This window comes from Scyliorhinus torazame, chromosome 6 (genome assembly GCF_047496885.1).
Source record: "Scyliorhinus torazame isolate Kashiwa2021f chromosome 6, sScyTor2.1, whole genome shotgun sequence".
Taxonomy (NCBI): domain Eukaryota; kingdom Metazoa; phylum Chordata; class Chondrichthyes; order Carcharhiniformes; family Scyliorhinidae; genus Scyliorhinus; species Scyliorhinus torazame.
Genome location: NC_092712.1, coordinates 253066481 through 253210659, shown reverse-complemented (window position 1 = coordinate 253210659; position 144179 = coordinate 253066481). Strand labels below are relative to the sequence as shown.

The 144179-nt window shown below is 48.6% G+C and overlaps 1 protein-coding gene across 1 annotated transcript; it reads left to right on the top strand.

Moving 5' to 3' along the window:
- The first annotated feature begins 70036 nt into the window (after window positions 1-70036).
- LOC140425802 (phosphatase and actin regulator 1-like) lies at window positions 70037-123444 on the top strand. The gene is made up of 3 exons (XM_072510213.1): window positions 70037-70298; window positions 122326-122421; window positions 122559-123444. Exons 1-3 carry the CDS (start codon window positions 70187-70189, stop codon window positions 122576-122578), a joined length of 228 nt encoding a protein of 75 aa, XP_072366314.1. The 5' UTR covers window positions 70037-70186; the 3' UTR covers window positions 122579-123444.
- Window positions 123445-144179: the final 20735 nt, after the last annotated feature.

The following is a 144179-nucleotide window of genomic DNA, read 5'->3' as shown; positions in this document are numbered from 1 at the left end:
TTATGCGGGATTTCTGTCAAAGGCCTTCTGAAAGTCCAAATATACCACATCCACAGGCTCCCTCTGGTCAACTCTGCTAGTTACAGAATTCCTCGAAGAATTCCAGTAGATTGTCAAGCATCCATGCCAACTCTGTGCGATCCTGCCACTATTTTCTAAGTGCTCTGCTATAAAATCTTTGATAATGGATTCTAGAATTTTCCCCACTCCTGACGTCAGGCTTACTGGTCTATAATTCCCTGTTTTCTCTCTAACTCTCTTTTTAAATAGTAGAGTTACATTAGTTACGCTCTAATCTGTAGGAACTGTTCCAGAGTCTATAGATTCCTGGAAGATAACCACCAATACAACCACTATTTCTAAAGCCACTTCCGTACTCTGGGATGTCGATTATCTGGAATTGGGGATTTATCAGCCTTCAATCCCCTCAATTTCCCCAACACTATTTCTCTACTAATATTGATCTCCTTCAGTTTTTCCTTCTCAATAAACCCTGTGTTTCCCAACATTTCTGATATCTGATTTGTGTCCTTATCTGTGAAGATAGAACCAAAGTATGTGTTTAGTTGCTCAGCCATTTCTTTGTCCCCTATCACACATTCCACTGTTTCTGACTATACATGACCTACATTTGTCTTCACCAATCTTTTTCTCTTCATGTACCTATATAAACTTTTACAGTCAGTTTTTATGTTCCCTGCAAGTTTACTCAATTTCCCCCTTCTTAATCAATCCCATGGTCCTTCTTTGCTGAATTCTAAACTGCTCCCAATCCTCAGACCTGTTGTTTTTCTTGACTAATTTGCATGTTTCTTCCTTGGATCCAATACTATCTCTAAATTCCCTTGTAAGACATGGATTGGCCACCTTTCCCATTTTACTTTTGTGCCAGACAGGATTAAACAATTGTTGCAGTTTCCGCATGTGCTCCTTGAATGTTTGCCATTGCCTATTGACTGTCATCCCTTTCAGTAGCGTTTCCCAATCTATCATAGCCAACTTATGCCTCATACCATCATAGTTTCCTTTATTAAGATTCATGAACCTAGTTCCAGAATCAACTACTTCACTGTCTATCGTGATGAAAAATCTAAGATATTATGGTCGCTCATCCCCAAGGGATCTCACACAACTAGATTGCCAATGATTCCATTCCCATTACACAATACCCAGTCTAGATGGCTTGCTGTCTAGTTGGTTCCTAAACGTATTGGTCCAGAAGATTATCCTACATGCACTCCAGGAATTTCTCCTCTATGGTATTGTGGCTAATTTGATTTGCCCAATCTATATGCACATTAAAATCACCCATAATTACAGATGTTCCTTTATCGCATGCATCTCTAATTTCCTGTTTAATGCCATTCCCAACAATATGACTGCAATTTGGGGTCTATATATGATGCCAGTAACATTTTTGCCCCTTCGTGTTTCTCAGCCCTACCCATAGCGATTCCACATTGGCAGCTAATATCCTTCCACACTATTGCATTAATTTCCTCATTAACCAGCACTACCACTCCACCACCTTTTCCTTTTTATCTGTCCTTTCTAAACACTGAATACCCTGAACATTCAATTCCCATCCCTGGTCACCCTGCAGCCGTGTCTTCGTGATCAGAATTATATCATTATGTCTGTTTCATCTGCTTTATTGCAAAATGCTCTACGCATTAAGGCACAAAGTCTTTTTAACATTAATTGTCTCGCTCCCAATATTTTTCATTGTGACCCTGTTTGAATCTGGGCCTTGGTTTCTCTGCCTATCACTTTTCTTATTCCCCTTTCTGTCTTTTGTTTTTGTCCTCATTTCCTCCTCCTCTGACTCCTTGCATAGGCTCCCAACCCCTGCCATTTTAATTTAAACCCTACCCAACCACTCTAGCAAATACTCCCCCAAGGACATCAGTCCCAGTCCTGCCCAGATGTAACCCATCTAGTGTGCACTGGTCCCACCTCCCCTAGAACCGATCTCAATGCCCCAGGAATCTGAAACCCTCCCCCTCTTCAGCCATATATTCATCCGATATATCATTTTATTTCTACTCTGACTAGCACGTGGCACTGGTAGTAATCCTGAGATCACTACCTTTGAGGTCCGACTTCGTAATTTTCTTCCTAACTTCCTATATTCTGCTTTCGGGACCTCATCCCTTTTTCACCTATGTTGTTGGTACCGATGTGCACCACGACCACTGGCTGTTCACCCTCCCTCCTCCATAATGTCCTGTAACTGCTCTGAGACATCCTTGACCCTAGCACCAGGGAGGCAACATAAAATCCTGGAGTCTTATTTGCAGCCACGGAAATGGTGGTCTTATAATTATCCTTATAATTGTATCCCCTATAACTATTGCATTCACACACTTTTTACTCCTCCCTTCTGCGTCAGAACCAACCGTGGTGCAACATATTTGGTTATTGCTGCTTTCCCCTGAGAGGTCATTCCCCTCAACAGTATCCAAAGCAGTATATATGTTTTTTTTTAATAAATTTAGAGTACCCAATTTATTTTTCCAATTAATGGGCAATTTAGCGTGGCCAATCCACCTAGCTTGCACATCTTTGGGTTGTGCGGGCGAAACCCACGCAAACACGGGGAGAATGCGCAAACTCCACACGGACAGTGACCCAGAGCCGGGATCGAACCTGGGATCTCGGTGCCATGAGGCAGCAGGGCTAACAGTAATATCTGTTTTGCAAGACAATGGCCTCAGGAGATTCCTACACTGCCTGCTTAGCTCTCTTGCTCCAACATGTGGTCACCCATTCCCTTTCTGCCTGTGGAGTCTGAGCCAGCAGTGTGACCACCACTTTACACACGTTATCCACGATATTCTCCCCTCACGGGTACTCCAAAGTGTCCGCAGCCACCACTCCAGTTCTGAAACTCTGACTTCCAGGAGCTGTAGCTGGAGACACTTCCTGCACACATGCTGGCTCCAGGCATTGGAAATTATCCTGGCCTCCCACATGGAGCAAGAGGAGCAGACCAACACTTTTATCTGTCCTGCCACGATTTACCCCTTTAAATTAAGTATTTGGAAGATCATATGATCACAGAATTTATAGTGCAGAAAGAGGCCATTAGCCCATCGGGTCTGCACCGGCCCTTGGAAAGAACACCCTACTTAAGCCCACGCCTTCACCCGATCCCCATAACCCAGTAACTACACCTAACCTTTTTGGACACTAAGGGGCAATTTAGCACGGCCAATCCACCTAATCTGCACATCTTTGGACTGTGGGAGAAAACAGGAGCACCTGTAGGAAACTCACGCAGAGACGGGGAGAAAGTGCAAACTCCACACAGTCACCCGAGGCCTGAATTGAACTATGGGTCCCTGGAGCTGTAAGGCAGCAGTGCTAACCACTGTGCCACCATGCCGCCCATGATGCTTGATATTAGATTATATCTAATTCTCTGTGGTCCTTCTTTCCTTGCTACTCCCAAGTATAGCCCTTACAGATTATAAACTACAAAAAGTATTTTCAAACTCTAAGTGATAAAAGTTGTAAAGACTGGCTTTACCCACTACTTACCAATCAGCTCTCTCTCTTGTAGCCTCAGCTGCAGCAGGGCAAGACCCCTCTCTGAAGATTTAAATTACAAAGCAAGGACACAAAGTAAAGAGCACCTCTTCCCATTCTGCATCAAATTCCCACTCTGTTTTAAATTACAAAGCTCACTGTCTGTGCCTCACTCCGGATGTGGTCTCTCCTACTGTCAGTGCGCAATGCGCACTGTGCTTGCGTTTTGAAGCCCTTTCTAGAATTGCTAGAGCTGGGATGGTCTGAGATGACTCAATGACTCACACACCAGTTAAGCTTCAAAAGCAAGTAATCAACACCTCTTGATTTCTAATCAGGCTCCAGGTGATGAACAGATGGGGATAAACCTGCCTGGTGATTCTGGTTATTTGTTTCCAAAATTAAGGATTTAAACATAGGAATAAAGGTGCACATTATCTCTGTCTTGAGGTGAACAAAGCTACAGGTCAAAAATATTCAAATAAATGGCACTTTGAAGTCAAAAATTAATCAAAATGTCTACTTTAAATTTGCTGGTGGCATTGGCAACGTGATTGCTGCGTGTGGTTTTTGAAGGCCATATCCAGGGTAGGAATGGAAGAAATTGAATGCTGTATGCTTTATATTCAGTACACAATGTCAGTAATTACATGACTGTAATTATAAAATCAACTTACGTTTATACCACCTTTTCAAATGTACAACAGCAGTCCAAAGCTCTTTGAAAACATAATTGAAAAAAAAAATCAAAATCAAAGGAAATATTTGAATGCTTGACCAAAAGCAGGAAATAAAACAAATGAAAATCTAGTTGCATGTTTTTGAAAGGTTCAAGTGAGCCGCCCTTCCACAGAGAGGACACTTTCACAAAATCAAACCTTCAACATATCCAATATAAGACATTTTCTTCTGTTCCTACATAGTGAGAGCCATGATATGTTGCCTAAAATTAGAACACATTATACCTTTCTAATTTTTCCCCATGGTAACCAATACGTCGTCTATGCAAAAGAGTTTCAAGTTCTCTTATTGTACCATCAATAGATATCTTGCTTTTCCCTTCCAATTCATTTGATTCAGGACCAAATGAATCATGACCAGAAGTGATCTCCTTCCTGCCAGTACCAACACAAAGAGTTGATTGATAAAAGCCTGCAGCTCGTATCGTCTTCCATTTATAGAAGTAAAATATAAGAAAATGTTGAGGCGGTTATGAGAATAGTTGAACGCAGTGTTTAGGATTTGATATTTCCTACATGGAAAATAAATTTCTGATCATAAATGTCTTTCATTTTCCCATGTGTTTGAATTGTAACGCCAGTGCATTGTTCTCATTGCTGGATATCAGAACATCTTACAAACACTGGGACATTGGTTCAAAGTGGCGTTAAATATGGGACTCAATCAAATATAAATAGAACATGCAGAATCGACAAACCCAGACATTTATAATTTTTTGTGTATAACTATTTAATCTGGAAGAGTAAACATAGCTAACTTTAACCACAAGCACTAAAAAGTGTAAAATATAAATTTGTGCCTTGTTTTTCCATTTCTCCTGTTTCTCCAAGGCTTATCATAGAATTATCATAGAATTTACAGTGCAGACTTATTCTAGTCATTCCTGAAGTTATGAAAGATGAGGGGCGGGATTCTCCACTCCTGCGCCGAAGAGGCCGCGCCGTCGTGAACGCCGTCGAGGTTCACGACGGCGCGAAACGGCCCCAGTCCCGACCGATTCAGGCCCTGACAATGGCCCAGTATCGGGGCCGCGTCATCTACATGCGCCAGGCCTTGTCGCCTGCGTAAAGGGGGCGCCGCATAGATAACGCGGCCGGCACCGCATAACGGGCGTCATCCGCGCATGCACGGGTTGGCCGGCGCCAATCCGCGCATGCATGGTTGCCGTCCTCTCTAAGACCGCCCCGCAAGAAGATGGCGGACGGATCTTGTGGGGCCGCGGAAGGAAGGAGGTCCTCCTTCCGAGAGGACGGCCCGACGATTGGTGGGCACTGATCGCGGGCCACCCCACATTTGAGGTACCCCCCGGTGCAGGATCCCCTCTCGCCCCCCCGCAGGCCGACCCCCCAGCGTTCACACGCCGCTCACGACGGCAGCGACTAGGTGTGGACGGCGCTGGGGGGAACCCGCCGTTTTGGCCTGGCCGCTCGGCCCATCCGGGCCTGAGAATAGCGGGGGTGCCGGAGAATCGCCATCTTGGGTGTCTCCGGCGATTCTCCGGCCTGCAGCCCGCGAAACTCGACCGGGCCATTCCCGCCGCTTGGGAGAATCGCAGGAGGGCATCGGACCGGCGTCCCGGGAAATTTTGGAGGCCCAGGCGATTCTCCCAACCGGCGCGGGAGTGGAGAATCGCGCCTGAGGTGAATGGTTGTAGAAATTACTGACATCTATGATTAAAGTGTAAATTATATAATTTGAGGAGGATGTATTGATTTTGAAACAATCATTTTTGGCTTGCATTTGACACATTTTTATTTAAGCTTGAATATGGATATTTCAAATAATTTGTGCTGCAAGACATTGGGCAGACAGGGGGAGGGGGCGGGGGAGTGGGGGAGAGTGAGGAGGGGGATGGGGTGGGGGAGGGGGATGGGGAGGGGAGTGGGGAGGGGGAGGGGGGAGTGGGAGGGGGAGGGGGAGGGGAGAGTGGGGGGGAGGGGAATGGGGAGGGGGATGGGGAGGGGAGTGGGGAGGTGGGAGTGGGAGGGGGGAGGTGGAGGGGGGAGGGGGAGGGGAGAGTGGGGGAGGGGGCAGCGAAGGCATAGTGTCATCCCTGAAATGGACATTGTGCTGCACAGGATTTCAGTGGTGAATACGTACACTATTACCAAGTCTTTGACCCACAGTCACTCACTAGTCAACAACAGAAAGAAGGCATTTGCAAGTTGATGCTCACTCGTGTATTTTTTAATTGATGCTGCAGAGAGGAGACCTTCAGGAAGATGGAGGCTGGATTTATTGCTGCCTCCATAATCACATACAGGCAGGCTAGAAGGTGGAGAAGATTGCAATGGTGGCACCAGGTTGGCCAATTAGCTCAATTATAACAACAGGAAAGGGTATCACCTGGCCAATGTGTAGCTTGTCTGTCACGACAAGAAACAAATCCTGCAAGTCTTTACGTGATACCCAGGAAGGTGCCACAATGCATACATCTGGAGTAGGTTGCAGGTCTCAGACATCTTCAAGGGAGTACACAGTATCCAGGTTTGGTTCCGCTGTGACAAAGGGCATTGGAAAATGACGTGGCTAATGTCCCTGTGTGGCAGAAGATGCAGCTGAGAGATGGTACAATGATTCTCACGTCACTGCACGAACATTGGTAGACTATTGGAATCTTGAAGATTTGATTCTGATGCCTTGACAAATCTGGCAGACCACTCCAGTACACTTCCCAAAGGATCTCACAGATGATTATGGCTTGCCACACATGGCACAGCCTGGCATTACAAAGGGAGGAGGAATTCCCAGATGCCAACATGGAGGAGCTGCATTTCTCATCTGCTGAGGAGGACATCAGAAGGGATGAGAGCGATAAGGTCAAGGAAACCAAGCTTGAGGAAGAAGACGGCATAGCAGAGACCAGATAAGGCAGGTATGCACTTGTGGCCCTCATAGCTACCAGATTCCATGAGGAGCATGGCAAGTAGTACTGAGTTTCCTCTGCAACAAGTGCCGCTCATCATCGGCCCTCACGAATACCAACATTTCTCTCCCTCCCATTTCAACCATCCACTTTAATCTTAGAGTGAGTTGTTACACATTTAAGCTCATCATTGTCCTGATCCTCAAGAGCATCTGCTCTTGCTGAGAGGAGCTGAAATCTGGTGGAGGACATCCCAACATCAGTCATCAGAAGATGTTACCTCTTCAAGCATCTCTCCAGGATTCCAATCACAATGGCAGCCTACAAGAGGCCGGGATTATTCTACAGTACTCAGTGGGCTTGTAACAGTATGCCTTCAGCCTGACAAAGCAACTCACGGAGGCCCACTCCAGCAACAGAACTCATTGTATGTAATGTCAATGGTGATACTGATAGGTGACACATGTGCCAAGACATCCGAGAACGTTTGCAGGGGTTAATTCATTTTGAGATAATTCAGTCCTCTGTGTCACCTTCCTCTTCATCACATTAGTGAATCTGTATAGATACATACATAGAAGATAGGAGCAGGAGGAGGCCATTTGGCCCTTCAAGCCTGCTCCACCATTAATCACGATCATGGCTGATCATCCAACTCAATAGCCTAATCCTGCTTTCTCCCCATAGCCTTTGATCCCATTCTTCCCAAGTGCTATATCCAGCCGCCTCTTGAATATATTCAAAGTTTTAGCATCAACTACTTCCTGTGTTAATGAATTTCACAGACTCACCACTCTTTGTGTAAAGAAGTGTCTCCTTATCTCTGTCCGAAATGGTTTACCCTGAATCCTCAGGCTGTGACCCCTGGTTCTGGACACACCCATCATTGGTAACATCATCCCTGCATCTACCCTGACTAGCCGTGTTAGAATTTTATAAGTCTCTATGAGATCCCCCCTCATTCTTCTGAACTCCAGCGAGAACAATCCCAACCTAGTCAATCTCTCCTCATACGACAGTCCCACCATCCTCGGAATCAGTCTGGCAAACCTTTGCTGCACTCTCTCGAGAGCAAGAAAATCCTTCCTCAGAGAAGGAGACCTAGTGTCACACGGGAGGGTTTAAACTAGTATGGCGGGGGGTGGGTACCGGAGCAATAGGTCAGAAGGTAAAAACATTGAGGGAGAACTAGGAAATAGGGTCAGTATGGCTGTGAGGAATAGCAGACAGGGAGATGTTGCTGAAAACAGCGGGTCTGGTGGCCTGAAGTGCATATGTTTTAATGCAAGAAGTATAACGGGTAAGGCAGATTAACTTAGAGCTTGGATTAGTATTGGGACTATGATGTTGTTGCCATTACAGAGAAGGACAGGATTGGCAGCTAAACGTTCCAGGATTTAGATGTTTCAGGCGGGATAGAGGGGAATGTAAAAGGGATGTCGGAGTTGCACTGCTGGTGAGGGAGAATATCACAGCTGTACTACGGGAGGACACCTCGGAGGGCAGCGAGGCTATATGGGTAGAGATCAGGAATAAGAAGGGTGCAGTCACAATGTTGGGGGTTTACTACAGGCCTCCCAACAGCCAGCGTAAGATAGAGGAGCAGATAGGTAGACAGATTTTGGAAAGGAGTAAAAGCAACAGGGTTGTTGTGATGGGATTCTTCAACTTCCCCAATATTGACTAGGACTCACTTAGTGCTAGAGGCTTGGACCGGGCAGAGTTTGTAAGGAGCATCCGGGAGGGCTTCTAAAACAATATGTAGATAGTGCAGCTAGGGAAGGGGCTGTACTGGACCGGGTTTGGGGAATGAGCCCGGCCAGTGGTAGAAGTTTCAGTAGGGGAGCATTTCGGGAACAGTGACCACAATTCAGTAAGTTTTAAAATGCTGGTGGACAAGGATAAGATTGGTCCTCAGGTGAATGTGCTAAATTGGGGGAAGGCTAATTATAACAATACTAGGTGGGAACTGAAATACCTAGATTGGGGGTGGATGTTTGAGGGTAAATCAACATCTGACATGTGGGAGGCTTTCAAATGTCAGTTGAAAGGAATTCAGGACCGGCATGTTCCTGTGTGGAAGAAGGATAAATATGGCAAATTTTGGGAACCTTGGATAACGAGAGATATTGTAGGCCTCGTCAAAAAAGAAAAAGGAGGCATTTGTCAGGGCTAGAAGGCTGGGAACAGACGAAGCCTGTGTGGAATATAAGGAAAGTAGGAAGGAACTTAAGCAAGGAGTCAGGAGGGCCAGAAGGGGTCACGAAAAGTCATTGGCAAATAAGGTTAACGAAAATCCCAAGGCTTTTTACATGGACATAAAAAGCAAGAGGGTAGCCAGGGAAAGGGTTGGCCCACTGAAGGACAGGCAAGGGAATCTATGTGTGGAGTCAGAGGAAATGGGCGAAGTACTAAATGAATACTTGGCATCAGTATTCACCAAAGATAAGGAATTGGTGGATGTTGAGTCTGGAGAAGGATGTGTAGATAGCCTGGGTCACATTGAGATCCAAAAAGATGAGGTGTTGGACGTCTTGAAAAATATTAAGGTAGATAAGTCCCCAGGGCCTGATGGGATCTACCCCAGAATACTGAAGGAGGCGAGAGAGGAAATTGCTGAGGCCTTGACAGAAATCTTTGGATCCTCACTGTCTTCAGGTGATGTCCCGGAGGACTGGAGAATAGCCAATGGTTTTTCTTTGTTTAAGAAGGATAGCAAGGATAAGCCAGGGAACTACAGGCCGGTGAGCCTTACGTAAGTGGTAGGGAAATTACTGGAGGGAATTCTTCGAGACAGGATCTACTCCCATTTGGAAGCAAATGGACATATTAGCGAGAGGCAGCACGGTTTTGTGAAGGGGAGGTCGTTTCTCACTAACTTGATAGAGTTTTTCAAAGAGGTCACAAAGATAATTGATGCAAGTAGGGCAGTGCATGTTGCCTATATGGACTTCAGTAAGGCCTTTGACAAGGTCCCTCATGGCAGACTGGTACAAAAGGTGAAGTCACACAGGATCAGGGGTGCGCTGGCAAGATGGATACAGAACTGGCTAGATCATAGAAGGCAGAGAGTTGCAATGGTTGGAGGGCTGTGACTAGTGGTGTTCCACAGGGATCAGTGCTGGGACCTTTGCTGTTCGTACTATATATAAAGGATTTGGAGGAAAATGCCACTGGTCTGATTAGTAAGTTTGCAGACGACACAAAGGTTGGTGGAATTGCGGATAGTGATGAGGACTGTCAGAGGATACAGCAGGATTTAGATCGTTTGGCGCATTGGGTGGAGAGATGGCAGATGGAGCTTAATCCGGACAAATGTGAGGTAATGCATTTTGGAAGGTCTAATGCAGGTAGGGAATATACAGTGAATGGTAGAACCCTCAGGTGTATTGACAGTCAGAGAGATCTAGGTGTACAGGTCCATAGGTCACTGAAAGGGGCAACACAGGTGGAGAAGGTAGTCAAGAAGGCATACGGCATGCTTGCCTTCATTAGCCGGGCATTGAGTATAAGAATTGGCAAGTCATGTTGCAGCTGTATAGAATCTTAGTTAGGCCACACTTGGAGTATAGTGTTCAATTCTGGTCGCCACACTACCAGAAGGATGTGGAGGCTTTAGAGAGGGTGCAGAAGAGATTTACCAGGATGTTGCATGGTATGGAGGGCATTAGCTATGAGGAGCGGTAGAATAAACTTGGTTTGTTCTCACTGGAACGATGGAGGTTGAGGGGCGTCCTGATAGAGGTCTACAAAATTATGAGGCGCATAGACAGAGAGGATAGTCAGAGTCTTTTTCCCAGGGTAGAGGGGTCAATTACTAGGGGGCATAGGTTTAAGGTGCGAGGGGCAAGGTTTAGAGGAGATGTACGAGGCAAGTTTCTTACACAGAGGGTAGTGGGTGCCTGGAACTCGCTGCTGGAGGAGGTGGTGATGGGCTGACCTCCCATGGGACTGGGGTGATGTCCAGGCACGGACTGTCATTGCTGTGGCCTGCAAGCAACCACCTTGCTGCGCACTCCACAGATGACCCACCTTGGCCTCTGGTTCTGCACAGTGCCACCGGCCAAATGGGTGCCCCCACCCCAACACCCCCGCACCCCAGTCTCTGCCATACCATCCTGAACAACCGGACGCCACCTGCCAGCAGGGCAGCATGTGGCCTGCCCAATGGCAATGTCTACAGGAGCCTCTACTAGAGAGTCGCGGAGGTTACCACTGTCATGGGCAGCACCAACCGATGGTACAGAGGCCCCCAGGGGGCCAGGCACTGATGGGGCCAGGGGTGCGTGAATGGGAGGGTGGGGGGAATATACGGGGGCAGAGTCCGCAGTGTCAACCAGGGTCCCAAGTTCGATTCACGGCTTGGGTCACTGTCTGTGCAGAGTCTGCACGTTGTCCCTGTGTCTGCGTGAGTTTCCTCCGGGTGCTCCAGTTTATGCCCACAAGTCCCGAAAGACGTGCTGTTAGGTAATTTGGACATTCTGAATTCTCCCTCTGTGTACCCTGCGGCGACTAGGGGATTTTCACAGTAACTTTATTGCAGTTCTAATGTAAGCCTTCTTGTGACAAGAAAGATTATTATAAAGGAGGGTGTAAGGGTGGTGGTACGAGGGTGTGGATTGTGTGAGGGTGAGGATGGTGTGAGGGTGAGGATGGTGTGAGGGCGAGGGTGTGGATTGTGTGAGTGTGAAGGTGGTGTGAGGGTGTGGATGCTGTGAGGGTGAGGATGGAGTGAGGGTGAGGGTGGTGTGAGGGTGTGGATTGTGTGAGTGTGAGGGTGGTGTGAGGATGAGCGTGGTATGAGTGTGAGGGTGGAGTGAGGGTGAGCGTGGTGTGAGTGTGAGGATGGTGTGAGGGTGAGGGTGGTGTGAGGGTGTGGATTGTGTGAGTGTGAGGGTGAGCATGGTGTGAGTGTGAGGATGGTGTGAGGGTGAGTGTGGTGTGAAGGTGAGGGTGTGGATTGTGTGAGTGTGGTATTTTAATTATAGACACGTGGGTTTTTAAACACAAAACAATGTTTATTCCATGAACTCTACTTAACATCTTAAATAAACATTGGATCTCTTAACACCCCTTACTTCAAAGATAACTCAGAAAATATTGCAACAGTAAATAACTCCTTAAAATGTTCCTTCAAACGTCCAAGAGGCTTAACACCTTTAAACAGTATCACATCAGGTTACAGGATATTTTCTGTAGAATAGCAGAGATGTATTAGCTTGGGTGACTTCAGCTCCAGCACCTTGCTTTCTTCATGCAGCTCTCTGGAAACCCACAGACATACCCACGCTGCTTTCTCAAACCTGGCTTTCCCCCTTCAAGTAGATCACAGCAAACCAGAACTTCTCAAGCTGCTGTCTCAAACTCACTTTCTACTTTGAGACTGCTCTCAGCAAAACCAGCCAGGCACTTTTTAGCTGCTCTCAGCAAAACCAGCCAGCCATTTTTCAAACGGCAAAGCCAAACTGCAAAACGGCTGAACTGAGCGGAGCTCCAGTCACTCTCTGACATCACTGTTTTCTTACAGGTACATTGCTCACACATCCATTTATTAAAGGCACTCTTGCATGACACCTGCCCCCAAGAAAAAATAAATAAACCATCAACTTCAAGATGGTTTCATTTTTCACTTTTGCACCTAAGAAATGTGCACAGTAAATATACCTTTTCGTTTTTTAAACAAAACAACACATGCAAACAGGTATAATAATATAGTCCATTTTTCTTTGTTCTTCTTCCTCCAACCGGTTTTGTGAAGGGTAGGTCGTGCCTCACAAACCTTATTGAGTTCTTTGAGAAGGTGACCAAACAGGTGGTTGAGGGTAAATCAGTTGATGTGGTGTATATGGATTTCAGTAAAGCATTTGATAAGGTTCCCCACGGTAGGCTACTGCAGAAAATACGAAGGCATGGGATTCAGGGTGATTTAGCAGTTTGGATCAGAAATTGGCTAGCTGGAAGAAGACAAAGGGCGGTGGTTGATGGGAAGTGTTCAGACTGGAGTCCAGTTACTAGTGGTGTACCACAAGGATCTGTTTTGGGGCCACTACTGTTTGTCATTTTTATAAATGACCTGGAGGAGGGCGTAGAAGGATGGGTGAGTATATTTGCAGATGACACTAAAGTAGGTGAAGTTGTGGACAGTGCGGAAGGCTGTTACAAGTTACAGAGGGACATAGATAAGCTACAGCTCTGGGCTGAGAGGTGGCAAATGGAGTTTAATGCTGAAAAATGTGAGGTGATTCATTTTGGAAGGAATAACAGGAAGACAGAGTACTGGGCTAATGGTAAGATTCTTGGCAGTGTGGATGAGCAGAGATATCTCGGTGTCCATGTACATAGATCCCTGAAAGTTGCCACCCAGGTTGAGAGGGTTGTAAGAAGGCGTATGGTGTGTTGGCCTTTATTGGTAGAGGGATTGAGTTTCGGAGCCATGAGGTCATGTTGCAGCTGTACAAAACTCTGGTGTGGCCGCATTTGGAGTATTGCGTGCAATTCTGGTCGCCGCATTATCGGAAGGCTGTGAAAGCATTGGAAAGGGTGCAGAGGAGTTTTACCAAAATGTTGCCTGGTATGGAGGGAAGATCTTATGAGGAAAGGCTGAGGGACTTGAGGCTGTTTTCGTTAGAGAGAAGAAGGTTAGGAGGTGACTTAATTGAGGCATACAAGACGATCAGAGGATTGAATCGGGTGGACAGTGAGAGCCTTTTTCCTCGGATGGTGATGTCTAGCACGAGGGGACATAGCTTTAAATTGAGGGGAGATAGATGTAGGACAGATGTCAGAGGTAGGTTCTTTACTCAGAGAGTAGTAAGGGCGTGGAATTCCCTGCCTGCAACAGTAGTGGACTTGCCAACACTAAGGGCATTCATTGGATAGACATATGGACGATAAGGGAATAGCATTGATGGGCTTTAGAGTGGTTTTACAGGTCGGCGCAACATCGAGGGCCGAAGGGCCTGTACTGCGCTGTAATGTTCTATGTTCTATGTTCTATATCATTCAAAAAGACCTTAACGACATGACGCCGCGCCTGCAGCGCATTCTCCTTAAACTCAGACGGTACGACTTCAAACTCGTCTACACCCCGGATAAGGAGCTCATCATCGTCGATGCACTCTTATGATCTGTCACCACACCCTGCGACCCAGCGGGCTTCATGTGCCAAATTGATGCTCAGGTGGCATTCGCCGCATCCAATCTGCCCGCCACGGACGAACGACTCATCCAGATTTGTTGTGAGACGGCTAACGATCCCCTGCTCCAACGTGTCATGCACCACCTGACAGACGGGTGGCTCAAGGGCCAATGCCCTCAATTCTATAACATTAAAGATGACCTGGCAGTGGTAGATGGAATTCTACTAAAGCTGGACAGGATCGTCATTCCGCACAGCATGCGGAACCTCGTCCTTGAGCAGCTCCATGAGGGCCACCTGGGAGTGGAGGAATGCCGCCGATGGGCCCGTGAGGCAGTGTACTGGCCTGGAATCAATAAGGACATTGCCAACGCCGTTCTTAACTGCCCAACATGCCAGCGTTTCCAGCCTGCTCAGCCAAGGGAGACCTTGCAACCCATGAGTTGGTCACGTCCCCCTGGGCCAACGTGGGCATCGACCTGTCCCATGCACTTGGCCGGGACTACATCCTCCTAGTGGATTATGTCTCAAACTACCCGGATGTTGTTAGGCTACATGACCTCACCTCAACTGCGGTCATCCGTGCGTGCAAGGGAACCTTCGCTCGCCATGGCATCCGGCTCACGGTCATGCCCGACAATGGCCCGTGTTTTGCCAGTCAGGAGTGGCCCAATTTTGCCAAACGATACAACTTCACACATGTCACGTCCAGTCCCCATTATCCCCAATCCAATGACAAAGCTGAAAAGGTGGTGCACATTGTCAAACGACTCCTGTGCAAGGCGGCCGATGCAGGATCCGAATTTTACCTCGCCCTGCTTGCTTACAGATCAGCTCCATTGTCCACCGGCCTGTCACCGGCTCAATTGTTGGTGAATCGCACGCTGCGGACGACGGTGCTGACCATTCATGTCGCAGACTTGGTCAACCTTCCGGTCCTTCATTGAATGCAGTTGTCTCGGGCCCAACACAAAGCGGCATACGACGCCCACGCCACGGATCTCCCTGCTCTGGCTCCTGATGACGAGGTCCAAGTCCAACTTCCCGATGGTGGTTGGTTCGCCACCGCTGTGGTGCTCAGACAAGTGACCCCCAGGTCATTTTTGGTTCGTCTACAAGACGGCTCTCTTCTTCGCCGAAATAGGCGGGCACTACTCCTTCTTCGCTCACCACCAGATCATCATGTCCTGCCTCGCCGTCACGACGAACCCGTCACGGACTTTGCAGATCTCCCTTTCGCTCTGCCACCCTCTGAGTCTGACATAGTCCCGCCCATTCCAGAACAGGCGACCCCTGACCCACCCTTGAGGCGGTCAACCAGAATTCGTCGCCCACCTCAGAGACTGAATTTATGAACTGCCTGAATTCATGGACTCTTTGAACTCATGAACAGATTGTTTCGTTACCCTGTTTGATTAACTCACTGGTTTGTACATACTGTTGTTCGAGTTATATTTTGTGTTACATACTGTCCATCTGCACTAGACACCTTCCAATGTAATTATCTTAGAGTTTCTGTACATAGTCCTGTAAATATGCTCGCATGTGCCACACATAGTTAGGAACATTCGCATACTACATTATTTATTGCCACAAACACACATTTTTTTAGAAAAGGGGGGATGTCATAATATACATATCAGTATATGATGGTGCAGAGACACACACTGACTGACACACTGCAAGACCAATCAACACACACAACGCAGCAGCCAATCACCAGTTAGGGCATGGTCACTATAAAAACAGAGGGCACTAGTTTTCCGGCTCATTCGGGATGCAGCCTCTGAGACAGACAGAGCCCGCAGTCAGTAGCACAAACATCCACCATGTGCTAGCAGTATAGGCTGGTCAGGTTAGGCGTAGGTCTTCAGTCAATCTAACATAGTGTCAACCCACAGTGCAAGTATGTTTAACAGCTCTTAGTTAAATAAAATAGAGTTGTACTATTACAAGTGTTGGTAACCTGTCTATGTTACTGCTAAGGTAAATGCAGTCTCCACAAATCCAGAGTACCCAACATATCAAAGACAGAGAAGTGCATGGAAGGTTCATGCTGCATTGTGCTTCACAGGATTGCCAAGGCAACAGCACCAATGCACAGTTAGTAACCTGGCACCAGGAAGATGTTGCCAACTTCAACACCTCACGTGACAGGAAATGGCTGCCTCCCCACAAGCTGTAGAAGAAACCTCCTTTGATGGCCTGTCCTCATTGCAATTGTATTCCAATTTATCCTGTAAAGGGACAATTAAATAAGTGTAATGCTTAGAGTTGCAATAGGCATGTGAAAGAAGAGGTCAGGGATGTGGGGATGTGAGAGTTGGAGTGGGAGAGGGGCTGCTGTGCAAGACAGCTGTTGTGTGTTTGAGGAGCTCTATACTAGAATGCCAGATAGGGAGTTAAAATCACTGCAGCTGAGCAGAACCCATTGCACGAGGTTAGTTGTTAAAGTGGTATGCTGGGTGCCCAGAGTGGGCAAGGTAAAAGCACAGAGGTGTGCAATATGTTCTGCTCCCCGCCGTGCTGAGAATGTTAAAGTTCTTGCAGCACTCTTCTGCAGCCCTGTGATTTAGAGAGTTGACAGTCAGCGCCTCCCAAAAGGTTACATGACTGATAACTCTGATTGAGTTGATGGCACTCATCCAAAATAATCTATTTACCCTGCTTTTAGTGACAATCAAGAGGACTTGGAAGTTTAATGAGTGGAGTTGTATACTCTCCACTTCTAGATGTACCTTTAGGTACAGAAGGCACTTAAATATTTATAATGTTGTCCAAGTGTAATATAAATATTGACATATCATTCAGTGAAGTAATTTCATAGAGAAATTAAAGTGACATGTAATGTTGCTACATTTCCTTTTTGTCCCCAGTATTCTGTTAGATTCCACATGTTGCCCAATACAGTACATGCAAAAGGCTGCAGAAAGGGTTGGTGCTGGTTCCTCTGCTTGCATCTGTTTTCCATAGATTTTCTCCTTTGCTGGTATCAATCAACATGCTAATGAGCATCCCCTGGAATCCTTTGGAGATCAATATTAGACAGAACCATAAACTGATGTATCTTAGAAGCAGGTCATTTGGTCCTGCCTGTGCCAGCTTATTGATGAAGCTCACCAATTAATCCTATTCACCGAGGCAGCACAGTGGTTATCACTGCTGCCTCACAGCGCCAGGTTCTCGGGTTCGTTCCCAGCCCTGGGTCACTGTCCGTGTGGAGTTTGCAAATTCTCCCCGTGTCTGCGTGGGTCTCACCCCCTCAACCCAAAGATGTGCCGGGTAGGTGAATTGGCCACGCTAAATTGCCCGTCAATTTAAAAAAAAGAATTGGGTACTGTAAAAAAAAATTTTAAACTAGTCACCTTCTCTTTCCCCATAACCCTGTAATTTTGTTTTTTTTCTTCAAATGTTATCCAGTTCCCTTTTGAATTGTTACCATTAAATCTGCTTCCTTTTCACCTCTTCAGAAAAAAAATGAAGGCAATTGTTGACAAACAAAGTGGTACATTTGATCCTGGAAAATTGTTCACTATGACATTCCTGAAATTTAAACCGTGCCATACTCTGTCGCAATTTTCAATTTTGTGAAATTCTTGATTGCCTATTCAAAGGGCAAAGATTGCGATCAAATCTGACAAGCTTTGATGAGAGGTTCAATTCCCGGCTTGGGTCTCTGTCTGTGCAGAGTCTGCACGTTCTCCCTGTGTGTGCGTGGGTTTTCTCCGGGTGCTCCGGTTCCCTCCCACAGTCGAAAGATATGCGGGTTAGGTGGATTGGCCATGATAAATTGTTCTTAGTGTCCAAAATTGCCCTCAGTGTTGGGTGGGGTTACTGGGTAATGGGGATAGGTGAAGATCTGGGCTTGGGTCGGGTGCTCTTTCCAAGAGCCGGTGCTGACTCGATGGGCCGAATGGCCTCCTTCTGCACTGTAAATTCTATGTAAACTCTATGAGAGCACTAATGGAACTCACGAGCAGGCATCATAATTTCAAATCAGAACTTTTAACTCAGGAAATGGCCATTCAGTCTCTTCTGCAATAAATTGGATTTAAACCCAATTAAAAGGGATTTAAAAAAGGGATTCAAACCCTTCCCGAGTGTTGAATCAACAGAGTTTTGGTCTTATCAGCCATACTAATCTCATTTTTCTGTTGTTTGGAGGAAGAGGACAATATAGTATGTGGTGAAAAGGTGGCTAGATGGGATTATTTTTTTATTTTTGAAATATTTTCTATTAGCCCCTAAAAATAACAATGTTGTTAAGTAATTCACTAATTTTGTCAAACTTTCTTCCATTTGGTCATTTGAGAAACGAAAACAGTATAATAATGAACAAAATGCTATCACAAATGATTTAGAGTGGAGGAAACATTTTTCACTCATTCATAAACAAAATGGGGGGATCTCCGTTTTGTCACACCTCTGGGAGTGGGATTCTCCGTCCCGCAGCCGGCCAATGTAGTTTCCCATTGTGGGCAACCCCATACCATCGGGGAATCCGCAGGCGTGAGTACGCTGCTGACGAAACGGAGGATCCTGCAGCCCCATCAGTGTAAGACATGCATCAATACATTGATTCCGACTGCTAACAATTATCTGGCTGTGTCCGCCCGGCGGCCGGAAATTCCGCCCGAGGTCAGTGGATCTTTACATGGGCCGTGTCCTGCCCGTGGCAATCTTGCGGCGGGCGAGGCAAAAGAATCCAGCCCTAGGACACTCCAGTGGCATTGTCACAAAAAGTGAAGGGAGGTGAAGCTAATCATATATTTTACAAAATATAATGATTGGATGTGAAATTTCAGGGTATCAATCAAACCAATGAATGAAATGATGTTAGAAAAAGTGAAATGGGAAATCATTTTAAAATGATAATCATTTTCCCTGCCACGTTTGCTGATTATTATAGTGGTGGCACTGAGATTTCTACTGTGATAATGGAACCAGTCAGTCTGTGACCTTACAGTTCTATATAGGTGAGACTCATCACAGTAATAACAGATTATTGAGGTGAGTGCTTATATACATCTTGTGAATCATAACTTTAAACAAAGAATGATGAATAGGAAGATTTGCAGTATTTATGAATTTATTATTAGATATAGTCGATTGTGGTATCTAACCAGCCTGTGGCATATCATTCTAGATCATGTCAGGTGCAGATGTTGAGGTAACATTTGTTTTTATCGAAGTAATGGTCAACACTGGTGAAGGGAGCCCAGACATTTGAGGCAGTATGGTCGGCACGGGCTTGGAGGGCCGAAGGGCCTGTTCCTGTGCTGTACATTTCTTTGTTCTTTGTTCTTTGCTTTCACTGTCATTTATGTATCGGACAGTACAGCAACAGCCAGCTATAAAGCGAAATCTCCTTCACTCTGGCCCACAGTGACACATTGAGAAATCAATAAAGATACAGTGAAACACATCCTCCACTTAAATGCTAATGGAATATACCAAAGAATCATAGAATGATGAAATCACACAGCACAGAAGGAGACCATTCAACTAGTCATGCTTGTTCTATTTACGACAAGGATCTACCTATAATCCAGCTCCACTGCTCTTCCCCTCTGGCCTTGGAGATTATTTCTCTTAATATACTTATCCAAATGTTACTCCTGAAGCTGCCTTCACTACCCTTTCCAGCAGCATTCCTAATCAGTGGAAGAAAATGTTTCCTCATGTTGCCTTTGGTCCTTTTGTCAAACACCTTGAACTGATTCCCTAAGGCAGTTGTTGTCACAGCAGTTGGTGTCACAATAACAGGGCTTGTGTTATTTTAAAAGAGAAGCTTGCAGACTGCAAAGGTACAATAAACAAGGCTTTAATGGGAAAGGTGTTTTCACACAGGCCACCTGTGTAGACTGACTGTTAGCCCGCCGATGTCATCAACGTCACTTGATCAAACTCTTAGTGACCCTGATCCCATTGAATACACAACACTTTCCTCCCCCTTTACATAAGAGGTTCCTGCACTGAAACACAATATAACACTAGCAATCAAAATTTACAATGTATATATAAGTAAGAAGTCTTACAACACCAGGTTAAAGTCCAACAGGTTTGTTTTGAATCACTAGCTTTCGGAGCGCTGCTCCTTCCTCAGGTGAATGAAGAGGTGGGTTCCAGAACCATATCTATAGACAAAGACAAAGATGCAATACTTGCAATTTGAATGTGAATCTTTGCAGGTAATTATGTCTACAGGTCCAGACGGAGCAACTGGAGAGAGGGATAATCACAGGTTAAAGAGGTGTGAATTGTCTCAAGCCAGGACAGTTGGTAGGATTTCGCAAGCCCAGGCCAATTGTTAGGGGTGAATGTAATGCGACATGAATCCAAGGTCCCAGTTGAGGCCATACTCATGTATGTGGAACTTGGCTATAAGTTTCTGCTCGGCAATTTTGTGTTGTCGCGCGTCCTGAAGGCCGCCTTGGAGAACGCTTACTCGGAGATCAGAGGCTGAATGCCCTTGACTGCTGAAATGTTCCCCGACTGGAAGGGAACATTTCTGCCTGCCGATTGTCGCACGATGTCCGTTCATTTGTTGTCGCAGCGTCTGCATGGTCTCACCATTGTGCTACGCTTCGGGACATCCTTTCCTGCAGCGTATGAGGTAGACAACGTTGGCCGAGTCACACGCGTTATGTACCACGTACCTGGTGGGTGATGTTCTCACGTGTAATGGTGGTATCCATGTCAATGATCTGGCACGTCTTGCAGAGATTGCCATGGCAGTGTTGTGTGGTGTCGTGGTTGCTCTTCTGAAGGCTGGGTAGTTTGCTGCAAACAATGGTTTGTTTGAGGTTGCGCAGTTGTTTGAAGGCAAGTAGTGGGGGTGTGGGGATGACCTTGGCAAGATGTTCGTCTTCATCGATGACGTGTTGAAGGCTGCGAAGAAGTTGTAGTTTCTCCGCTCCGGGGAAGTCCTGGAAGACGAAGGGTATTCTGCCGGTTGTGTCCCGTGTTTGTCTTCTGAGGAGGTCGGTGCGTTTTTTTGCTGTGGCGCGTTGGAACTGTTGATCAATGAGTCGAGCTCCATATCCCGTTCGTACGAGGGCATCTTTCAGCGTCTGTAGATGTCTGTTATGCTCCTCCTCGTCTGAGCAGATCCTATGTTTAGGAGGGCTTGTCCATAGGGGATGGCTTCTTAAATGTGTTCAGGGTGGAATCTGGAGAATTGGAGCATCGTGAGGTTATCCGTGGGCTTGCGGTAAAGCAAAGTGCTGAGGTGACCGTCCTTGATGGAGATGAGTGTGTCCAAGAATGCAACCGATTCTTGAGAGTAGTCCATGGGGATTCTGATGGTGGGATGGAACGTATTGATGTCATCGTGTAGTCGTTTCAGTGATTCTTCACCGTGGGTCCAAAGGAAAAAAATGTCATCGATGTATCTGGTGTATAACGTCGGTTGAAGATCCTGTGCGATGAGGCGGACTCGTTCAAACTTGTGCATGAAGATCTTGGCATATTGAGGTGCGAATTTGGAACCCATGGCTGTTCTGTGTGTCTGGATGAAGAACTTGGTGTCGAAGGTGAAGATGTTGTGATCCAGAATGAAGCGGATGAGTTGCAGAATTGTGTCTGGAGATTGGCAGTTGTCGGTGTTGAGTACTAAGGCAGTTGCAGCAATGCCGTCGTCATGGGGGATGCTGGTGTAGAGTGCCGAGACATCCATTGTGACGAGGAATGTTCCTGGTTCAACTGGTCCATGTGTGCTGAGTTTCTGTAAGAAGTCTGTCGTATCGTAACAGAAGCTGGGCGTTCCTTGTACGATGGGTTTCAGAATGCTCTCGATGTAGCCAGAACGGTTCTCACACAGGGTCCCATTGCCTGATACAATAGGACGGCCTGGTGTGTTGGCCTTGTGTATTTTCAGGAGGCAGTAGAGATCTCCAACACGGGGAGTATGTGGGATGAGAGCACGTAGGGTGCTCTGAAGGTCTGGATCCAAGGTCTTGATCAGTCTGTTGAGTTGAGGAGCCTCAGCCCTTGACCTTGTCCAACAGGTATGAGGTACTTGCTCCCTGTGTGGATGAGGAAGAGGGCTGTAGGGAGGATGCGTTGACTGACCACTGCACCGTGGTAGAGGGGGGAGCAAAAAGACAAGTGGTAGTTGTAGGGGATTCTATAATTAGGGGGATTGATGGCACCCTTTGTAAACCAGATCGTGAGTCCTGCATGGTATGTTGCCTGCCCGGTGCCAGGGTGAGGGACATCTCTGATCGGCTTGAAAGGATTTTGGAGCGGGAGGGGGAAGACCAGTTGTTGTGGTCCTCGTTGGGACTAACAACAGAGGTAAGACTAGGAAAGAGGACCTGTTTGGGGATTATCAAACACTAGGGACTAAATTAAAGAACAGGTTATAATCTCTGGATTACTACCCGAGCCACGTGCCAATTGGCATAGGGTTGAGAAAATTAGGGAAGTTAACACGTGGCTAAAGGAGTGGTGCGGGAAAGAGGGATTCCATTTCATGGGGCATTGGCATAAGTACTGGGGCAGGAGGGACCTGTACCGTTATGAGACTGTGCTCTTAACTTTAAAGCAGTGATAAGAGAATCTACTGACTCCCCTTTCAGCTGCAGCCTTTTTCTGAACATGTAGCGCTCATCGGTCTCATTCACTTGCTTTTTCCAATGAGCATCGAATTTCTGTAGCATTATGTTATACTTCGTTTTATCCTCACCTTCAGCAAATTCAAAGGAGTTTTACAACTCTAATGCTTCCGTGCCAGCCAAATTAAGACGAAGCGCTACTTTTCTCTGATCTGCAGCATTTCCAAGTGCGGACGAAGATAGGAAAAGTTCAAACTGTTGTTTGAAAAAAGCCCAATTTTGACATAAATTTACCGTTTGTTCGGAAGTAGTCAGGTTTCTTCAGACTTTCCATCCTATGATCCGTCATCTTATTTTTTGATCGGTATAGCGGCATGATTGTTTTCTTCGATTTTCTTAAAGCTAACCTGTCTAATCTAATTGCTTATTACTTTTAGAAAAGACTCCTGGTACCATGTGGTATTCTTTGTAGTTCTAATCCGAGGACGGTTGGCCTAGTGTTCACAAAGATCACAACTAGCATTTATATTGAACAAAGCTAAAGATTTATTTACACTACTTAATTGGATTTGACAGTTACTCATTCACAAGATGTGGGTGCTTCTGGCTAGATTTACTGTCCATTCCTATTGGCCTTCAGAAGGTGCCTTCTTGAACTGCTGCAGACAAAAAGTGCCTCCTTCAACTCTGAGTTCAAAACATAACTAAAACTGGAAATATAGACTCACAGAGGAAGAAACAGTCCAGAGAAAATTCTGACCATTCATCACGATCCATTGATGAAGCTCAGCAACCTGAAAAAGTTTATTGGCTGACAGCCATGTCCATCAAGATATATCATCACTTCATATCCACATGTTCTGGTCATGCCTGAGGTTGAGGGGTTCTAGTAGGGGTTCTTGGACATGATGTCCAAGATTCTGGGTGTGGCGGTGGCCCCGGGTCCGAAGGTGGTGATATTCGGTGTGTTAGAAGATCTGGGAGTCCAGGTGGAGCAAGAGGCTGACATAGTGACCTTTGCCTCCCTGAAAGCTTGGAGACAGATCTTTTGTGCTGCCGGGACTCGGAGCCACCGAAGACGGGTATGGGTGAGTGACCTGATCGAATTCCTGCATTTGGAGAACGTCAGGTTCGCTTTGTGAGTGGGGCAACATAGTGGTGCAGTGGTTGGCACTACTGCCTCCGTGCCGAGGGTGTAGGTTCGGTTCGGCCCCGGTCATCGTCCATGTGGAATTTGCACATCCTCCCCGGGTCTGTGTGGGTCTCACCCCCATAACCCAAAGATGTGTGGGGTATGTGGATTGGGCACACTAAATTTCCCCTTGATTGGAAAAAAAGAATTGGGTACTCTAAATTTTAAAAAAAGGTTTGCTTTGCGGGGATCGGAGGAGGGGTTCACCCAGAGTGGAAATCGTTCATTGATTTCTTCAAGGTGGACTGAGGGCTCAGCAGGGCGTGTGTGTGGGGTCACTGGGGGGGGGGGGGGCGGCGGGGGACTGGGGGAGTGGGAGGGGGAAAGAGGCAAAATTTGGGAAGGCGGAATGTGGTGGGGTGCTGGTATCGGGGGAGGTTGGGGGCTGGTAGTTTCTGTTCATGTGGATGTTTGGAACAGGAGGACCCTAATATTTGGATCAGACTTGTAGGTGGTGGTGTTTCCGTGCATCTGGTGCCTTGTCCTTCTATGTGGTGGAGGCCATGGGTTTGGGAGGTGCTATCAAAGGAGCCTTAGTGTGTGCCTGCAGGCACCTTCTAGATGGTACACACTGCTGCTACTGTGCTTTAGTGGTGGAGGAGTGAAAGTTGAAGGTAGTGGATGGGTTCTCCATCTTCTCGGATCTGCTTGCTGATGAGTGTCCTCCTCCATGTCTTCTCTCTCACATTCTCTGGGAAATGGACATCAGGATAACCAAGGATCTGCATGGGAAAAGACTGTTGGTCACCAACAAGTGTGGAGCCTGCCATTAAGGTACCACAATGCAGCTTCTTAAAAATAGAATTTCAGCCATCTGTCTCTAAGCTCTGGAATTTCACCCTCAACCTCCTACCTAGGGCAGCACGGTAGCACAAGCAGATAGCACTGTGGCTTCACAGTGCCAGAGTCCCAGGTTCGATTCCCCACTGGGTCACTGTCTGTGCGGAGTGTGCACATTCTCCCTGTGTCGGCGTGGGTTTCCTCCAGGTGCTCCGTTTTCCTCCCACAGTCCAAAGATGTGCAGGTTAGGTGGATTGGCCATGCTAAATTACACTTACTGTCCAAAAAGGTTAGGAGGGGTTATTAGGTTATGGGGATAGGGTGGGAGTGAGGGCTTAAGTGCGTCAGTGCAGACTCGATCGGCCGAATGGCCTCCTTCTGCACTGTATGTTCTATGTTCTAACTCTGACATGACCTCCCTTCTTTTGTAATCTTTGCCTCGATTGATAAAGGCAAGTGTAACATATTCCTTTTTCACCACACTATTAACCTGCCCTTCTGTCTTCAGAGATCTATTTACAAACACGCCAAGGTCTCTTTGTTCCTCAGGACTTCCCAGTGTGGTGCCACTTATTGAATATTTCCTTGTCAAATTGCTCCTTCCAAAGTGTATCACCTCACACTTTTCAGGATTAAATTCCATCTACCACTTTTCTGCCCATTTGACCATCCCGTTTATATCTTCCTGTAAACCAAGATTCTCAGCATCACTGTTTTTTCTTCAGGAAACAATTTATTGAGGCATTTATAATTTTAACATTTTAACATATTAACAGTCTAAATAACAGAACGGTCCGACACATGCAAAAACCCCACAGTAACACACCCAACTTCCCCCCGCCCGAACTCCTAGCTACCCACATATTAGGTTCCCTGCCCTTATTCTCCACTTCCATGCCTCCCTTTCCCCCCCACCCCCATTCCCCCCCCCCCCCCCCTTCTGCTGATGGTCAGTTTTCCTTAAAGAAGTCGATGAACGGCTGCCACCTCCGAGCGAACCCCTGTATTGAACCCCTTGAGGCGAACTTAATCTTCTCCAGCCGGAGAAACTCCATGTCACTGACCCACACGCCCGACTTTGGAGGCTCCGAGTCCCTCCAACCCAGCAAAATCCGTCTCTGGGCCACCAGGGAGGCAAAGGCTCCCGGATCTTCCGACACTCCAAATATTGCCACCTCTGGACTCGGAGTCACCCTCCCTTCCAGGACCTCTGACATAACATCTGCGAACCCCTGCCAAAATCACCTCAGCTTCGGACACGCCAAAAACATATGTACATGATTCGCCGGACTTCCCCTGCACTTTCCACACCTGTCCTCCACCTCCTCAAAAAACCTACTCATCCGCACCACAGTCATAAGAGCCCTGTGGACCACTTTGAACTGGATCAGGCTAAGCCTGGCACACGACGAGGAGGCATTGATTCTTTTCAGGGCCTTCTGCCATAGCCCAACTTCCAACTCCCCCCCAACTCATCTTCCCACTTCCTCTTCGCCTCCCTGATTGGGACTCCTTCCCACTCCATCAATTCCTCATATATTTCCAAGGCCCTCCTCTCCCCAACCCCTATTTTTGACATCACTTTATCCTATAGTCCCCTTAGAGAGAGGCGAGGGAAGCTTGGATCCTGTCTCCGGACAAAGTCCCGGACCTGCGGGTACTGGAATCCATTCCCACCCGGTAACTCAAACTCCTCCTCTCGCTCCTCCAGGCTCAGGAAGCCCTCTTCAATGAAAAGGTCCCCAAATCTCTCAATCCCTGCCCGCTGCCACCCCCTGAAACCCCCATCCAGCCCACCCAGAGCGAACCGGTGATTGTCGAAGATCGGTGGCCATACCGATGCCCCCTCCAGTCTCATATGCTGCCTCCATTGCCCCTACACTCTCAGGGCTGCCACTAGCACTGGGCTTGTAGAGTACCGAGCTGGCGAGAATGGCAGAGGTGCCATTAACAGAGCCTCCAGACTCATGCCCTTACATGATGCCACCTCTGCCCGCTCCCACACCGACCCTTCCCCCAGTTCCTAATCATCGAAATATCAGCCGCCCAGTAGTAATTAATGAAGTTTGGAAGGGCCAAGCCTCCCTCCCCACGCCCCCGCTCAAGAAGGACCTTCTTCACCCTCGGGGCTTTCCCAGCCCATATAAAACCCGAGATCGCCGTGTACATTTTCCTAAAAAATGCTTTGGGTCTAAAGATTGGGAAACACTGAAATACAAACAGCAATCTTGGGGGGACTGTCCTTTTCACAGTCTGTACCCATACCCGCCAATAACAGCAGGAGCACATCCCACCTACGGAAGTCCCCTTTTTCATAGAATTTATAGTGCAGAAGGAGGCCATTCGGCCCATCGAGTCTGCACCGGCTCTTGGAAAGAGCACCCTACCCAAGGTCAACACCTCCACCCTATCCGCAAATCCCAGGAACCCCACCCAACACTAAGGGCAATTTTGGACACTAAGGGCAATTTAGCATGGCCAATCCACCTAACCTGCACATCTTTGGACTGTGGGAGGAAACCGGAGCATCCGGAGGAAACCCATGCACACACGGGGAGGATGTGCAGACTCCGCACAGACAGTGACCCAAGCCGGAATCGAACCTAGGACCCTGGAGCTGTGAAGCAATTGTGCTATCCACAAGGCTACCGTGCTGCCCCCTTTCATTTGCTCAATCACCCTGCCCAAATTTAGTTTATGAAGCTGATCCCAGTCCCTTGCCTCCTGAATCCCCAGATACCTAAAACTCCTTCCCACCACTTTGAACGGCATCTCCCTCAGTGTCCTTTCCTACCCACTTGCCTGGATCACAAAGACCTCGCTCTTGCTCATGTTTAGTTTGTAGCCTAAGAACCGGCTGAATTCCTCCAGTATTCCCATAATTCCTGCAATCCCCCCCAACGTTTCTGTTATATACAGGAGCAAATTGTCTGCATAGAGCGAGACCCTATGTTCCAGCCTCCCTCTCACTATCACCCGCCAAATATTCGATGCCCTCAGCGCCATTGCCAAAGGCTCTATGGCCAGGGCAAAGAGTAGTGGGGAGAGTGGGAACCCCTGCCTTGTCCCCCTTCACAAACTAAAATACTCTGGACGGACCCGGTTGGTCCTTACATTCGCCACTAATAAAGCAACCGGACCCAATCCACGAATCCCTGCCAACCCAAACCTTCCCAGGACATCCCACAGGCACCTCCACTCCACCCGATCAAAGGCCGTCTCTGCATCCATGGCCACCACCACCTCAACCTCGCGCCCCTCCGCAGGCATCATTATCACATTTCGGAGCCGCCTAATATTGGATGTCAGGTGTCGTCCCTTCACAAATCCCGTCTCGTCCTGCCCTATTATCTCCGGGACACAATCCTCTATGCGCATGGCCAAGATCTTTGCCAGCAATTTAGCATCCACATTCAACAGGGAGATCGGTCTAAAAGACCCACAACTCTTGGGATCCTTATCCCGCTTCAAAATAAGGGAGATCGATGCCTGCGATAACGTTGGGGGAGCACTCCCAGCTCCTTAGACCCATTAAAAGCCTTTACCAGGAGCAACCCGGAAAACTTTTTATAAAACTCAACCGGGTATCCATCAGGTCCTGGGGACTTACCCGATTGCATCGCCCCCAACCCGTCTATAACCTCCTCAAGCCCAATTCGGGTTCCCAAACTCTCCACCATCTATCCTCGGGAACTCCAGCCCTCCTCCAGGAATCGCTTCATACGCTGGGGGTTCCGATTTGTACAATCTACTGTCAAACCCCCGAAAAACATCATTCATCCCCGCCGGATCCAAAACCAACTTCCCCCTGTATCCTTTACTTTCCCGATCTCTCGCGCCGCCTCCTGTTTCCTCAGCTGGTGCGTCAACTTCCTGCTGGCTTTTTCCCCATATTCATACACCCTCCTCAGCTGCCCCTCTGCCTTACCAGTGGATAGGAGCCCAAATTCCAGCTGCTGTCTCTGACGCTCCTTCAGAAACCCGTCATCCGGAGACTCCGCATACCTCCTGTCCACCTGTAAAATTTCACCGACCAGCCTGTCCGAGTCTGCTCGAGCCTCATTGTTAACATCAGCCTATCTTTGTGTCATCCGCAGACATTACTGAGTCTACCCCCACCTAGTCATCTAAGTCATTTATATAAATAACGAATAATAGGGGACCCAGCACAGATCCCTGTGGCACGCCACTGGACACTGACTTCCAGCTACTAAAGCAGCCGTTTGTCATCACCACCTGTCTCCTACAGCTCAGCCAGCTTTGAATCCACCTTATCAAGTTCCCCTGTATCCCATTTGCATTTGCCTTCTTTGTAAGTCTCCCATGTGGGACCTTGTCAAATGCTTTGCTGAAATCCATGTAAACTGCATGAACTGCACTATCCTCATCTACACACTTAGTTACGCGCTCAGAAAATTCAATCAAATTTGTTAGGCATGACCTCCCTCTGACAAAGTCATGCTGACTATTCCTAATCAAACCTTGCCTCTCCAAGTGGAGACAGATTCTCTCCTTCAGAAATGTCTCCATTAGTTTCCCCACCACTGATGTGAGACTCACTGGTCTGTGGTTCATTGGTTTATCCCTACAGCCATTCTTAAATAGAGTAGGTGTGGTGTGCGTGGAAGGGGTGACACACATGCCATAGGGACATTGCAATTCGTTGGGGGCTCGCTTGCATTTCCGATGCCGACCTACACCTTTGGAACTGCCCACACTCCAACCCCGCTGACTAGATCCAACGTTCTATGCTCTGCGACGGTGAGGGGCCATAGGTCTGTTGGGCCCCCCACCGGTCTTCTCTCTCACCTGCGATTGTGAGCCACCTTCTCCTGGGTGACATGTAATGCACATAGTTAGACACTCGGGCGTGGGCAGTGCAGCGGGTCCACAGCCAGTGGCCTGTGCGTGCGGGTAACTGCCGATGGTGGTGGCATGGGTGTTCGCATGTGGTGCAGGGGGAGTTCCGATCACCCTCTAGGTGTATGGGGGGGGAGGTGAGTACTACGAGTGTGTGGGACTGAGGTTGGTGCCAGGGGCACTGTGGTGGTGGTTACTCACCCTGGCCGCCCTGAGGAGGTCACCATAGAATTTACAGTGCAGAAGGAGGCCATTCAGCCCATCGCCTCTGCACCGGCTCTTTGAAAGAGCCCCCTACCCAAGCCCACACCTCAATCCTATCCCCATAACCCAGTAACCCCACCCAACACTCAGGGCAATTTTGGACACTAAGGGCAATTTAGAATGGCAAATCCACCTAACCTGCACATCTTTGGACTGTGGGAGGAAACCGGAACACCCGGAGGAAACCCACGCACACACGGGAGAATGTGCAGACTCCGCATAGACAGTGAGCCAAGTCGGGAATCGAACCTGGGACCCTGGAGCTGTGAAACAATTGTGCTAACCACCATGCTACCGTGCAGCTTCTTCCTGACGGTGGGGCCCTCAGCGCTCACAGCCTCTGTCATTTACAGGTGGCAGTCATCTTCCAACTCCGGTGAACAGATTGTCCCGCCTCTCCTCCACAGAATCCAGCAGTGTCTTCAGCTCTGTGTCCGCGAATCTCGGGGGTGCTCTCCGAGGTGGCATCTTCATGGCTGGAATGAGAGTGTGTGGCGAGTGGCGTGCTTATATGCAGCTCCAGCTTGTCAGGCTCTCCAGTGCCAATCCCGACCACAGTGAATCTGATGCCGGCATCAGTTCGAATGGCACTAGTTCCACATGGCGCCGTTGCTGGCTCATTAGCATATCCTGAAATGCCCTGGACCGCTGCTACTATCGGGGTCGTAGAACACTTGCGAGTCAGCCCCAGCATCAGTATTTAGTCTCTGAAATAGAGAATCCAGCCCTATATCTCATTAACGAATGAATAGATATCAACAAACATTCCAAATATGTGCAGGTTAGGTTGATTGGCCATGTTAAATTGCCCCTTCGTATCCAAATAATGTTAGGTGGGGTTATAGAATCATAGAGTCATAAAATTACAGTGCAGGAGGCCTTTCGGCCCATCAAGTCTGCACCAGGTGCACCCAAGCCCACACCTCCACCCTATCCCTGTAATCCAGTAACTTAACCTAACCTTTTTGGACACTAAGGGCAATTTCGCGTGGTCAATCCACCTAACCTGCATATCTTTGGACTGTGGGAGGAAACTGGAGCACCCGGAGGAAACCTGCACGGGTTACGAGGATAGGGAAAGGGCATGTGCCTGGGGAGCGTGCTCTTTCGGGGGGTCATAGAGACTCGATGGGCTGAATGGCATCCCTGCACTGCAGGGATTCTAAGATCCTATTGATACGCAGTTAGAGTATGGCCCAAGGAAGAACTGATTCACTTTGGCAAAGATGATTTCGGATTTGGGATCCTGGAATTTTTCCAGGATACGTTAACATTGGAAGGTAGGGTGAATTGTCCTTTTAAGAATTAGTGGGTTGTTTTATTTACAATGTTGTCAGTTGTTTTAGAATGTTGTTGATTGTTTCAGCTGCTGTGGAAATCTGCTGCAACTGTCAAAATGTGAGAACATTTTCGGATCAGGTGTGGATTGGCCTGAAGCATCTTTGGTGAGTTTGATACCTTAACAAAAATCTTTCCTTTTCTATTTTTGTAAATAAAATGCATCAATGAAAGCCTCAAGGAAGTGCTGAGAAATTGTAATAACATTGTGATAACACAGAGTGGTAGAGGTAAGTGGTCTCTACTGAGTGTCCTGTCCACTTGTTTTAAATCTCAAATTGACAGATTTCGGTTTACCAGAGATATTGGGCACGATCTAACGGCTGCATTGGACCAGTTGTGAATCTGAGACAGCCGGTGAGATCGGGGGAGAGTCCTAAATCTGGAACCGCGCTGGCCACCGATAAGTTTCCTATCTAACCAGCCCCCTCCTGTTGCCGAGATCCGGATCCTGCCACGGTGTGCCAAGAAACCTAATCACCAATTAAGGGCAATCTTCATCCCATTAATGGGAAGGACTCCCTATCTAACGGCCTCCCGTGATTTAACCGGCTCCCCAGCGGTCACATGGGCGCACTTTAGCACACCTAGTTAATAAATGTGAAGCTGCTGTGGGGATCAGAGGAGATGAGTAGCCATCTTGGATATCTGGCAATCTCCGGGGCTGCTGCGCCAGCGCTCGGGGAGGGTGGGTACTCGGTGGGGAGGTGAGGTGAGATGAGCCCGGTCGGGGTGGCTGGCCGCCATTGGTAGGCAGGTCGCCTCTGGATTGCAGGGTGAGGACCTCAGAGCCTTGGGTCTAACATGCCACCGCCCAGATCATGTATACCCATAACAGAGGCAACTTCAGCTGCTGCCTGTCTGCCCCACCAGATGTAGTGTTATCTGTGTGGTCGATAACACGTGTTATTTAATCCTTGGCTGATGGTGAGGTCCTCTGAATCTTGTTGAAGAAGACTCGAACTCGTCCAGTAACAACATGGTTTATTGAGTAACTATAACTATTAATGCGTGAGTTCTTTACCTTAACATGGGAAATAGGAATTAGATAATGAGATTTAACAATTGTAACTAAATGTAACTCCACTAACTAACTATGTGATTCTGATGTTTCCCTGTTCACAGCACATCCGAGAGAGAGACAGAGACCCCGTGTGGCTGCCCTTTATACCCCTGTTGGTCCAGCCCTCTGGTGAGCATGTCGTGCTGCTATCTACCCATTAACCCCTTGTGTGCATGCACCCATAGAGATCACCACATCTCCCCCTTTTTAATGTGCTACAGGTTTTCTGTATGGTGTAACAAAAACTAAACAAACATAATGAATTAAGTCAACTGGGAACAGATAAAGCAAGTGACGCTGTGTTCAGAATGGGATGGTATTAATGACTGTACAAAGTCAATCAACGTTTAAAAAGTCCAATTCTAATGAAAAACTTTGTGAGTCCAGACTGTATGCGTTTGATCAGGTGGGTTGATCCTTTCGCCTGTCGTTGAGGTGGCAGTGTTGATGCCGCCATGCCGTTGTGACCGTCAGTGTTTATGTGTGTCCGTGAAGACTTCATGAGACATCGGAATGGTCGAAGTAAGTTGACGTTAGTAGCGGACTTTCTTTTGTTCTTGCAGTGTTGACCCCGTATGTCATCTTTTTTGCAAGCTGGGTTGGGTGATTGCTGCGGCGCAGACACAAAATCATGAGATCTGTTGTTGTTGTTGTGGTTTTGTTCACTGCTTTGATCAATAGTGGGTAGACATTTAATGTCTGCTGCTGGCTGTTCATACAAGGCAGATAGACCGTCATAGTCTTCCTCGTTCATGGCTGTCCCTCCGGAGTCGTCGCTTGTGGCCATTCTGGAGCCTGTCAACGAGCTCGCCATGGAGGCCGGTATCACTCCCTCAGTGGAGTCAATCTGTGCTCTCTGCGTGGCGTCGCCTTCTGCTAGGATATATGACATGTGGTTATCATCCATTTTGTCGAAGAGCTGCCATGTCGTCATGGTACTGGATTCTCCCACTATGAGACTCGTATGGGACTTGGCACCCATGTTGCTGCTGCAATGACCATCAGATCCGGAGAACTTATCCATGGCTGAGTGGCATTCATCAGCGAGCAAATCGTCGCTTCTTGTCAAGGATGTGTCATGGTGCTCTATTTGTCCAATGAGGAACTCATCCCCTGAGTAATCATCGTCAATGAACAAATCGTTTGCTATGGATTTGTCATTGTGCTCTTCTCTTTGGATGTTGCAAGCGGTATGTTTCAGGGTGATGCGGCAGTGATCTTTAAATGTAAGTGGAGGCTCGAGCTTCATTCTGTCGCTGGGGAAAATAATTTTTTGTTTTCAGACTTTAAACCCCTTTTTGTTCACTTTCGGGCATTTTGGATGAGGCGTGATGATGTAAGGTTCCTCCGCGACTGTGACCATGGCCACACCGTCGGAGTCATCATAGGCAAGATCTCATTTTCGGACAGGTAATCACTGAATATTGGTTGGCGGTCCATAGATGCCACGTTCCGAACGTCGCAGGGTCTTAGTTGTTGTCCCGTGGAAGTCATCTGTAGCACAGCTCGACATTTGAAGGCATAGTGATTGTACTTTCCACACCTCAGGCACTGTTTGCCATAAGCTGGATATTGCCCTTTTAAGTGGGCATGTCCCCAGTTATGACACGTCATGACGCCGTCCAGGCACGTTCGCGCATGCGCAGTAGTGTTCTCAGCCGGTTCCAGTCTCCTTGCGAACTATGCATGTGTGTGGGCCACTTGCAGATTCGCGAGAGCGGGATTGCCGGTGGAGGAGCGCCTTCGAGAAGCCTGGGCCACCATTTTGACTGCTCCAACCTCGTGGTGGAGGCCTTGGTCCCAGCGGGTCAGAGAATGGCCGTTGGCCGCCGTTGGCCGATGGCCGTTGGCCGCCGTGAATCCCGCCCCCGCCAGTTGCCGAAGTCTGCGGTACCGGATATTCAGCGGGGGCGGGAATCGGGCTGCGCCAGTTGGCGGGCCCCCCCGCTCGATTCTCCGGCCCGGGTGGGCCGAAGTCCCGCCGATAAATTGCCTGTCCCGCCGGCGTAAATTAAAGTACCTATTTACCGGCGGGACAAGGCGGCGTGGGCGGACTCCGTGGTCCTGAGGGGGGCGCGGGGCGATCTGACCCCGGGGGGTGCCCCCACGGTGGCCTGGCCCGCGATCGGGGCCCACCGATCCGCGGGCGGGCCTGTGCCGTGGGGGCACTCTTTCCCTTCCGCCTCCGCAACGGTCTCCACCATGGCGGAGGCGGAAGAGAGTATCCCCACTGCGCATGCGCGGGAAACTGTCAGCAGCCGCTGATGCTCCCGCGCATGCGCCGCCCCGACATGTCATTTCCGCGCCAGCTGGCGGGGCAACAAAGGCCGTTTCCGCCAGCTGGCGGGACGGAAATCCCTCCGGCCCCGGCCTAGCCCCTCAATGTTGTGGCTCGGCCCCCAAAGATGCGGAGCATTCCGCACCTTTGGGGCAGCGCGATGCCCGTCTGATTGGCGCCGTTTTGGGCGCCAGTCAGCGGACATCGCGCCGTTTGGGGAGAATTTCACCCCAGATTTTTGTGCTTAAGGAGAGATTTTCTGAGTCCCTCATCAGAAATGCCACTGACAATCTGGTCTCTGATGAGGGAGTTATGGAGGGTCTCATAATTACAGGATTGGGCCTGCAGCTTTAAGTCAGTGAGAAAGCTGCTGAATGATTCTCCTGGTCTTTGTATACGCCTGGTGAACTTGAAGCGTTCAAATGTTTCATTCACCTCCGATTTGCAGTGGGTATCGAATTTTTTTATAATTGTGTCCCACTTATTCTTGTCCTCCCCTTCGGCGCAGGTAAATGAGTTATATATCTCCCTGGCCGGTTTCCCTGCCGCAGCCAAGGGGTATGCAATTTTTAAAAAATCTGATGCAGCGGTCATATCCTTAATTTCCAGAAACAAATTAAATTGTTGCAGGAAAATCTTCTAATTTTACTGGAGATTACCAGAGGTTCTGAGGTGTTCTGGAAGTGATTCCATCTGACCGGTTTGTACCCGAGAGATCCGAGTGTAGCGATGCCTTCCTTGGTCGAATATCTTATCCGGGTTTTTTTCTTTTATTTTGTTTTCTCTTGTCTGTCGAACCTAATCTAGCTAGTTTCTGTTTTCGTTGTTAAGGCCAACACGCTCCGTGGTACCATGTAGTGTTACCTGTGTGGTCGATAACATGTGTTACTCAATCCTTGGCTGATGGTGAGGTCCTCTGAACCTTGTTGAAGAAGACTCGAACTCGTCCAGTAACAACAAAGATTTATTGAGTAACTATAACTATTAATGCGTGAGTTCTTTACCTTAAAATGGGAACTAGGAATTAGATAACAAGATTTAATAATTGTAACTAAATGTAACTCCACTAACTAACTATGTTATTCTGATGTTTCCCTGTTCACAGCACACCCGAGAGAGAGAGACAGAGACCACGTGTGTCTGCCCTTTATACCCCTGTTGGTCCAGCCCTCTGGTGATTATGTGGTGCTGCTATCTACCCATTAACCCCTTGTGTGCATGCACCTACAGAGTCACCACACCGGACACCTGCATTTTGACATGGTGAAGGTCACTTTAACTCCCACTGACTGTGGCAGCCTTTGGCCGCACAGCTGAGGGCTATCACTAACAAGGTTTTGGCAATGTTAGTAATGTGAGCACTTTACAGCTCCTGTGCGTAGATGTGCAATCTCGCAGACAAGTGTTACTGCCTGGCATCCCAATCAGACAATGAGGCCTGGACACTTTGCCTGAACACAGGAGGCATCAACTCCGCAGAGGCAGCAGCCAACAATCAAACACCCAAGAGCTGGGACTCAGCACTGGGTCACCTCCATGACCAGAAGATGGGTGTATGGATCAGGGGGCCATACTTGAGTCGAGTCCCAGTACTATTCCCGGTGGAGCTCTGGGATCTGGTGCCCAGGGTCCCTGCTGTGGCCGGGGATGCGTAAGCAGGCTCCCTCAGCACAATCGGTCGTTGGATGGCACCCTGAGAGATGGCATGGGAGATAAGGGTGGGGGAGGCTCAGGGGATTTGAGGGTACCGGGGTGGTTGCCTGGTTGTTGGTCTCTTACCCTCTCCAATTCTTTACAGATACCACATTATGGTATTGTTAACCCGGCGGCAGCTGCCCTGGCGGCGGTGGCAGTCCAGGCAGTCAGTGGCCTGGGAAGGCAGCGGCAGCAGTGTCGACAGAGTTTCAAGGCGGCAGCCCATGTCCAGGGGCCCATACAAAACCCTGAGGACCCGGTCGTCCATCAAGCTGGGGAGAGAGCCAGAGGGGGAGGCCAGAGACTGCCCAAGGTGCACAGGTGGCACTGGCCATTTGAAGAGATACCAGACAGGGTGCTGCAGGAGGCTCTGCCTCAACAAGGGGATGGTGCGACACCTGGAGATCATTGCAGACTTGTCACCACCTGGAGGAGGAGGGTACCTGTTCGCAATGGCCTTCAAGGTCACTGCAACCCTGAACGTTTACGTCTCGAGTTCATTCCAGATCTTGAGCAGGGACCTGTACGGCATTTCCCAATCAACAAGTGCATCTGAGAAGTCATATATGCCTTGTTTGCCCATGCAGCTGCTCATGTCAACTTTAACCTGGACCAAGCCCACCAAGATGCAAGGCAGCAGGATTCTCTGCCATCACGAGGATGCCCCAGGTCCAGGGAGTAATAGATGGCACACATGTCGCCTTGATCACACCAGACAATCCGGGAGTGCCCTTCATTAAAAGGAAGGGATTCCACTCCCTGAACGTACAGCCACCACCACCTCACGATCATGCAGTTGTGTGCACGCTTCCCAGGGGCTGTGCACGACAGCTACATCGTGGAGCAATCGGAGATCCCCAACGTCTTCGAGGGTCACCCAGGATGACTGGTTAGCTCTTGGGGGATGCTTACAACCTGGCTAATGACGCCAGTGCGGAGGCCGGTGACCGATGAGGAATACCAATATAACGCTCTGAATATGCGATGCTATGGACTGCTTAAAATGCGGTTCCGATATCTTGACGACTCTGCTGATGCACTGCAGTACAGCCCCCGGAAGGTGGTCTACTTTGTGGTGGGCTGTTGTGCCGTCCACAACCTTGCACAGCAGCGGGGTAACGTGCTGGAGGTGGAGGAAGAGGAGGAACATGTATCATTAGTGGGAAGAAGGACGAGGAGGAGCCAGACTAGGAGGGGCTGGAGGACAACCCCGGAGAGGATCCACAGGACCAGCCGGAGGATGGAGGACAGGCAGCGGCGGCAATGGTCCAGCGTGTCCGGAGGCCCTCATCTTTGCCCGCTTCTCATAGAACGTGGCTTCCCGTCAATCCACATCCTCGCCCCACCCCACCCATTGTGCCCCCTCACCCATCCCATCTTGTCTTGTTCCCCCCACCCGATCCGCATCTTTCTTCACCACCCCCCCCGCCCCCCCATTGCCGCCGCCCCTCCCCAACGGACAACGATTGAGGCCCGCAGTGTGGAATAATGTGAATAAAGTGACAGAAGCTTCACATGTCTCAGATGTAACATGTTTTAACAGTGTACAATCATGACCCTAACTGTCCCGAGGTACCACTGGTGCCATCCCCCTCTGCCCAGTGCACTCAATCCACCTGTCCCTCCAGTCCCAGGATGCACATCAGAGGTGAAGAGAGCCTGCTGCTTACCATGTCCAGTGACCTTTGATGCCCCTAGCGGGTGACCTCTGCAGGGCCCAGAGCCCCTGACATGCCAGTGGCACAGGTCTTGCCGTGCCACCCTGTTCCGCCCACTGACCTCAATATGTACCATTGTCAGGAGTGGTGGATGGGGGAGAGCTGGCGACTGCTGTTGTTTACCTGTAGGGAGGTTGCAGGTTGGCCTCCAACCCTCTCTCCTCCCGGGCGGTGCCAGAGACCATCCTGGAATGGAGTGACAAGTGGATTGAGCTCCAGAGACCACTGCATCGTCTGGCTCTGCCAGCCCCCGTCAGCACCTCATTGTCTGCACCATGGTGTCAATGCCCTCAGCGATGCCCCTCCATGACCGGGCCATGCTCTGCAGTGCCTGGCCAATGACTTCTCAAGGGAAAGCAGCAACAGCCAAATTTGTTGCACCACAGTTGGTTCTGCTGCTCAGCAGAGAAGTGAAAAGTGAGACAATGGCGGGTATTCAAGCAATGAATATGGGAACTCCAAAAGTTGTTTATTCCTATTTGGCACAAGAGTAGAAACGGAATTGTGACCAAACCATGGCTTACAAGGGAAATTAGAGATAGTATTAGATTCAAAGAAGAGGCATACAAATTAGCAAGAAAAAAAGCAATAGACCTGAGGATTAGGAACAAGTTTAAAATTCAGCAAAGGCAGACCAAGGGATTAATTAAGAAGGATAAAAAACAACTTGAAAGTAAACTAGCGAGGAACATAAAAACTGACTTTAAAAGTTTCTATAGGTGGGGCAGCACGGTGGCGCAGTGGGTTAGCCCTGCTGCCTCACAGCGCCGAGGTCCCAAGTTTGATCCCGGCTCTCGGTCACTGTCCGTGTGGAGTTTGCACATTCTCCCCGTGTTTGCGTGGGTTTTGCCCCCACAACCCAAAGATGTGCAGGGTAGGTGGATTGAACACGCTAAATTGCCCCTTAATTGGAAAAAATGAATTGGGTAGTCTAAATTTTTTTTTTTAAGTTTCTATAGGTATGTAAAGAGAAAAAGATAAATAAAACTAGTGTAGGCCCCTTACAGTCAGTATTGGGGGAATTCATAAAAGTGAATAAAGAATTGGCTGAGGAACTAAATTCGCACCTTGCTTCTATCTTCACAAAGGAAGACATGAATAATGTACCAGAAGTTCTGAGAAGCAAATGTTTAAGTGAGGAGCTAAAGAAAATTAGTATTAGTAAACAAATGGTTTGGGGAAAATTAATATAATTGAAGGTGGACAGGGTGTGATAATCTTCATCCCAAAGTACTTAAGGAAGTGGCCCTAGAAATAGTAGATCCATTGGTTGTCATTTTCCATAATTCTTTGGACTCTGGAATGGTTGCTACAGATTTGAGGGTAGCAAATGTAACCCCGCTATTCAAAAAGAGAGGTACAGAGAAAACAGGGAATTCTCGACCAGCGAGCCTAACATCGGTCGTAGGGAGTTGTTGGAGTAAATTGTCAAGGATTTCAGAGCACTGCATTTGGAAAGCAGTTGTGCAATCAGACAAACTCAGCATAGATTTACAAAAGGAATATCATGCTTGACCAGAATTTTCTGAAGATGTAATGAGTAGAGTTGATCAGGGAGAATCGGTGGATGTGATTTATTTCGACCTTCAGAAGGTTTTCAACAATGTCTCACATAGCAGATTACTATGTAAAGTTAAAGATCTTTGGACAATGGGTAATGTTTTGAAATTGGTAGAAAGCTGGTTTACAGACAGGAAGCAAAAAGTTGGAATAAATGGGTCTTTTTCTGATTGTGAGGCAGTGAATAGTGGGATACCGCAAGGATCTGTGCTTGGATGCCAACTGTTCACAGTATATATTAATGATTTGGACAAGGGAACTAAATGTATTATTTCCAGTTTTACAGATGACACAAAGTTGGGTGGGTGGGTGAGCTGTGAGGAGGATGCAGGGATGCTTCAGCAGGATTTGGGCAGGCTGAGTAGGCATTTGCATGGTAGATGATAATGTGGATAAATGTGAGGTTATCCGCTTCAGTATCAAAAATAGGACGGCAGATTATTATTTAAATGGGTGTAAATTGAGAGAGGTGAATACTCGCGAGACCTTGGTGTCCTCGTGCATTAGTCACTGGAAGTAAGCCCGCAGGTACAGCAGGCAGTAAAGAAAGCAAATGGTATGTTGGCCTTCATAGCGAGAGGATTTGAGTATTGGAACAGGGATGTTTTACTGCAATTGTATAAGGCATTGGTGAGGCTACACCTGACTATTATGTGCAGTTTTGGTGTCCTTATCTGAGGAATGATGTTCTTGGTATGGAGGAAGTGCAGCGAAGGTTTACCAGGTTGATTCCCTGGATGGCGGGCCTGTCATATGAGAAGAGATTAAATCGGTTAGGATTATACAGGTTGAGGCTGAAACAGTGTGTAATTTCAAGAAGGAATTGGATGTAGCTCTTGGGCTTAAAGGGATATGGGGGAAAGGCGGGATCAGGGTATTGAACTTGATGATCAGTCATGATCATAATGAATGGTGGAACAGGATCGAAGGGCTGAATGGCCTCCTCCTGCTTCTATTATCTATGTTTCTATTTTTCCACCTGCACCTGAGACATGATCCTCAGCACTGGGACATGCTCTGGAGACCTCAGCAATGACCACCTGAGAGTAGGGCACTGCCCTCAGCGACTGGGACATGCTCTGGATCACCTCGGCAATGCCTACCTGAGGCTGGGACATTTTCCGCAGCGCCTTGGCAAGGTCCGCCTGCATCTGGGACATATCACCCAGTGACTGAGGCATGCTGTCGAGGTCCTCAGCCGCATCACTGACTGAGCAACACCTTGGACACCACCACTCATGGTGCTGACGTCGTGAACCAGGCTCGCCACCACGGTCGCCAGGCTAGCAGTGTTGGCCTCGGTGTCACGCATTTCCAGCGCCATCTCCTGCGCCCATAACCGTTGGGATTTCTCCAATCGGCTATGGAACCACTGGAGCGTTGCTGACATTCCCTCTGAGGTGTGTGTCTCTGCGTTGGTGGAGGGCGGGGATGACAGTTGTGATGCTTGATGGTAGCATCCTCGGAGCTTTCCTCGGAGGTGTTCTCTTGGGAGGCAGATGTCATAGATGTTCACATAATGGAAACAGGCCCTTTGGCCCAGCTTGTCCATGCCGCCCAGTTTCTATCACTAAGCTAGTCCCACTTGCCCTCATTTGGCCCATATCCCTCTATACCCACCCTGCCCATGTTACTGTCTAACTGATTTTTAAAGGACAAAATTATACCCACCTTTGCCACTGCCTCTGGCAGCCCGTTCCAGATGCTCACCACCCTCTGTGTGAAGGAATTTCCCCTCTGGTTCTTTTGTATCTTGTAGCGCACAATGACTTACGAGAGACGAATAGAGATGAAGTCGATGAGGCTTTATTAAGCGTGACTTGTTCCCCGCAGTTCAGCAATAGACTGGAGCTGCGGGGAGAACTCCTGGTTCTTATACCCCGCCTTCAGGGCGGAGCTAGAGATCAACAGCCAACCAGGACCCGGGATCAGTCAGCCACTGGCATCACGGCTTCACAGTCCCACATGACCCCTAATGCATACTACCACATTCACCCTTTGTTAAAAATGAACCCGACGGGGTGGTGCTTCGCATGGTGGTAGGGGTTTACAAGGCTGGTCCTGGGAGGAAAACTTTTTGCATGTCATTACAGTGCCCTACACTTTGCCCTACACTGGGCTATGTACAGGGTTTGGGGCAGCACGGTAGCATAGCGGTTAGCGCAATTGCTTCACAGCTCCAGGGTCCCAGGTTCGATTCCTGGCTGGGTCACTGTCTGTGCGGAGTCTGCACGTTCTCCCCGTGTGTGCGTGGGTTTCCTCCGGGTGCTCCGGTTTCCTCCCACAGTCCAAAGATGTGCAGGTTAGGTGGATTGGCCATGCTAAATTGCCCTTAGTGTCCAAAATTGCCCTTAGTGTTGGTTGAGTGGGGTTACTGGGTTATGGGGATAGGGTGGTGTGTGCTTGGGTAGGGTGCTCTTTCCAAGAGCCGGTGCAGACTCGATGGGCCGAATGGCCTCCTTCTGCACTGTAAATTCTATGAAATCTATGAAATCTATGTTTGTGAACTATTTACAATATTCGTAAGAGGAACAGAACCTTCTCGTTATAGTCCCACAACATTCTTGTGTTACACCGATGCCACGAGTCGAGCAGGCGGTCTGGTCTTCCTTGTCGATCGCCTCAGCCCCGGTGGTGGTGCAGGTGCTTGTTCCTGCGTTGTCGTCTCCAGGAGCTTTACGGTGTCTGCTTCTGCTTCACTCCTGGTCGGACATGGGAGGAGGACCGATCCTCCCGGGAAGGGGGCAGTCGCGGGGTGCGCCGGGGGCAGGGAGGGGGTGATCGGTGTCGGGGGGGTGTGCGTGTTGCCGGCGGGCGCCAGGTCTCGCAGGGAACCGTGTCCTGTCGGCCGTCGGGGTACGCCACGTAGGCGCACTGCGGGTTCGCGTGGAGGAGGTGAACCCTCTTGACCAACGGGTCCGACTTGTGCGCCCGCACATGTTTCCGGAGCAAGATGGGGCCTGGAGCCGCCAGCCAGGTCGGCAGCGACGTTCTGGAGGAGGACTTTCTGGGGAAGACAAGGAGACGCTCATGAGGCGTTTGGTTAGTGGTGGTACACAGCAGCGACCGGATGGAGTGGAGAGCGTCCGGGAGGACCTCCTGCCACCGTGAAACTGGGAGATCCCTGGACCGTAGGGCCAGTAGGACTGTCTTCCAAACCGTGCCGTTCTCCCTCTCTACTTGCCCGTTCCCCCGGGGGTTGTAGCTGGTCGTCCTGCTCGAGGCTATACCCTTGCTGAGCAGGAACTGGCGCAGCTCATCACTCATGAAGGAGGACCCCCTGTCGCTATGGATATATGCGGGGCAACCGAACAGTGTGAATATGGTGCTAAGGGCTTCAATAACTGTGGCCGCTGTCATGTCGGGGCAGGGGATGGCGAAAGGGAAACGAGAGTACTCGTCCACCACGTTCAGGAAGTATGTGTTGCGGTCGGTGGAGGGGAGGGGCCCTTTGAAATCCAGACTGAGGCGTTCAAAGGGACGGGAAGCCTTGATCAGGTGCGCTCTATCCGGCCTGAAAAAGTGCGGTTTGCACTCTGCGCAGATGTGGCAGTTCCTGGTGACTGTACGGACCTCCTCCACGGAGTAGGGGAGGTTGCGGGACTTTATAAAATGGTAGAACTGAGTGACCCCCGGGTGGCAGAGGTCCTCGTGGAGGGTTTGGAGACGGTCTATTTGTGCGTTGGCACATGTGCCGCGGGATAGGGCATCGGACGGCTCGTTCAGCTTTCCGGGACGGTACAAGATCTCGTAGTTGAAGGTGGAGAGCTCGATCCTCCACCTTAAGATCTTGTCATTTTTAATTTTGCCCCGCTGTGCATTATCGAACATGAAAGCTACCGACCGTTGGTCAGTGAGGAGAGTGAATCTCCTGCCGGCCAGGCAATGCCTCCAATGTCGCACAGCTTCCACTATGGCTTGGGCTTCCTTTTCGACTGAGGAGTGGCGGATTTCTGAGGCGTGGAGGGTTCGGGAGAAAAAGGCCACGGGTCTGCCTCTTGGTTAAGGGTGGCCGCCAGAGCTACGTCGGAGGCGTCGCTCTCGACTTGGAAGGGGAGGGACTCGTCGATGGCGCGCATCGTGGCCTTTGCGATATCCGCTTTGATGCGGCTGAAGGCCTGGCGGGCCTCTGTCGACAGGGGGAAGGTAGTGGTCTGTATTAGGGGGCGGGCCTTGTCTGCGTACTGGGGGACCCACTGGGTGTAATATGAAAAGAACCCCAGGCAGCGTTTCAGGGCTTTGGAGCAATGGGGGAGGGGAAATTCCATGAGGGGGCGCATGCGTTCGGGGTCGGGGCCTATTATCCCATTGCGCACTACATATCCCAAGATGGCTAGCCGGTTTGTGCTAAACACGCACTTGTCCTCGTTGTATGTGAGGTTCAAGGCTTTAGCGGTCTGGAGGAATTTTTGGAGGTTGGCGTCGTGGTCCTGCTGATCGTGGCCGCAGATGGTTACATTGTCGAGATACGGGAACGTGGCCTGCAACCCGTGTTGATCAACCATTCGGTCCCTCTCCCGTTGGAAGACCGAGACCCCGTTTGTGACGCCAAATGGGACCCTTAGGAAGTGGTATAGTCGCCCGTCTGCCTCGAAGGCTGTGTACTTGCGGTCACTTGGGCGGATGGGGAGCTGGTGGTAGGCGGACTTGAGGTCCACGGTGGAGAAGACCTTATATTGGGCAATCCGATTGACCATGTCGGATTTGCGGGGGAGAGGGTACGCATCTAGCTGTGTGTACCTGTTGATGGTCTGGCTATAGTCTATGACCATCCTTTGCTTCTCCCCTGTCTTTACTACTACCACCTGTGCTCTCCAGGGACTATTGCTGGCCTGGATTATGCCTTCCTTCAGCAACCGCTGGACTTCGGACCAAATAAATGTCCGGTCCTGGGCGCTGTACAGTCTGCTCCTAGTGGCGACGGGTTTGCAATCCGGGGTGAGGTTTGCAAACAAGGATGGGGGTTCAACTTTGAGGGTTGCGAGGCCGCAGATAGTGAGTGGGGGTATTGGGCCGCCGAATTGGAATGTTAGGCTCTGCAGGTTGCACTGGAAGTCTAATCCCAGTAATGTGGGCGCGCAGAGTTGGGGAAGGACGTAGAGCCTGTAGTTTTTAAACTCCCTCCCTTGCACCGTTAGGGTCACTATGCAGAACCCTTTGATCTGTACGGAGTGGGATCCTGCAGCTAGGGAAATCTTTTGCATACTTGGGCGGATGGTCAAGAAACAGCGTCTTACCGTGTCGGGGTGGATGAAACTTTCGGTGCTCCCGGAGTCGATCAGGCATGGTGTCTCGTGTCAGTTGATCAGCACCGTTGTTGTCGTCGTCTGGAGCGTCCGGGGCCGTGCTTGGTCCAGCGTCACCGAGGCCAGATGTGGTCGCAGTGTCTCAGCGTCTTCTTCGAACCCCGTGGAGCTGTCGATGCTGGGGTCCTTTGTTGTCGTCCAAGATGGCGGTGGGGGTGGACAAAATGGCCGCCCCCATGCATCGCACATGGCTGGGGGGTCCCAAGATGGCGGCGGGGGTGGACAAAATGGCCGCCCCCATGCATCGCACATGGCTGGCGGTCACAAGATGGCGGCGCCCATCCTCCCCTCGTGGTGGCCGGGACCCAAAATGACGGCGCCTGCGGGTCGCACATGGGGCGCTGGGGGGGTTGGGGAGCGTTTGGGATGCGCTGGACTCTTTCTTCTCCGGGGACAGCGGCGACCCCCCGGGACCGGCACACAGCCGGGAAATGGCCCTTTTTGCCGCAGCTCTTGCAAATCGCTGCGCGGGCCGGGCAGCGCTGCCGGGTGTGTTTCGCCTGCCCGCAGAAATAGCAGCGGGCCCCCCCGGGATGACCTGGCGTCTGAACCGCGCAAGCCTCTGAGGGGGGTGGGGGTTTGTCGCGACGGGGGTCCATGGAGCCCAAGGGGCTGCCGCGCGGTCGGGGCCGTACGCGCGGGCATTTTGCGCGGCCACATCTAGGGAAGCTGCAAGGGCCCGTGCCTCTGTGAGTCCTAGCGACTCTTTTTCTAACAGTCTGTTGCTGAACTGCGGGGAACAAGTCACGCTTAATAAATTGTAGCGCACAATGACTTACGAGAGACGAATAGAGATGAAGTCGATGAGGCTTTATTAAGCGTGACTTGTTCCCCGCAGTTCAGCAACAGACTGGAGCTGCGGGGAGAATTCCTGGTTCTTATACCCCGCCTTCAGGGCGGAGCTAGCATCAACAGCCAACCAGGACCCGGGATCAGTCAGCCAATGGCATCACGGCTTCACAGTCCCACACGACCCCTAATGCATACTACCACATATCTCTCACCTTAAACCTATGCCCTCCAGTTCTAGACTCCCCTACCTTTGGGAAAAGATGTTGACTATCTAAATTATCTATGCCCCTCATTATTTTATAAACCTCTATAAGATCACCCCTAAGTCTCCTACGCTCCAGGGAAAAAGGTCCCAGCCTATCCAGCCTCTCCTTATACCTCAGACCATTAAGTGCTGGTAGCATCCTCATAAATCTGTTCTGCACTCTTTCTAGTTTAACAATATCCTTCCTTTAATAGACCAGACTGAGCACAGTATTCCATGTGTGGTCTGACTAATGTCTTGTCCAACTTCAACAAGACGTCTCAACTCCTGTATTCAATATTCTGACCAATAAAACCTAGCATGCTGAATGCCATATTCACCACCCTGTCCACCTGCGACTCCACCTTCCAGGAGCTATGAACCTGTACCCCTAGATCTCTCCCCAATTCCCTACCATTGACTGAGTAGGTCCTGCCCTGATTTCATCTACCAAAATGCATCACCTCACATTTATCCAAATTAAACTCCATCTGCCATTCATCGGCCCACTGGCCCAAGTGGTCACAATCCTGTTGCAATCTTATATAACCTTCTTCACTCTCCACTATGCCACCAATCTTGGTGTCATCTGCAAACTTACGAACCATGCCTCCTACATTCTCATCCAAATCATTAATATATATAACAAATAACAGTGGACCCAGCACCGATCCGCTGGTCACAGGCCTCCAGTTTGAAAAACAACCCTCCACAACCACCCTTTGGCTTCGGTTGTCAAGCCAATTTTGTATCCAATTGGCTACCTCACCCTGGATTCCGTGAGATTTAACCTTTTACAATAACCTACCATGCGGTACCTTGTCAAAGGCCTTGCTAAAGTCCATGTAGACAACGTCGACTGCACTGCCTTCATCTACCTTCTTGGTTACCCCTTCAAAAAACTCAATGAAATTGGTGAGACAAGGCTTTCCCCTTACAAAGCCATGCTGACTTTCCCTAATTAGCCCTTGCCTGTCTAAATGCCTGTAGATCCTGTCCCTCAGAATAACTTCTAACAATTTACCCACTACAGAAGTAAGGCTAACCGGTCTGCAGTTCCCAGGCTTATCCCAACAGCCCTTCTTAAACAAGGGCACAACATTTGCTACCCTCCAATCTTCAGTCCCCTCTCCTGTCACTGTCGATGATTCAAATATCTCAGCTAGGGAGCCGGCAATTTCCTCCCTAGCTTCCCACCACGTCCTGGTTACATTTCCTCAGGTCCCAGGGATTTATCTATCTTGATGCGCTTTAATACCTCCAGCACCTTCTTCTCTGTAATATGTACACTTCTTAAGACACCTTTTATTTTCCCAATTTCTGTAACATTCGTGCCTTTCTCAACAGTAAATACTGATGAGAAATATTCATTTTGGATCTCTTCCATCCCGTGTGGATCTGCACGTAGATGACCTTGTTTATCCTTAAGAGGCCTTACCCTCTCCCTAGCCACCCTTTTACCCTTTATGTATCTGTAAAAGCCATTTGGATTTTCCTTTGCCTTATCTGCCAAGACAATCTCATGTCCCCTCCTGATTTCTCTCTTAACTCTATTCCGACAAGCCCTATACTCTTCAAGGGATCCATTTGAACCCAGCTGCCTATGCATGTCATACACCTCCTTCTTCCTTTTGACAATGGCCTCAATATCCCAAGTCATCCAGGGTTCCCTCCTTCTACCAGCCTTACCCTTCACTCTAAGATGAATGTGCTCACCCTGAACCCTAGTTAACACCTTTTTGAAAGATTCCCACTTAACCGCTGTCCCCTTGCCTGCAAATAGTCACCCCCAATTAACTTTTGAAAGTTCCCGCCTAATACCCTCGAAATTGGCCTTGGCCCCAATTTAAAATTTTAACTTTTGGGCCAGAACTATCATTTTCCATAGCTATCTTAAAACTAATAGAATTATGGTCACTAATCCCAAAGAGATCCCTCACTAACACTTCCGTCACCTGCCCTTCCTTATTCCCCAAGTGGAGGCCAAGTTTCTCCCCTTCGCTGGTCGGGCCATCCACAAATTGGATAAACATATGGATGATAATGGCATAGTGTAGGTTAGATGGCTTTTGTTTCGGTGCAACATCGTGGGCCGAAGGGCCTGTACTGCACTGTATTGTTCTATGTTCTATAAATTGAATACACTCTTCCTGAATACACCCGACAAATTTCTCGCCATCCAAACCCCTAATGCTATGGCTGTCCCAGTTAATGTTGGGAAAGTTAAAGTCCCCAACTATTACCACCCTATTTTTCCAGCAGCTATCTGTAATCGCTTTACATATTTGCTCCTCAATATCCCGCTGATTATTTGGGGACCTACAGTACAGTCCTATCAAAGTGATCTCACCCTTCTTATTTTTCAGTTCCACCCATATAGACTATGGGCCGGTACCATCGGATGTAGATCCGACTGGATAGTGGACATGTGGTCATTGGGGGGGGGGGGGGGGAAGGATCATTATGCCAGCATGAACACACATGTGACGAGTTATATCGGTGGGGGTCAGTGGATACTCACCTTTGCGGTGCAGGCCAATCTCAATTCGGTGACCAAATGTCCTCCAGGGCCCATTCCTTGTAGGGGATGAGGACTCTGATATCCGGTCCCCACTGCAAAGCTAGGCCCTTTCCTGTCAATTGTGGGCCAACTTCTCCTGTGGGGACAAAGAGAGGGCATTGTGAGCCAGACACTTCATGCATCGCCGGGTAGGGGTTATGGCATGGGTCAGGCACGGGCACCACTGCTGGGTATGGGTGGGGTGTGCAGGTGGGTGCCAGGGTTTGCTGGGGCACAGGCATGGTATTGTGCTGAGAGGGTGGGGAGAGGTGGTGCAGTGCCAACCATAGCGCCTTTAAGGGGGTCAGGATGGCCAAAAGGTGACAGGTGGGACTTGTGCCAGGGGGCCAATGCCAACTCAACCATGTGGCCCTGTGGAGGTCATTAAGCTTCTTGCGGCACTGGGTGGCAGTTCTCTGGTGACACTCCCCACACTGACGGCCACTGCTGCTGCCTCCCAAATGGCATTAGCTACCCTGTGACTTGGGGGAACAGGGTATCCCGGCATCCAACAGTCGGGTCAAGTTAGCATCACCGAAACGTGAAGCTGGTCTGCATGGTGGCACGGCTGTGTGCTGTCTGGGTTTTATTCTGCGGGATCGGTTTAAGTGCTGCTCCCACTCATTAACGGGGAGATCCTGAGCACGGTCCAGGTGCATCAGCTGGCAGGTTAGTCATTTCTGACGTGAAACCCCTGGGGCATCATTAGCGTAAGATGCCGGCAGCCATCTCCTGGGCCGACCGGCGGGAAACACCCAGCAATTCCCGCTCGCTACCACACTTAGAAAATCTTCCATTAGATCACAGCCATTAAAAGATAAGTGGCAGGATTTTCTCATTGAAGTTGGGAACCAGGGGCGAAATTCTCCGGAAACGGCGCGATGTCCGCCGACTGGCGCCCAAAACGGCGCAAATCAGACGGGCATCACGCCGCCCCAAAGGTGCGGAATGCTCCACATCTTTGGGGGCCGAGCCCCAACCTTGAGGGGCTAGGTCGGCGTCGGATGAATTTCCGCCCTGCCAGCTGGCGGAAAAGGCCTTTGGTGCCCCGCCAGCTGGCGCGGAAATGACATCTCCGGGCGGTGCATGCGTGGGAGCGTCATCGGCCGCTGACAGCATTCCGCCCCGATCCCGGAGCCCGCCCGCGCCGCCTTGTCCCGCCGGTAAGGTAGGTGATTTAATTTACGCCGGCGGGACAGGCATTTTAACGGCGGGACTTCGGCCCATTCGGGCCGGAGAATCGAGCGGGGGGGCCCGCCAACCGCCGCGATTACCGCCCCCGCCGAATATCCGGTGCCGGAGACTTCGGCAACCGGCGGGGGCGGGATTCACGCCAGCCCCCGCCGATTCTCTGACCCGGCGGGGGGTCGGAGAATTTCGCCCCTGGAGGGGATTGGGCTACGTTCTGGGTTGTAAACCTGCCTCCCAGGCTAACCTGCTCGGAAGTGTGATTTTCATGGGGTCACGTTCTCAATGACCCTCGAGGCAAGTCTGTTGCCCAATTGGTGGACAGGCTGGTGGGAAAGATGGTTGGGCAGGAATGAAGGCAGGATACCAGGGAAGTGGGCCACACTCTAACTGAAATAAACAGCCATTGATATGGCTCCCATCTGAGAATTTTCCACTTCAAAGTGGCTATGACAAGTGGAGAGTGCTGGGAACTGGGCTAAAGTAGGAAAATGTTGGTATTGAAGATTCGTAGTTACTCATTTTTTTTTGATCTTGACTTCCACTTTTTTCCAAGACAAAGTTCTGCCAAGTCCTCGCTAGAAAATTGCCCTCTGCTGACACTCGGTGTTTTATCGACCCCTTTAATCGCATTCTGTTTGATGTTTTAGGTTTCCTTTGAGAGTCTGTTTACTTTGATGCAGTATGCCTTTAAGGGGCTGCTTTTTAATTTATTCCTCAATTTGTTGATTTAGTTTATTTGGATACCCCAGAGAAGCATCTGCAAAAGCTGCAGCTATTATGTCCAGGTTGAGTAAGAGAGTGTGAAACAACAGCAACCTGAGTGAGAATACCAAATTGCAAGCCCACCAAGCCTCTGTCCTCAGCATACTCGCTATAGTAATGAGACCTGGATAACATATGTTATGCAGGAGGAAAGGCTCAACATTTGCTGTCTCAGCTACATCCTTGGCAGCTTTCAGGACAATGTCACAAACTCAGAGGTCCTGGAATGTGCTCATTCCATCAGCATACACTCATTGCTAACCCAACAGCATCTGCATTGGCTCAGCCACATTCATCAGAGATAGCAACCATGGTGCAAACCATTATCTGATGTGACGGAAGGCTGAATAGGTGAAATTAAGAATTATTACAGACGCCGTGATGGGGGGAGAGGGGGTACGGAAAGTGTCCAACATCGCTATAGTATTCTGACAGTTGTGATGCTGCTCTGGGGACTCTGCCAGAGCTGGGGGCAGTAGCTGGATTTCGGCGGCAGCGGTGCGCAGGGGCCTTCTGGGAGGTGAGTAGGGTATTTAAAAACCTTACCTTTACAGGAGCAGCCCTTTGGATTTCGGCGGCAGCGGTGCGCAGGGGCCTTCTGGGAGGTGAGTAGTGAGTTTAAAACCACTTACCTTTACAGGAGCAGCCCTTTGGATTTCGGCGGCAGCGGTGCGCAGGGGCCTTCTGGGAGGTGAGTAGTGAGTTTAAAACCACTTACCTTTACAGGAGCAGCCCTTTGGATTTCGGCGGCAGCGGTGCGCAGGGGCCTTCTGGGAGGTGAGTAGTGAGTTTAAAACCACTTACCTTTACAGGAGCAGCCCTTTGGATTTCGGCGGCAGCGGTGCGCAGGGGCCTTCTTGGAGGTGAGTAGTGTATTTAAAAACCTTACCTTTACAGGAGCAGCCCTTTGGATTTCGGCGGCAGCGGTGCGCAGGGGCCTTCTGGGAGGTGAGTAGTGAGTTTAAAACCACTTACCTTTACAGGAGCAGCCCTTTGGATTTCGGCGGCAGCGGTGCGCAGGGGCCTTCTTGGAGGTGAGTAGTGAGTTTAAAACCACTCACCTTTACAGGAGCAGCCCTTTGGATTTCGGCGGCAGCGGTGCGCAGGGGCCTTCTGGGAGGTGAGTAGTCAGTTTAAAACCACTTCCCTTTACAGGAGCAGCCCTTTGGATTTCGGCGGCAGGGGCCTTCTGGGAGGTGAGTAGTGAGTTTAAAACCACTTACCTTTACAGGAGCAGCCCTTTGGATTTCGGCGGCAGCGGTGCGCAGGGGCCTTCTGGGAGGTGAGTAGTGTATTTAAAAACCTTACCTTTACAGGAGCAGCCCTTTGGATTTTGGATGAATGTGCTAAATTGGGGGAAGGCTAATTATAACAATATTAGGCGGGAACTGAAGAACATAGATTGGGGGCGGATGTTTGAGGGCAAATCAACATCTGACATGTGGGAGGCTTTCAAGTGTCAGTTGAAAGGAATACAGGACAGGCATGTTCCTGTGAGGAAGAAAGATAAATACGGCAATTTTCGGGAACCTTGGATGACGAGTGATATTGTAGGCCTCGTCAAAAAGAAAAAGGAGGCATTTGTCAGGGCTAAAAGGCTGGGAACAGACGAAGCCTGTGTGGCATATAAGGAAAGTAGGAAGGAACTTAAGCAAGGAGTCAGGAGGGCTAGAAGGGGTCATGAAAAGTCATTGGCAAATAGGGTTAAGGAAAATCCCAAGGCTTTTTACACTTACATAAAAAGCAAGAGGGTAGCCAGGGAAAGGGTTGGCCCACTGAAGGATAGGCAAGGGAATCTATGTGTGGAGCCAGAGGAAATGGGCGAGGTACTAAATGAATACTTTGCATCAGTATTCACCAAAGAGAAGGAATTGGTAGATGTTGAGTCTGGAGAAGGGGGTGTAGATAGCCTGGGTCACATTGTGATCCAAAAAGACGAGGTGTTGGGTGTCTTAAAAAATATTAAGGTAGATAAGTCCCCAGGGCCGGATGGGATCTACCCCAGAATACTGAAGGAGGCTGGAGAGGAAATTGCTGAGGCCTTGACAGAAATCTTTGGATCCTCGCTGTCTTCAGGGGATGTCCCGGAGGACTGGAGAATAGCCAATGTTGTTCCTCTGTTTAAGAAGGGTGGCAGGGATAATCCCGGGAACTACAGGCCGGTGAGCCTTACTTCAGTGGTAGGGAAATTACTGGAGAGAATTCTTCGAGACAGGATCTACTCCCATTTGGAAGCAAATGGACGTATTAGTGAGAGGCAGCACGGTTTTGTGAAGGGGAGGTCGTGTCTCACTAACTTGATAGAGTTTTTCGAGGAGGTCACTAAGATGATTGATGCAGGTAGGGCAGTAGATGTTGTCTATATGGACTCCAGTAAGGCCTTTGACAAGGTCCCTCATGGTAGACTAGTACAAAAGGTGAAGTCACACGGGATCAGGGGTGAACTGGCAAGGTGGATACAGAACTGGCTAGGCCATAGAAGGCAGAGGGTAGCAATGGAGGGATGCTTTTCTAATTGGAGGGCTGTGACCAGTGGTGTTCCACAGGGATCAGTGCTGGGACCTTTGCTCTTTGTAGTATATATAAATGATTTGGAGGAAAATGTAACTGGTCTGATTAGTAAGTTTGCAGACGACACAAAGGTTGGTGGAATTGCGGATAGCGATGAGGACTGTCTGAGGATACAGCAGGATTTAGCTTGTCTGGAGACTTGGGCGGAGAGATGGCAGATGGAGTTTAACCTGGACAAATGTGAGGTAATGCATTTTGGAAGGGCTAATGCAGGTAGGGAATATACAGTGAATGGTAGAACCCTCAAGAGTATTGAAAGTCAAAGAGATCTAGGAGTACAGGTCCACAGGTCATTGAAAGGGGCAACACAGGTGGAGAAGGTAGTCAAGAAGGCATACGGCATGCTTGCCTTCATTGGCCGGGGCATTGAGTATAAGAATTGGCAAGTCATGTTGCAGCTGTATAGAACCTTAGTTAGGCCACACTTGGAGTATAGTGTTCAATTCTGGTCGCCACACTACCAGAAGGATGTGGAGGCTTTAGAGAGGGTGCAGAAGAGATTTACCAGAATGTTGCCTGGTATGGAGGGCATAAGCTATGAGGAGCGATTGAATAAACTCGGTTTGTTCTCACTGGAACGAAGGAGGTTGAGGGGCGACCTGATAGAGGTATACAAAATTATGAGGGGCATAGACAGAGTGGATAGTCAGAGGCTTTTCCCCAGGGTAGAGGGGTCAATTACTAGGGGGCATAGGTTTAAGGTGAGAGGGGCAAAGTTTAGAGTAGATGTACGAGGCAAGTTTTTTACGCAGAGGGTAGTGGGTGCCTGGAACTCACTACCGGAGGAGGTAGTGGAGGCAGGGACGATAGGGACATTTAAGGGGCATCTTGACAAATATATGAATAGGATGGGAATAGAAGGATACGGACCCAGGAAGTGTAGAAGATTGTAGTTTAGTCGGGCAGTATGGTCGGCACGGGCTTGGAGGGCCGAAGGGCCTGTTCCTGTGCTGTACATTTCTTTGTTCTTGTTCTTTGCCAGGAGGTGGGCCGGGATGTACAGGCATGGAACACCATTGCCGCAGCCTGCATGGCAGACATGCAGCTGCACATGCTGCTGACTGCCCACGGTGAACCTAGCGCCATTGGTCATATGGGTGCCCTCCAGGCGACCCCACCTAGATACCCTCTGGCCCAAGCTGACCCATCAATGGGAGGGGTGCGCTCCAGCACAACCAGTGCCATCTTGTTGGCTGGGATGAGTGTGTGTGGGGAGTGGAGTGCTAATATGCAGCTGCAGCTAGTCAGCCTCTCGAGTGTCAATCCCGACCCCGGCGAATCTGACACCGTTTTCCATTGGAATCAATCGTGTTCCACATGGCACCAGTGCTAGCCCCACAACAAACGCTGAATCGGTCCAGGTGCAGCATCAGTTTTGCTGTTGTACTCCACAATCCTCCCCCAGCAACAACACTTAGACTCAGGAATGGAGAATCCGGCTGACTGTCTTTCAGATAAGACAGAATGACAGCATTATTTCAAGAACAGCAGAGGGTTATTTTGGTGCCATGTCCAACATCCTTCCTACAAAATTGAAATTCAGATTACCGAACAATAATGGCGACTCAAAAAATAGATTGAAACATCTTACAAACATAATATGATGCAAGCAAATGAAGGATAATTCCACTTTAGCTTTACTTTGCACTATGAGGTTCAGCTCTTCATCTTACTCCCTTAATTTATGTAGTTGATTCTGTGGGTTTTGGTCATTCTTTCAGGAATATAGGCCGCGATTCCCTGGTCCGGCGCCAGAGTGCCAACGAGGCGCCAAAACGGGAGTACTTTACTCCGGTGCCAGCGGCAGTTTCCGAGACCCGATTCTCGGGTCCTGGGGGGGCCAGCACGGCGCTGGACGCTGCTCCAGCTGCAGGTCCCGGCGTCGCGGGGTCCGCGCATGCGCAGTTGGTCCGGCGCCAGTTAGCGCATGCGCAGTGGCGAAGAAGAACCCCGCACCGGCCCCGACGCCAAATGGAGCAGGGATTCAGGAGCCGCCGCGGAGGAAAGGAGGACCCCCGACAGAGAGGCCGGCCTGCCGATTGGTGGGCCCCAATCGCGGACCACGCCACTACAGAGGCCCTCCCCGGGTTTGGACCCCCCCCCCCAACAGGCCTGGACATTTCAACCCCGAGGTCCTGTTGGCCCAGAGCATGTTAGAACGGTGCTGGTGGGACTCAGATTTTTTCGGACGGCCACTCGGGCCGGAGAATCGCGGTGCCGCCGAAGGAATGCCGCTACGGCCATTTGCGGCGATTCTCCGTGCAGCCTGGTGTCATGCGCGCCCGCCCGTTTTTTCACGGGCGGGAGAATGGCTTCCCAGCGTTGGGGCATCGTGGCGCGATTCGCGCGACCCCCCCCCCCCCCGCCGATTCTCCGGCCCGGCGGGGGGTCGGAGAATCGCTCCCATAAAGCCTGCATATTGTGAAGAATAACTGCATACTTTCATGGCAGTGGTCAAAATTTGTCAAAAATAAGGACGGATGAACATTTGCCTCCAGGCATTTTCTTGTCATATGCTTCCAGGAATACATTGAACTACTTTGCACCCCAAGTGTTACTTCTAGATTTACATGATATTGGACAGTACCCATCTGATTTATCTTTTGGAAGGCTGAAGTTTTCTGCTTCATTCTAATCCTGCATTTATTCTGGATTCAAACTTCAAGTGCATTGTTTTTCTTTTTGAAATGTATTTACAGTCTCCACTCGATCATCAGTAAAGTGATAGAAAGGGTCATCAACAGTGCTGTCAAGTGGCACTTACCTCACTCTGAGAAATTACTGTCCAATCTCAGCAGGTCTGACAGCATCTGTGGAGAGAAAAGAGAACTAAAAGGCTGGATTCTTCCGCCCCGCCCACCATGGGCAAGATGCAGACATTGGAAAACTCCATTGACCTCGGGTGGGATTCTCCGGTCGCCGGGCAGACATGGCCGGAGAATTCCGCCCACCGTTTCAGTCTGGATGACTCAAAACGTTTGACAATGCTTTGACAAAGATTCATCCAGATTTGAAATGTAAGCTGCCTTTTCTCTCCACAGATGCTGTCAGACTTGCTGAGATTGTCCAATATTTTCTGTTTTTCTCACTGACTGATGCTCAGTTTAGGTTCTGCCAGGGTCAATCAGCTCGTGACCTCGTGACAGTGTTGTTTTAAACATGGACAAAAGAGCTGAATATTAGAGGTGATGTGAGAGTGACTGCCCTTGATATCAAGGCAGCATTTGACCAGGTATGGCATAAAGGAGCCCTGGGTAAACTGTAATCAATGGGAACTGGGATGAAAACTCTCCACTGGTTGGCGCCTTCCCTCGCATAAAGGAAGATGGTTGTGGTGGTTGGAGATCAATCATCTCAGCTCAAGGATATTACTGTAAGATTTCCTCAGGTTAGTGTCCTAGGCCCAACCATCTTCAGCTGCTTCATCAATGTGCTTCCTTCCACCATAAAGTCAGAAGTGGGGATGTTCACTAATGACTACACAATGTTCAGTATCATTCGTGATTCTTCAGATACTGAAGCAATCAATGTCCAAATCAAGACCTGGACAATATCCACGCTTGGGCTGGCAAGTGGCAAGTTACATTTACTCCACAAAAGTGCCAGGCAATGACCATCTCCAACCATCGCTCTTTCACATTCAATGGCAGTACCATCACTGAATTTCCAACGATCAACATCCTGGGTGCTACCATTGCCAGACACTGAATTGGAAGAGCCATATAAATATTGTGGCCACAAGAAGCAGGTAAAAGGCTCAGAATCCTGCAACAATTAACTCACCTCCTGACTTCCCAAAGCCTGTCCACCAACTACAAGGCGCAGGTCAGCAGTGTAATGGAAGATTCTCCATCTGCCGGGATGGAACGTAGCTCCAACAACTCTCAAGACGTTTGATACCATCCAGGACAAAGCAGTCCTATTCATTGTTCCCCCTTCCACAAATATTCAATCCCTCCTCACCGTTAAACATTGGCAACCTTGTGTACCATCTACAAGATGCACTGCAGGAACTTGCAAGGTTGCTTAGGCAGCACCTTCCAAACCCACAACCACTGCCATGTAGAAAGACAAGAGCAGCAGATACCCGGGAACCCCACCACCTAGAATTTCCCCTCCAAAGCATTCACCATTCTGAATTGGAAATATATCGCCGTTCCTTCGCTGTTTGCTGGGTTAAAATTTGGGTACTCTCTCTAACAGCACGTGGTAGGTGTACCTACACCTCAGGGACTGCAGTAGTACAAAAAGGCAGATCACCACCACCTTCTCAAGGGCAACTAGACATGGGCAATAAATGCAGGTCTAACCAGCGATTCCACATCCCGTAAATAAAAAAAACATATTTTACTCAGATTCATTCCTAAATAAAAGGTGTCTCAACTATCAACTATATACAGCACATAAAAATGTAATATTAAAAATTATGTTGCAAGATTTTCCAAACAGAATTTTGACAGACATGCCATTTTTCTCACTTTTAATGGCTACGGACAAAAATGAGATCAGCTGTTTAGACCAAGATGATTTGTTAATTGTCTGTACACCCCTTGTTTGTTAAATGCGGTTTTCAAACCAGGTACTGCTAAGAGAATGGAAAATAGAAACATCCTTGAGAAGCAGTGGGCATGATTCAGCGACTGCATTGCATCTGGCGTGGAGTGGGGCACACCAGGTGAATAACATGGAGAGGGCAAAATTGAGATTCATGCCGGGCGCAAACAATTTTGCGATTCATCCGACTACGAGTTCCCGATCACGTGTAAAAATGGTGAGAATATCATTAATCTTCATTTGCATTCATTTCAATCTCATTAACGAGATTGAAGTCGAATGCAGCGGCCTCCTGGGAATTATCCGACTCTCCAGCGGCAAATCACGCAGGCATCAGTTAGAACTGCTTTTCAAAAACGTGAAGCTGGTGCAGTACCTACTGAGGGGAAGTCAGAAGGTGAGTAACCATTTCCTTTTCCTGGCATGCAGCTCAATGGCACCGTAGCTGCTGCCCCAGAGTTGTGGGGGTGGGGGCGGTGGCGTTGTATTGGGTTTGGTCAGAGTGGCTAAAGCATTCCAGGTCAGGGGTTGTACCGGGCCGCAGGATGAGGGGGCAGTGAGGGGCTTTGCGTGTGTGAGGCTTCTCAGAGTGCCCCGCCTCTCATCCACAGTGTCAAGAAACCTGGCCAGGTTGGCATCAACGAAGCGAGGAGCGGGTCTCCGCGCTGCCATGCTTATGTGTTGACTGATTTAGTGGTGAAGAAGCGTTTAGAAGCAGCGAAAGATTAATAGATTAAGTGAGACATTAGACTAAGTTAAATATGTCTGTGCTGTACTCTCCCGTGGCCCAGGAACTAACGGCCTCCCATGGGAGACTTTGCCAGGGTGCAATTTAGCACTGGTTTCCAGGCGTGGACCAGGCATAATAGCATCTTGGGGGTCTCCCACGTCATTAGAGGCCCCCGGGTGATCGAGCTCAATGCACAATGGTGCCAGGTTGGCAGTGCCAAGGTACCCAGGTGCCAGGTTACCCATGCCATGGGATCGGGCCCAAGGGTATCTTGCCCTTAAGAGGTGTGTGTGTGTGTGTGGGGGGGGGGGGGTGACAACCCTGGAAGAGGTAGGTTGGGTGCAGTGGGAGGGTTCTGGCAGCTGCGGTGGGATGGCTGAGGTGGGTCAACAGATCGGAGCGGCATTTAAAAATGGCACCCTGAACCGTAAATACTCTCCCTCCCAGTCTGTGCCGTGGGGCATTGGGGATCACCTTGGAAAACAGGGGCAGGTGGATTGAGCTCCAAAGGCCCCTGCGTCATTGGCTCAGCCAGCCCTGTCTGCTCCCCAATGTCTGCACAATGGTGTTGATGCCTTCAGTGATGCCCCTATATGACCAAGCTATGCTTTGCAGTGCCTCACCGATGTCCACCTGCGTCTGGGACATGTCCCGCAGTGCCCAGGCAATGCCCACCTGAGACCGGGACAAGGCCCCTGTAATGTTCTTGTCGGATGGCCTGATTTATATTACAAAAAAACAGTAAATGACGTTAAGTAGCAGTGTCATTCTCGCCACTACAGGTGCCAAGAAACACCCCGCGAAACGTGTCCAAAACAGGACTCTGTTTCTGTCCCATTAAATGGCGCCCAATGTGTATAGTGGTTTGTGACTGCAATGTTCTTGTCGGATGGCCTGATTTATGTTACAAGAGCACCTGTAGCTAATGCTACAAACAATTTATTAACATTTACTGAGGGTAAAAACAGTATGAACATACACAAACCACTATCTCTTGTGAATGACGATGTGGAGATGCCAGTGTTGGACTAGGGTGAGCACAGTAAGAAGTCTTACAACACCAGGTTAAAGTCCAACAGGTTTATTTCAAACACTAACTTTCGTAGCACTGCTCCTTCCACAGGTGAATGAAGAGGTATGTTTCAGAAACATATATATAGACAAAGTCAAAGATGCAAGACAATGCTTTGAATGCGAGCATTTGCAGGTAATTAAGTCTTTCCAGAACTCGGGATAAGGGTAACCCCAGGTTAAAGAGGTGTAAATTGTCTCAAGCCAGGACAGTTGGTAGGATTTCGCAAGCCCAGGCCAGATGGTGGGAGATGAATGTAATGAGACATGAATCCAAGGTCCCGGTTGAGGCCCTACTCATGTGTGCGGAACTTGGCTATAAATTTCTGCTCGGCGATTTTACGTTCTCGCGCGTCCTGAAGGCCGCCTTGGAGAACGCTTACCCAGAGATCAGAGGCTGATTGCCTTTGATTGCCGAAGTGTTCCCCAACTGGAAGGGAACATTCATGCCTGGCGATTGTCGCGCGATGTCCATTCATCCGTTGTCACAGCGTCTGCATGGTCTCACCAATGTACCATGCTTCGGGACATTCTTTCCTGCAGCGTATGAGGTGGACAACATTGGCCGAGTCACACGAGTATGTACCGCGTACCTGGTGGGTGGTGTTCTCACGTGTAATGGTGGCACCCATGTCGATGATGCCTCTGCTTCAATGGCTCTTGTATCTCGTTGGTGAATGGCAGTGCACTAAAATCAGTTTACACATCACTGAATTTGCTGATAATGTTCTCAAAATCATTGGAGCGTTGATCCAATCCTTTGTGGATGCGATATACCAACTGCACTAGATCTAATTCCTCACAGGCCTGATCACCTAATAATGAGTCCAAGCCCCTGGATACATAGAATCATAGAATTTACAGTTCAGAAGGAGGCCATTCGGCCCATCGAGTCTGCACCAGCCCTTGGAAAGAGCAGCCTATCCAAGACAATTTAGCATGGCCAATCCACCTAACCTGCACATCTTTGGACTGTGGGAGAAAACCGGTGCGCCCGGAGGAAACCCACGCACACATGGAGAGAACGTGCAGACTCCGCACAGACAGTGACCCAAGCCGGGAATCGAACCTTGGATCCTGGAGCTGTGAAACAACTGTGCTAACCACTGTGCTACCGTGCTGCCCTATACTGTATACAATACATAATAGAACAGAATAAACTGTGTTCTTCACCATCACACTCAGGTTACAAGCACCATAACATTTACTGCTTGAACCGTTATAACCTCAGAGATATTTTGCGATTTCTTCTATTTGGTTGAATTTTTAGATTTTTAAAATTAGTCATGCTGATTAAATTGGCTTTGGCACCAGTGTCAAACTTCAATTGGATCAATGTACTATTCACTTCAAGTGTTGGCAGCCAATTGTCCTCATCAACCACCTTTATTTTAAATGGAGCAACAGTTTGCATTTTTTAAATTGCTGGTGAATTTTTTGATGTCTCCCAAAAAATTCTTCTTTGTTATCACACCAACACGCAATAATGTTTCATCACTGGAGACTGTGTCTTCCACTGTGCTGACTGATCTGGGGTTGAGCTTAGAGCAGTGTTTTTCAAACCTTTTTTCCGGGGACCCATTTTTACCAACCAACCAACCTTCGGGACCCCCACCGGCCGACATTTGCGACCCACGCTGGCCGACCTTCGCGACACATGCCGGCCGACTTTCGGGACCCACCATTTTCTCTTACTTTTAGTGCGAGAGGTGAGCCTGCTTAGTCCTCATTTACTTGTTTAATGCTGACAAAATGGAGGAATCACAATTGTGCCCAAAGCACATGACGTCGACATTCAGGGGGAGTGACCGGCTCTCTGCCTCCCTTCAGGCAGGAAGATTACATTGAATATGCAAAACAACAGATGAATAACAGTATGAACATGCACAAGTCATTATCTCTCTCTCTGCTCCCTCGTTAGTTTGAGGTCACCTGACTCTACTTATGTACTTTTGAGACTCCTAGTGGGCATTTGGTGCATTACAACACAACCATGATATCACTGCAATAGCTAATTGTTAAATTATTTTCTTTTATAATTTAGAGCACACAATTCATTTTTTCCAATTAAGGTGCAAATTAGCGTGGCCAATCCATCTACTCTACACATCTTTGGATTGTGGGGGCAAAACCCACGGGGAGAAAGTGCAAACTCCACATGGACAGTGACCCAGAGCCGGGATTGAACCTGGGACCTCGGCGCAGTGAGGCTGCAGGGCTAACCCACTGCGCCACCGTGCTGCCCACTTATTGATAAATTAAGTTACAAGCCTCCAATTAAAGCATTCAGTGAAATGTAATACCTCTCAGAATACATGTGTATACAAATCAAAAAGTACGATACCTGTTGCCACATTATTATTTCACAAGATGTTGCAATATATTTACCATGACCTCAAAGTCATCAGCAGGAGATTTTTTCCATGGGGTAGATTCAGGATTTGACTCCGTGCCTTACTTGTCATTTGGATCTGCTTTTAGGCAGAGAATTTGTAAAAGGAACTGTGCTACACAAAAACATCTCAGAAGGTAAGTAGAATGAATAGAAAGGAACATTTTAAATATAGCTAAAACAAGCTACAAGTCAGGTTAACTTATCCGAATTATTTGAATCAATTATGCCATGAAAGTTTGTTTAGTGATATATTTCACAGCCATAACTAAAAGAACCATACTGTTCAAACCCCAGTGTATTGCGATTCTATGCAATGATATTTGTTAACTTAGATGGGGTTACTGGGTTTCTGGTTCCAGGATGGGGGCTTTCAGAGGGTCTGTGCAGACGATGGGCCAAATGGCCTCTTTCTGCACTGGAGGGATTCTATGATTGTATGATTATAATTTAGACAGCTATGTGTAATGATGGTTCTCAAAATATGCTGACTGTCCTCCAGGTTCAAAATGCAAATCACTGACCTGCAATGCCACTGCTGAGGATATTTGAGGGGACAGGCCAGAACCCTCATCCCCATCATATGACGGGACACAACCAGGTCTGCCCCATATGCATGACACGAGTCATCATAGCTCAAACAACAGCCATGTTGATATATAATATATATTAGGGCAACATTATTGTATATTAGAGCAGCACGGTAGCACAAGTGGATAGCACTGTGGCTTCACAGCTCCAGGGTTCCAGGTTCGATTCCCTGCTGGGTCACTGTCTGTGCGGAGTCTGCACATTCTACCCGTGTCTGCGTGGGTGTCCTCCGGATGCTCTGGTTTCCTCCCACAGTCCAAAGACGTGCAGGTTAGGTGGATTGACCATGTTAAATTACCCTTAGTGACCAAAAAGATTATGAAGGGTTATTGGGTTACGGGGATAGGGTGGAAGTGAGGGCTTCAGTGGGTGTGTGCAGACTCGATGGGCCGAATGGCCTCCTTCTGCACAGTGTGTTCTATAAAAAAGATTTATGCTATGGGAGACTTATAAAAAAGGCAAATGCACATGGGATACAGGGTAACTTTATAAAGTAGATTCAAAATTGGCTCAGCTGTAGGAGAGAGAGGGTGATGACAGACGGTTGCTTTAGTGACTGGAAGCCAGTGTCCAGTGGCGTACCACAGGGATTGGACAGAAAACTGGTTGGCAGAGAGGAAACAAAGAGTAGGAATTCATGGGTCTTTTTCAAATTGGCAGGCCATAGGAATCGGTGCTGGGACCCCAGCTATTCACAATATACATTAATGATTTGGAAGAAGGAACAAACAGTAACATCTCAAAGTTTGCAGATGATACCAGGTTCGGTGGGAGAGTGAACTGTGACGAGGATGCAGGGATCCTACAGCATGATCTGGACAGATTGGGCGAGTGGGCAAACCAATGGCAGATGCAGTATAAATTGGATAAGTGTGAGGTTATTCACTTTGGAAGCAAAAACAGGAAGGCAGATTACTACCGGAACGGTAAGTTGGGAGAAGGGAGTGCGCAGCGGGACCTGGGTGTCCATGTGCACCAATCACTGAAGGTAAGCATGCAGGTGCACCAGGCGGTAAAGAAGGCTAATGGTATGTTGGCCTTCATTACGAGAGGTTTCGAGTACAGGAGCAGGGATGTGGTGTTGCAATTGGTCTCCTTTTCTGAGGAAGGATGTTCTTGCTCTCGAGGGAGTCCAGCGAAGGTTTATCAGACTCATTCCAGTGATGGTTGGACTGTTATATGACCATAAGACATAGGAGCAGAATTAGGCCACTCGGCCCATCGAGTCTGCCCCGCCATTCAATCATGGCTGATATTATTCACATCCCCATTCACCTGCCTTCTCCCCATAATCCCTGATCCCTTTCTTGATCAAAAACCTATTTATCTTTGTCTCTGAGGAGAGATTGACTAGGTTAGGATTGTTATCACTGGAGTTTAGAAAAATGATAGGGGATCTCACAGAGACTTATAAAATTCTAACACGACTAGACAGAGTAGATGCAGAGAAGATAACAAAGAACAAAGAACAAAGAAATGTACAGCACAGGAACAGGCCCTTCGGCCCTCCAAGCCCGTGCCGACCATACTGCCCGACTAAACTACAATCTTCTACACTTCCTGGGTCCGTATCCTTCTATTCCCATCCTATTCATATATTTGTCAAGATGCCCCTTAAATGTCCCTATCGTCCCTGCCTCCACTACCTCCTCCGGTAGTGAGTTCCAGGCACCCACTACCCTCTGCGTAAAAAACTTGCCTCGTACATCTACTCTAAACTTTGCCCCTCTCACCTTAAACCTATGCCCCCTAGTAATTGACCCCTCGACCCTGGGGAAAAGCCTCTGACTATCCACTCTGTCTATGCCCCTCATAATTTTGTATACCTCTATCAGGTCGCCCCTCAACCTCCTTCGTTCCAGTGAGAACAAACCGAGTTTATTCAATCGCTCCTCATAGCTTATGCCCTCCATACCAGGCAACATTCTGGTAAATCTCTTCTGCACCCTCTCTAAAGCCTCCACATCCTTCTGGTAGTGTGGCGACCAGAATTGAACACTATACTCCAAGTGTGGCCTAACTAAGGTTCTATACAGCTGCAACATGACTTGCCAATTCTTATACTCAATGCCCCGGCCAATGAAGGCAAGCATGCCGTATGCCTTCTTGACTACCTTCTCCACCTGTGTAGCCCCTTTCAGTGATCTGTGGACCTGTACTCCTAGATCTCTTTGACTTTCAATACTCTTGAGGGTTCTACCATTCACTGTATATTCCCTACCTGCATTAGCCCTTCCAAAATGCATTACCTCACATTTGTCCAGGTTAAACTCCATCTGCCATCTCTCCGCCCAAGTCTCCAGACAATCTAAATCCTGCTGTATCCTCAGACAGTCCTCATCGCTATCCGCAATTCCACCAACCTTTGTGTCGTCTGCAAACTTACTAATCAGACCAGTTACATTTTCCTCCAAATCATTTATATATACTACAAAGAGCAAAGGTCCCAGCACTGATCCCTGTGGAACACCACTGGTCACAGCCCTCCAATTAGAAAAGCATCCCTCCATTGCTACCCTCTGCCTTCTATGGCCTAGCCAGTTCTGTATCCATCTTGCCAGTTCACCCCTGATCCCGTGTGACTTCACCTTTTGTACTAGTCTACCATGAGGGACCTTGTCAAAGGCCTTACTGAAGTCCATATAGACAACATCTACTGCCCTACCTGCATCAATCATCTTAGTGACCTCCTCGAAAAACTCTATCAAGTTAGTGAGACACGACCTCCCCTTCACAAAACCGTGCTGCCTCTCACTAATACGTCCATTTGCTTCCAAATGGGAGTAGATCCTGTCTCGAAGAATTCTCCCAGTAATTTCCCTACCACTGAAGTAAGGCTCACCGGCCTGTAGTTCCCGGGATTATCCCTGCCACCCTTCTTAAACAGAGGAACAACATTGGCTATTCTCCAGTCCTCCGGGACATCCCCTGAAGACAGCGAGGATCCAAAGATTTCTGTCAAGGCCTCAGCAATTTCCTCTCCAGCCTCCTTCAGTATTCTGGGGTAGATCCCATCCGGCCCTGGGGACTTATCTACCTTAATATTTTTTAAGACACCCAACACCTCGTCTTTTTGGATCACAATGTGACCCAGGCTATCTACACCCCCTTCTCCAGACTCAACATCTACCAATTCCTTCTCTTTGGTGAATACTGATGCAAAGTATTCATTTAGTACCTTGCCCATTTCCTCTGGCTCCACACATAGATTCCCTTGCCTATCCTTCAGTGGGCCAACCCTTTCCCTGGCTACCCTCTTGCTTTTTATGTAAGTGTAAAAAGCCTTGGGATTTTCCTTAACCCTATTTGCCAATGACATTTCATGACCCCTTCTAGCCCTCCTGACTCCCTGCTTAAGTTCCTTCCTACTTTCCTTATGGTGATGTTCCCGATGGTGGGTGTGTCCAAAACCTGAACAGTCTGAGGATTCAGGGTAAACCATTTTGGACAGAGATGAGGAGACATTTCTTCACCCAAAGGTGGTGAGCCTGTGGAATTCATTACCACAGGAAGTAGTTGATGCTAAAATTATAGGAATGATGTGATTGCACTGGAGGTGATGCAGAGGCGATTCGCCAGGCTGTTGCTTGGGATGGAACATTTAAGTTATGAAGATAGGTTGGATACGCTTGGGTTGTTGTCGCTGGAGCAGAGAAGACCGAGGGGTGACCTGATCGAGATGTACATGATTATGAGGGGCATGGAGAGGGTGGATAGGGAGAAGCTGTTCCCCTTAGTTGAAGGGTCAGTTATGAGGGGACACAAAGTCAAGGTCAGGGGTTTAGGGGGGATTTGAGGGAAAACTTTTTTTTATCCAGAGGGTGGTGACAGTCTGGGATGCCCGATCCTCCACCTCAAGATCTTATCGTTTTTGATCTTGCCCCGCTTTGTATTATTGAACTTGAAGGCAACCGACTGTTGGTCAATGAGGAGAGTGAATCTCCTCCGGCCAGGTAATGCCTCCAATGCCGCACAGCTTCCACCATGGCTTGGGCCTCCTTTTTGACAGAGGAGTGCTGAATTTCGGAGGGATGGAGGGTGCAGGAAAAGAATGCTACGAGCCTGCCCGCTTGGTTGAGGGTGGCAGCCAGAGCTACGTCCGATGCATTACTCTCAACCTAAAAGGGGAGGGAATCGTTGACCGCGTGCATCATGGCCTTGGCGATGTCTGCCTTGATGCGGTTAAAGGCCTGTCGGGCCTCAGCCATCAGGAGAAAGACTGTGGACTGAATGAGTGGGCGGGCCTTGTCTGCATAGTTAGGGACTCACTGGGCGTAATAGGAGAAGAACCTCAGTCATCGTTTCAGGGCCTTGGGGCTGTGGGGGAGGGAGAGTTCCATGAGTTGGAGCCCGGCCCTAGAACTCCATTTTCCACAACATAGCCAAGGATGACTAAGCGGTTGGTGCGGAACACGCATTTCTCCTTGTTGTACGTGAGATTGAGGAGTTTGACGGTGTGGAGAAATTTTAAAAGGTTAGCGTCGTGGTCCAGCTGATCGTGGTCGCAGATGGTGACGTTGTCTAGGTGCGGGAAGGTGGCCCGCAGTCCGTACCAGTGAACCATTCGGTCCATCTCACGTTGGAAGACCGAGACCCCATTAGTGATGCCGAAGGGAACCCTAAGGAAGTGATAGAGGCGGCCATCTGCTTCAAACGCAATGTATTGGTGGTCTTCCGTGCGGATGGGAAGCTGGTGGTAGGCGGACCTCAGGTCCACCGTGGAAAAGACCTGATACTGAGCAATCTGATTGACCATATCAGATATGCGTGGGAGGAGGTACGAGTCGAGCTGCGTGTACCGATTAATGGTCTGACTATAGTCAATGACTATCCTGTGTTTCTCCCCAGTCTTTACTACTATCATTTGGGCTCTCCAGGGGCTGTTGCTGGCCTCAATGAGGCCTTCCCGCAGAAGCCGCTGGACCTCCGACTTGATGACGGTCCTGTCCTGGGCACTGTACCGTCTGTTCCTGGTGGTGACGGGTTTGTAATCCGGGGTGAGGTTTGCAAACAAGGAAGGTGGATCGACTTTAAGGGTCGTGAGGCCGCATACGGTGAGGGGGGGGTAGGGGTCCGTCGAATTTTAAAGTTAAGCTTTGGAGATGGCACTGGAAGTCCAGGCCGAGTAACAGGGCAGCGCAGAGGTGGGGGAGGACGTAGAGCGGGAAGTTGCTGAACTCTACGCCTTGGACGGTGAGGGTCGCGATGCAGTATCCCCAGATTTCCACGGAATGGGATCTGGAGGCCAGGGAGAATTTCTGGGTAACGGGGTGTACCGCGAGGGAGCAGCGCCTTACAGTCGTGGTGTGGATGAAGCTTTCTGTGCTCCCAGAGTCAAAAAGGCAGGACACCTTGTGCCCATCGATTTTCACTGTTGTCATTGCGGTTGCGAGGTTGTGGGGCCGGGACTGGTCCAGGGTGATCAAGGCGAGCTGCAGCCGATGCTGGGAGGCCCCGGGCTGATCAGCGGTGGTGGCAGGCGATGAGCGGCCAGACGAGCTTCCCGACGAGCAGGGGTCCTGAGGCGGCGTCCAAAATGGACGCACATGGCGGGCAGCATTAAGGATGGCGGCACCCACGGGCCGCACGTGGCCTGCGGAGAAGAAGACCGCGGCGCCCACGGGCTGCATGTGGCATGCGGAGAAGAAGATGGCGGCGCCCACGGGCCGCACGTGGGGGGTGTAGGAACGCTGGGCCGAGAAACAGTGGCGACCGATTGCGCCTGGCACACAGCAGCAAAATGTCCCTTCTTTCCGCATCCATTGCAGGTTGCGCTCCGCGCCGGGCAGCGTTGCCGGGGGTGTTTGTTCTGCCCGCAGAAGTAGCATTTGGGCCCCCCGGGGTTGGCTGGTCGCATAGGCTTGAGGTGGGCTGGGGTCGGTAGTTGGTGGGACCCACGTGCCCGTGAGGGTGCCGTGCGGTGGGGGGAGTACGACTGGACGTTACGGGAGGCCACTGTTAACAAATTGGCGAGCTGCCTGGTTCCCGTAAGATCAAGCGTACCCCCTTCCAATAGGCGCTGACGGACATATGCCGACCCCATGCCCGTAATGAAGGCGTCTCAGATTAAAAGTTCTGTATGCTGGACTGCCGAAACTGCCCGGCAGTCACAGTTCCTCCCCAGGATGTGCAGGGCACGCCATAAATCATCTAGGGACACACCGGGGTGTTGCTGTCTCGTGGACAGGAGGTGCCTGGCGTATAGTTTGTTGACTGGACGAACGTAATGTCTGTTCAGGAGCTCCATTGCTTCAGAGTACGTGGGCGCATCCCGGATGAGAGGAAAAATGTCAGGGCTCACCCGTGAATAAAGGACCTGGAGCTTCTGTGCGTCCGAGAGTTCCTCAGTGGATGTTTGGAGGTAGCTTTCGAAGCAGGCTAGCCAGTGGTCAAAAGCGGACGTAGCGTTGGCTGCTTGAGGGCTCAGCTGTAGGCGATCAGGCTTGATGCGAAGTTCCATCGTTTTAAAATCTTTGCCCAACAAATTGATGCACTATCAATTACTACAAAGACGAGAGTAGTGAATAATCGAGGCTTTATTGAGCAAAGATGTGTTGCCTCCTGTAGCTGTTACCAGAATGGGAGCAGCACCGCCGAGCACACACATTTATACGCCGCCTACCGGGTGGAGCCAGCAGGCAGGGATTTACCCATGTACCTCTAGTACAGGAGCCTTACCGTACTACATCTGATACAGTTAGTGGTGACTACCACACCTGCGCTGTAGCCACAAAATTTATTTGGCTAGTCCAGTTCAGTTTCTGGTCAATGGTAACCCCCAGGGTGTTGATCGCTAGGGATTCGGCGATGGTATTGAATGTCAAGGGGTGATGGTTTGATCCTGTCATTGGAAATGATCATTGCCTGGCACATCATTTGGAGTGCCAATGTTACTTGCCACTTATCATCCCAAGCCTTGATACTGTCCAGATATTGCTGCATTAGTATGTGGGCTGCTTCAGTGTCTGAGGACTTGTGAATGGTGCTGAACATTGTGCAAGCATCAGCGAACATCCCCTGATAAGTAAATGTACATAGATTTAGTACATTTCCATTCATTCTGATGAGATTTCTGTGATGACAAGCAAAAGTGGTGGGATAGAAATGTAGGTGTTCAACCGGGTCTTTGGCCCAGCCTAAATGGTCTGTGGATGAAAAAGTTTGAGAACCACTGATTGGTGGATATTTATGGTTCTTTTGATAGATTAAGAATTTGAATATCTAAGATTGTTCTGCCAATTCCCATGACCACATTATTTCAGTATCAACGCTCTCGTTGAATGAAAACCAGTGAGCTTCATCCCGCTTCCCTGGATGAAGAAACAATGGCCATTTGATTTGTTATCGTGTTTACAGGAGTGTTGCAAGTGCTGTTACAAATTTGAGATAAGAAGTGTTGTTGCCAATTTATCTTCTCAGTTGTGATATGGCACTATTGAATATCTCAATCTTTTTAATAATTGGCACCTGAGTAAATTATTTTTAGTCCCGCGCTATTTGTTGAGGTGAAGTGATTTTCTGAATGTATCTATGTAATCCTGAGTGTTGGGAAAGACTGTGACAATTTGCTGTCCCTTTTCTGTGGTGGGTAGGCGGGCTTTTCATTGTTGGGTTGTGTGTGTGTGTGTGTGTGAGTGGGCTCATTGTGCATGGGGTGTGGGCGGGACCTCCTGCTCCACATTGGTCCCAGCTCTGCATCTGATTCCTTTTCATTGTCTTTTCTGCTGGTGTGCACAGAGCTGGTGAAAGGGGTTCGGGCTGCTCCAGGTTTGAGTGAGCGCTGCTCCTGCTGCTGCCGCCGCCGCCGCCGGCCGATCCTCTCATCGTGGCTGCTACATTAATGGCGGCCTCTTCAGGGGAACAAGCAGACCGCCGGCCCATTCGCAGAGTCAGGTCCAAGAGCGATACGCCCTATCTCACCGAGGCAAGAATATCCCTCAACGTGGAGACAGGTATTGACTGAAACAATGCAGCGAGAATAATGTTGGGCAATAAAGGGAATGATAATGAGGAGCAGCCTTTGTGCAGACAGAGATGAGAGAACATGGTGTCAAGCTCCTTATAGAAGCAGCCAAGAGTCACAGAGAATGAATTCTAAGCAATCAGTGCACTGGCGCAGTGTTGGAATGAGGTTTTTAATATTCTACTGTTGTCTTTAAATATTGTGACATTGCAGTTGCATGGCGGAAGAAGAGGAGTTGAATTTCACCCAGACTGGTTGTTTTCTCTCTTTTGAGTTGCACTAGAGGGGCTGCTGGCGCTGATGAAATGCGCGGCGATTATTATTATGATGTATTTCTTTGCTCCATTGTAAGAATCTGTAAGCTATTAGCCCGAAGTGATGAAGTTCGAGGAGCTGGACTAGCGGCTGTCCCAGTTGCAGTTGTGTTTTGTACACCTGCCTGCCCCGACACGCCTGCATCAGCATCCGGCAGCAGGCTTTGGGTATCTATCGCTGGTGCTCGGACAGTCCTGACCACTGCCACTCATTCTCACTCAGCAGGGATTGAGCTTGTTAGGCAAGGACGACTGTCAACCAAATGGCATTTTTTTTTTTGTGAGGGTCTCATTTAATTCCAAAGCATAATTTTATAACTGCACGTTTATGGAGTTGGAAGAAGGCAGGTGAAACTTGAGTTCCTGTAATTTTGGTGGGAGTTAGTCTGCTGGACAATAACAAGTACACAATATAACTTGTAATACTGTATCCAATTTTATCCTCATCTGCTGTGGTTCCCTATAAATATACAAATCAGAAACTGAAAGGAAAAAATATAATCACAATCCATTTTACATTGTTTTAATAAAGGCATTTGTGCCCATCTCTGCAAATTGTTTTTTTTTAAAAATGGTCTGTTGTCCTGTAAGGAAGCATGTCCATAGAGAAATATGGTTGTTATCATTTTAAATATCTTTTTTTAAATAAAATTGAGGTATTTTTTGGTATTATAACAACAGAATAAACAATGTACATGAAACTATAAACATAGCGCAAACGCCGTCTCCCTCCCTTACAAGTCCCACCTTTATTGACCCCCTATTCTAAACTAAACTAACCCCCCTCTTCTGCTGACAATTAATTTTCCGCGAAGAAGTCGACGAACGGTTGCCAACTGTGGGTGAACCCTAACAGTGACCCTCTCAAGGCGAACTTGATTTTCTCCAAACAGAAAGCTAGCCATGTCTGAAAGCCAGGTCTCCGACTTCGGGGAATGTGAGTCCCTCCAAGCTAATAGTATCCATCTCCGGGCTACCAGGGAAGCAAAGGCCAGAACGTCTGCCTCTTTCTCCTGGATTCCCGGGTCTTCCGACACCTCAAAAATCGCCACATCTGGATTCAACGCCACCCTTGTTTTTAACACCATGGACATGACATCTGCAAACCCCTGCCAAAATCCACTAAGCTTCGGGCATGTCCAGAACATATGAACATGGTTCGCTGGTCCTCCCGCACATTTTGCACACCTGTCTTCCACCCCAAAGAATCTGCTCATTCGGGCCACTGTCATGTGAGCCCGATTAATTACCTTAAATTGTACCAGGCTGAGCCTGGCACATGTTGCGGACGGGTTGATTCTACTCAACGCGTCCGCCCATAGACCATCCTCTATCTCTCCTCCCAGCTCCTTCTCCCACTTGCGCTTCATCTCCTCGGTCTGCGTCTCCTCTGACCCCATAAGTTCCTTGTAAATGTCCGAGACACTCCCTTCTCCCACGCAAACTCTGGAAATGACCATGTCCTGAATCCCCCTTAGCGGTAGAAGCGGGAAGGTTGACACCTGTTTAGATAGGAAGTCCCGCATCTGCAGATACCTGAATTTGTTTCCCCTCGCCAATCCAAACTTCTCCTCCAGCGCCTTAATACTCGGAAAGCTCCCCTCTGTAAACATATCACCCCATCCTCTCAATCCCTGCTCTCTGCCATATCCGGAACCCCCCCATCCATACTTCCCGGGGCAAACCAATGATTATTACAGATTGGGGACCAGACCGTTGCTCCCTCTGCTCCCACATGTCTTCCCCAGACTCTCAGAGCCGCCACCACCACGGGGCTGATGGAGTACCATGCTGGCGGGAATGGCAGAGGCGCCGTTACCAACGCCCCCAAACTGGTGCCCTTGCATGAAGCCGCCTCCATACGCTCCCATGCCGAACCCTCCCCCACCACCCACTTCCTGATCATGGCTATATTCGCCATCCAGTAATAATTACTAAAATTTGGCAGCGCCAGCCCGCCCTTTCCCAGACTCCGCTCAAGCATTACTTTCCTTACCCGCGGGGTCTTGCCCGCCCAAGCAAAGCCAGAGATCACTTTGTTGACCCATTTAAAAAAGGACCGCGGAATAAAGATGGGGAGACATTGAAACACGAACAGGAATCTCGGGAGGACCGTCATCTTCACCGTCCGCACACTCCCAGCTAATGACAACGGGAGCGCTTCCCATCTCCGAGAATCGTCCTTCATTTGGTCTACTAGCCGGGCCAGATTTAATTTATGCAGCCGGTCCCATTCCTGCACCACTTGAATGCCTAGTTACCTAAAGCTTCCCCCTACTAATCAAAACGGCAGCTCCCCCAATCGCCTCTCCTGTCCCCTCGCCTGGACCGCAAACATCTCACTTTTCCCCATATTTAGCTTATACCCCGAAAACTGGCGAGATTCCCCATGATTTCTTCCATCCCCTCTAATGCGTCCAATACATACAGAAGCAGGTCGTCTGCATAGAGGGAGACTCTGTGCTCTTTCCCCCCCCCCCCCCCGCCCACCTTGGACCAGCACTTTCCAGCCCCTTGAAGCTCTCAGAGCAATTGTCAATGGCTCTATAACTAGCGCGAACAACAGTGTGGAGAGGGGGCATCCCTGTCTCGTCGCCCGGTGCAGTCTAAAATAGCCCGATGTTGTCCTATTCGTCTGTACATCTGCCACAGGAGCCTGATACAGCAACCTGACCCAGTCAATAAAGCCCCGCCCAAATCCGAACCGACCCAGTACCTCCCACAGATAATCCCATTCTACCCGATCAAAAGCCTTTTCTGCAACCATATCATTTTTATTTCTACATGCTATAATTCAAATACCAGTAAAACCCCATTGTTCTCTGAATGTGCTGTGAACTGTGGTTGTGGTTATCCAGTTCTGCGTGTTGCTTCAATGGTAGTTTTGATGTATGATTTAGTTGAGCAACAAACTGGAATAATAAGTGCATAGATCATAGAATTTACAGTGCAGAAGGAGGCCATTCAGCCCATCGAGTCTGCACCGGCTCTTGGAAAGAGCACCCTACCCCAGGTCAACACCTCCACCCTATCCCCATAACCCCATAACCCAGTAACCCCACCCAACACTAAGGGTAATTTTGGACACTAAGGGCAATTTATCATGGTCAATCCACCTAACCTGCACATCTTTGGACTGTGGGAGGAAACCGGAGCACCCGGAGGAAACCCACGCACACACGGGGAGGATGTGCAGACTCCGCACAGACAGTGACCCAAGCCGGAATCGAACCTGGGACCCTGGAACTGTGAAGCAATTGTACTATCCACAATGCTACCGTGCTGCCCGTGCATAAAATGCTGAATGTGCTCTGATGTGAAATAGGATTAAGAAACCTTTTATAAGCATTGATCTTGATTCTTCAGTTGATATTTTGCATATTTCTTCAAATATCATTACACAGATTGTCCATGCTGCTCAGAATTAGTGTTGTATAATACTGCATATGGTTTGGATGAATGTGTTGAATTACTGTTTGCAATTTTTTATTTTTTTTGTTTAAATTTAGAGTACCCAATTCTTTTTTTCCAATTAAGGGACAATTTAGCATGGCCAATTCACCTACATCTTTTTGGGTTTACTGTTTCCGAATTATCTACGTTATAAAGGGTAGGAAAACTTACTAATCCAATTAAGGCTTGAAATTGTTTTGGGTGTGGGAGGTATCTTTTCATATCTGATATAATTGAATGTTGCATTTCGTTCTGTGATGATGGATTTGAGATGAGGTTTTCATTTCTCATACTTTTTAGTTTCATGCTGTCCAGAATTTCTCCAACAGATTAATTTACTTTTCTTTCACAAAAAGTTTTATTGTTCACAACAGAATCTTAAATTAGGGTGAAAGAAGGAGAGGAATTTCTAAAGTGAGTATTGATACCAGTGTGACCTGAAAATGGCAATGGGAGTGGAAAGTGCAAATGATGTGAGAGCTGGCAAAACTTGAGCATTGAGGCAGGATGGAAAGGAATTGATCCAAAAATATTTTTCTCAATCAATTTAATGAAATGGATATTTCTTTCAGCAACTTCAATCATTCACTTTTTAAAAAACTCCCAACTGATCAATTATTTTCCTTGGAAAGATCAGAATTTGTAATGAAGATTGCCAGCTGGTTGTAATGTTGTTCATTTGCTTGAGTAAAATTGAGAAATAACATAAACTATGTTGGTGTGTACAGATTAGGACTTGAGTTGATACTTTTGAGCAATATATGGAAACATATATAGAAAATAGAAGCAGGAGGAGGCCATTCGGCCCATTGAGCCTGCTCCGCCATTCATTATGATCATGGCTGATCAAGTTCAATATCCTGATCTTGCCTCCCCCAATCCCTTGATCCCATTAACCCGAAGAGCTATATCTAATTCCTTCTTGAAATAACACAATGTTTGCACCTCAACTACTTTCTGTGGTAGTGAAATCCACAGATACACCACTCTCTCGGTGAATAAATTTCTCCTCACCTCAGTCCTTAAAGGTTTACTCCTTATCCTCAAACTATGACCCCTCGTTCTGGACTCCCCACAATCGGGAACATTATTTCAGAATCCACCCTGTCTAATCCTGTTAGAATTTTATACGTTTCTATGAGATCCCCTCTCACTCTTCTAATCTCCAATTAATATCATCCTAACCAATTTAATCTCTTCTCTTTTAAAAAAAAAATATTTATTAAAGTTTTTCTCCCTTACAAACAATAACCCCCAGCCCTCGTAACAAAAAAAAAGAGAAATCGCGCAGAGCAAGATACATACATGGCATAATGATATATTTACACAGCTTTGTACACTGGCCCTCACCCGTACGTGCCAGTTTCCCCAACCCTTCATGTTATCTCTTGCTCATCCACCCTCCCAGGCAGTCCCCCCCCCCCCTCCCTTCCCCCCCCCCCCACCCCGCAAGGTTGCTGCTGCTGCTGACCGACCTTCCTCTAACGCGAGATATTCTAGGAACGGTTGCCACCACCTGTAGAACCCCTGCGCAGACCCTCTCAAGGCGAACTTAATCCTCTCTAACTTTATGAACCCAGCCATATCATTTATCCAGGCCTCCAAGCTGGGGGGCTTCACCTCCTTCCACATTAGTAAGATCCTTCGCCGGGCTACTTGGGACGCAAAGGCCAGAATGCCGGCCTCTTTCGCCTCCTGCACTCCCGGTTCGTCCACTACTCCAAATATTGCTAGCCCCCAGCTTGGCTTGACCCGGACTTTCACCACCTGAGATATTGCTCTCCCCACTCCTCTCCAGAACCCCTCCAGTGCCGGGCATGACCAAAACATATGGACATGGTTCGCCGGGCTCCCTGAGCACCTTCCACATCTGTCCTCTACCCCAAAGAACCTACTCAACCTCGCCCCCGTCAAGTGCGCTCTGTGGACCACCTTAAATTGTATTAGGCTGAGCCTGGCACACGAGGAGGAGGAATTAACCATACCTAGGGCATCAGCCCACAGACCTTCCTCGATCTCCTCCCCAGCTCCTCCTCCCATTTACTCTTCTACCAGCGTTTCCCCTCTTTCAACTCCTGGTGTATTTCCGACACCTTGCCCTCCCCGACCCATACACCCGAGATCACCCTATCTTGAACTTCTTGTGCCGGGAGCAACGGGAATTCCCTCACCTGTCGCCTCACAAAAGCCCTCACCTGCATATATCTAAAGGCATTTCCTGGGGGTAACTCGAACTTCTCCTCCAGTGCCCCTAGGCTCGCAAACGTCCCGTCGATGAACAGGTCCCCCATTCTTCCAATCCCCGCCCGATGTCAGCTCTGGAACCCCCCGTCCATCTTCCCCGGGACAAACCGGTGGTTATCCCTGATCGGGGACCACACTGATGCTCCCATTGCACCCCGGTGCCGTCTCCACTGGCCCCAAATCCTTAGCGTTGCCGCCACCACCGGGCTCGTGGTATACTTTGTCGGCGAGAGCGGCAGCGGTGCCGTCACCAACGCCCCCAGGCTCGTTCCTTTACAGGACGCCATCTCCACCCTCTTCCATGCCGCCCCCTCTCCCTCCATAACCCACTTGCGGATCATCGCCGCATTTGCTGCCCAGTAGTAGCTCCCCAGGTTTGGCAGCGCCAACCCTCCTCGGTCCCTACTGCGATCCAGGAACCCTCTCCTTACTCTCGGGGTCTTATTCGCCCACACAAACCCCATAATACTGCTGCCTACTCTCTTAAAAAAGGCCTTGGTGATCACGATGGGAAGGCACTGAAACACAAACAGAAGGACCACCATTTTGACCGACTGCACTCTACCCGCCAGCGAGAGCGGTAACATGTGTTTTCCGGGTCCTTAGGGGGGAGGGGGAGCAGCCCCAAGTCGTGGTCCACATTGGCACCAACGACATAGGTAGGAAAGGGGACAAGGATGTCAGGCAGGCTTTCAGGGAGCTAGGATGGAAGCTCAGAACTAGAACAAACAGAGTTGTTATCTCTGGGTTGTTGCCCGTGCCACGTGATAGTGAGATGAGGAATAGGGAGAGAGAGCATTTAAACACGTGGCTACAGGGATGGTGCAGGCGGGAGGGTTTCAGATTTTTGGATAACTGGGGCTCTTTCTGGGGAAGGTGGGACCTCTACAGACAGGATGGTCTACATCTGAACCTGAGGGGCACAAATATCCTGGGGGGGAGATTTGTTAGTGCTCTTTGGGGGGGTTTAAACTAATGCAGCAGGGGCATGGGAACCTGGATTGTAGTTTTAGGGTAAGGGAGAATGAGAGTATAGAGGTCAGGAGCACAGATTTGACGTCGCAGGAGGGGGCCAGTGTTCAGGTAGGTGGTTTGAAGTGTGTCTACTTCAATGCCAGGAGTATACGAAACAAGGTAGGGGAACTGGCAGCGTGGGTTGGTACCTGGGACTTCGATGTTGTGGCCATTTCGGAGACATGGATAGAGCAGGGACAGGAATGGATGTTGCAGGTTCCGGGGTTTAGGTGTTTTAGTAAGCTCAGAGAAGGAGATAAAAGAGGGGGAGGTGTGGCGCTGCTAGTCAAGAGCAGTATTACGGTGGCGGAGAGGATGCTAGATGGGGACTCTTCTTCCGAGGTAGTATTGGCTGAAGTTAGAAACAGGAAAGGAGAGGTCACCCTGTTGGGAGTTTTTTATAGGCCTCCTAATAGTTCTAGGGATGTAGAGGAAAGGATGGCGAAGATGATTCTGGATATGAGCGAAAGTAACAGGGTAGTTATTATGGGAGACTTTAACTTTCCAAATATTGAATGGAAAAGATATAGTTCGAGTACAATAGATGGGTCGTTTTTTGTACAGTGTGTGCAGGAGGGTTTCCTGAAACAATATGTTGACAGGCCAACAAGAGGCGAGGCCACGTTGGATTTGGTTTTGGGTAATGAACCAGGCCAGGTGTTGGATTTGGAGGTAGGAGAGCACTTTGGGGACAGTGACCACAATTCGGTGACGTTTACGTTAATGATGGAAAGGGATAAGTATACACCGCAGGGCAAGAGTTATAGCTGGGGGAAGGGCAATTATGATGCCATTAGACGTGACTTGGGGGGGATAAGGTGGAGAAGTAGGCTGCAAGTGTTGGGCACACTGGATAAGTGGGGCTTGTTCAAGGATCAGCTACTGCGTGTTCTTGATAAGTATGTACCGGTCAGACAGGGAGGAAGGCGTCGAGCGAGGGAACCGTGGTTTACCAGGGAAGTGGAATCTCTTGTTAAGAGGAAGAAGGAGGCCTATGTGAAGATGAAGTGTGAAGTTTCGGTTGGGGCGATGGATAGTTACAAGGTAGCGAGGAAGGATCTAAAGAGAGAGCTAAGACGAGCAAGGAGGGGACATGAGAAGTATTTGGCAGGAAGGATCAAGGAAAACCCAAAAGCTTTCTATAGGTATGTCAGGAATAAGCGAATGACTAGGGAAAGAGTAGGACCAGTCAAGGACAGGGATGGGAAATTGTGTGTGGAGTCTGAAGAGATAGGCGAGATACTAAATGAATATTTTTCGTCAGTATTCACTCAGGAAAAAGATAATGTTGTGGAGGAGAATGCTGAGTCCCAGGCTAATAGAATAGATGGCATTGAGGTACGTAGGGAAGAGGTGTTGGCAATTCTGGACAGGCTGAAAATAGATAAGTCCCCGGGACCTGATGGGATTTATCCTAGGATTCTCTGGGAGGCCAGGGAAGAGATTGCTGGACCTTTGGCTTTGATTTTTATGTCATCATTGGCTACAGGAATAGTGCCAGAGGACTGGAGGACAGCAAATGTGGTCCCTTTGTTCAAAAAGGGGAGCAGAGACAACCCCGGCAACTATAGACCGGTGAGCCTCACGTCTGTAGTGGGTAAAGTCTTGGAGGGGATTATAAGGGACAAGATTTATAATCATCTAGATAGGAATGATATGATCAGGGATAGTCAGCATGGATTTGTGAAGGGTAGGTCATGCCTCACAAACCTTATTGAGTTCTTTGAGAAGGTGACTGAACAGGTAGACGAGGGTAGAGCAGTTGATGTGGTGTATATGGATTTCAGCAAAGCGTTTGATAAGGTTCCCCACGGTAGGCTATTGCAAAAAATACGGAGGCTGGGGATTGAGGGTGATTTAGAGATGTGGATCAGAAATTGGCTAGCTGAAAGAAGACAGAGGGTGGTGGTTGATGGGAAATGTTCAGAATGGAGTACAGTCACAAGTGGAGTACCACAAGGATCTGTTCTGGGGCCGTTGCTGTTTGTCATTTTTATCAATGACCTAGAGGAAGGCACAGAAGGGTGGGTGAGTAAATTTGCAGATGATACTAAAGTCGGTGGTGTTGTCGATAGTGTGGAAGGATGTAGCAGGTTACAGAGGGATATAGATAAGCTGCAGAGCTGGGCTGAGAGGTGGCAAATGGAGTTTAATGTAGAGAAGTGTGAGGTGATTCACTTTGGAAGGAATAACAGGAATGCGGAATATTTGGCTAATGGTAAAGTTCTTGAAAGTGTGGCTGAGCAGAGGGATCTAGGTGTCCATGTACATAGATCCCTGAAAGTTGCCACCCAGGTTGATAGGGTTGTGAAGAAGGCCTATGGAGTGTTGGCCTTTATTGGTAGAGGGATTGAGTTCCGGAGTCGAGAGGTCATGTTGCAGCTGTACAGAACTCTGGTCCGGCCTCATTTGGAGTATTGCGTACAGTTCTGGTCACCGCATTATAGGAAGGACGTGGAGGCTTTGGAGCGGGTGCAGAGGAGATTTACCAGGATGTTGCCTGGTATGGAGGGAAAATCTTATGAGGAAAGGCTGACGGACTTGAGGTTGTTTTCGTTGGAGAGAAGAAGGTTAAGAGGAGACTTAATAGAGGCATACAAAATGATCAGGGGGTTGGATAGGGTGGACAGTGAGAGCCTTCTCCCGCGGATGGATATGGCTGGCACGAGGGGACATAACTTTAAACTGAGGGGTAATAGATATAGGACAGAGGTCAGAGGTAGGTTCTTTACGCAAAGAGTAGTGAGGCCGTGGAATGCCCTACCTGCTACAGTAGTGAACTCGCCAACATTGAGGGCATTTAAAAGTTTATTGGATAAACATATGGATGATAATGGCATAGTGTAGGTTGGATGGCTTTTGTTTCGGTGCAACATCGTGGGCCGAAGGGCCTGTACTGCGCTGTATTGTTCTATGTTCTATGTTCTATGTTCTATGTCCCATCTTTTGAAAGCCTCCTCCATTTGCTCCACCAACCTCGTCAGATTCAGTTTATTTAGGGTTCCCCAACTCCTGGCTATCTGGATCCCCAGATACCGAAAGCTCCCCTCTGCCCTCCTCAGCGGTAGGTCCCCTATCCCTCTTTCTTGGTGCCCCGCTGTAATACAAAGAGCTCACTCTTCCCTACATTGAGCTTATAGCCCGAAAACTCCCTTAGAGTCTGCATGACCTCCACCATCCCCTCCATTGGATCCACCACGTACAGCAGCAGGTCATCCGCATATAGCGACACCCGATGCTCTTCTGCCCCTCGGACCACCCCTCTCCATTTATTAGACTCCCTCAATGACATGGCCAATGGTTCGATCGCCAATGCGAACAACAGGGGGGACAGGGGGCACCCCTGCCTCGTCCCTCGGTACAGTCGAAAGTACTCCGACCTCCGCCGGTTCGTCACTACACTCGCCATCGGGGCTCTGTAAAGGAGCTTAACCCAATTGATAAACCCTACCCCGAACCTAAACCTACGCAGCACCTCCCAGTGGTACTCCCACTCTAATCGGTCAAAGGCCTTCTCCACGTCCATAGCTGCCACTATCTCCGCCTCTCCCTCCTCCGATGGCATCATTATCACGTTTAAGAGCCGCCGCACATTGGTGTTTAGTTGCCTGCCCTTTACAAATCCCGTCTGGTCCTCGTGGATTACCCCCGGGACACAGTCCTCGATCCTCGTGGCCAGCACTTTTGCCAGCAACTTTTGCATCCACATTGAGGAGCGAGATCGGCCTGTACGATCCACATTGCAGTGGGTCCTTGTCCCGCTTTAGGATCAAATAAATTGTCGCTTCCGACATTGCCGGGGGCAGGGTCCCCTCCTCTCTTGCCTCATGAAAGGTCCTCACCAGTAGCGGGGCCAACAGGTCTGCGTACTTCCTGCAGAACTCCACTGGGAATCCGTCCGGTCCCGGGGCGTTCCCCGCCTGCATGCTCCCCAAATACTTGCTCAGCTCCTCCAACCCAATTGGTGCCCCCAAACCAGCCACCTCTTGCTCCTCCACCCTCGGGAATCTCAGCTGATCCAGGAATCGTCTCATCCCCTCTTCCCCCGCTGGGGGCTGGGATCTGTACAGCTCTTCATAAAAGGCCTTGAATACCTCGTTTATTTTCATCGCACTCCAAACCGTGCCTCCCCTTCCCTCTTTGACTCCCACTATTTCCCTCGCTGCCATCCTCTTACGGAGCTGGTGTGCCAGCATCCGACTAGCCTTTTCCCCATACTCGTAGGTCGCCCCCTGCGCTTTCCTCCACTGTGCTTCCGCCTTCCCTGTGGTCAACAGGTCAAACTCCGTCTGGAGCCGTCGTCTTTCCCCAAGTAATCTTTCCTCCGGGGCCTCTGCGTATCTCCTGTCCACTCTCAAAATCTCCCCCACTAACCTCTCCCTTTCCATACCCTCTGTCTTCTCCCGATGAGCCCTAATGGAAATTAGCTCTCCCCGGATCACCGCCTTCAACGCCTCCCATACCACCCCCACCCGCACCTCCCCGTTGTCGTTGGCCTCCAAGTACCTTTCGATACACCCCATCACCTTCCCACATACCACCTCGTCCGCCAGCAGTCCCACATCCAGCCGCCACAACGGGCGTTGGTCCCTCTCCTCTCCCAGCACCAGTTCCACCCAGTGCGGGGCATGGTCCGAAACGACTATAGCCGAATACTCCGTCCCCTCCACCCTCTGGATGAGCGCCCTACCCAGAACAAAGAAATCTATCCGGGAGTAGGCTTTGTGTACATGGGAGAAGAAAGAAAATTCCCTGGCCTGCGGCCTTGCAAACCGCCATGGGTCCACTCCCCCCATCTGATCCATAAACCCCCTAAGTACCATGGCCGCCGCCAGCCTCTTTCCAGTCCTTGATTTGGAGCGGTCCAGTGCTGGATCCAACACTGTATTGAAGTCCCCTCCCATTATCAGGCCTCCTATCTCCAGGTCCGGAATGCGCCCCAACATGCGCTTCATGAATCCTGCATCATCCCAGTTTGGGGCGTATACGTTTACCAACACCACTTTCCTTGCAGCCTACCGCTCACCATTACATATCGCCCTCCATTGTCCGCTACAATAGTCTTGGCCTCAAATGACACCCGCTTTCCCACCAATATTGCCACCCCTCTATTCTTCGCGTCCAGTCCCGAGTGGAATACCTATCCTACCCATCCCTTTCTTAGCCTGACCTGGTCCGCCACCTTCAGGTGTGTCTCTTGGAGCATGGCCACGTCCGCCTTCAGTCCCTTTAAGTGCGCGAACACTCGAGCCCTCTCCACCGGCCCATTCAGGCCTCTCACATTCCACGTTATCAGCCGGATTGGAGGGGCTCTCACCCCCCCCACACCCCGCCGACTAGCCATCTCCTTTTCTGGGCCAGTCCCGTGTCCACGCCTCCCTCACCCTCCAGTTTCCCAGAGGGCGGACCCCCGTCCCGACCACCTCTTCTGTGTCCCATTCCCTTTCGGCCAGTGCAGCAGCAACCCTTTTTCTCCCCCCTCCTTCCCCTTCCCCCGCTAGACCCCTGTCTAGCATTTTTGCTCCCCCCATGTCACTCCCGTAAGTCAGCTGACGCCTGCTGACCGCGGCTTCCCCCGCCGTCCCATTGACCTCCCCGCGTGGGAGTCTCCCAATCCATATGCATTCCTTCGTTCCCCTTCCCGCCTTTCCAAAGCCCGCTCCGCCCCCTCTGGCGCAGCTCCTGTTGCGGCCTTGTCTCTCTCCCCCAGCCCATGTAACATTTCCTGTGCGTGATTGACCCCCTATATACAACAACCATCACACATCAAACCCCAAAACATCCCCCGCACCCTCACAAACCCTCAGTTAGAGTCCAACTTTTCGGCTTGTACAAAGATCCACGCCTCTTCAGGCGTTTCGAAGGAATAGTGTTGGCCCTTGTATGTGACCCACAGTTGCGCTGGCTGCAGCATTCCGAATTTCACTCCTTTGGCCCGGTTGAAACCCGCTCTCTGCTTTGCAACCTTCGTGCTCCAGTCCGGGTATATTCGGATCTCTGCATTGTCCCACTTACTGCTCCGCTCCTTCTTGGCCCATCTCAGGACCCACTCTCTGTCCGTGAACCGGTGGAACCGCACCACCATCGCCCTTGGCGGCTCATTTGCCTGGGGCTTCTTCTCCAGCACCCGATGTGCCCCGTCCAACTCCAGCAGCCTCGAAGGGGCCTTCGTGCCCATCATCGCCTCGAGCATCGTGCTCGCGTATGCCCCGGCATCAGCCCCCTCCACTCCCTCAGGGAGACCCAGGATTCGCAGATTCTTTCTCCTCGACCTGTTCTCCAGGTCTTCGAGTCTTCCCGCCCACCTCTTGTGTAGCGCCTCATTCTGCTCCACTCTCACCGCCAGGCCCACAAGCTCGTCCTCGTTCTGACTGACTCTTTTCTGTACCCCCTGGATCTTAGCTTCGTGGGCCTTCTGGGTGATCCCGAGTCCTTCAATTGCCGAAAGCATAGGCGCCAACATCTCCTTGTGCATCTCCTCACGCTGCTCCTCGTAGCAGCGCTTGATGACCTCCTGCAGCTCCCCTTTGTCCCTGGCCGCCGCCATTTTGTTTTCTTTCCCTCGCTTCTCCCGTTGCTCCAGTGCCGCTCCTTTGGCCGTTACACTTCTGGTCCGTTTCATAGAAGTTGGAGGGGTTTTCCTTTCCTTCCCCATGGGCTGCGTCAAAAAAAAAAAAAAATTCCGTTGGGGCTCCTCTAACGAGCCCGAAAGTCCGTGGTAGCGGGAGCTGCCGAATCGTGCGGCTAGCTCCGCAGAGCCGCAACCGGAAGTCGAGAGGGAATCCTTTTGGCAGTGTTCGTTCACCAGTCTGCCCCAAAAAGTCTATGGAAACTCCTGAAAAGGTCTGAGAGTCCGTTCCAGGCGGGAGCTGCCAAATGCGCGACCTACACCTCCATGGCCGCCACCGGAAGCCTCGTCCCTGCTTCTTCAATGGCCTTGGTAGATCTTTTCACAGTTGTTCCCTCTGCTGCTAGAATTCACCTTTGATAGAGTCAAGTCAGATTGCAGCTTTAAGCTTGCCCTTCCCCCGCCTGCATGCTGGAAGAGGCCTTTGTCTATTCCTGCAGCTCAAGCCAAATCTTTTACTGTTTCTGCCGGCTCTGGTAGCCAAAAGACATAACATTCCTGGGGGACACTGTCAGGGGAATGCTGCAGTCTTCTTCCCACACCGGGAAATGTCAAACAAATGCCGTGGGGGCCCTGTAAAAGAGCCCAAAAGTCCGTTCCAAGTGGGAGCTACAGAATATGCGACCTAGCTCTGCATAGCCGCACCCGGAAGTCAATTTAATCTCTTCTCATATGACAGTCCCGCCATCCCAGGAATCAGGCTGGTAAACCTTTGCTGCACTCTCTCCATAGCAAGAACGTTTAAAGTACTCTTGACAGTTTTTTGTATCTTATAGATGACAGGGGCTAAGTTAGTTCCTGTATGTGTTGTTACTTTCAGAATGTGCACGAAGAAATTGTAAGGACTTTTAAAGAAATTTTGAATTTAGTTATTAAAATAAAAATAAATGTTCCTATTACGTGCTTCCAGATTGGAACATATAAATTCCAGTGATATCCATTAGTTTTAAAAATTTACATTATTTTTCATGTACATTTTGGTTTTTCAGGTATGATCTTCATTTTAAAACGGACGAAACTTTAAAAAAAAAATTATTTTTAAAATAAATTTTGTGTACCCAATTCATTTTTTTCCAGTTAAGGGGCAATTTAATGTGTTCAATCCACCTAGCTTGCTCATCTTTGGGTTGTGGGGGCGAAACCCACACAAAAACGGGCAGAATGTGCAAACTCCACACAGACAGTGACCCAGAGCCGGGATCGAACCTGGGACCTCAGCACCGTGAGGCAACAGGGCTAACCACTGCGCCGCTGTGCTGCCCTAAAACAGATAAAACTTAATCTGGACTTCTAAAGCTACTGTCTCTTGAGAATCAGCAGATAAAATGTTGAAAAGAAGTTTCTTCTGTAGCTTCGCACAGAGTGGGGATCATATGCAATTTATTACTGAATTTTAAATAGGTGCTTAAACCAAAAAATGAAAAGAACATCAACACTTTGTTCATTACCTTTTTAACTTGACAACGTTTTTATTCAGATCTATCATCTGTTTTATGTGCTTTCTGTCCACCTTGCTCACTTTTTACCCATTCCATATCTCTTTACATTTTGTGAGAAATTATTCCTTACTTTAAAGCAGGATATTTTCTACTTATTAATTGTAGAACCAGCACAAAAATAAGTATCTATTATTGGAATTGTTTCTCCACTTCAGTCATTTCATCTATGAAGTGGTCTCCACCCAATACCGTTGCACTCCATTCTGGACAGTGTGGTATGCCTTTACTGCGTCTATTTATTTCTTGTCAATGAATGAAAAAGGCCTTTAGGCACATCATTTTAAATCATAGAACCCCACAGTGCAGAAGGAGGCCATTCGGCCCATTGGGGTCTGCACCGGCCCTCTGAAAGAGCAACCTACCTCAGCCCAATCTCCCTCCCTCTCCCCGTAACCCCACGTAGGAGCAATTTAGCATAGCCACTCCACCTAACCTGCACATGTTTGGACTGTGGGAGGAAATCGCAGCACCCGGAGAAAATCCATGCAGACACAGGGAAAACATGCAAACACCACACGGTCACCGGAGGTCGGAATCAAACCCAGGTCCCTGGTGCTGTGAGGCAGCAGTGCTAACCACTGTGCCACCCTGCTGCCCCATCAACCAAAGTATCCTAGTTTTTGATACATTTATTTGTGGGAGAAGAAGTGGCATCTCTAAAATTGCAGTTTACATTAGTAACTTTGTGCATTCTCAGTATTTGCTAGTCAAAATAATTGTCTGGTCATTATTCCCAGTTTTAGCTGCTGTTTGTACAGATACAAAGACTAGCCTAAAAAAAACCTTCAATAGACCATTATGATCTTCCAAATAATGCTGATCCTGAGTTTTGAGATGCCATCCAGATTTTACTACATGATGTAAATAATGGAATATATTATAGTTAATACTTTGAAGAGAACAACAATGAAAAGGAAAAAACCCTTTTAATTATCAAAGCTTGTGCTTGAACCAATCTGTGTATAATTAAAATATTTTAAAAAGTATTCACTTCCAGTGCATTTGTAACAATGCTTCGAATTTTGTATTAGGTCCCAGTGTTTATGCAGGTAATATAAATCGTTCTACAGTATGCTCTACTTTTTAATGGTTGCTTGTCCAATACATATGAACAATAAATACAATTTACTAGAAATTATAAAAAGAAAACTGGCTGTATGGTCCAATTTATATGTTGGTGTTCTCCACTTGAGCAATCATGCTAGTTCATGTGCTCATCCTGATCCCATAATCCCTTTACTCCTTTTTCCTTTAACCACCTTGCTCACATAATGTTCTAAAAAGTAGAGTTAATCTCTGTTTCAATTACTAACTCTAGAAATATATTTCATAGTCTCATAAACATCTGTTTAAAATAAATATCTGTTAAAAGTCTCCTGTCCAAATTTCTTGGATTTAATCTTGGCATCAAACTATTACAGAATCAAAGAATTCTGTGATTATTATTCCGGCATGGAAGGAGGCCTATCAAGTCCAAGCCGCCTCACTGCAAAACAATCCAATAAGCCCCATGATCCACCTATATCCCCATAGCCCTGTATCTATGTATCCATGTTCTAGACTCTTAAGCCACTGGACACAACCTGCTGCTATCTTTTCTGTCCCATCTTTGTGAACTTGAGAATCTTGGGCGAAATTCTCCGGAAACGGCGCGATGTCCGCCGACTGGCGCCCAAAATGGCGCAAATCAGTCGGGCATCGCGCCGCCCCAAAGGTGCGGAATGCTCCGCATCTTTGGGGGCCGAGCCCCAACCTTAAGGGGCTAGGCCTGTGTCGGACGAATTTCCGCCCCGCCAGCTGGCGGAAAAGGCCTTTGGTGTCCCGCCAGCTGGCGCGGAAATGACATCTCCGGGCGGCGCATGCGCGGGAGCGTCAGCGGCCACTGACGGCATTCCCGCGCATGCGCAGTGGAGGGAGTCTCTTCCGCCTCCACCATGGTGGAGACCGTGGCAGAGGCGGAAGGGAAAGAGTGCCCCCACGGCACAGGCCCGCCCGCGGATTGGTGGGCCCCGATCGCGGGCCAGGCCCCGCGCCCCCCCCAGGACCCCGGAGCCTGCCCGCCTTGTCCAGCTGGTAAGGTAGGTGGTTTAATCTACGCCGGATTCACGTCAGCCCCCGGCGATTCTCCGACCCGGCGGGGGGCCGGAGAATCTCGCCCCTCATCTCAAATGGTCCCATAATCTTCTGTTCCAATGATGCTAGATCCAATTTTTTTTGTATTTTCTTTTATGAGACAACCAAATAATTCTGCACTGTGTCCTCTCTGCATTGCTTCATTATTCACTCATTTTTGATTTTGTTTTCAAGAAACTACATTTGAACTGATTTCTCACAGTCGGCGTCAGGGTGTTCTGAATACATGGGACACCGCAAATCAGTCTAAACATGGAACTGAGGTTTGAATGCTGCATAATCAATAAGGCTGCAGTAATTTGCTTTACCACTCTGAGACCAGTAGCTGGAAAGTGCAAAGCATAGCTAACAAAATAAGTATTTTAGAACCATCTGCAAACTGCATTCTGCGCATTTGGAAAAAAGTTTACAAAGCCTGTAGGACGTTAATAGGATTTGTACATTGTTATCTGCAACAAACAAACATTTAAGTGTATCCAGGCAGATAGTTTGGACAGGCATAAAACAATTTTAATTTTTAATGTTATTAGTTGGCCACAAATGGATTTATGTGTTGGGGAGTATTAAAGCAAATTAAATCTCTTATGCATTATTTACAGTCTGGAACACTGGTACATCCTCCTTGTTCTACAATGGCTGGGCATGGTAACCTTTAACTGTTCATTATTGAAAACCAAATTGTCCATTTTCATGATCTCTGTCATTGAAGTTGCTGTGGCTTTGTGTGTGAGATGCATGATTGGTATCGTGCTTTGAAACAGATGGAAAAGAATCATACTGAAACCTATCTTTTTACTACCTTTCCTTTTTGTGAATATTTATGTTCAAATAGTTATGTTCATTTCTTGGCAGTGGGGCTCAAGAGGATATGGAGTCGGTGAGGATTTGTAGCATCAACTGAGGCTTGTCAAAGTATTCTGCCAATGTTAGCCCCACCTTGGAATTCCATTTTCCTGCCTCTTTTCAAATATCTTAAATACATTTTTGACCAAATTATTCTTGACTCTTTCTTAAGTGCTATGATTGATTCAACTTTGGTTATCACTTATGATAATCTGTTCCATATATTAATAACTCTGCTTCTTCTGAGATCATCCTTTATGTTTCGAATGCTAATTCTGTCTCTTTGTTACAAATTCACCAACCAGTTCAAATTTCTTTTAACTCTTCTATCCTCTCAAACCCACCTGAACATTTCAATACCTCAATTATTTTTCTGACTGGTATCTTTTTCTGTAAAACTGTGAATCTCTTCAGCTCTTTTTCTACCTAACTTGAAGTGCACCCCCATATCTCTGTTCCTGAACTCGCTGAAAATGTTATTGTTTAATTATGGGCACAAACGAACGGAAAGGTTTCCAAGTGTCACTTGTGGCTGGTTCTGCCGGCTTGTTCCCCACTGCTATCTTACTACACTTAGTCACTTTTGTGGGCCTTGGGGAGTTTCTCACCGGTTTAGCCCACACTGGGAGATGAGCTTGTTGGCCAGACTGACTCCTCAGAGATCGGGCTGTCATTTTGAAAGGGTGCCCCATCTTTAAGTGAGCTTCTGGGTCCCCCACATCCCCACCCGTAGCAATGTCATCTCCCACACATATGGGCATCACCCTCCCTCCCCCTCCCCCAAAGTGATGACACCCCACTATGGGGTCCCTGGGCACCCCCCATACACCCATTTACAGAAGGAAGCAGTCGCGTAGTGATATTGTCACTGGACTAGTAAACCAGAGAACCAGAGTAATGCTCTCGGGCGGCACGGTGACTTAGCACTGTGGGTTAGCACTGCCACCTCACAGTGCCGTGTTCAATTCCAGCCTCGGGTGACTGTCTGTGTGGAGTTTGTACATTCTCCCCGTATCTGCGTGGGTTTCCTTCGGGTGCTCCGGTTTCCTCCCATAGTCCAAAATGTGCAGGATAGGTGGATTGGTCATGCTGAATTGCCCATAGTGTCCAAAAGGTTAGTTGGGGCTATGGGGTCACAGGAATTGGGTGGGTGGTGAGCCTTGGTAGGGTGCTTGTTTAAGGAGTCGGTGTAGACTTGATGGGCCAAATGGCCTCCTTCTGCATTATAGGGATTCTATGATCTGACCACTTCCATCATTCTCTACTTGCTCTTACACTGCCCACTGGCTTCACCTTTTGCATTATCTTTGTACTTTCTCCATTGGCTGTAACTTCTAATCTGATGTACTTGGCAGGTTTTGATATTGACCATTCTATACCCATTTCCAACTCCATAATGTATATGGACACAAAAAGGTCCCAACATATACACTGTGCACTTCGGCAGCACAGTGGTTAACACTCAGTGCCAGGGACACAGGTTCGATTCCTGCCTTGGGTGACTGTGTGGAGTTTGTACATTCTCCCCATGTCTGCGTGGGTTTCTTCCCACAGGCCAAAGATGTGCAGTTTAGGTGGATTGGCCATGATAAATTGCCCCTCAGTATCCAGGGATGTGCAGGTTAGGTGGGGTTATGTGGATTGGGCGGGGGGTTGAACTTGGGTAGAGTTTATCGGAGGGTCAGTGCAAACCCAATGGGCCGAATGGCCTCCATCTGCACTGTATGATTCCTTGAACCTTTTGTCGTCAACTATGTCACGCCACTACATTTTTCTTTGTCTATACACGCTACTTTCTTCAAGAATTTGACTTGCATTGGACATATTCATTACAGATTTATGTTGATTGTCTCTGTTAAGCTTATGCTTTACTGAAAGACAGCATAATAAGGAACATATTCTGTGAGAAAATTGAATTCTGTTAGAATTTCTCGATGGGTTGGAGTACCCGAGGCTAGGGGAGGGGGGCAGGGCTACATTAGAAGGAGCAATAGTGGGGCAGGAGATAAAGGATGCGATTGGGAGGATGCAGTCGGGGAAGGTGGCAGTGCCGGATGGGTTTCCTGTGGAATATTATAAAAAAATGTAAGGATAAATGCCCCTGATTGTGGGGATGTTTGAGGAGGCGATAGGGAAGAGGGTGTTGCCGCAAACTTTGGGGCAGGCACCAATTTCCCTGTTACTAAAAAAAGATAAGGATCCGACGGAGTGTGGGTCGTATCGGCCCATATCACTTCTGAATGTGGACGTAAAAGTGTTGGCGAAGGTACTGGCGAGTAGGCTGGAGGAGTGCCTTCCGAAGGTAATAGGGGAGGATCAGACTGGGTTCGTGAAAGGGAGGCAGCTGTTTTCAAACATTAGGAGGGTTTTGAACGTTGTTATGGCACCGGCGGAAAGAAAGGAAACAGAGGTAGTTGTGGCATTGGACGCCGAGCAGGTGTTTGATCGGGTAGAATGGGGGTACCTGATGGCAGTGCTGGAACGGTTTGGGATTGGACCAAGGTTTGTGAACTGGGTAAAACTATTATATAAGGAACCGAAGGCGAGTGTCCGCACAAATACTATCAGTTTGAGATATTTCTCTCTCCACCGTGGGACGAGACAGGGATGTCCTATGTCCCCCCTGCTGTTTGCATTTGCGATTGAGCCGTTGGCCATCGCATTGAGAAGTTTGGGAGCATGGAAAGGAATAGTGCGGGGGGGTGGGGGGATAGAGCATAGGGTGTCCTTGTATGCCGACGACTTGCTGCTGTATGTGTCGGAGCCAAGTGCGTCGATAGGAGGAATATTGGAGCTACTGCGGGTATTTGGGTCTTTCTCTGGGTACAAGTTGAACCTGGACAAGAGTGAGTACTTTGTGGTGTCTCGGCCGGGGGTGGGGGCAGGGGTGGGGGGGCTGCCATTCCGTAGAGCAGGGACTCATTTTAGGTATCTGGGGGTGCAGGTGGCCCGGGAGTGGGGGAGGCTTCGCAGGTACAACATCACTAGTTTGGTGGGGAGAGTGAAAGCCGATCTGGCAAGGTGGGACGGCCTTCCTCTGTCACTGGCAGGCCGGGTACAGGCGGTTAAAATGAATGTGTTGCCGCGATTCCTGTTTATTTTTCAATGCCTACCGATTTTCCTGCCAAAGTCTTTTTTCAGGGAGATTGAGGGAAGGATTACCTCATTCATATGGGGAGGGAAGGTGGCCAGAGTGAGAAAGGTGCTGCTACAGAGGGGAAGGCAGGCAGGGGGTTTGGGTCTCCCAAACCTGTTGTACTACTACTGGGCGGCGAATGTGGAGAAAGTGCGGAGCTGGGTCAGAGGGGTGGATTCTTAGCGGGTCAGAATGGAGGAGAGTTTGTGCAGGGGGTCGGGGCTGAAGGCAACAGCGCTGCTCCCGATAGCTCAGGGGAAATATTCAGGGAGTCCGGTAATAATAGCTTCATTGAAAATTTGGAGGCAGTTTCGCCAACACTTTGGGTTGGGTTTAGGGTCAAGGGAAATGCCGATTCGGGAGAACCACAGATTTGAGCCAGGGAGGTGGGATGGAAGTTTTCGGAAATGGGAAGAGAAGGGGATTAAGACGCTAAAAGATTTGTTTCTTCGGGGTCGGTTTGCAGGATTGAGGGAGCTGGAAGCGAAGTATGGGCTAGAGCAGGGAGAAGGGTTTAGGTACACGCAGGTTCGGGATTTTGCCAGGAAGGAGATACAGAGCTTCCCAGAGGAACCGGCCTCCACATTGCTGGAGGAGGTGTTGACGACAAGGGGACTGGAGAAGGGGGCAGTGTCAGCGGTGTACGGGGTTATTCTGGAAGATGATAAGACACCACTGGAAGGGATCAAAGCAAAGTGGGAGGAAGAGCTGGGAGAGGTTATAGAGGAGGGGGTCTGGTGTGAGGTGCTCTGGAGAGTGAATGCCTCCACCTCATGTGCGAGGTCGGGGCTGATACAGCTGAAGGTGGTATATAGAGCGCATCTCACGAGGGCGAGGATGAGCCGATTGTTTGAATGAGTAGAGGATGTGTGTGAGCGTTGCGGGGGGGGGGGGGGGGGGGGGGGGGGCGGGGGGCGCGAATCACGTTCATATGTTTTAGTCCTGTCCAAAGCTAGGGGAGTACTGGAAGGAGGTGTTTAGGGTAATTTCCAAGGTGGTGCGTGTGAAACTGGACCCGGGTCCCCAGGAGGCCATATTCGGGGTGTCGGACCAGCCAGGGTTGGAAACTGGAGCGGAGGCAGATATCATAGCCTTCGCCTCGTTGATCGCCTGAAGGCGGATCCTGCTGGGATGGAGAGCAGCCTCTCCACCCAGTGCCCTGGCGTGGCAGGGGGACCTGTTGGAATACTTGACCCTTGAGAAGGTTAAGTTCGAACTGAGGGGAAGTTTGGAGGGGTTCTACAAGTCATGGGCACTATTTATTATGCACTTTCAAGAACTGGATAACATCGAACATTAGTTGGGGGTGGGTGGGTTGGGGGGGGAGGGGTGGGGGGTGGGGGGAGGGGGGCTGTGTCGATTAAGGGTGACTCTGGGTAATCCCTGATTCCTTTTTGTCATTTGTTTATGTAAACATGTGGGCTGAAGTTTGGGTGTTGGTGGGCGGATGGGATCGTTGTTATTATGGGGACTGACATATCTTGCTGATTATTGTTTATTGTTGATGGGTGTAAATGTAGGAGAAAATGTGAAAAAGGAGGAGAATTAAAAAAAAAAAAACCAATGAGTTTGACCAGCAAGTTCACATCAGCTGTGGGCGATAATTGCATGGCTTAGTCCTTTCTCCTTTTTTAAATACAGGATGTAATGAGGAAGTTTCTGTTTTTATTTGTGTCATCAGTAATTCAGTCGCCTTGTATTTCCAATCTGGAGTTGATTATTTGAAGTATACCCCTACTGTCCTTCCTGCCTTTAAATATAGTTGGGTGTATGTTGTGCTGCTCAGTAACTGCTTCTGAGGGAGAAGCTTGATAGTTATAATGATTTTTTAAGCTTGGATGATCTCAACTCAATAAAATTAATAAGCATCACATACCTTTTGGAGGCGAGGGGCAAATGAGAGGAATTAATGAGATTCCAGGTGAGAATGGAAGCCAAGTGTTAAATTTGCTCTTCAATATAATCGTGGAGCAGTGTATGATCTTAGCAGAGGAATATGGAACTCCACTATGTGCCAGTCTGTGCCATTTGGACTTGAAATAGAGGCCAAATAGAGGCCAAATGGAGGGAAATGGCCAAAGTGGGAGAGCAGTTGATCAGGGAAAGGTATCAAAATTAAGTGTTGAACAACTTGACAGCTGGTATGAAGAAGCCCCAAAGGGCTTGAGAGTTTGAAAGTGAATTGTTGGGGGGGCAAGTTTATTTGTAGGGATGAAACATAAAAAATTGGTAATTCGCCCCTCCTCTGCCATTCAACATGATCCATGACCAATCTTCGATCCGAATGCCATACACCTGTTTTCTCCACATACCCCTTGATGCATTCAGAGTCGAAATCTATCTATTTGCTTCTTAAATATATTCAGTGACCTTCTGTGGCAGCGAATTCCACAGGTTCACCACCCTCTGAGTGAAGAGGTTTCTCCCCATCTCAGTTATAAATGTCCAATCCTAAATCCTGAGACTATAACCCCTTGTAGTAGACCCCTCCCCCACCAGAGCAAACCACATCCCTGCATCCACTCTGTCCAGGCCTGTCAAATATTTATACCTATTCCAATGAATGCAGGCCTGGTCGATCCAATCTGTCCTTATACGGCAATCTCGGTATCCCAGGAATCAGTCAGGTGAACCTTTGCTGCATTCCCCCCTTGGCAAATATATCCTTTCTTAGGTAAGGAGACCAAAACTACACACAATACTCGAGATGTGGCCTTACCAAGGCCCTGTAAAGCTGAAGTGAGACATCTTTGCTCTTGTACTCCAGTCCTCTTGCAATGAAAACCAACACACCATTTTCCTTCCTAACTGCATGCTTGCTCTCCGTGACTGGTGTACAAGGCCACCCAGGTCCTTCTGTCTTTCAACATTCTCCAGTCTATCACCATTTAAGAGGGCGGTGTTTCTCTGCCAAAAGTGGATAACTTCACACTTATCCATGTTATACTGCATCTGCCATGTATTTTGCCACTAACTCGACTTGTCTAAATCACATTGAAGCCTCTTAACATCCTCTTCACCACTCACATGCTCACAAGGTTTTGTGTCATCAGCAATCTTGGAAATATTACATCTGTTTCCCTCATCCAAATCATTGATATATATTGTGAATAGCTGGACCCTTAGCACTGAACCCTGTGGGACCCCACTCGTCACAGCATGCCACTCTGAAAAATACCCATTTTTTCCTACTCTCTGTTTTCTGTCTGTTCACAAATTCTCAGCACATGCCAATACATTACCCCCAATCCCATGTGCTTTAATTTTGCATACTAACCTCTAATATGGGACTTTATCAAAAGCTTTCTGAAAATCTAAATTCACCTCATCCACTGGTTATCCCTTGTCTCTGCTGCTAGTGACATCCTCAAAAAATCTAGTCAGTTTTTTAAACATGATTTCCCTTTCAATAAATCCATATTGACTTTGTCTAGTCCCTTTTGACATTTTCAAAGTGTCCTGTTAGGTAGCACAGTGGTTAGCGCTGTTGCTTCGCAGCGCCTGGGATCCGGGCTCGATTCCCGGCTTGGGTCATTGTCTGTGCGGAGTCTGCATGTTCTCCCCGTGTCTCCATGGGTTTCCTCTGGGTGCTCCGGTTTCCTCCCACAAGTCCTGAAAGGCGTGCTTGTTAGGTGAATTGGACATTCTGAATTCTCCCCCTGTGTACCCGAACAGGCGCCGGAGTGTGGCGACAAGGGGACTTTCACAGTAACTTCATTGCAGTGTTAATGTAAGCCTACTTGTGACACTAATAAAGATTATTATTATTGTAGCACATTCTTTATATTAGACTCCAGAATTTCCCTACGACTAATGAGGCTAACCGGTCTGTAATTCCCTGTTTCCACCCTCCTTTCCATAAATAGCAGGGTTACATTTGCCACACTCCAATCTGCCAGGACTGTTCCAGAATCTACAGAAATTTGGAAGATGACAACCAACGCATCCACATTTTATTTTAGTACCCTGAGGATTTATTGGCTTTCAGCCCCATTAATTTCTCCAACACTATTTTTTTAGTAATACTAATTTCCTTCAATTCCTCCTTACTAGACCCTTGTTTCCCTAGCCTTTTTAGGAAGTTATTTGTGTCTTCCTTCGTGAAGACAGAAATAAAATTGTTGTTTAATTGCTTTGCCATTTCATTGTTCTCAATTATATGTTCTCCTGTTTTGGACTGTAAGGCACCTATGTTTGTCTTCACTAATCTTTTTCTTTTTACCTACTTATAGAAGCTTTTACAGTTCTCTTTTATGTTACTTGCAGGTATACTCTCAAACTCTATTTTTCTCCTCTTAATTAATCTCTTGGACTTCCTTTGCTGAATTCTAAACTGCCTCCAAATCCTCAGACTTGCTACTTTTTCTATCAACTTTGTATGACCCGTCTTTGGATCTAATTGAATCCTTAATTTATTTTGTTAGCCATGGTTGGGCTCTGTTTCTTACTGTGTTATTGTGCCATAAAGGAATGTATAACTATCCCAATGAATACATTCTTACCTTGAACATTCGTCATTACCTATTCACAGTCATGTCCTTTAATGAAGTTCTCCAATCTAAACCAACACACGCTTCGTACCTTTTGTAGTTTCCTTTGTTTAGATTTGGGACCCGAGTTTAAGATTGGATTCTTCTATCATGTTATGGTCACTGTTTCCTAAAGGACCCCACACAACAAGGCTATTGTTTAACACCCTTACCATTGCATAATACCAAATCAAGGATAACATGTTCCCTAGTTGGTTCCTTGAACTAATAATAATAATAATCGCTTATTGTCACAAGTAGGCTTCAATGAAGTTACTCTGAAACTGCCCTAGTCGCCACATTCCGGCCACTGTTCGGGGAGGCCTGGAATTGAACCCGCGCTGCTGCCTTGTTCTGCATTACAAGACAGCTGTTAAGACCACTGCTGGACCAGCCTCTACTGGTCTGAAACAAAATCTCATAGGAATTAATCAGCCACAGCGGATGTTGGGAGTGAGAGAGTAACTGTGGCATTATTCAACAAACAATAGGAGCCCAAAGTCCAGTGATTGGGATAAGATGTTGAAGTTTGGAGACAGGTGCCACACAGGAGGTTAGTCAGAGTGCAGGTAATTCTAGAAATATACTTGCATGGATTGAGAATTGGCTAACAGACAGAAAACGGAGAAGGAATAAATGGATGGCAGGCATATTGCTAATTGGGTATCATAAGGATCATCAGTGCTGGGTTGCAGCTGTTCACTATCTATATAAATGATTTGGATGTGGGAATCAATTATAATATTTCCAAATTTGCTGATGACACCATGATGGAAATGTAAGTTGTGAGGAGGATGTAAGGAGGCTTCAAGAGGATTTGGACAGGCTAAGTGAATGGCTAGAACATGGCAGGGGGAATATAATGAGTGTGAAATTATTCACTTTGGTAAAAACAAAACCGAAAGACGGGGATCCTCCATTTTGCTGGCAGCGCACTCACACCCACGATTTCACTACGGCATGGGGGTGCCCACAATGGGAAACACCATTGGCCCGGCTGCTGGGACGGGGGATCCCGCTGCGGGCGGGGGTGCGCCAGCACCAGAAAACTGGTGCGGTGGACAGAGGAACCTGCCCAGGATATTTCTTAAATGGTGAGAGGTTGGGAAATGCGGTTGTCCAAAGGGAATTGGGTATCCTTTTGCAGGCTAGTGACATCAGGGGGTATGGCGATAGTCTGAGGAAAGTGTCATTGAGGTAGATGATCAGCCATTATCTAAATGAATGGCAGATCAGGCTCTCGATACCTGTTCCAAATACTTGTGTGATCATTAGCATACATTCCCAATTCTGATAGAGGGAAGGTTATTAATGAAACAACTGAAGATGTCTGGACCTAGGACATTGCCCTGATGAACTCCTGCAGAACTGCCCTGTGGTTGAGAGGATGGCTTTTAAACAACCACAACCACTTTCCTTTGTGGGGATATGACTCCTGCTTGTCGAGAGTCTTTCTGAAAGCCTCCACCCCCACCTTGATTCCCACTGTCTTCAATTTTGCTGGAGCTCTTTATAGCCAGATTCCATTAAATACTGCCTTATATCCAGGAGACAGTCACTCTCCTTTGCCTCTGGAATTCAGCTCTTTTGCCCATGTTTGGACCAAGGCTATAATGAAGTCTGGAGACACGTGGCACTTAATGGATCCCAAACTGAGTATGGGTGAGTCCGTGTCACTGTTTAACAAATGTCATTGACACATTCCATCAATTTGCTTATGATTGAGAGTAGATTGATGGAGATTAATGAAGTGGTGAATGGCCACATTAGATATGTTCTGCTTTCCTTGGACCGGACATAACTGGACAGTTTTCCACATTGGCAATTAGTTATCAATATTGTAGTTTTATTGGCATGGCTTCGTGAGTGGTGTGCCAAGTTCTGGAATACGAATCGTCAGAATTACAGCCAGGATGCTATTTGAGGCCTTGGCTTTGGTGTATCTAGTGCACTCAGTCATTTCTTGACACCACGTGGAGTAAATTGAAATTAGCTGAAGATGGCATTTATGATGGTGGGGAGAAAGTTGAGATGGATCTTCTGGCTGAAGATAGTTGCACTTTAGCTTTGTCTTTTGCAATCAAGTGCTAGGCTCCGTCATTGTTGAGGATGGGGACGTTCATGTGAACCATGACCATGAAAGATCATTCGAGAGAAAGGAGGGTAACAATTAGATTAAGTATAAATAGGTGAGAGTTAGTTGATAATCAAGTATAAACCTACAGGCCAACATGATGAGTGCATGGGCCAACTTTGGGGAGAATTGGTTTGAGAGGGTTGGATGAGGAGATATTTATTGTAGACCCATATATTCTTTATGAATATATAATAACAATAATACATAAGTTGATTACATCGCTAGAGGTAACAATGGGACAGGAATGGAATGTCAAATACACAAAAGTACAAAGGAATGCAGCTGGGAAACTAGTGCTGGTTTCCATGGAGAGGCATTACAACATGCCTTTGTCAGAAACTAGTCTTTGTCTAGTACTGTTTTGCCCATCGAGGCAATATGCATTCCTGGCTGTCTAATTCTTAGAATCATAGAATCCCTACAGTGCAGAAAGAGGCCATTTGAGTCTGCACCTTGCCCATGCCCACTCCCCACCCCATCCTTGTAACCCCAGCTAATCACATCTTTGGACACTAAGGAGCAATTTAGTATGGCAGTCCATTTAAACTGCACATCTTTGGACTGTGGGAGGAAACCCGAGCACCCAAAGGGAAGCCACGCAGCCAAGGGGAGAACATGCAAACTCCATACAGACAATAAACTGCGTCACTGGTGCTGTAAGGCAGCAGTGCTAACCACTGTGCCACCGTGCTTCCACAGTGTGGAAGGAAACAAGTGGGGCTGGATTCTCCGTTGGCGGGATCCTCCATTTCGCCGGCAGCTCACTGACGTCTGTGGATTTCCGGAAGGCATGGGGGTGCCCACAATGGGAAACCCCATTGGTCGGCTGCCAGGTTGGAGGATCCCGCTGCTGGTGGGGGTGTGCCGCACCAGAAAACAGGTGCAGCGGGCCAGAGAATCCTGCCCATGGAGTTTGCATGACAAAGTTATGACAACAGTGGATATTATCGAAGGTTTGTTTCTCTCTGAATATTAGAATATGGCAATTTTGAGTATTCGTGGTAGACTATCAAATATTGAGGAACAGATAATTGGGACAATTCAAGGTAATGGAAAGACCATGGGTGGGACTCTCCGTTTCAGAGACTAATTATTGATGCTGGGACAGAATGACTAATTTTTCATGTACGACAAAAAAATTGTCGCCTGTCCCGGAGCAATTCATCAACCGTTAATGGGCTAGCCCCGGTGCCACCTGGAACTTGATCGATTCCAATGAAAAATGGTGTTTGATTCGCTGGGGTGGGGATTGCCACTCGAGAGGCTGACAAGCTGCAGCCGCATATTAGCACTCCACTCCCCACACACACACATCCCAGCCAACAAGACGGCAGTACGGAGAATGGCACCCTGGTTTGTGGACGCAGAGACCCTGCTGGATGCCGTGGAGGAGAGGCAGGCCACCGTGTTCCCCAGGGTGGGAAGGAGGCTGCCACCTGCTGCTGTACAGCGGGCCTGGACGCAGGTGGCAGAGGCTGTGAGTGCCATGGGACCCACCACCAGGACCAGACAGCAGTGCCAGAAAAAGCTACACAACCTCCTCAGGGCGACCAAGATGAGTAAGCAGCATTGTGCCCCTAGCAGCAACTCCTGTCCCCAACACTCCTATTTCTCCCCCCGCTTCCCCCTCCCCCACCCAGAGAGCGACTGAGCCCCACCCACTGACAGTGACCACACTCCCCACCCTGCATCACATACCAGCAACCACCCATACCGGTTGCCATGGCCAGGTGTCCTGGTCACGAATATCACCAGCTGCCCACACCCTGTGCTGACAGTATAATACTTTCTGATCCCTCACCCACAAACCAGGAAAAGGCGGCGCATAACTGAAGAGAGAGAGAGAGAGAGAGAGAGAGAGAAAACCAGAGGGGACCACTGGACCTGTGGCCCCTTACCACCGCAGAGTGCCGGGCATTGGACCTGGTCAGTGGGTCCGGTGAGAGGACAATCGCCAAGGCAGAGGTCGGCATCAGGCAGCCAAATGAGACCCTGCTGCATTGCGGTTTCCCATGGCATGTGAGGCATGTCCAAGGCCTGGGGCACTCTGTGCGGGCAGTGGCCGGGGCACCGGGCAGGGCTGCCCTGTCACAGACCGCTATGTACCAGGGCCACCTGGACATTGCAGCGCCGCTCCAGAGCTTGGTCCAGTCACAATGGGTTATGGCTGAGGGCTTAGTTCGCATTGCCTGGGCGCTGGCTGACCAGAGCCAGTCCTGGAGGGAGGTGACACAAACACCTGAGGAGGTGGCCCAGTCCCTGTGCTCCATTGCCCCGAGCATGGCGAACCTGGTCGAGATGAGAGCGGACATGCTGGACAAAGTTACCGGTGGGGGGGCTTCAAGCACCTGAGGGAGGCGACGGTGATGGGGCCCTTGCCAGTTAGCAACCCCCCCCCCCCTGCCCGACGCATCTTATGAGCTGTGGGCAGAACAGGGTGGCACCATTCCTCCTGGGACACCGAGCGACTGTCGGGCCCATCCAGGCCCGGACGCCGCCGAAAGGGACCCATGTCTCAGGGTGGGATACACAGCAGGCCACCTCCATACCTGATATACTGCATGGAGATCCACCTAGATGTAGCGTTCGGGACAATAAAGCCAGAAAAATAGACCAGTTAAGTTGGCACGAATGCAGCACCTCGGAGAGCGTTAAGGGCTAGGCCACAAGCCTTTACAGTGATGTTCACATGTTATTTGCAAAATAAACACCTGTGCACAAAGGTTCCAACCTGGCTTGGTGCTCTGTTGGGAGGGTGTGAGGGATGGGTTGGGCTGGGATGGCTGCAGAGGGGGCGCTGGGAGAGATGACGATAGAGGTGGTGACGGGCCGGGTCCCCAGGTTGAACGGCACATGCCGCCCTGGTATCGCGCCCCATCCCTACCTCTGCCTCCCCAAGGATTATGGTGGGACCGTGTGACAGAATGGCCAGCTCGCATGCAGGGCTCACCCAGGTGGACAGTGGAAAGAGCTCCCGTGGGCAGGAATCGGACGTCAAAAGAAGCAAAGCACCAGAGGTCATCATGAGCGGGTTGTCACTATCCTCCATCCCATGGACCAGGCCCACTGATACTGCCAACAAAGGGGCCGCACCCACAGGTACATATCACGGAGGGGGTTGCAGGGCATGTGGATAGTGTAGGATGGGAGGGCCGCGGGGGGGCGGGTGGGGGATGTGGGGGCAGGGTGTGATGTTCGTGCCGTCACCAAAGCCCCCAAGTTGGTGAACCTGGAGGTGATCAGGGTGTCCCGTGCACCCTGGTCCTGGTGCACACGTTGTGTGGCCTCCTTTGCAGCCCAGGCCCCATGCCCAACACATCCTGGTCATCATTCACATACTTCTCGTCAGACGAGGCCTGGCGTCCATCCCTCTCCTCTAGCACTTCGCCTCTCTGCTGTGCGATGTTTTGGAGGGCGCAGCAGGCCACCACGATGTGGGAGACTCTCCTAGTGCTATACTAGAGGGCCCCTCCACAGCAGTCCATGCACCAGAACTCCATCTTCAGGATGCCGAAGTACCGCTTGATCACGCTCCTGGTCACGGAATGCTCGTCATTGTAGCAGGTCTCCGTATCGTTCTTTGGCCTCCGGATAGGCATCAACAGCCAGCGGATAACCCTTCGTCACCCAAAAGCCAACCCCTCACCCATTGTGTGTGCCAGGATGAAGGAGTCGTGCACACTGCCCAGGTATCGGGCGCAGATGTGCAGCTTATGGTCACACACCAGCTGCACGTTCATCCAGTGGAACCCCTTTTGGTTTGTCAAGACCGGCCCGTCATGGGCCTGTGCTCATGTAGGGACATGCATCCGTTGATCACACCCTGTACCTGGGGCATCCCGGAGATGGTGGTGAACCCCACTGCCCGGGCAGATGCACCTGTGCACCGAGGTCTGCGAGATACCAGTCAGGTCCCTACTCAGCCCCTGAAAGGACCCCGTTGCGTAAAGGTTCAGGGCGACCGTCACCTTAATGGCCATTGGGAGTGGGTGTCATAGATCATAGAATCCCTACAGTGCAGAAGGAGGTCATTCAGCCCATCGGGTCGGCACCAGCCCTTGGAAAGAGCACCCTAATTAAGCCCACACCTACACACTATCCCCATAACCCAGTAACCCCACCTAACCTTTGGACATTAAGGGGCAATTTAGCATGGCCAATCCACCTAACCTGCACATCTTTGGACTGTGGGAAGAAACGGGAGCACCCAGAGGAAACCCACACCATGTGTCCTCTCCTGTACTTCTGTGGTTCCAGGTGCGCCATGACCCGGCAGAAATGTTGCACTGGCCCCCTGCTCAGCTGTTGTCTTTGGTGACATGCCCGGTCAGGCAGGTTCTCAAGCACTGCCAGTACACACACAGTCTGATGCTTCACTTTTTTCCACCTCCTCCTCTGCCATTTGGGCGGCCGGCTCTCCATCCTCACCGGCTGGCCCCTGTTCCTCTGGGGCATGTTCCACTGCTGCAGGGTCCTCCCTGCTCACACAGCCTCAGTGCATCCTGGCAGCAGGGGGTGAAAGGCAGACATGTTAGCCTGGTGTGTACGCCAGTGCCCAACCAGGTTCACCAGGGTACACAGCAGTTCCGGCCTGCACTGGAGGAGGGGGAGACCTGTCAGTGGCAGGTCTGGCAGCCCACGGTCACGCACTGGGAACATGTCCTACCTCCTTTCTCTCCTTCAGCAGCCACGGCACCTGTTTTCTGTTTTTTAAAACCACAAGTGAACCTCGCTGTCGGTAATTTCTCCTGGTGGAGGCAGAGCGTTGCAGAGGCCCCGGAGAATACTGGGTCAGGCCCAAAGAACAAGAAAAAAGAACAAAGAAAAGTACAGCACTGGAACAGGCCCTTCGGCCCTCCAAGCCTGCGCCGACCGTGCTGCCCGTCTAAACTAAAATCTTCCACATTTCTGGGGTCCGTATCCCTCTATTCCCATCCTATTCATGTATTTGTCAAGATGCCACTTAAACATCCCCATCGTCCCTGCTTCCACCACCTCCTCCGGCAGTGAGTTCCAGGCACCCACTACCACCTGTGTAAAAAAAACTTGCCTCGTATATCTTCTCTAAACCTTGCCCCTCGCACCTTAAACCTATGCCCCCTAGTAATTGACCCCTCTACACTGGGAAATAGCCCCTGACTATCCACCCTGTCCATGCCCCTCATAATTTTGTAGACCCCTATCAGGTCACCCCTCAATCACCTTCGTTCCAGTGAGAACAAACCGAGTTTATTCAACCGCTCCTCATAGCTAATGCCCTCCATACCAGGCAACATCCTAGTAAATCTCTTCTGCAACCTCTCTAAAGCCTCCACATCCTTCTGATAGTGTGGCGACCAGAATTCAACACGAGACTCCAAATGTGGCCTAACTAAGGTTCTATACAGCTGCAACATGACTTGGCAATTTTTATACTCAATGACCCGGCCAATGAAGGCAAGCATGCCGTATGACTTCTTGACTACCTTCTCCACCTGTGTTGCCCCTTTCAGTGACCTGTGGTCCTGTACACCTAGATATTTCAGACTGTCAATACTCTTGAGGGTTCTACCATTCACTGTATATTCTCTACCTGCATTAGACCTTCCAAAATGCATTATAGAATCACAGATCCTGTAAAGATTTAATCACCTGCTAATGCTCGCATTCCAAGCATTGTTTGGCATCTTTGAATTTGTCTATATATGTGTTTCTGGAACAGACCTCTTCATTCACCTGAGGAAGGAGCAGCGCTCCGAAAGCTAGTGACATCGAAACAAACCTGTTGGACTTTAACCTGGTGTTGTAAGACTTCGTACTGGTGGGTACTGGTGGGTACGAGAGCAATAGGTCAGAAGGTGAGAGCATTGAGGGAGAACTAGGGAATAGGGACAGTGTGGCTCTGAGGCAGAGCAGACGGGGAAAAGTTGCTGAACACAGCGGGTCTGGTGGCCTGAAGTGCATATGTTTTAATGCAAGGAGCATTACGGGTAAGGCAGATGAACTTAGAGCTTGGATTACTACTTGGAACTATGATGTTATTGCCATTACAGAGACCTGGTTGAGGGAAGGGCAGGATTGGCAGCTAAACGTTCCAGGATTTAGATGTTTCAGGCGGGATAGAGGGGGATGTAAAAGGGGAGGCGGAGTTGCGCTACTTGTTCGGGAGAATATCACAGCTATATTGCGAGAGGACACCTCAGAGGGCAGTGAGGCTATATGGGTAGAGATCAGGAATAAGAAGGGTGCAGTCACAATGTTGGGGGTATACTACAGGCCTCCCAACAGCCAGCGGGAGATAGAGGAGCAGATAGGTAGACAGATTTTGGAAAAGAGTAAAAACAACAGGGTTGTGGTGATGGGAGACTTCAACTTCCCCAATATTGACTGGGACTCACTTAGTGCCAGGGGCTTAGACGGGACGGAGTTTGTAAGGAGCATCCAGGAGGGCTTCTTAAAACAATATGTAAACAGTCCAACTAGGGAAGGGGCAGTACTGGACCTGGTATTGGGGAATGAGCCCGGCCAGGTGGTAGATGTTTCAGTAGGGGAGCATTTCGGTAACAGTGACCACAATTCAGTAAGTTTTAAAGTACTGGTGGACAAGGATAAGAGTGGTCCGAGGATGAATGTGCTAAATTGGGGGAAGGCTAATTATGACAATATTAGGCGGGAACTGAAGAACATAGATTGGGGGCGGATGTTTGAGGGCAAATCAACATCTGACATGTGGGAGGCTTTCAAGTGTCAGTTGAAAGGAATACAGGACAGGCATGTTCCTGTGAGGAAGAAAGATAAATACGGCAATTTTCGGGAACCTTGGATGACGAGTGATATTGTAGGCCTCGTCAAAAAGAAAAAGGAGGCATTTGTCAGGGCTAAAAGGCTGGGAACAGACGAAGCCTGTGTGGCATATAAGGAAAGTAGGAAGGAACTTAAGCAAGGAGTCAGGAGGGCTAGAAGGGGTCATGAAAAGTCATTGGCAAATAGGGTTAAGGAAAATCCCAAGGCTTTTTACACGTACATAAAAAGCAAGAGGGTAGCCAGGGAAAGGGTTGGCCCACTGAAGGATAGGCAAGGGAATCTATGTGTGGAGCCAGAGGAAATGGGCGAGGTACTAAATGAATACTTTGCATCAGTATTCACCAAAGAGAAGGAATTGGTAGATGTTGAGTCTGGAGAAGGGGGTGTAGATAGCCTGGGTCACATTGTCATCCAAAAAGACGAGGTGTTGGGTGTCTTAAAAAATATTAAGGTAGATAAGTCCCCAGGGCCTGATGGGATCTACCCCAGAATACTGAAGGAGGCTGGAGAGGAAATTGCTGAGGCCTTGACAGAAATCTTTGGATCCTCGCTGTCTTCAGGGGATGTCCCGGAGGACTGGAGAATAGCCAATGTTGTTCCTCTGTTTAAGAAGGGTAGCAAGGATAATCCCGGGAACTACAGGCCGGTGAGCCTTACTTCAGTGGTAGGGAAATTACTGGAGAGAATTCTTCGAGACAGGATCTACTCCCATTTGGAAGCAAATGGACGTATTAGTGAGAGGCAGCACGGTTTTGTGAAGGGGAGGTCGTGTCTCACTAACTTGATAGAGTTTTTCGAGGAGGTCACTAAGATGATTGATGCAGGTAGGGCAGTAGATGTTGTCTATATGGACTTCAGTAAGGCCTTTGACAAGGTCCCTCATGGTAGACTAGTACAAAAGGTGAAGTCACACGGGATCAGGGGTGAACTGGCAAGGTGGATACAGAACTGGCTAGGCCATAGAAGGCAGAGGGTAGCAATGGAGGGATGCTTTTCTAATTGGAGGGCTGTGACCAGTGGTGTTCCACAGGGATCAGTGCTGGGACCTTTGCTCTTTGTAGTATATATAAATGATTTGGAGGAAAATGTAACTGGTCTGATTAGTAAGTTTGCAGACGACACAAAGGTTGGTGGAATTGCGGATAGCGATGAGGACTGTCTGAGGATACAGCAGGATTTAGATTGTCTGGAGACTTGGGCGGAGAGATGGCAGATGGAGTTTAATCCGGACAAATGTGAGGTAATGCATTTTGGAAGGGCGAATGCAGGTAGGGAATATAGAGTGAATGGTAGAACCCTCGAGTATTGAAAGTCAAAGAGATCTAGGAGTACAGGTCCACAGGTCATTGAAAGGGGCAACACAGGTGGAGAAGGTAGTCAAGAAGGCATACGGCATGCTTGCCTTCATTGGCCGGGGCATTGAGTATAAGAATTGGCAAGTCATGTTGCAGCTGTATAGAACCTTAGTTAGGCCACACTTGGAGTATAGTGTTCAATTCTGGTCGCCACACTACCAGAAGGATGTGGAGGCTTGAGAGAGGGTGCAGAGGAGATTTACCAGAATGTTGCCTGGTATGGAGGGCATAAGCTATGAGGAGCGGTTGAATAAACTCGGTTTGTTCTCACTGGAACGAAGGAGGTTGAGGGGCGACCTGATAGAGGTATACAAAATTATGAGGGGCATAGACAGAGTGGATAGTCAGAGGCTTTTCCCCAGGGTAGAGGGGTCAATTACTAGGGGACATAGGTTTAAGGTGAGAGGGGCAAGGTTTAGAGCAGATGTACGAGGCAAGTTTTTTACGCAGAGGGTAGTGGGTGCCTGGAACTCACTACCGGAGGAGGTAGTGGAAGCAGGGACGATAGGGACATTTAAGGGGCATCTTGACAAATATATGAATAGGATGGGAATAGAAGGATACGGACCCAGGAAGTGTAGAAGATTGTAGTTTAGTCGGGCAGTATGGTCGGCACGGGCTTGGAGGGCCGAAGGGCCTGTTGCTGTGCTGTACATTTCTTTGTTCTTTGTTTGTTTGTTATCTATGCCCCTCATTATTTTATAGACCTCTATAAGATCACCCCTAAGCCTCCTACGCTCCAGGGAAAAAAGTCCCAGTCTACCCAGCCTCTCCTTATAACTCAAACAATCAAGTCCCAGCAACATCCTAGTAAATCTTTTCTGCACTCTTTCTAGTTTAATAATATCCTTTCTATAATAGGGTGACCAGAACTGTACACAGTATTCCAAGTGTGGCCGTACCAATGTCTTGTACAACTTCAACAAGACGTCCCAACTCCTGTATTCAATGTTCTGACCAATGAAACCAAGCATGTCGAATGCCTTCTTCACCACCCTGTCCATCTGCGACTCCACCTTCAAGGAGCTATGAAACTGTACTCCTAGATCTCTTTGTTCTATAACTCTCCCCAACGCCATACCATTAACTGAGTAGGTCCTGGCCTGATTCGATCTGCCAAAATGCATCGCCTCACATTTATCTAAATTAAACTCCATCTGCCATTCGTCGGCACACTGGCCTAATTGATCAAGATCCCGTTGCAATCCTAGATAACCTTCTTCACTATCCACTGTGCCACCAATCTTGGTGTCATCTGCAAACTTACTAACCATGCCTCCTAAATTCTCATCCAAATCATTAATATAAAACACAAATAACAGTGGACCCAGCACCGATCCCTGAGGCACACCACTGGTCACAGGCCTCCAGTTTGAAAAACAACCCTCTACAACCACCCTCTGCCTTCTGTCGTCCAGCCAATTTTGAATCCAATTGGCAACCTCACCCTGGATCCCGTGAGCTTTAACCTTCTGCAACAAACTACCATGCGGTACCTTGTCAAAGGCTTTGCTAAAGTCCACGTAGGCAACGTCTACTGCACTGCCCTCATCTACCTTCTTGGTCACCCCCTCAAAAAACTCAATCAAATTTGTGAGACATGATTTTCCACGCACAAAGCCATGCTGACTGCCCCGAATCAGTCCTTGCCTCTCTCAATGCTTGTAGATCCTGTCTCTCAGAATACCTTCTAGCAACTTACCTACTACAGACGTTAGGCTCACCGGTCTGTAGTTCCCAGGCTTTTCCCTGCTGCCCTTCTTAAACAAGGGCACAACATTCGCCACTCTCCAATCTTCAGGCACCTCACCTGTGGCTGCCGATGATTCAAATATCTCTGTTAGGGGACCCGCAATTTCCTCCCTAGCCTCCCACAGCATCCTGGGATACATTTCATCAGGTCCCGGGGATTTATCTACCTTGATGCGCTTTAAGACTTCCAGCACCTCCTCCTCTGTAATATGCACACTTCTCAAGACATTACTATTTATTTCCCTTAGTTTCCTAACATCCATGCCTTTCTCCACCGTGAATACCGACGAGAAATATTCATTCAGGATCTCAACCAACTCTTGTGGCTCTGCACATAGATGTCCTTGTTGATCCTTAAGAGGCCCTACTCTGTCCCTAGTTACTCTTTTCCCCTTTATGTATCTGTAGAATCTCTTTGGATTCTCCCTTGCATTATTTGCCAAAGCAATTTCATGTCCCCTTTTTGCCCTCCTGATTTCCCTCTTAACTCTATTTCGACAATCTCTATACTCTTCAAGGGATCCACTTGATCCCAGTTGCCTATGCACGTCATATGCCTCCTTCTTCCTTTTGACCAGAGTCTCAATATCTCGAGTCATCCAGGGTTCCCTACTTCTACCAGCCTTGCCCTTCACTCTAAAGGGAATGTGCTTACCCTGAACCCTGGTTAACACATTTTTAAAAGCCTCCCATTTACCAGCCGTCCCTTTGCCTGCCAACAGTCTCCCCCAATCTACCTCTGCAAGTTCCTGTCTGATACCATCAAAATTGGCCTTGCCTCAATTAAGAACTTTAACTCTTGGGCCAGACCTATCATTCTCCATAGCTATCTTAAAACTAATGGAGTTATGGTCACTTGTCCCAAAGTGATCCCTCACTTCTGTCACTTGCCCTTCCTTATTTCCCAAGACGAGGTCAAGTTTTGCCCCCTCTCTAGTCGGTCCATCCACATACTGAATGAGAAATTCCTCCTGAATACACTCAACAAATTTCCCTCCATCCAAATCCCTAATGCTATGGCTGTCCCAGTCAATGTTGGGAAAGTTAAAGTCCCCTACTACTACCACCCTATTATTCTTGCAGCTATCTGTAATCTCCTTACATATTTGCTCCTCAATTTCCCGCTGACTATTTGGGGGCCTGTAGTACAGTCCTACCAAGGTGATCTCTCCCTTCTTATTTTTCAGTTCCACCCATATAGACTCAGGGGGCGAACCCTCGGATATATCCCCTCTAAGTACTGCCATGATGTTCTCCCTAATCAAAAACGCCACTCCCCCTCCTCTCTTACCTCCTGTTCTATCCTTTCTATAGCATCTGTACCCCGGAACATTGAGCTGCCAGTCCTGCCCCTCCCTTAGCCATGTTTCAGTCATAGCTACAATATCCCAGTCCCATGTGCCCGTCCATGCCCTGAGTTCATCCACTTTGCCCGTCAGGCCCCTTGCATTGAAATAAATGCAGTTTAATGTAGACTTTCCTTGCTCTCTGCCCTGCTTTCTCTGGTCATGCTTTACACACTCTCCCTTCCTGCCTTTTGTTTCTGTCCCCACTGACTTCCTACATCGGTTCCCATCCCCATGCCCCATTAGTTTAAACCCTCCCCAACTGCACTAGCAAACACACCCCCGAGAACATTGGTTCCGGTCCCACCCAGATGCAGACCGTCCGATTTGTACAGGTCCCACCTCCCCCAGAACCGGTGCCAATGTCCCAGGAATTTGAAACCCTCCCTCTTGCACCATCTCTTAAGCCACGTATTCATCCTAGCTATCCTGTCATTCCTACTCTGACTATCACGTGGCACTGGTAGCAATCCTGACATTACTACCTTTGAAGTCCTACTTTTTAGTTTAACTCCTAACTCCCTAAATTCAGCTTGTAGGACCTCATCCCGTTTTTTACCTATATCGTTGGTGCCTATATGCACCACGACAGCTGGCTGTTCACCCTCCCCCTCCAGAATGCCCTGCAGCCGCTCCGAGACATCCTTGACCCTTGCACCAGGGAGGCAACATACCAACCTGGATTCTCGTTTGCGTCCGCAGAAACGCCTGTCTATTCCCCTTACAATTGAATCCCCTATCACTATAGCTCTGCCACTCTTTTTCCCGCCCTTCTGTGCAGCAGAGCCAACCACGGTGCCATGAACCTGGCTGCTGCCACCTTCCCCTGGTGAGCCATCTCCCCCAACAGTTTCCAAAACGGTAAATCTGTTTTGGAGAGAGATGACCGCAGGGGATCCCTGCACTGCCTTCCTACTCTTCCTCTGTCTGTTGGTCACCCATTCCCTATCTGCCTCAGTAATTTTAATCTGCGGTGTGACCAACTCACTGAATGTGCTATCCACAACTTCCTCAGCATCGCGGATGCTCCAAAGTGAGTCCATCCGCAGCTCCAGAGCTGTCAAGCGGTCTAACAGGAGCTGCAGTTGGACACACTTCTTGCAGATGAAGGAGTCAGGGACACCAGAAGGGTCCCTGACTTGCCACATCTCACAAGAGGAGCATGACACGGGTCTGAGCTCTCCTGCCATGACTTAAACCTGAAGTTAAATTTGAACTACACTACACAGCTAAGAGAAAGTCAAAGAGAGAGAAATCACTTGCCAGTCACAAGCCAATCACTTACCTTCTGGCTGTGATGTAATTGCTCCCGAGACTCCCTCACAGGTCTGCTTCTCTGCACCTCCTTAAGATGAGCACCAAATTCCCTTAACTAGTTAATTAATTTACTTAATTAATTGGATTTTTTATTTTTTTTTTGGGAACTCAACCCCAAACACCAAACTCCAAAAAAACACAGCCCTCACTCACCTCTTACCCGAACTCAGCCTTACCCAAACTCAGATACACTCTGTTTGCCTCCAGCACTCTGTTTCTATAGGCACTTCAGCCACACCCTTTGTATCCTTCCTGATTTACAGTCAGCCAATAGGCCTGCTCCCGAAACTGATCTCCCGAAACTAACAGCTGACCTGGAAGGTAAGGAAGTTGTTAAGCAGTACTTACCTCACCCACGCCGCGACCTTACCTCACATTTGTCCGGATTAAACTCCATCTGCCATCTCTCCGCCCAAGTCTCCAAACGATCTAAATCCTGTTGTATCCTCTGACAGTCTTCATCGCTATCCGCAATTCCACCAATCTTTGTGTCGTCCGCAAACTTACTAATGAGACCAGTTACATTTTCCTCCAAATCATTTATATATACTACGAACAGCAAAAGTCCCAGCACTGATCCCTGCAGAACACCACTAGTCACAGCCCTCCAATCAGAAAAGCACCCTTCCATTGCTACTCTCTGCCTTGTATGACCTAGCCAGTTCTGTATCCATCTTGTGGAGATGCCGGCGTTGGACTGGGTTGAGCACAGTACGAAGTCTTACAACACCAGGTTAAAGTCCAACAGGTTTGTTTTGATGTCACTAGCTTTCGGAGCGCTGCTCCTTCCTCAGGTGAATGAAGAGGTATCCATCTTGGCAGCTCACCTCTGATCCCGTGTGACTTCACCTTTTGTACCCGTCTGCCATGAGGGACCTTGTCAAAGGTCTTACTGAAGTCCATATAGACAACATCCACTGCCCAACCTGAATCAATCATCTTTGTGACCTCCTCGAAAAACTGTGCTGCCTCTCACTAATCCGTCCACTTGCTTCCAAATGGGAGTAGATCCTGTCTCGAAGAATTCTCTGCAGTAATTTCCCTACCACTGACGTAAGGCTCACTGGCCTGTAGTTCCTTGGATTATCCTTGCTACCCTTCTTAAACAAAGAAACAACATTGGCAATTCTCCAGTCCTCCGGGACATCACCGGAAGACAGTGAGGATCCAAAGATTTCTGTCAAGCCCTCAGCAATTTCCTCTCTAGCCTCCTTCAGTATTCTGGGGTAGATCCCATCAGGCCCTGGGGACTTATCTACCTTAATATTTTTCAAGATGCCCAACACCTCGTCTTTTTGAATCTCAATGTGACCCAGGCTATCTAAACACCCTTCCCTAGACTCAACATCCACCAATTCCTTCTCTTTGGTGAATACTGATGCAATGTATTAATTTAGTACCTCGCCCATTTCCTCAGGCTCCACACATAGATTACCTCCCCTGTCCTTCAGTGGGCCAACCCTTTCCCTGGCTACCCTCTTGCTTTTTATGTACGTGTAAAAAGCCTTGGGATTTTCCTTAACCCTATTTGCCAATGACTTTTCGTGACCCCTTCTAGCCCTCCTGACTACTTGCTTAAGTTCCTTCCTACTTTCCTTATATTCCACACAGGCTTCGTCTGTTCCCAGCCTTCTAGCCCTGACAAATGCCTCCTTTTCCTTTTTGACAAGGCCTACAATATGTCTCGTTCTCCAAGGTTCCCAAAATTTGCCGTATTTATCCTTCTTCCACACAGGAACATGCCGGTCCTGAATTCCCTTCAACTGACAACTGCCCGTTAATGATATGCCAACAGTGTTTACTGTTCATGCGGAGTAGAATGCATTGACACTGTTGTCGAGGTACTGGAGCATGGTATTCCGTCAGGCACCTGGCGCCGGCCACGATTTCCGCCTCGTGCAATGCTCCGCCCAATTGTGTTTCACGATTCCGGCATCACTGGACGGCGAATCCCGCCCCATGTTACTGTAACTAGCTGGAGGGAACCATGGGTTAGGCTAGCTGTGTGTAAGAATGAAGAGGGTTTATTATATTCCTTCAGGACTCTTTTATAAATTCTCACTTTCCAAGTTCAGGAAGAAAGATGCAGTAACAGACCAGAGTCCAAAATAGACAATGTTTAGCAATATATTTGAGCTAGTGATGATATCAACCATACATGTTGCAATCTGAATAGAAAATAGGATAATGGAGTTGGACTGGAAAAGGGCACATTTTGAGGTACAAAATGGGTTCAACCCAGATAAAGAAGATAGATTAACCCGGAGATCATCAGATAAATATTTTGGTAGAATATGAAGGAATTTTGCGCAAAAATAATGGGTGGATTAATGCGGGAGCACCCCAGCCCAAGGCCTCTCCCCCCGCACCCCCCCCCCCCCCCCCCCCCCCCACCGCAACACACACACACACACTTACTCATCAAAACAAAGACTGCATGGGCCGACATATTCCATGCATGTGGAAATGAAAAATGAAATGAAAATCGCTTATTGTCACAAGTAGGCTTCAAATGAAGTTCACATTCCGCCGCCTGTTCGGGGAGGCTGGTACGGGAACACGCTGTGGGGTGAATTATCGAGGGCCAAGTGCTCTGCCAGCCAATTATATTGTCCTGCAGCTCCATTGGTCCCCAGAAGTGCCAGGAGGGCACCAGTAGCCAGTGCTGGGACTGCAGCAGAAGAAGGCCAAGACACAGGGACCCTTGGAGCAAATCTGAGGTCTTGGTCTGGAAAGGTTTAGAAGGCGAGGGTGCGGGACAGCATCAAGGGGCTACATCACAGCCCGATATGGCAGATGCTCGGCCCAAGACTATTAGAAGCGACAGAGAGTCGTGAACACAGCCCAATCCATCACGTGAAGCCGCCTCCCCTCCATTGACTCTGTCTACACCTCACACTGCCTTGGGGAAAGTGGCCAGCATAATCAAAGACCCCTCCCACCCGGCTTACTCTCACAATTTCTTCCATTGGGCAGGAGATACAAAAGTCGGGGAACACGCACTAACAGATTCAAAAAAACAACTTCTTCCCTCCTGCTACCAGAGTCCTGAATGACTATTATGGACTGAACTGATATCTTCACACATCTTCTCTACTGTGTAGCATTACACTCTGTATGCTTAACCCAATGTCTATGTCTATGTATTTACATTGTGTATCTATTGTATGTCCTCTGTTTTTCATGGTCACTATTACCAAGACTAACTTTCTTTCATTCTAGATTTATTAACCGAATATAAATTACACCAACTGCCTTTGGGCTTTGAACCTGTATCCCCAAAGCAGTAGCTTGGCCCTCTGGATTCCTAGTCTGGTGAAATAACCAGTACTCCGCTGTGCTTAATAACTCGCCTACTCTTAGAAAGCCCCTTCAGAATATTGTATTTTTCAATGAGATCATCTCTTGTTCTTCTACACTCCAGATAAAATAGACACAATTTAATAATAATCGCTTATTGTCGCAAGTAGGCTTCAATGGAATTACTGTGAAAAGCCCCTAGTCGTCATATTCCAGTGCCTACTCGGGGAGGCCCATACGGGAATTGAACCCCTGCTGCTGGCCTTGTTCTGCATTACAAGCCAGCTGTTCAGCCCACTGTGCTAAACCAGCCACTTAGCCTTTCATCACAGGAACCAGTTTAGGGATCCTTTGCTGTACCATCTAGAATGCAAGTGAGACCAAAACTGCACACACTACGCCACAGACGTATTTTGGACACAGAAGGGCTCAAATGAGCATCATGACTTCGTGCCATGTAACCATAGACCCATGAAATCCCTACAGTGCAGAAGGAGGCCATTCAACCTATTGAATCTGCACAGACTCTCTGAGAGGGCACTTTACCTAGGCCCAGGCTCCCACCCTATCCCCGTAACCCCACATAACCTAAGGAGCAATTTTATCATGGCCAATCCACCTAACCTTTGGACTGTGGGAGGAAACCGGAGCACCCAGAGGAAACCCACGGAGACATGGTGAGAACGTGCAAACTCCACACAATCACCCAAGGCTGTAATTGAACCCGAGCCCCTGGCACTGAGACAGCAGTGCTAACCACTGTGCCGCCTCTGCCATTTCACAGCCTTTTCTCAGAACCTTTTCCCAGTATCCATGCATTCTTTCTATTCAAATAATTATCTAATGCCCTCTTGAATGCTTTGAATGAACCTGCCTCCACCACACTTCCAGACCTGAACCAGTCATTGTGTGTTGATGTTTTTTCTCGTATCACCTTTGCTTCTTTTGCAAATTATTTTAAATCTGTGTCCTCTCGTTTTTGATCCTTTTACTAGCGGGATCAGTTTCTCCCTATCTACTCTGTCTATCCCCCTCATGAGTTGGTAACATCTCTATCAAATCTCCTGTTCATCTTCTTCTCTCCCAACCTCTCCAATCTATCCTCAAAACTGAGGTTTCTCATCCCTCGAATCAATCTTGTAAACCTATTTTGCAGTCTCTCCCCAATGTGTTCACATCTTTCCTCACCTGATGAAGGACTACGCTCCAAAAGCTAGTGATTCCAAATAAACCTGTTGGACTTTAACCTGTTGTTGTAAAACTTCTTACTGTGCCCACCCCAGTCCAACGCCGGCATTTCTACATCATTTCTCATCACTATAGTTTGGTGCCCAGAACTGTACACCATATCGGCCATCTATTTGTCCTCTCCACAAACTTGTCTGTGTCTATGTCCTTTTTACACGGTCCTCATTCAGTTTACAAAACTTCCATATGACTTGGACTTGGTTGCAAAATGCAATTTCAAAATTTGCAGAGTGGGCAAAACTTTCAGTATAGTGGGCATAATACAGGCAGCTGCCATACATCTTCCCAGAAACATGTCTTGACTCTACACCCCAGAAGGATACCAACATAACGTTTCTGCTCCCCACATAAGCAAATTTCAGGATTAGCAATAAATTTCCGGCTGGGACTAGACAAACTCATTTCATGTCACCTTTCAGTTGACAGACAAGAGAAGACATTCATCTTTTTATTCTGGTTTTAACTGAGATCTCAGAAGTGACAAAGTAAAATGTTAAACCACAGGGCAACTTTACACCTGGTGTTCGCCGCGAGCGTAAACAGCGACCCATGTGCAAAACCTTGTCATAGCCAAGAAACGAAACACTTGCCGGCGAGATATCATTTTCCGATTTTTGTTTTTTTCCACCCTGTCGCTCACCAGTAACATAACGAGGCTCCGAACCTCATTTAATTACATTTTGATGGATTTTGATATTGTTAAAGGGCCTCCTCACCACATAAACCCTTCCCTCACAGAATATACAAACCTTGCTGGTGTGATGTCATGTCTGCGAGTTGTAGAACAGCTTTATAAAGACAGAAAAAGGGGATGCCAGTGGGGATGCCAAGGTAAGTATAGCCTTGGGAGGGAAATGGACATTCCCAAAGCACTGTCCCCTAGCATTGCTCCGTGGCATGGTTTGGCACTACCAGGACATTACAATGTTGGCACAGGTTGGAACTAGAAGTCTGACAGTACCAACCTGGCATGCCAACGTGTAACAGTGCAAATGGAAGCTGCGGCCCTCTTGGGAGCCCTGTTGCAGGCATTCTAGTTATGTGTGGTCGTGGGGTGGGGAGCGGGTTGGTGGGGTGGTGTTAGGAAGGGCCCATGCCTTTGAAGGGGAGCCTTGGCAGTCAGGGTGGGCAACCAGACCGTGAGAAGGGTGGGGTGGGTTCAAGGGGACTGCCCGATACAGCAGCGGTGGTTGGGGGGGGGGGGGGGTGGATGGGTGTTATCGCGAGCTCCCGATACTGTCGGTGGGGGGTGGGGGGGATGCGAGTGCCACCTTTTTAAGATGGCACCCCGATCTCTGTGGAGCCAGCCTTCAGGTCTTCAGGTCCTGCCCTTCCAGACTGCCGATGTAAACCATACCCCCCGATTATTATTTTTTTGTCAGAGGGCTGGAGATCTGGGGCAGGATGCTCCGTGTCAGAGAGGCTGGGCTGAATCGCGTGAGTTCTACGGCCCCAAAAGTGGCGACGGTCCCAGAGCGATTCAGGACATCCTAATGGGCTAGCACATGGAACTAGTGCCAATTCCAACGAATGCTGGCCTGTGATTTGCTGGGATCGGGATTGGCACCAGAGAGCCTGATGAGCAGGAGCTCAATATAGGCACTCCACTCCTCACACACCCTCATCCCAGCCAAAAAGATGGAACTGGTTGCGTTGGAGCATGCCCATCCCGTTGATGAGTCGCCTGGGGCCAGAGAGTACCTCCAGGGTGGCCTGGGGAGGCACCATTCAACCGGTGGAGCGAAGTTCACAGTTGGCAGTCAGCGGCATGTGCAGCCACATGGCTGCCTTACAGGCTGCGGCAATGGCGTTCTGTACCCGTCCACACAAACCTACTGGTCCAGCTCCTGGCCCCCCACCACTACTCGCTCCCAGCCCTGGCAGAAGCCCCCTTGCCAGCTGCACAACTGTCAGCACACTGTAGCGATGTTGGACACTTTCCGCACCCCCTCTCTCTCCCTCAGCGGCCATGGCGCCTGTTTCCCGATTTTAAAGACCGCAAGTGAACTCTGCCGTCAGTAATTCCTCCCGGCGGAGGTAGAGCATCGTGGAAGGCCTGGAGATTGCCCTTAATGATATGCCAACGGTGTTTACTGCACTATTTGCACACCCACACCGGCGTGCGATGTTGAACACATTCACGCCGCTTTCAAAGTACCGGAGCATGGCATTCCATCAGGCGCCCGACGCCAGCCTCTATTTTCGGCTGACACGCAATTCTCGATCATTGGCAGGATTCTCCAGTCTCTGATGCCGAAATCGCCTTCGGCGATCAGCCAGAGAATCAATTTGGTGCCGAAATCAAGCGCCGCTTTTGCGATGCTCCACCCCCTCCACTATCAGAGTACGCCAGACGCCATATGGATGGCCACAGGATGTTACCTAATGCTCTGCCCCCGATGGGCCAAGTTCCCGATGGCATCGGTCACTCATGGTATTTATTTTTGGGAACTCGGTTGTAGACTAAGTCCAGCGGGGATGGGGTAGCCGCCATGCGGGGACAGGGGGGCACTGGTGGGAGGTGGTCCGGTGGTGGCAAGCCTGGCCAAAGGGGGACCCTATTTGGCAGGCCGGGACCGTGCGCAGGCCGCTGCCATGCGCATACGTGGCAGTTCCCCGGCCGTATCCATTTGCAGCTAGAGCTGGGTGCTCTATTTTGCGTGCCTGCTAGCCCCCCACCAGACAGAGGGTCGCTGGTCGTTTTGTGCCTTTTTTTTTTGTCGTAAAATGCCACCGTTCCTACGCCGGCGTTAGCACTTAGTCTCAGAATCGGAGAATCCAGCTCCGCTTTTCCCGATTTCGGCGTCGCTGGACGGAGAATTCATTCCCTGGTCTAAAAACTCTGCAGTGCATCTGAGCGTGTTATATATTCAAGTGTTGCAGTCTGCTAGGGAATGTCACGTGATTTGTCGTGACGTCAGCAGGGTGTTTGCGCGGGCTTTCAGTTCACCACCCTGCACTGTAAGAGCAGCGTCTCCAAATAAACCCTGACGAACAGAGTGTGGCTCCTTTACTTTTCTCTTTGTGGCTAACTGGGGAAATATAATCGAGATACACACGCTGGTTTTCAGTCAGGGCTTGACACTGACAAATTAGGGGAAAGTTTCACCCATAATATCATTCACTCTCCTACAAACTCCAGTCAGCTGGTTGCATTGTAGTTGTACAGGTGCTGCATCATGAAATGTGGAGCAGGTATCAGGCACATATAGAACATAGAACAATACAGCGCAGTACAGGCCCTTCGGCCCACGATGTTGCACCGAAACAAAAGCCATCTAACCTACACTATGCCATTATCATCCATATGTTTATCCAATAAACTTTTAAATGCCCTCAATGTTGGCGAGTTCACTACTGTAGCAGGTAGGGCATTCCACGGCCTCACTACTCTTTGCGTAAAGAACCTACCTCTGACCTCTGTCCTATATCTATTACCCCTCAGTTTAAAGTTATGTCCCCTCGTGCCAGCCATTTCCATCCGCGGGAGAAGGCTCTCACTGTCCACCCTATCCAACCCCTAATCATTTTGTATGCCTCTATTAAGTCTCCTCTTAACCTTCTTCTCTCCAACGAAAACAACCTCAAGTCCATCAGCCTTTCCTCATAAGATTTTCCCTCCATACCAGGCAACATCCTGGTAAATCTCCTCTGCACCCGCTCCAAAGCCTCCACGTCCTTCCTATAATGCGGTGACCAGAACTGTACGCAATACTCCAAATGCGGCCGTACCAGAGTTCTGTACAGCTGCAACATGACCTCCCGACTCCGGAACTCAATCCCTCTACCAATAAAGGCCAACACTCCATAGGCCTTCTTCACAACCCTATCAACCTGGGTGGCAACTTTCAGGGATCTATGTACATGGACACCTAGATCCCTCTGCTCATCCACACTTTCAAGAACTTTACCATTAGCCAAATATTCCGCATTCCTGTTATTCCTTCCAAAGTGAATCACCTCACACTTCTCTACATTAAACTCCATTTGCCACCTCTCAGCCCAGCTCTGCAACTTATCTATATCCCTCTGTAACCTGCTACATCCTTCCACACTATCGACAACACCACCGACTTTAGTATCGTCTGCAAATTTACTCACCCACCCTTCTGCGCCTTCCTCTAGGTCATTGATATAAATGACAAACAGCAACGGCCCCAGAACAGATCCTTGTGGTACTCCACTTGTGACTTTACTCCATTCTGAACATTTCCCATCAACCACCACCCTCTGTCTTCTTTCAGCTAGCCAATTTCTGATCCACATCTCTAAATCACCCTCAATCCCCAGCCTCCGTATTTTTTGCAATAGCCTACCGTGGGGAACCTTATCAAACGCTTTGCTGAAATCCATATACAACACATCAACTGCTCTACCCTCGTCTACCTGTTCAGTCACCTTCTCAAATAACTCAATAAGGTTTGTGAGGCATGACCTACCCTTCACAAAGCCATGCTGACTATCCCTGATCATATTATTCCTATCTAGATGATTATAAATCTTGTCTCTTATAATCCCCTCCAAGACTTTACCCACTACAGACGTGAGGCTCACCGGTCTATAGTTGCCGGGGTTGTCTCTGCTCCCCTTTTTGAACAAAGGGACCACATTTGCTGTCCTCCAGTCCTCTGGCACTATTCCTGTAGCCAATCATGACATAAAAATCAAAGCCAAAAGTCCAGCAATCTCTTCCCTGGCCTCCCAGAGAATCCTAGGATAAATCCCATCAGGTCCCGGGGACTTATCTATTTTCAGCCTGTCCAGAATTGCCAACACCTCTTCCCTACGTACCTCAATGCCATCTATTCCAGTAGCCTGGGGCTCAGCATTCTCCTCCACAACATTATCTTTTTCCTGAGTGAATACTGACGAAAAATATTCATTTAGTATCTCGCCTAGGTCATTGATAAAATGTGTTGTTTAATTTTGGTTCTCAGTGGCACCTGAAAGATCCAAACACTGCACTCCATGGCTCGCCTATCTCTTCAGACTCCCCACACAATTTCCCATCCCTGTCCTTGACTGGTCCTACTCTTTCCCTAGTCATTCGCTTACTCTTCACTGGTAAAGTCTTTAATGTTTCAGATGTTTTTTGAACTTGAAACCATGTTGATTCTTGCTGGTTTTATTGTTGTTCCCATGTGTTGCTTTGAGCTAAGACAGCCTTGTGATTCCATTACAACATTGCCTGTGGGAGAAGCCTAACACACGGAGGAATTTTTTCCCAAATGGTTTGGTTTGCCACCTGCTGTTAGTTTTTTTTTCATAAAACAAGTCCCATCTTGTATTTTCTACCAATGTCTGCATTTGTAACCTTTTGAGCAAAATGCAGGTGAAACAAGCAACTTGCACCAGATTACCTCCTCAGGATATTGCAAAGTGCTCACATTCAATCTGTTAATATTTCCTGAATATTAACTGTCACCACTGTTTTGTTTGGGAAAATGCAGCGTACAGATTATTTGCAGCAGAATTCCACCACCGAAATTAATATAATCAGTAAGATGGTTTTATTAGTGTTGAAGTGACACATTTCCAGAATCTTACTTGGAGCAAATAAACAATCGTTTTTGTGGTTAACCTGGAGATCCTGGCTTAATGTTTCAACTGAAAGACTGTCTACAAACTGCACTGCAGTGGTGGCCTCGACAATATGCGCAAACAAGGGTGGGCTTTGAATTGTGAACTAAAATGTTATCAGCTGGATGAAACAAACCCTTTATTCATCTTGCCCATTGTAATAACACTGACTGACATTTATGCGAGCTTTGCCTGCGGTGATGCCAATTAGGGCCAATAGGTGCTTAGATTTGTGGTTCAGGCTCGCTTCCTACAGATGGATGCATTGTGTCATTGACCAGATATACATGACCATCAAACCACCCATACATCACTCAGAAATGTTTCTCAATCATAAAGACTTCCACTCCATTAATGTGCCCAATAAGCGAGGAAGTTCTGGACTTAATTTTAGGAAATTAAGTTGGGCACGTGGAAGGGGTATTATTTTGGAAGCACTTTGGTGGAAGTGACCATAATTAATTTAGAGTAGTTATGGAAAAGGACAAAGATAGACCGGGAATAAAAGTCCTCAATTGGGGTAAAGTTAATTTTACCAAGCTGCAATGTGAATTCGCTAATGTGGACAGGAAACGGCTACTTGAAGATAAACCAGTGCCAGATCTGTGGGAGAAATTGGGCGAAATTTCCAGAATGGAGATCAAGTGCGGTGGCAGGTGGTGATTCCTGCTGGGAGGTGGGTCAGATTCATCCGTGTGATCTTCTGATTTTCAGCAATTAATTATGCATCAGCAAGGAGCTCATCAAATTCTGTGGGTGGACGGGAAGGGTTCACACAGCTGACCATTACCTCCTGGGGTGGAAGTCCTCGTGCTATACTTTACAGCATCAGCACATAATCACTCACTGCAGGCCTGGTGTGTTGTTTAATTTTGGTTCTCAGTGGCACCTAAAAGATCCAAACCCTGCACAACATGGCTCAGCGAGGCCTCCCAGGGAATTCTCCTCCAGGCTGTCTCAGAAAGCTGGGAGGTCTTTCTTAGAGATGGGAGCCAGAAGTCCTGCCTGATCATGCAGGTCTGGGAGGAGGTTGCCAGTGAGGTCAGTGCCCATGGTAAACAGGAAATGACTGGCCTACAGTGCAGGAAGAAGATGAATGATCTGATGTGCTCTGCCAGGATAAGTCAAACATCTGCACATTCCAATCTCTCTCTCTCTCTCTCTCTCTCTCTCTCAGACAGTCTGAGGGTTAGAGACCACAGGGATGACGCACACCACCAGCAGATGGGACATCATCATTGAATGTTCTGCCAGCTGCTATAAGCTCAACATCTCACATAAATTCTTGCACAAATGGCATTTTAATCCCTTACTGGGAAGGACTCCACACACATAACAGGCATGCATGCATCTGAATTGCTCTTTCAACCATTGTGCTCACAGTCCTCCATTTGATTTTCTGCAGGACGTGATCACCTACAACAGAAGGGAGAGCCGAAAGAACAGAGGGGCACCCAAGAGTTGAGGGCACTCATCACCCATGAGAAGCAGGCACTGGAAGGTGAGATTAACCTCCCTCATCATGCCGATCAGGGTCCATCCAGTACACATTGGCCACATGTGGACAATGACCGCAAGTAACCAAGGATATTAGAGCATGTATGGTCAATCACTGATTATCTCTCCTTTCTGTTCCAGCTACGAGCAAGAAAAGGTGAAGACCATCTTCAAGCAAGTGCCCCAGCCCCCAGACCAGCTCAGATGAGGATTCTGCTCATCTATCTGATGAAAATGCATCACTGCATTCACCTCCACCCTCCACCAGCGCAGACACATGCACCTTGGTGGGACCTACTTCTGTAGTAGGCTTGGGTTCACAATCTGGTAATCACCTCACAGACACGTGTCCAGAGAAGGTGGAGGCAGCGACAGCTGAGATCTCTGATGGTCAGAAGACTGCTGAATCTGACTCTGCAATTGGCCCTGAGAGAAATATTGGAGATGCAGAGGCAGGCAGGGGAACATCTGGCAGAGTTTGCAGTGGCTATAACCAGACTGAAACAAAGGATGGAGGATCCGTCTCTATTTTGTCTGATTGTGTCTCTCCAGCAAGAGAGTGCATTGAAGTCTCCATTGGAAGGCTTGGAGACTCAGGTCCAGCAGTTTCTGGCTATGTGCTTGGACCTTGAGGCACGATCAATTGGACAAAAACGATAGTTGAATCCAACTGAGGCTTTATTGCTATCAGATGTGTGGCCACCCACAGCAGCTAGCGAAATGGCTCCTGGCTGGAGGACATGCATATTTATACCCTGCCTCCTGGGCGGAGCCAGCAGGCAGAGACTACCGGCGAACCTGTAGTACAGGTCCTACCGTACATCACCTAATACAGGTGAAATAGAGGTTTACCACATTCACCCCCTGTTAAAAATTGAGTCCGGCGGGAGTGGTGGAAACTATATACAACAATGAGTTAATATTTACAAGATTTGAGCAAACAAATGTCCTTTGATGTCCAGTGGACCGGTCAGAGGTTTAGCCGGTCCGGGGCCTTGAGATGTTCCACTGGGGGCAACGCAGTGGTGTCGGCGATGTTGGTGCTGATCAGGTCGATGGTGACTCTGGGAGCATGCCAAAATCCTCTTCATCGTTGGGCGTGGGCACGGGGGGGGGGGGGGGGAACGGATGGTCCTGGGGGTGGCGGGGGTGTGTGCTGTTGGGAGCGACGGGGGAGGGGAGGGTGGCGCCGGGGGCGGAGAGGGTGTGGGGGTGGAACCTGCTGGTGCCAGGTCCCTGAGGGAGACAGTATCCTGGCGGCCGTCGAGGAACACCACGTAGGCGTACTGGGGGTTTGCGTGGAGCAAGTGCACCCTCTCCACCAACAGGTCCACCTTGTGGAGTCGGACGTGCTTACGGAGAAGCACGGTTCCCGGAGCTGCGAGCCAAGTCGGGACTGACCCCCCGGATGTGGACTTCCTGGGGAAGGCAAAAAGACGTTCATGGGGTGTATTGTTAGTGGCAGTGCAGAGTATGAGCGAATGGAGTGGAGTGCATCAGGGAGGACCTTCTGCCAGCAGGAGGCCGGGAGGTTTCTGGACCGTAGGACCAGCTGAATGGCCCTCCATACCGTCCCATTCTCCCTTTCTCCCTGTCCGTTTCCCTGGGGGTTATAGCTTGTCATTCTGCTGGAGGCGATACCCCTGCTGAGCAGGAACTGACGCAGTTCATCACTCATGAATGAGGATCCCCTGTCACTATGGATGTAGGCGGGGAAACAGAACAGAGTGAAGATTGTGTTGAGAGCTTTAATGACGGTGGCAGACGTCATGTCAGGGCATGGGATGGCAAAGGGGAATCTGGAGTATTCGTCGATCACACTGAGAAAATATGTGTGACGGTCGGTGGAGAGGAGGGGGCCTTTGAAGTCCACGCTGAGGTGTTCAAAGGGGCGGGAGGCCTTCACCAGGCACGCGCGGTCCGGCCGGTAGAAGTGTGGCTTGCACTCCGCAGTCCCTGGTGATTGTCCTTACTTCCTCGACGGAGTAGGGCAGATTTCATGCCTTAATGAAGTGGTACAACCGTGTGACTCCTGGGTGACAAATGCTGTCGTGCAGGGCCCAGAGTCAGTCTACCTGTGCGCTGGCACATGTACCTCGTGATAGGGTGTCTGGAGGCTCGTTGAGTTTGCCGGGGCGATACATAATCTCATAATTATAGGTGGAGAGCCCGATTCTCCACCGCAAGATTTTATCATTTTTGATCTTGCCCCGCTGTGTGTTGTTCATCATGAAGTCTACCGACCGTTGGTCAGTGAGGAGAGTGAATCTCCTGCCGGCCAGGTAATGTCTCCAATGCTGCACAGCTTCAACGATAGCTTGGGACTCCTTTTCGACAAGTGAGTTCCGAATTTCTGAGGCATGAAGGGTGCGGGAAAAGAATGCCACGGGTCTGCCTGCCTGATTGAGTGTGGCGGCTAGAGCGATGTCTGATGCGTTGCTTTCTACTTGGAAGGGCAGTGTCTCTACAGCGTGCATTGTGGCCTTGGCAATATCGGCTCTGATCCGGGCGAAGGCCTGTTGGGCCTCGGCCGTCAGGGGAAACTGGGTGGACAGTATGAGTGGGTGGGCCTTGTACGCATAGTTTGGGACCCACTGAGTGTAGTACGAAAAGAACCCCAGGCAGCGTTTGAGGGCCTTGGGGGAGGGGGAGCTCCATGAGGGGGCGCATGCAGTCGGGATCGGGCCCCAGAACTCCGTTCTGGACCACATAGCCGAGGATGGCTAAGCGTGCCTAGTACTCCAGGTGTGGTCTTGTCTATTTGGACACTGATCCCATGCTGGCTAATACTGCAAAAAGAGACATTTAAAAAAGACACGACACCATTACGTAAATCAGAATTCATTGAACTTGTGAACTCAGCAACTCGTGCAGGAGTTCAGTTTTGATGACACCATGCCTACGCAAATAGATGATATTGCCATGTGATCCCCTCTAGGTCCAGCTCTCGTGAACCTCTTTGATGGGTTTATTGACACCCTTGCATATTTCCGATATGTGGATGATCTGTTGCTATATTTCAGTCAGGAGTTGTATGTAATAATTTCCTTACATGTCTTCATGGGCTCCATCCTGTACTCAAATTCACCTTTGAAATGGCATAGTCAAATGAACTCTTCTTCCTTAATATACCGGTTGAGACATCTGCCAGGGGGTTCTTTACCAACCTCCACCACAAGCCTACCTTCACAAGTCAAGATACCCATTGGGATTCTCAAATTTTCACACGCTGTACAATTGATCTTGTCAGCATCCTTGTAACTAGGACCCAAGCGATTTGTTCACCATATAAACTTGATGCTGATTTAGGACACATCAAAGACATCCTGCAGGATAACGACTCCCCTGATCAGATCGTTTCACGCTGTATTTCAAACAAACTCACAAAAAGCTTAAGGCCCTTTGGCCCTGAAAAGTGCCCAGTCTACCTCCGGTTACCCTGCAAGGGTAAGGTATCTCAAAAATTTGAGCAACAGGTGAAGCTAGCTGTTTCATGCTGCCACTATGCACTACACGAGTGGTATTCATCACTAACAAGATGCTAGCATCAAACCAAAAAGACTTTCTGTCTATCGCACCAATGAGTAATGTGGAAATGAATTTAAGTGCCAGTGTGATGTTGGGTTTGAAGGCCACACGTCGCAGAGACGAGAGGATCCCAGAGACTGGAGCTTGTCTCAGCTGCTGTTTGCAATGGGCAATGGAGAGACCATGCCCAACCAGCTAGTGCTTGCAAAACTCAAAAACGCAAAGTTCAATATTAGATGTAATTCCACGATTGGACAATATTTTCTAAATAATCCTCTGTGCTAAGAATTGCACTGCAACCAATTTAACATTGTCAGTTGGGCTTGCAGTGTGGTGCATTTACATATGCTAGAAATACGTCTATTAATACACAAGGCCCTGTTCTTTGCAGACAGAAAGAACAGAAACACACATTGCATCTATTTCGGCCCAACAAAATAAGTGACAGCCATTTGATGATTCATTCCCTAAGGCAATGCCTTGACCAATCAGGGTCAAGTTGCCTGGTTCAAATTTCAAACCAGGCTTGCCAGTTATTTGCTAGTTACCATCTTCTGGTGCATTCTCCATGGCAATTCTGCTACCAATCAGAGTCTACTTGTCAACCAATTGGCATTCTCTTGTCATACATTATAAATAGTTGCTTTCCCCTTGTTCTATTGTTCGTGTGAACTGTCCTGATGATCAGTGCAAAATGAATGATAATCGATTAAGTACTTTTGAAATGTAGTCACTGTTGTGATGAAGGAACCGAAGCAACCAATTTTCACGCATCAAACTCCCACAAAAAGCAAAAGATGAGGTACCTGAATTTCTAATCACTGCCTGGCAGGATCAGATGTCAAGATATCGAGCTCATTTTACCGGACGAGTTCCGCCAGAATCGGGACAGGATGTGGCCGTTAGATCCCGAGAGGCTTCTTCCTGGATTCCCAATGGTTGTTACACCTCAAAATCTAATGAGATCTCGTGAGATGTCACTATCTTGATCCTCCCAAGCGATCGGAGGCTCCTTCCCAAGTGATCGGAGGCTCCAGGGAGGTTGGTATCTGGGCAGGGTGGCACTCTGGCACTGATTCCACCTGGACATCTTGGCGCTGGTACCCTGATAATGCCACCTGGGTGACATGCACTTCCAGTTGTCCAGGTGGCACTGCCAGGCTGACGGGCACTGCCAGGGTGCAGTTGGCAGTGCCAAGTTGTCCAAATGACATTTTTCCCATGCCTAGGGTTGGGCACAGCATTGCCCAGCCCATACAAGGTGGGGTGCAGGGGGCTTGAAAACCCCCCAACAGGTGTGTTGGGGCATTGGGAGGTTACGGGGTCGCATCAGGGGTCAGAAAATGGCACCCCGATCTCTCCCAGCAGAGCTCCTCAGTGTAGGAAATGTGACTGAGTGAACGCCTCGGTGGGGCGTTCCTTGTTGAAGCCCAAAAAAACAGTTGGCGGCCTCATTCTCGTCACTACAAGTGTCGGGCACGACCCCTCTAATCCTGCGCTGAATGGACTTCTTATTTGGTTAGATCGCACCCTTCATGTTTAAATTTTTTTTTTACTGTAACAACCAAGCTGAAAGCAACATAAAACAATGGACACCTTATACTTTAAACTACAAGAAAGTTTTCACCATTTAACTTTTAAAATGGCCAAACTCTCTCCACAGTAATAGTTTAAGTGGAGATTTCATTTTGCAGAACCAGTCCAAAGCTCTTCTCAGCACCCAATGGGTTGTTTCATTTTCCCTATCCAGTGGGACAATCCCTTTCACAGTGATGGTTATCCTCTAGTCAAGCGTGGCAGATGTTCTATCCCTGTTTAAATCCTCATGAATTTACTCTCTTCAGCCCAAGCATGTGCTCCGACCGACATTCTGCACGGTGAACAGAGACTGGCTAAATCTATCTGCTCGCTATCAAATTCTTGCAGACTGACATTGTCAGTGAGATTCAGGGAAAAATTAAGAAAACTCTGTTAGCTCATGTACAATAACTTGCTATGGCCTATTCCCCTCTCAGTGTCAGTTGCTGTGGATAAATGATTCACATGGGCCTTCTATCCAGGCAGAAAAGCTAATTAGTTATCCTCTAGACTCCCAAGTCTATTTAATATTGGAATGGAATGGAGTATTACCATATATCAACCCTGCCATTCCTAACACCTCACTGTGTTTTGGAGAATATTAGTCTATGCACTGTTATCACAGATGCCCTTGCCATTATTCACAGATGTGAACATCTTGTCCAGTAAAATAAACTTGCTCGCCTTTCAGCAGGCAAGCTTGTTATTGGGCAGAATTCAGAATGAATTAGTTCCTCCGTTTTTCCCTAAATTAAAGAGACAGTCCCAAAACATATATTTTAAAGGGAAACGGAATGAAATGGAGGTGACTTTGAGCAGCAGATCAGATGGCGGCAGTTTAAAAGAGGGCTCCACGGGAACACAGAAATAAAGTCTCTGGAATAACGATTGGTCATGCACGAGATGTCTGGTTCAATGTGCCTATACCAGTTGTAAACCGGGGAGTCCAGTGCTTGGGCCCCTCCCTTGCTTCTAAAGATCAGTTCTTCAGTTGGCACCAATCCTGTGACTATGTGGTTTGGGGGATGAACGATGAGCTTGGGACATGTTGCCACTTAACAGGGATTTTGGGTGCAGAGTACCTGTGTCCAAGGGCTGCCCAGCATGAAGTTTCCTCAGCTTGGATCTCTCCGGAGCAGAGGAATAGCAGGATATCAAGGTTACCCATACATTCTACCTTTCAGCTGTGATATTGACTCTGAGCTGTAGGGACATAGGGAGTGGCATTGCTAAAGTAATTCTGTTTTTATGTTCAGTTATGTACGCAATTGTACCTGCAGCAAATTTCTGTTAGGGCAATGAAAGTGTATTGATTATTGATTGACTAAGATTGTTAACAAACAGGATACCAGGCTGTGGGATCCATGGCAAAATCATATATTGGATCCAAAATTGGCTCAAGGGCAGGAAGAAACATGTAATGGTCAATGGATATAATGGAGTGAGATTCTTCAGGGTTTAGCATGAAATCCCTTGCTTTTTGACATATTTGACAAAGATTTGGACTTGAATGCAGGGGGTATGATTCAGAGGTTTGCAGACGATCCACAATTAGAACATAGAACATAGAACGATATAGCGCAGTACAGGCCCTTCGGCCCACGATGTTGCACCGAAACAAAAGCCATCTAACCTACACTATGCCATTATCATCCATATGTTTATCCAATAAACTTTTAAATGCCCTCAATGTTGGCGAGTTCACTACTGTAGCAGGTAGGGCATTCCACGGCCTCACTACTCTTTGCGTAAAGAACCTACCTCTGACCTCTGTCCTATATCTATTACCCCTCAGTTTAAAGCTATGTCCCCTCGTGCCAGCCATTTCCATCCGTGGGAGAAGGCTCTCACTGTCACCCTATCCAACCCCCTGATCATTTTGTATGCCTCTATTAAGTCTCCTCTTAACCTTCTTCTCTCCAACGAAAACAACCTCAAGTCCATCAGCCTTTCCTCATAAGATTTTCCCTCCATACCAGGCAACATCCTGGTAAATCTCCTCTGCACCCGCTCCAAAGCCTCCACATCCTTCCTATAATGCGGTGACCAGAACTGTACGCAATACTCCAAATGCGGCCGTACCAGAGTTCTGTACAGCTGCAACATGACCTCCTGACTCCGTGTAGTTGGCCGTGTAGTTGATGATAAGGAAGGAAGCTGTGGATTGCAGGAAGATTATTCGGGTGCGTGGAACGGTGTCATATAATCCTGAGGGACTTGATATGGTGGATATCTGGAGGATGTTTCCATACTAAAACTCGGGGACATAGGGTGGGATTCTCCCTCCCGTGCGGTGCGCCCCCGCTGATGGTGGGATTCTCCATCCCGTCAACTGGCCAATGTGATTTCCCATTGTGAGCAGCGGGTGTGAGTGCGCTGCCGGCACAACAGAGAATCCCGACAGTGGAGAATCCAGCCCATAGTTTTTCTCATCTCTTATTTTAAAATATTTCTCCCAAGGGGAGAATAAGTGTTGTAGAATTCTAATAAGTGTTTCAGAATTCTCTTCTCCAGAATGTAGTGGAGGGCGGAGGGAAAGTCTGAATTTATTCAAGGCAAAATTAGACTGATTTGGTTCAGCATGGCTTACTCCTGTTCCTAAATGGAGTCCAGTCCAGAGAAATGTGTGCTGATAGATTTGTGAAGGCTACTAAGGCAAGGGAATACACAATGAAAGGTAGTGTATGGAGAAATGTAGAGGATTGGGGCCTTGGAGCGCCTGTATATAGATTCTCAAAGGTAGCTGGGCAGGTTTTTCAGGTGGTGAAGAAAGCAGATGGATTACCTCCTTTTCATTAGCCAAGGCAGGGAGATTAGTTCAGTGGCAGCTGCAGTGCTGCGTACTGTCCTGACCACTACACTATGATGCAATCACATCTTTCCTGGAGGGAGTACAGAGAAGATTACAAAGAACATAGCACAGTACAGGCCCTTCAGCTCACGATGTTGTTTATCCTAATCTAACGATTTATCCTAATCTAAGATCAACCTAACCTACACCCCTTCAATTTACTGCTGTCCGTGTGTCTGTCTAAGAGTCGCTTAAATGCCCCGAATGACTCTGACTCCACCACCTCCGCTGGCAGTGCATTCCACACACCCACCACGCTCTGTGGAAAGAACCTACCTCTGACATTTCATTTATACCTTCCTCCAATCGCCTTAAAATTATGTCCCCTCGTGACAGCCTTTTCCACCCTGGGGAAAAGTCTCTGGCTATCCACTCTATCCATGCCTCTCATCACCTTGTACACCTCTATCAAATCACCTCTCTGCCTCCTTCGCTCCAGTGAGAAAAGCCCTAGCTCCCTCAACCTTTCTTCATAAGACATGCCCTCCAGTCCAGGCAGCATCCTGGTAAATCTCCTCTGTACCCTCTCCAAAGCATCCACATCCTTCCTATAATGAAGCGACCAGAACTGGACACAGTATTTGGGTCTATCTAGAGTTTTATAAAGCTCCCCCTGTTAATGAAAGCCAACACACCATACGCCGCCTTAACAACCCCATCAACCTGGGTGGCAACTTTGCGGGATCTATGTACGTGGACCCAAAGACCCAAAGCCCTTAATGTTGGGTGGGGTTACTGGGTAATGGGAATAGGGTGGAGGTGTGGGCTTGGGTGGGGTGCTCTTTCCAAGAGCCAGTGCAGACTTGATGGGCTGAATGGCCTCCTTCTGCACAGTAAATTCTATGATCTATGATACTTCCAAGAATCCTGCCATTAACCCTGTATTCAGCATTCAAATTCGACCTTCCAAAATGAATCACTTCACATTCATCAAGGTTGAACTCCATTGCCACTTCTCAGCCCAGCTCTGCATCCTGTCAATGTCTTGTTGTAACCTGCAACAACCCTCAACACTATCTACAACTCCCCCAACCTTCGTGTCATCGGCTAACTTAATAAAGAGCAGAGGTCCCAGAACAGATCCTTGTGGGACACCACTGGTCACCGACCTCAAGGCGGAATACTTTCCATACTACCACTCGCTGTCTTCTTTCGGCCAGCCAATTCTGTATCCAGACAGCAAAACTTCCTTGTATCCCATGCCCCCTAACTTTCTGAATGAACCTACCATGGGGAACCTTATCAAATGCCTTACTGAAATCCATGTACACCACATCCACTGCCAGACCTTCATCAATGTGTCTCGTCACATCCTCAAAGAATTCAATGAGACTTGTGAGGCATGACCTGCCCCTCACAAAGCCATGCTGACTATCTTTAATCAAACTATGTTTTTCTAAATAATCATAAATCCCAGAATCCTTTCCAGTATTTTGCTCACCACAGACGTAAGACTGATGGGTCTGTAATTCCCAGGGATTTCCCTATTCCCTTTCTTGAACAGGGGAACAACATTCGCCTCCCTCCAATCATCCGGTACTACTCCAGTGGAGAGTGAGGTCGCAAAGATCACCGCCAACGGCGCAGCAATCTCCTACCTCGCTTCCCGTAGAAACCTTGGGTATATCCCATCAGGCCCAGGGGACTTATCTATCCTGCTGCTTTTCAAAATTTCCAGCACATCCTCCTTCTTAATATCAACCTGATCGAGTCTATTAACCTGGTTCACACTGCTCTCATGAGCAACAAGGTCCCTCTCTCTAGTGAATACTGAAGCAAAGTAGTCATTTAGGGCCTCCTCCATCTCCTCAGACTCTAGGCACAAGTTCCCTCCACTATGCCTGATCGGCCCTACTCTCACTCTGATTAGCACAGGGCTAAATAGCTGGCTTTGAAAGCAGACCAAGGCAGGCCAGCAGCACGGTTCAATTCCCGTAACAGCCTCCCCGAACAGGCGCCGGAATGTGGCGACTAGGGGCTTTTCACAGTAACTTCATTGAAGCCTACTTGTGACAGTAAGCGATTTTCATTCATTTCATTTTTCATCATCCTCTTATTTCTCATATAAGTGTAGAACACCTTGGGGTTTTCCCTAATCCTACCCGCCAGGGCTTTTTCATGCCCCCTTCTAGCTCTCCTCAGTCCATTGATAAGGATGTTGCCTGGACGTGAGAATTTTAGCTGTGGAGAAAGATTAGATAAGTCAGATTTGTTTTCTTTGGACAAAGGAGGCTGTTCAGTGACCTAATAGAATTGTATAAAATTGAAGGGTCGACATGAAGGCCCTTTTTTTTGATTGAGAGTTACAAAACCATATTTAGGACAAGAGGTAGGAGACCTGCAGGGGATTCAAGGGAATTATATTTTTACTACATAGCCTACTTGGACTTCAGCAAGGCTTTGGATAAGCTATGCTCCCTGGTCATTGATGCCTCCATCAAGGGAAAAGATTTCTTACTGTCTATCTATGCCCATCATAATTTTATACGTCCCAATCATGACCCCCCTCAGTCTCCTCTGCTACAAGGAAAACAACCCCAGTCTATCCAATCTCACTTCATTGCTACAACCCTCGACATGGGAGACTGATAGCGAAAATAAGAGCCTATGGATCCAAGGACATTTGGCAAAATGGATCCAAAATTAGATGAGTGGCAGGAAGCAGAGGATGATGGACGAGGTGTTTTTCTGACTGGAAGCCTGTGTCCAGTGGGCTTCCACAGGGATCAGTGTTGGGGTCCTTGCTGTTTGTGGTTTATATAAATGATTTAAATATAAATGTAGGAGGGTTGATCAGTAATTTCACTGATGATATGAAAATTGGGTGGGGTGGTAAATATTGAGGAGGATAGCCTTAGATCAAAGAGGAATATAGATGTGCTGATCAGTGGTAAGTGGAATTCAACCGGATAATTGGGCAGGACAAACCGGGCAAGGGAATACATGATAAAAGGTAGGACCCTGGGAAACACCGAGCATCAGAGAGACCTTGATGTGCATGTGCACTGGTCCTTTAAGGCGGCAGAGCAAGTGCACATAGTGGTTAAGAAGGCCTATGGTATTCTTCCCTTCATTATCTGAGGCACAGAGTTTAAGAGCAGGGAGGTTATGCTGCAACTGTATGAAACGTTGGTTAGGCCACAACTAGAGTATTGTGTGCAGTTCTGGAATCCACATAGATTATCATAGAATTTACAGTGCAGAAGGAGGCCATTCGGCCCATCGAGTCTGCACCGGGCATTGGAAAGAGCACCCCACCCAAGGTCAACATCTCCACCTATCCCTGTAACCCCACCCAACACTAAGGGCAATTTGGACAATTTATCATGGCCAATCCACCTAACCTGCACATCTTTGGACTGTGGGAGGAAACCGGAGCACCCGGAGGAAACCCACGCACACAGGGGGAGGATGTGCAGACTCCACACAGACAGTGACCCAAGCCGAAATCGAACCTGGGACCCTGGAGCTGTGAAGCAATTGTGCTATCCACAATGCCCCTAAATTATAGGAGGAATGGGTAGGTCGTGTCTGACTAATTTGGTAGAATTTTTTGAGGACGTTACCAGTGCAGTAGATAACGGGGAGCCAATGGATGTATATCTGGATTTCCAGAAAGCTTTTGACAAGGTGCCGCACAAAAGGTTGCAGCATAAACTAAAGATGCATGGCATTGAGGGTAAAGTGGTAGCATGGGTAGAGGATTGGTTAACTAACAGAAAGCAGAGAGTGGGGATAAATGGGTGTTTCTCTGGTTGGCAACCTGTAACAAGTGGGGTCCCTCAAGGATCAGTGTTGGGCCCGCAGTTGTTCACAATTTACATAGATGATTTGGAGTTGGGGACCAAGTGCAATGTGTCAAAGTTTGCAGACGACACTAAGATGAGTGGTAAAGCAAAAAGTGCAGAGGATACCGGAAGTCTGCAGAAGGATTTGGATAGGTTAGGTGAATGGGCTAGGGTCTGGCAGATGGAATTCAATGTTGCCAAGTGTGAGGCTATCCATTTTGGGAGGAATAACAGCAGAATGGATTATTATTTAAACGGTAAGATGTTAAAACATGCTGCTGTGCAGAGGGACCTGGGTGTGCTGGTGCACGAGTCGCAAAAAGTTGGTGTGCAGGTGCAACAGGTGATTAAGAAGGCTAATCAAGTTTTGTCTTTCATTGCTAGAGGGATGGAGATCAAGACTAGGGATGTTATGCTGCAATTGTATAGGGTGTTGCTGAGGCCACATCTGGAGTATTGTGTTCAGTTTTGGTCTCCTTACCTGAGAAAGGACATATTGGCACTGGAGGGAGTGCAGAGGAGATTCACTAGGTTAATCCCAGAGTTGAGGGGATTAGATTATGACGAGAGGTTGAGTAGACTGGGACTGTACTCATTGGAGTTTAGAAGGATGCGGGGGGGATCTTATTGAAACATATAAGATTATGAAGGGAATAGATAGGATAGGTGTGGGCAGGTTGTTTCCACTGGTCGGGGAAAGCAGAACTAGGGGGCATAGCCTCAAAATAAGGGGAAGTAGATTTAAGACCGAGTTTAGGAAGTACTTCTTCACCCAAAGGGTTGTGAATCTCTGGAATTCCTTGCCCAGTGAAGCAGTTGAGGCTCCTTCTTTAAACGTTTTTCAGAAAAGGATAGATACCTTTCTAAAGAATAAAGGGATTCGGGGATATGGAGAGTGGAGCTGAGTCCACAAAGATCAGCCATGATCTCATTAAATGGCGGAGCAGGCTCGAGGGGCCAGATGGCCTACTCCTGTTCCTAGTTCTTATGTTCTTATGAATGTGAGAGTTCTGGAAAGGGTGCACAGGAGATTTACCAGGATGTACTTGGGCTGGAGGGTTTTAGCTATGGAGAGAGATTGGATAGACTGTTTTTTTCCCCATTGTAGCAGAGGAGACTGAAGGGGGACATGATTGGGACGTATAAAATTATGATGGGCATAGATAGACGGGAAGAAACCTTTCCCCTTGATGGAGGTGTCAATGACATGGGGCATAGATTTAAGGTAAGGGGCAGGAGGTTTAGAGAGTATGTGGTGGGAGTTTGGAACTTGCAGCCTCAAAGGATGGTGGAGGCAGAGACTCCCATCACATTTCAGAAGTATTCAGATGTGCACTTGCGATGCCAAGACATGCCAGGCTATGGGCCAAGTGCTTGAAAATTGGATTAGACTAGCTCGATGAGTGTTTTTGACTGGCACAAATACGATGGGCCGAGGATCTTTTCTGTGCATAGACCTCTGTAACTTGGCTTTGCACTCAGACGTATCTAGCCTACAAGGCTCCAGGCCAAGAGCTGTAAAGTGTGATGAATCAGAGTGGGAACGAACATGGACATCTATCATATGATCATAAGAAATGGGAGCAGGAGGAGGCCATTCGCATCATTGAGCCTGCTGTGCTCCTTGATAAGCTCATGGCTGACCTGATTATGGCCTTAAGTCCACTTTCCTGCCTGTACTCCATAACCCTTAACTCCCTGTTGGTCAAAAATGTATTGAACTCAGCTTGAATATATTCAGCAACACAGCCTCCAACGTGCCCTGGAGAAGAAAATTGCAAAGACGAACCACCCTCTTGTAAACAAATTCCTCCTCATCTCTGTCTTAAATGGGAGACCCCTTATTTTTAAACGCTGTCCCCTAGTTCTACCACAAGACAAAGATCAGATTAACAATGAGATTATAGTGAGATACAGTAAGATGTTACATAGGAAATATGGCACAGCAGAAATTCTGTTCATTTGGTCGATGCTGGTGTTGATGCTGAACACAAGTCTTGCCCCAACTTACTTCATCTAACTGTCAATATATCCTTCTAATGTTGTCGGCAACAGGCAAACATTGAACGGTGGCACATTGGCGAGGACCCAGATTCAATTTCAGTCTCGAATAACTGTCTGGGGAATTTCCACTTTCTCCCCATGTCTGAGTGGGTCTCCTCCAGGTGCTCCGTTTTCTCTTCTCAGTCCAAAAATTTGCAGATTAGGTGGGGTTACGGGGTGGTCCTAGGTAGGATGCTCTTTCGGAGGGTCAGTGCAAACTTGATGGGCCAAATGACCTCCTTCTGCACTGCAGGAATCCTATGGTTTTAATTCTATGGGGTCGATAATACTCACCACAGGCAATATCATGGGAGATTTTGTGGTAACTTCAACTCCTTTTTCATGGTGGTGATAATAATAATCTTTGTTAGTGTCACAAGTAGGCTTACACTAACACTGCAATGAAGTTACTATAAAAATCTCCGAGTTGCCAACACTCTGGTGCCTGTTCGTGTACGCTGAGGGAGAGTTCAGAATGTCCAAATCACCTAACAAACACGTCTTTTGGACTTGTGGGAGGAAACCAGAGCACCAGATGACCCCTCCTACCCGGGTTAGTCTCTCTTCCTATGCAAACACTACATCCATTGACTTTCAGTTCTGAATTAATAGCAAAATTTGGAGGATGGTTTTATTTTCTATCTTGTGTTCCTTCTGATTATCTGTAATATAGTAATAACTACAAGTGATAGATTCTTACAACACAATGGGCGAGGAATTGCCCATTGTGCTTTGCCAGTTTTTTGAAGGAGATATCCATTAAGTCCCACACTTCCTCAACGTCAGCAAAACTAAGGAGCTGGTCATCGACTTCAGGAAGTGAAGTATCGTACACACCCCTGTCGACATCAATGGTGCCGAGGTGGAGATGGTTGACAGCTTCAAATCCTTAGCTGTACACATCACCAACAATCTGTCCTGGTTCACCCACATCGACACTATAGAACATAGAACATAGAAAATACAGCACAGAACAGGCCCTTCGGCCCACGATGTTGTGCCGAACCTTTGTCCTAGATTAATCATAGATTATCATTGAATTTACAGTGCAGAAGGAGGCCATTCGGCCCCCTGAGTCTGCACCGGCTCTTGGAAAGAGCACCCTACCCAATCTCAACACCTCCACCCAACACCAAGGGCAATTTTGGACACTAAGGGCAATTTATCATGGCCAATCCACCTACCCTGCACATCTTTGGACTGTGGGAGGAAACTGGAGCACCCGGAGGAAACCCACGCAGACACGGTGAGGACGTGCAGACTCCGCACAGACAGTGACCCAAGCCGGAATCGAACCTGGGACCCTGGAGCTGTGAAGCAATTGTGCTATCCACAATGCTACCGTGCTGCCCTTAAGAACAAATAAATCTACACTATATCATTTTACCGTAATCCATGTACCTATCCAATAGCTGCTTGAAGGTCCCTAATGTTTCCGACTCAACTACTTCCACAGGCAGTGCATTCCATACCCCCACTACTCTCTGGGTAAAGAACCTACCTCTGATATCCCTCCTATATCTTCCACCTTTCACCTTAAATTTATGTCCCCTTGTAATGGTTTGTTCCACCCGGGGAAAAAGTCTCTGACTGTCTACTCTATCTATTCCCTTGATCATCTTATAAACCTCTATCAAGTCGCCCCTCATCCTTCTCCGTTCTAATGAGAAAAGGCCGAGCACCCTCAACCTTTCCTCGTAAGACCTACTCTCTATTCCAGGTAACATCCTGGTAAATCTTCTTTGCACCTTTTCCAAAGCTTCCACATCCTTCCTAAAATGAGGTGACCAGAACTGTACACAGTACTCCAATTGTGGCCTTACCAAAGTTTTGTACAGCTGCATCATCACCTCACGGCTCTTAAATTCAATCCCTCTGTTAATGACCAAGAAAGCACAACAGAGCCGCTACTTCCTTAGGAAATTCGGCATATCCACATTGACTCTTTCCAATTTTAACAGATGCGCCACAGAAAGCATCCTATCTGGTTGCATCACAGCATGGTATGGCAACTGCTCGGCCCAAGACCGTAATGAACCACAGAGAGTCGTGAACACAGCCCAGTCCATCACGTGAACCCGCCTCCCATCCATTGACTCCATCTACACCTTCCACTGCCTTGGGAAAGCGGGCGGCATAATCAAAGATCGTTCCTACCCGGGTTATTCTCTCTTCCTTCGGGCAGGAGATACAAAAGTCTGAGAACGCGCACAAACAGAATCAAAAACAACTTCTTCCCCGCTGTTACCAGACTCCTGAATGACCCTCTTATGGACTGAACTGATCATTCCACGCATCTTCTCTACTGAGTAGCACTACACTTCATATGCTTCACCCGATGTCTGTGTCTATGTGTTTGTATTGTGTATCTATCGTATGTCCTATGTTTTTAATTGTGTATCTGTCGTATGTCCTATGTTTTTAATTGTGTATCTATCGTATGTCCTATGCTTCTCTTATTTGGAATGATCTGTGTGGACTGTATGCAACACAATACTTTTCACTGTATCTCTGTACACGTGACAATAAATCTAAATCCAATCCACTCCTGTTCGTTCCACTGCATGTTTCTCCCCTTCAAGTATTTATCCAACTCCTTTTCTGTAAGTTCCTATTGCATCTGCTTCCACCACCCCTTCAGGCAGCGTATTCCAGAGCATCATAACTCACTGCCCAAGCAAAAAAGTTTGTCTATTCTCACCTGTGGCTCTTCTATCAATTGTTTTAAATCTATTTTCTGATGACCAATCTTTCTACTGGCGGAAGCAGTTTCTCCTTGTTTATTTGATTAAAACCCTTCATGATTTTGAATCCTAACTCTGCTTTGCTCTAATTAGGGCAATTCCATCTCAATTAGTCTTTTCACATCACTGAAGCCTTTCATCCCTGGTCCTGTTCCGATAGATCAACTCTGCTTTGCCCAGGTATTCACATGGGATCCAAAATGGCAGATGCAGTATAATTTGGATAAGTGTGAGGTTACTCACTTTGGAGGCAAAAACAAGAAGGCAGATTACTACCGGAATGGTTGTAAATTGGGCGAGGAGTGTGTGCAACGGGACCTGGGTGTCCTTGTGCACCAGTCACTGAAGGTCAACATGCAGATGCAGTAACAAAGGCTAATGTTAGTTGGCCTTCATTACTAAAGGTTTCGAATTCAGAAGCAGGGATGTGTTGCTGCATTTATAGCGGGCCTTGGTGAGGTCACACCTAGAATATTGTGTTCAGTTTTAGTCTCCTTTTCTGAGGAAGGATGTTCTTGCTCTCGAGGGAGTGCTGCAAAGGCTTACCAGACTGATTCCAGGGATAGCGGGACTGTCATATGAGAAGAGATTAGAACATAGAACATAGAACGATACAGCGCAGTACAGGCCCTTCGACCCACGATGTTGCACCGAAACAAAAGCCATCTAACCTACACTATGCCATTATCATCTATATGTTTATCCAATAAACTTTTAAATGCCCTCAATGTTGGCGAGTTCACTACTGTAGCAGGTAGGGCATTCCACGGCCTCACTACTCTTTGTGTAAAGAACCTACCTCTGACCTCTGTCCTATATCTATTACCCCTCAGTTTAAAGTTATGTCCCCTCGTGCCAGCCATTTCCATCCGCGGGAGAAGGCTCTCACTGTCCACCCTATCCAGCCCCCTAATCATTTTGTATGCCTCTATTAAGTCTCCTCTTAACCTTCTTCTCTCCAACGAAAACAACCTCGAGTCCATCAGCCTTTCCTCATAAGACTTTCCCTCCATACCAGGCAACATCCTGGTAAATCTCCTCTGCACCCGCTCCAAAGCCTCCACGTCCTTCCTATAATGCGGTGACCAGAACTGTACGCAATACTCCAAATGCGGCCGTACCAGAGTTCTGTACAGCTGCAACATGACCTCCCGACTCCGGAACTCAATCCCTCTACCAATAAAGGCCAACACTCCATAGGCCTTCTTCACAACCCTATCAACCTGGGTGGCAACTTTCAGGGATCTATGTACATGGACACCTAGATCCCTCTGCTCATCCACACTTTCAAGAACTTTTCCATTAGCCAAATATTCCACATTCCTGTTATTCCTTCCAAAGTGAATCACCTCACACTTCTCTACATTAAACTCCATTTGCCACCTCTCAGCCCAGCTCTGCAGCTTATCTATATCCCTCTGTAACCTGCTACATCCTTCCACACTATCGAAAACACCACCGACTTTAGTATCGTCTGCAAATTTACTCACCCACCCTTCTGCGCCTTCCTCTAGGTCATTGATAAAAATGACAAACAGCAACGGCCCCAGAACAGATCCTTGTGGTACTCCACTTGTGACTGTACTCCATTCTGAACATTTCCCATCAACCACCACCCTCTGTCTTCTTTCAGCTAGCCAATTTCTGATCCACATCTCTAAATCACCCTCAATCCCCAGCCTCCGTATTTTTTGCAATAGCCTACCGTGGGGAACCTTATCAAACGCTTTGCTGAAATCCATATATACCACATCAACTGCTCTACCCTCGTCTACCTGTTCAGTCACCTTCTCAAAGAACTCAATCAGGTTTGTGAGGCATGACCTACCCTTCACAAAGCCATGCTGACTATCCCTGATCATATTATTCCTATCTAGATGATTATAAATCTTGTCTCTTATAATCCCCTCCAAGACTTTACCCACTTTAGTGGGTACCCACTACCAACTAATCAGATTGATTAGGTTAGGATTGTTCTCGCTAGAGTTCTGAAGAATGAGGGGGGATCTCATAGAGACTTATTAAATTCGAACAGGATTAGACAGGGTAGTTGCAGAGAAGATGTTCCTGATGGTGGGTGTGTCCAAAACCAGGACAGTCTGAGGATTCAGGGTAAATCATTTTGGACAGAAATGAGGAGACATTTCTTCACCCAAAGAGTGGTGAGCCTGTGGAATTCATTCCCACAGGAAGTAGTTGATACTAAAGCATTGAATGTATTCCAGAGGCGGCTGGATATAGCATTTGGGGAGAATGGGATCAAAGACTGTGGGGAGAAAGCAGGATTAGGCTATTGAGTTGGATGATCAGCCATGATCATGAGAAATGGCGGAGCAGGCTTGAAGGGCCAAAAGGTCTCCTCCTGCTCCTATCTTCTATGTATCTATGTGTCTATGGAACAGGTGGAGTATTCAAAGTTAGTATTCCCTGGATAACAATGTAAAAGTTAAAAATAAGGTAGAAAATGTTTTCGGACAAATGTCAGAAACAAGATGGGGATGGGGGGGTGGGCCACCATGGGAGTGTGGGGGGTGCACTCGGGGGCGGGGGGTGGAGCAACCGTTTGTGGCACCACCATGCCTACCCCTGGACCATGTGTACCCATTCGGAGGGCAACTCCTGTCCCTGCCCGTCTGACTCACCGACCACCCATAACCCCCACTGACTGCTGAGGCCTCTGGCTGCGCGGCAGAAGGCTATCGCTAATAGGGAATTGGCAATCATGGATAAGTGAGCACTTCACACATCCCAAGTCCATGGGATGGGTCTGGCTTGGCACCCAGCGCCGCCTCCTCCACATCGGTGCCATTAGCGCCCTGGGGCCCACCTTGGGATGGAGGGGCAGCTGCCCCTGCATCTCTGGCTCTACCAGCCCTGGCGGTTCTCCATGGTCTGCGCCCTTCCCAGTGTCAACGCCCTTAGCGATGCTCCTCAGTGACTGGGACAAGCTCCACAGCGCGTCGGCCATTCCAATTTGAGAGTGGGACATGTCCCACAGAACCTCATCGAGGTCAGCCAGGTACTGGGTGACATCCCCCAGCGAGTCGGACATTCTGCCGAGACCCTTGGCCATGGCCGTCACCGACTGTGCAACGCCTTGGACACCTCCCTTTATGGTGCCGACGTTGAGCACCAGGCTTTCCAACGCGGTCGCCACCCTTGCAGTATTGGCCTTGGTAGCACGCATTGCCGGCGCCATCTCCTGCATCCCTAGCCTCTGGGACTCTTCCAAGCGGCTATGGATCTGCTGGAGTGATTCTGACATCTCCCTCTGTACACCCAGGTTGCTCCCTGTTGTCTCCACCTACTCCGGGTAACTGTATCACAGGCTCAGCATCAGGCTGGGACTCAGCTGGGTCCTGGGATCCAACAGCCATCTGACGGCTGTCTCGCTTGGGGGATCCTGCCTTCACCTGATGTGCATCATCAGCGGTGTGATGCTCACCAGATTGTGCCCCCGAAACATGTGTCCACTAACATGCCCCACCGAAGTGTGTGTATCTGGGCTGGTGGAGGGTGGAGATGACAGCTGTGCCGCAACCATGGTTGCATCCTCGGAGTCAGGAGAGGGGCCCCCCAGGAAGGGTCAGCACAGTCGGCTGGAGGACCTGTGGGGGAATAGACATGTGGTCAGTGGGCGGATGGGCCAGTCATTAAGGCAATAACAACACACTTTTGATAAGTCCTCTGGTGGAGCCCGGTGGTCCTCGCCTCTGCGGTGCCCGCTAACCTCTGCGTGGCTGACCAATCTGTCCTCGGCCACACCGGTCACCTTCAGAGCACGCCCCTCGAAGGAGGTGAGGATTCGTCTGTCCGGCACCCGTCCGCCAGTTTGGGCCCTCCGCTGATCGTTTTGGGAGAGCTTTTTCTGAGGAGACACAGAGAGGGCATCGTTAGCCACACGTGGTTCACAGTGGTGGGAGAGGGGGGGGATTAAGGGTGGAGATGGGGGAGGAATGGCTGGGGGTGGATGCTCACTTGGGGGGGCTGAGGGGTATTGGGGGTGTTGGTGTCTACTCACTCATGCTGTCCGGTGAAGATCATTGACCTTTTTTGGCACTGAAGGCCAGTCCTCCTGGTCATACTCCCCAAGCTGACAGCTGCCGCCACCTCACCCTGGCAGCACTGGTTGCCTTGTGGCTGACTCAACGGGACCCTCGGGAGAACAGGACCTACGTCCTAGCCTCCATGGCGTCTAGCAGCCTCCCCAGGTCAGCATCTTCGACTCTTGAGGGCGGTCTCCTGGGCACCATTGTTGTGAGCTTGCTGGGGTTAGCTGAGCAGGTGCAGCGTAAGTGCTGCTTGACCTTGTTAGTGTGGGGCTGGTGAGCGCGGTGCCAACGAACCAGCTGGTGAGCCTTCATTTGCGACGAGAAGGCTGTGAGGCCTTGTTAAGTGGACAAATTAGCGTTGAATTGCTTTGCCATTGAATTGCTTGCTGGGACAAGCGCCGGGAAGCTTGCTACCAAACTTAGAAATTTTTCCAGAGAATTGCGTCCGCCAAGTGAGAAACACCCCACTAAACATGCCCGAAATGGGAATTTTTTTCCCCTGTTAAACCGCACCCATCATCCAAGTTATAGGTGGCATCAAATTGAAAGAAAAAGTATAAAATTCCACAAAGATTAATGGCAGGTTAGAAGATTGGATAGGAATTAAAGAAAAGCAAAAAACAGCTCAAAAACCATCAGGGAGAAATTAGAGTCGAGGTGAAAGCAAGCTAAAAATCTTCGACTGGGGATTAATAATGGAAAATAATGAAGTGGTGAATGATTTGAACAGATATTTTTCATCTGTAATCACCCTGGAGGATATAAAATATCCTAGATTCCGGAAAAGCCCCATCAGATTGGAAAATAGCAATTCTTACATCTGTCACAGGAAAAATGCTGTAATATACTATTAATAAGGTGATAGCAGGCCTCTTCGAAAACCTCAATGCAATCAAACAGAGTCAACATGGTTTTGTGAAAGGGAAATTGGGTGCTGTGCGTACATGAATAGCATAAATGTAATCAGGCGCAGCAAGTGATTAGGAAGTCAGACGAATGTTGTTTATTGCAAGGGGGGTGGAATTATAATGGTTAGGATGATGTGTTACAGCTTTATAGGGTATTCGTGAGACAACCTTTGGGGTACCATGTACAGTTTTGGTCTCCTTGTTTAAGAAAGGACATAATTGCACGAGAAGCAGTTTGGGGAAGGTTCACCTGACAGATTCTGGGATGAG

Coding starts and splice junctions, on each gene's coding strand:
- LOC140425802 (XM_072510213.1), top strand. CDS start 70,187: ATGGCGGCCTCTTCAGGGGAACAAGCAGACCGCCGGCCCATTCGCAGA. Junction 70,299..122,325: donor ATCCCTCAACGTGGAGACAG/GTATTGACTGAA, acceptor GATTTTCTGCAG/GACGTGATCACCTACAACAG. Junction 122,422..122,558: donor TGAGAAGCAGGCACTGGAAG/GTGAGATTAACC, acceptor TTTCTGTTCCAG/CTACGAGCAAGAAAAGGTGA.